At 42.3% G+C, this 142694-nt stretch overlaps 7 protein-coding genes and 2 pseudogenes across 18 annotated transcripts; 4 read left to right on the top strand and 5 right to left on the bottom strand.

Annotated features, from left to right (window-relative positions):
- Positions 1-9601: 9601 nt before the first annotated feature.
- GIMAP4 (GTPase, IMAP family member 4) lies at positions 9602-26738 on the bottom strand. Of its 4 annotated transcripts, XM_057550246.1 has the most exons (5): positions 26683-26738; positions 25724-25871; positions 14947-15045; positions 13811-13864; positions 9602-11345 (listed from the first exon to the last, which is right to left on the bottom strand). In XM_057550246.1, exons 4-5 carry the CDS (start codon positions 13848-13850, stop codon positions 10420-10422), a joined length of 966 nt encoding a protein of 321 aa, XP_057406229.1. In that variant the 5' UTR covers positions 13851-13864; positions 14947-15045; positions 25724-25871; positions 26683-26738; the 3' UTR covers positions 9602-10419. The 4 variants fall into 4 exon arrangements, with proteins under 4 accessions (XP_057406229.1, XP_057406228.1, XP_057406230.1 ...); XM_057550245.1 differs by lacking the exons at positions 25724-25871; positions 26683-26738 and adding an exon at positions 18825-18910; XM_057550247.1 differs by lacking the exons at positions 25724-25871; positions 26683-26738 and adding an exon at positions 17846-17921.
- Positions 26739-33995: 7257 nt separating this feature from the next.
- Positions 33996-42322, bottom strand: LOC103014398 (GTPase IMAP family member 7). The gene is made up of 2 exons (XM_007165377.2): positions 42234-42322; positions 33996-35417 (listed from the first exon to the last, which is right to left on the bottom strand). Exon 2 carries the CDS (start codon positions 35374-35376, stop codon positions 34495-34497), a length of 882 nt encoding a protein of 293 aa, XP_007165439.2. The 5' UTR covers positions 35377-35417; positions 42234-42322; the 3' UTR covers positions 33996-34494.
- Positions 42323-44118: 1796 nt separating this feature from the next.
- Positions 44119-44406, top strand: LOC130708556 (60S ribosomal protein L37a-like; annotated as a pseudogene).
- Positions 44407-64912: 20506 nt separating this feature from the next.
- Positions 64913-71629, bottom strand: LOC102999928 (GTPase IMAP family member 1-like). Of its 5 annotated transcripts, none has more exons than XM_057549545.1 (3): positions 71387-71629; positions 67188-67236; positions 64913-66196 (listed from the first exon to the last, which is right to left on the bottom strand). In XM_057549545.1, the coding sequence occupies exons 2-3, from the start codon at positions 67228-67230 to the stop codon at positions 65313-65315; spliced, it is 927 nt and encodes a 308-aa protein (XP_057405528.1). In that variant the 5' UTR covers positions 67231-67236; positions 71387-71629; the 3' UTR covers positions 64913-65312. The 5 variants fall into 5 exon arrangements, with proteins under 5 accessions (XP_057405528.1, XP_057405525.1, XP_057405524.1 ...); XM_057549542.1 differs by having other exon boundaries at positions 67188-68913; positions 71440-71629; XM_057549541.1 differs by having other exon boundaries at positions 71440-71629.
- LOC130708622 (thymidylate synthase-like) lies at positions 70660-78049 on the top strand. The gene is given in 5 exon segments (XM_057550427.1): positions 70660-70683; positions 71501-71617; positions 72581-72596; positions 76916-77720; positions 77722-78049. Coding segments are annotated over 5 exon segments (1203 nt in total). The 3' UTR covers positions 77963-78049.
- Positions 78050-88469: 10420 nt separating this feature from the next.
- LOC103006903 (60S ribosomal protein L37a-like) lies at positions 88470-88757 on the bottom strand (annotated as a pseudogene).
- A 1796-nt stretch (positions 88758-90553) lies between these two features.
- LOC103007188 (GTPase IMAP family member 7-like) lies at positions 90554-98880 on the top strand. Its single transcript, XM_057550296.1, has 2 exons — positions 90554-90642; positions 97459-98880. Exon 2 carries the CDS (start codon positions 97500-97502, stop codon positions 98379-98381), a length of 882 nt encoding a protein of 293 aa, XP_057406279.1. The 5' UTR covers positions 90554-90642; positions 97459-97499; the 3' UTR covers positions 98382-98880.
- A 7268-nt stretch (positions 98881-106148) lies between these two features.
- LOC103002337 (GTPase IMAP family member 4) lies at positions 106149-123958 on the top strand. Of its 5 annotated transcripts, XM_057550207.1 has the most exons (5): positions 106149-106193; positions 107005-107152; positions 118531-118629; positions 119712-119765; positions 122215-123958. In XM_057550207.1, exons 4-5 carry the CDS (start codon positions 119726-119728, stop codon positions 123138-123140), a joined length of 966 nt encoding a protein of 321 aa, XP_057406190.1. In that variant the 5' UTR covers positions 106149-106193; positions 107005-107152; positions 118531-118629; positions 119712-119725; the 3' UTR covers positions 123141-123958. The 5 variants fall into 5 exon arrangements, with proteins under 5 accessions (XP_057406190.1, XP_057406189.1, XP_057406192.1 ...); XM_057550206.1 differs by lacking the exons at positions 106149-106193; positions 107005-107152 and adding an exon at positions 114305-114390; XM_057550208.1 differs by lacking the exons at positions 106149-106193; positions 107005-107152 and adding an exon at positions 115653-115728.
- An 11847-nt stretch (positions 123959-135805) lies between these two features.
- Positions 135806-141792, bottom strand: LOC103014856 (GTPase IMAP family member 6-like). Its single transcript, XM_057550426.1, has 4 exons — positions 141555-141792; positions 139400-139487; positions 136379-137020; positions 135806-135909 (listed from the first exon to the last, which is right to left on the bottom strand). The coding sequence occupies exons 1-4, from the start codon at positions 141714-141716 to the stop codon at positions 135806-135808; spliced, it is 996 nt and encodes a 331-aa protein (XP_057406409.1). The 5' UTR covers positions 141717-141792.
- Positions 141793-142694: the final 902 nt, after the last annotated feature.

Genomic DNA, 142694 nt, shown 5'->3' with positions numbered 1-142694 from the left:
TTAGAAGATACTGAGAAGTGACCAAAGACAGGGAGACACTATAAGGAACTTGACACTTATCATAAGGGGCCATGCAGCTACCACTTTTACGTGGCTTTCCCCCGAGAGCACTTTCCCATCCTGCTGACCCAGGGATATCGCTCAAGCAGAAATTCGCAGTGACCTGAGAGGAAGAGGATTGAGTTTGGGGGCAGCCAGAGAGGGTAGAAATTGATGGAGAACTCCCAAAAGGAGCCACACAGGGGGTTGGGTGGGAACATTAGAAATTCTTCTTATAAACTCCCTTCAACTCTTTGCCTGACCCATAAACGGCAGTCTCTAAAGGGTCCAGGGGAAACTTTTTGGAAGGCTGAAAGAGCTAGTTAGTGATTTCAGCAGTTGCCCTCAACAGCAAAGACAAAATTTGAGATTCCGGTCCACCAAGTATTCCACTGAAATACCAACGGGAGTAAAATCATATCAGGACTAAGGGACTTGCCCTAAAAGAGCAAAATTGGAATAGCCCCTTGCTAATGACGTTGACAACCAAGCCTTCCCAAGTTCAAAGGGATCTGCCAGTAATTTAAGTGCCTGCTAGAGCAAACACAGTACTCTTCAGAAGAGCGTAATAATATCCAGAGTCCCTACAAGATACTATCGACAATATCCTGTAAACTATTAAAAATTCTTCTTTTCTAACATAAGGATAGAAAGCTATAAAATTTCCCTCTACACATGTTTATCTACATCTCACAAATTTTTGTGTATTCTGTTTTCACTATCACTCAGTTTATAATATTTTGCATATTCTTTGTGATAGCTTTTTTCACTCATGGATTATTTAGGAGTATGTGTTTAATTTCCAAATATTTGAGTATTTTCTAGAAACTGCAATATCCAATATGGTAGCCACCAGCCATATGTGGTTATTGAGCCCTTCAAATGTAGCTGGTGTACCTGAGAAATTGAATTTTAACTTTTATTTCATGATAATTTGTTTTAATTTAAACACTGAAGCACTGTAAAATATTTTGCCATGAAACACAGCTTTGTTGTTTGGGTAGAAATACACTTCACTCTAACTGTTGTATCACATATTATTGCTGTATTGCAATGTAAATTTTGGCCACATTTATTGTTTCTAGTATGAGAACATATGTACATCATTGATCTAGTCAATGTCAGAAGATTGATTCCCTTTGAACGATCTTCCTAATGCAGTGACGTAATACTTTTACTTAAATACTTTGTGTAGACAGCATGAGTTATAGTGATACCTATCTACATTGTAGTTGGTCATTAAATTTAAATACGGTTTATTATTTTATTTATAATAGGGTTAAGTTAAATCTTTTAATTTAAAAAGAAATATGGACAATATTTAAACTTTAAAATGAAGGCATGATATTGATGCAGAATGAATGGAGATGACTAAGCAGGTAATAAAACTGGAACAGGAGAGAGAAAAAGAGACTGGAAGATGTGTTATAACATTCACAATGGCAATTGCAATTTGCTGCAGTGTAGCAAAACCAAAAAAAACAAAAAAAACAAAAGCTGTTGGAGACCTTTTCAGCAAACACATACAGGATTTGATAAAATCTTTCCTCTCAACCATCAAAAACAGACTTGACAAAACTAGTAACTGAAGCCAGAATTAAATGTCCAACAAAAAAACTCTAGAGAACTTTTAATAGGCTCTGAGCTTGTAACTTGGGCCAGGTATAAAACAGTTTGGATTACTGCATGAAAAAGAAAAACACTTTTAATTGGAGAGATGGTGAAAAAAACTTTTTACTTTGGTTATGGAAAGTGTTATTGCAAATTTTTAAAGAAAAGACTAAAAATTCTAAAGTATGCAAAACACGAAAGACCTTCCATCAAGGCTCCAAACAATTACCCAGAGAAGGCAAGACTTTTAAAATAATATTAAAGATGAATTGATTTAAGGTTTGAAAAATTGCAAGTCTCTTTTTTTAGAACCATATGAGAAGTGTGACTTAAGACATGATCCGAATGATACTTTGAGTATGTCTTAAAGTCGTCCCACGTCTAGGAAAAGATGTAAACTCAGGGCAAAAAAAAAAAATCAAATTAGGGGTATAGATATTTTTAAATCTTTCAAACCTTTCAGAGGAGAATTTTAATAGATACTTGGCACAAATTCCTCATGATGGAAGCACATGCAATAATCTGCAGTCTCACGCTCGTACTCTGTGCCCCAGAATTCCTGGACCATGCTCTTCTCTGCTTCTGGATCCTGCCTTTATTTTGCCTCGACTCTTTCCAGTAACATTTCATCTCTCTCCACTTATGCAGAGTATTCGATTAGGAAAACTGAAGCCAATCTAGGTATTAAAAGTAGGATGAACTCTTTGTTTTTCCTTCTAAAATGGTAAAAAAAAAAAAATTTAAGTTGCCTTTAGATACATTAGATTGGTGAGTGTATGGCTTTCATCCGTATCTTTCTTTTTCTTTTTCTTTTTTTCATCTTTATTGGAGTATAACTGTTTTACAATGTCGGGTTAGTTTCTGCTGTACAACAAGGTGAATCAGCTACATGTGTACATATATCCCCATATCCCCGCCCTCTTGAGCTTCCCTCCCACCCTCCCTATCCCACCCCTCTTGGTTGTCACAAAGCACCGAGCTGATCTCCCTGTGCTATGCAGCAGCTTCCCACTAGCTATCTATTTTACATTTGGTAGTGTATATGTGTCAATGCTAAAAGTTGGATGAACTTTGAATCCAAGGAATGAAAGGGTTGTCCTGGCCTGGGGAGCGAGGTGGTGTGCTGAACTGGGTGATTTTCAGCAGCCATGAGCTGTGAAACACACCGCTGTCTCCCCATAGTCTATTTGCAATGGTTGCCATGGTACTCCTTCTCCAGCAAGTTCCAAATCTTGTGGGAGTGCTTCTCATTGGCAGACTCTGACCCGGACCTGTAGGGAAAGGGGTGATAAGGAATGTTGGCCCAGGCTCCTTCCCTGAGATGCAGAGAACCCAGGAAGAATCAATGGTGTCACGTTTACAGCATTCAGCACAGCTGAATAATTCAGATGGAAGGATTCACCTTATATTTGACCTTATGGAAAACTTTCCTATCTCATCCACGACATCAAATAGGAGTTACACCTATTTGATGCTTGGTATGCCTGGGACAAGTATTAAAATATTATCTTGAATTTTCATTTCAACACGTACTGCCTCAGTAGTGGGTGGCAGCTGACTCTTCCTGTTCACTCCTGTGTACCAACTTGCTGGCACACATGAGGGCCTCACTAAATATTTTTTCACCCTCCCCCTTGGAGAGTTGGTGAAACTTGGCTCAAGCTACATTTCCACAGCATGGAGAGTCCAAAATCTTTCTTGTTCTTTCTGGGAATTTCCTGAGCTCACTTCTTTATGCTTCCCTGTACTTTCACAGTCGTGTACCACTGTTCTCTATTTGACCCAATTTCATGAAGACTCAGAATTCACTTCTTTAGCTGGTTTCCAAAATAACCACGTATACTAAGCATTTTATGCGCTTTGGCGTCTTTCCTAGCGATTTTGAAACTCAGGGGGAGGGTCCCACAGGCAGCAGTGGGCGTTAGTACATCAAGTCGACTGCCCTCCCTCTAGCTTGGAAAGAGGAAGTGCTAGTCCCTCCAGAACCCAGGAGGGAGAAACTCCGGAGTGACACTTCATAAATGACCTCCCTCTCACGAAAGGCAGAGGGATTGATCTGTTTGGGGATGTTAAAATGTTAGGAGAGCCATTAGACCCATTAGACCACTTCCTGCGATGAGTTTTACTTTTCAAAAACAGGAAACAAATGGCCCTCTCTCCCTTTTGACCTGCTGTGATCAGATATGACCAACACTTTTGGTTCCTTGTTTCATCCTATAAGCAGACCAAAAAAGTCCTCTTTCTGGTGGTCCAGAGGCGTCTTACTTTTTGGGTTTCACCTTCTCAGACTATGACTCTTTGGTTGTCAGGTGGCCCCATTATGTGAAACTAGCTCTCTTCCATTTCAGGGAAAAGAAGGAAGACTCCTAACTTTGGTTTTTCATCCCTGCTCTGGTCTCCACTTCATCTTTACTAGGGAGTCCTAGAATTCTGGTAACACCATGGTACTTAGTTTTCTTTGATTCAGTTCTTTGTGTGGATAGTTTTCCTGCAGAATCCTGGAGGGGAGAAGGGTCTTTGGCTCCCTGTTTCTAGCTGGTAACATTTGGAGCAGGGGAAATGCCTTGAAAATCATTGAAGTGACTTTCCCTTTTTTTTTCAAGCACAGGATATTTGCTCCAGTGTAATCACTCTCAAAGTATAGTCCTGGACCAGCGGGATCGGCAATGCCAGGGAACTTGTTAGGAATGCAGATTCTCAGGTCTACTGACTCAGAAACTTTGTACGTTAACAAGTCTTCCAGGCAACTCTGATGCATGCTAATGCTCCACAAAATACAGAAAAAACCTGAATAATCAGATTTTAATATTTTAGAAAATATTAATACAGTTTTGTTGAAAGACGACCACCTTGTCAACCTGGGTGTTTTCTCTAGAATGGATGGTCTATTTTCTATCATGTCTCCAATTTGCATAAAAAGGTTCAGGCACTAAGTGATAGCATGTTACATGGTAGAAGTCCAGCTGGTAAGAGATGAGGACAGCTCCTCTTCTTACAGGGGAAAGGAAGCAGGAAGGCAGAGGAACCAAGCAATCAGACACGTGTCCTCACTTTTGTCTCTCCAAGTTCGGGAAACAAGAAGTATATTGGATAGTTAACTTCTGGTCACTTCTTGAGCTAGGATCTGGGGAACACCCTCTGAGAAAAGCCTTTTAAACATGGATGTCACCCTATGTGGTCCTCGTCTCAAGGATGGAAACACTTTCCGTTTCTATCTGGTTTGGCTGCTCCCCAGTACTTTCTAGCATTTAATTCTTCATAATTTATCCAAAGTTTATCTGCAGGATATTTAGTATGTTACAAACCTCTGTCCTTTTGGAACCAGACTCAAGTTCTGAGGTTGTACTTTCTTGTCCTTTCCTTGGTTTGTGTGTAGAATGAACAAGAGTTTAGGATTATAGGAAAGTGTGGTTGGGAATTGGCAAAGGAATTCACCATGGGGCAATGAGGAGTGAGGTCGCTCTAGAGCCAGGTGTAGAGCAAACTCGCCCCAGCTGCATCTGGCACGTGCTGCTAGTCGTCTGCTTACTAGCATTTTGCCCCTCCTGTTCACTAACAAAACTACAATTTTGCTTATAATTGCGACGTACCCATGTGAAATACTGAATTGCACAGTGTTTCTTGCAGCTGGGGTAACCATATGACCAAGAGGTAGTAGCAGAAGTCCTGTGGACATTTCTGGGTTGCCTTTGCTTTTGTAATACAAGTGCCATTCTGTCTTCCTTCTTGTGTCTGTGTTCTTTCCACCTGCAATTCAGACATGAGGCTGAAGGTGAAGCAGCCGTCTTACCACTTTGAGGACAAAAGTTACTTGCAAGTAATGGTGGAGAAAAAATCAAGTTCTTTGGGTAGTTCCATGGGCTCTGGACTTACCAGCCATAAACTCCTTGTTGTATCACAACTGAACCCTTTGTTAAGCTACTTTGGTGAAGTTCTCTCCCATGCAACCAGACATACCCTCCCGCTTATATTCCAGGGCTGAATGAGCGTCACTGTCGGACCAGCCACAGAGATTTTAGACCATCAGGAGCTGTGGTGAAGTCAGCCAGGAGACCCTCAAAGGGCACTGCCTGGAGTGAGAAATTAATTCACTTGGTGACTTTACACCAGCTTGTGGACTTTCTTGTTGGGGACCAGCAGGACTTCAGAGGCTTGACAGACATGGGATGTCACCCAACAAGTAGAGGAGACAGGGACTGAGGCTTGGAGACCCCATCTTTCTCCGCAGATCACAATGTCATGGAATAAACCCATCCCCCACTGAAGGAAAGAAATACGATGGTTGCAGGCAGTCTCTAAGTCACCTAAATGGAGACTGAACACCGTCTAAAGTGGCTCTTTAGCAGATCCGATTGGACTGCTTTTTAAACAAGAGTCAACATTTAGTTATATATTTTCCCTAGAAGTAATGGATGGGATCTAGGAAAGAGTATAAAATTATAGACAAATTAAACACGTACATTTTCTATTTGTGTCCTAAATGTAGTATATGTTTAATTTTGCCTCGTAGACTGTTTCCAGTGAATTTCAAATTGTTCCACAAGAAGCGACTGACTTATATTCTCAGAGGACTCATTTCCACAAGCTTGTTCAAAGCATTTTTTCTGCAAAGGCAACTATTATCTCAAGAGGAATTAAATATAGAGTTATAATTTCCATATCTCATTATCTTTCCTCACAAATCCTATATCAGAGATATAATGCTTAAGAAAATGTAGGCACTACATAACATAGCCATTGTGTATATGAAACAAAAACTACAGAAAATGCAAGGAGATATGGATTAACAGGCCCTAATAATACGACTTTAATATAAACTTGTCAGAAAAGACAAATCAAGTAGACAAAAAATAAGTAAGCAGACAGAAGAATAAACATAATGAAGAAAGTAGCTCTCTTGGATTTATAGAAAATACATTCTTTTTGCATAATAACGGAGAATACACCCTTTTTCAAATGCACATGGAACATTCACAAATATTGATCATATATTAATATATGTTAGCAAACCTCAGTTGAGTTCCATGAAGTAGAAATATTAAAAACAACACTTTCTGATCATGATGAGATAAAACCAGAAATTACATTTGGAAAAAAGTCCTTCCATCGGGAAATGGAAACACCTTGTATGAAACAACTCTTGTTGAGAAGAAAAATACAAACTGAGGCTTTAGAATTTCTTACAGATCATACTAATGAAAATACTAAATGTCAGAAGCTATAGGCTTCATTGAAAGAAGTGATCAGAGTTAAAAGCATTGCACCAAAAACTTCTTCAACAAAAAAAAGAAGAAAATGAATTAAATTCTCACTTCCAAAAAAACTAGAAAAAGTACAATAAGGTAAACCAAAAGAAAGTACAAGTATGAAAGACAAAAATTAATGTGGTGGAGAAAAAAAATACACCTAATTAATACATCAAAATCCTGGTTTATTGAAAAAATTTAAAATTAACAAACTACTCATTAACTTGTTCAGGAGAAAAAGAGGAAAGGGCACAAATAAAACTTCCAAATTGACAAGAGGAACAACCATTGAAATTGAAGAGAAGTTTAAAATTTAAAACCTTTTTGCAAATAAATTTGAAAACCTAGAAGAAATGGATAATTTCCTAGGGCAATGCAGATTACCAAACTTATCTCCATTAGAGAGACAAAATTTATTTTTAAAAATATTTTTAAAAGGTTTTTTGATATGGACCATTTAAAAAGTCTTTACTGAATTTGTTACAATATTGCTTCTGCTTTATGTTTTGGTTTTTTGGCCCCAAGGCATGTGGGACCTTAGCTCCTCAACCAGGGATCTAACCTGCACCCTTTGCCTTGGAGGGTGAAATCTCAACCACTGGACCACAAGGGAAGTCCTTAGAAAGAGAAAATAAACAGACCAATGTACATGGAAGAATTAGAGAAAGCTATTAAGGAACCACACCACAAAGTAAGCACCAGGGACAGATTGTTTTGCATGGAAATTCTTGCAAACCTTCAAAGTCCAGATAGTTTCAGTGCTCCTTAAATTGTTGCAGAGCATCGAAAATGAAGAGAAATTTCCTAATTGCTTTTTGAAAACAAATATAACATTGATACTTAAGTCTGATAATGATGGTACAAAAAGATAAAACTGTAGAGCAATATCTCTTGTGACTATCAACACAAAAATATTAAATAAAATATTAGCAAATAGGTGCCAACACCACATTAAGAATGTGATACATCATGGCCAAGAGGGATAGAAAACAGAAATGAAAAATTGGTTCAATATTGGGAAATCTATTCATATCATTCACCATGAAAATTCTCATAGATGATTTTTTAAAAGCCTTCAATGAAATTCAACAGCCATTCATGATAAAAACCCTCAAGAAAATAATGATTGGGGGATACTTGCTTAACATGATTACACACACACATGCGCGCACACGCACACACACAAATACACGTACTACTGTAGTTCAGCAGCTATCTCACTTACCTAATTGGGAAACACTGAAGGCATATCCAGGAAGAAAGCAAGCATACCCACCCACTACCAATCAACATTATAATGGAGGTTTTAGCAAATGCAATTTGACAAGAGCAATCAATTAGGGGCCTAAGAATAAGTCAAGGAGAAGTGATACACCGTGGTACATCCATAAGATGGGATACTTGTCAGTGATAAAGGAGAACAAGCTCTTGGTACACACAACTTGAATGATTCTCAAAATCATTATGCTAAGTGAATGAAGCCAGTCTCAAAAGGGACTTTGTTTTACTTATCTCTAGATTCTCAGTGTCTCGTATAAAACCTGCCACCAAGTACAAACAACCAATGAATGATAATAAATAGATGAATAGGTATGAACTCCCAAAAGTTGTGAGAGAAGAGAACATGCTTCATTCTTCTATTGTATTAATCACAATGCATAGTATCATTAATCTGTCTGCCTTCTGCCCTGGGAGGCAAATAGGCAAAACTGCTCTCAGGATATGTCACATGGGCTTCTCATTTCCTAACTGCTACTCAAGAGCAAAACCATTTTCTTTGTCTCATCTACAGCATTAACCCGGAGGCAAGGGTAAGAATAATTGAATGCATTTACACAGAAAATAACCACTGGCGTTAGAATTTTCTTTGTATTAATTCTGTATTTACTTTTTCTTGGGAGGTGTATATGGTTCTTTGGTTAAATATTTGTTAATAGAAGATTGTAATACAATAGCACGTTAAATTCATATCGCCAATGATGAAAACAGTAGAGACAGAGATCACCCACCTTCTGCAGAGTGAAACCAAATCTCTCTACTCAGAGTGACTACCTCTAAAGGAGTCATGTGCTTCTTTGCACGGGACTTCTCATATCCTTGAGCCTTTGTTAACTTTTATTAAATGTACAGTCTAAACTCCTTTGTGTTTGGGGGAAATCATGGAGAGACATATGCCCTAGTTTGAGCAAAATGGGTTAGGGCATGGAGAAGACGATTTTAAGGTGACAGAACAAGGAGAGTTGGCGTAGGTCACATATGACCACCAGAACACGTTGGTAGAACATGGAAAAGTGCTTTGGGGAAGGCTAGAAATTATTAGGTGAAGAGTACTCAGCACAATAGTATAAAAGGGATAGGGACTTAGCTATTTTTATCCATGTATTAAAAAGAATTGTTGCAGCAGGAAAGCCACAAAGGTCTCAGAAACATAGGTCACGTGTAATTTCTATCAACACATAATGAATGAATCCAAGGGCAATGTAGTCTTTGACTGTCAGAGGTGTTGAGAATGTGGCTCAAACCTTCCAGGGAAAAGGAGAAGGGGAGAAGTCTAGAGGGTAGACCAAGACTACCTCCAAAATCATCTTGAACTTTTACAAAAGACTATAATTCATCCCTGTGCTCTTAGAAGAAGTAGTGGTAGTATTTTCCAAAAAACAAAAGCAAAAACAAACAAAAAAAACAGATTCCATTCTGTACAAATATGAGAGAACAGAACAGTTTTATTACAGTAACAATAAGCAAACAATTCAATTGGGTGGGATAGCAGTTAGTTTCACAAGAAAAGGAGAGAACTTGTTATTCAGCAAATTGGTTGGTGTTGGTCAAAGAGTTTCTACAGATACATCTGAATATGCCAAACATTGTTCTCTTATCTGTTGAATCTCTATCTTTCACTCTTTCTCGCATTTCACATAGTTGAGTTCTGAAAGATCTATCTTCCAGACAACTCTTTGTTGGTCAGTGGGCAGAAGATAAGGAACAATTTGAGTCTTTCCGTAAAATTGTAAGTAAACAAATTTCCAATCATCTACAAAGAATTCTACAAACATCTCCATCTATAAGCTTAACTAATGCAAAGAATTGATCTTTCTCATAAACTATAAGGTTAAGATGATCACTGTGGTCCTGAGGGTAAAATAAGTGAGAGGAAGCCACAGGGGGAGATTACCTACCAATCTAGAAAGAATCTAGAGGAGAAACATTTACTAGGGATAAACAGAGAAAGCTTGGGGTCATCTTCTTTGGTCTCCTGCATTCCTTCTCTCTGTGTCTCTGAGAAAGAATTCACCAGTTAGGGAGCATCAATACATTGTGCTTTGGAGTTTCACAGATTGAGAACTTGTCCCTCCCCTGTTAAATCAATCAAACATATACCAATTGCCAACAGTGAACTTTACTCTCCTGAGTCCTGAGAGTCTGAGAGACAGAAAAATGAGAATGCTCTGACTTATATGGGGCAGGGCCAGCTGAACATATGCAGGAAGTATAGACACATTTTCCTGAAGTTTAATCTTAATGTCTAATCCTCAAACAGAGAGAAAACAAAGGAAACAATCTTCAACAAGCCTAAGATGAATTCAACTATCCCGCTCTGATTCTCAACTTCGTCTCTGGCATTTTGCTGCCTTGTAGCACAGAGAGCCTCCCTTTCTGCCAGTTCCCTCCTCATGTGCATCACTTGCTTTTGCTGTTCTAGTTCATCCTCCAGCGTTCTGATTTTCTCTTCATACTCCTGTCTTATCTGCGCTTTCTGTCTCTCTAGCTCTGCTCTGTAATTTTCTTGCATCACTCGGATTTGTTTCTGAATCTCCTCCTCAGCCTTTTGGTACATGTTGTTCGTGAAGCATCTGCCTTTGCACTCTGTGACCACGCGCTGGACCAGGACCAGCAGCTGCTCCCTCTGGTCCTCCTGCGCAGCTCCTGCCGCCCTGTTGTTGAACACACAGTAGCGATCTCCGAACATGCCCATCAGCTCTTGAATGCCTTTTGGAGCTTCCTTTAAGTAGTCACGGAAATCGATGCCTTTCAAGTCATCTTTCCGGGTGAATAAGAGGATCATGTATCTCCTAGCTCTCTCTCCAAACATTTTCAGGATCTTGTCCGTGGCTCTGTGGTCTTCCGGCGTGTAACGGCCCAGCGGGATGACGAGGAGCAGAGCATGAGGCCCTGGCGAGGTCAGGGCCATGCAGCGAGCAATCTCCTTGCGAGTGTCAGCATCCTGTACCTCTGTGTCAAAGATGCCAGGTGTATCCACCACGACAACTTCCCTCCCCTTCCAGGTGCTGTTTCCTTTCTTACAGGACCTGGTGATGGATACTGCGGAAGAGCCAGAAGGAAACATTTTCTTTCCGAGGATGCTGTTTCCTGTTGCACTTTTCCCTGCCCCAGTCTTACCCACTAAGACGAGTCTCAGTTGTGAATCTCTGGGCTCTTGGTTTCCAAGCCCTGGCACAACAGGAAATAAAAGTTGTAGCGTTAGAAGGAACTTCAACTGTCTCCCCTGCAAGTCCCCTGCCCACTGGTGCCTTTCTCTGTTGCCTGCTAGGGTCCTCTGCACTCAAGGGATGTCTATAGAGAGCCCTCTGGGCTCGTGCTCCTCTTGCAGTATTTGAGGACCACCCAGGTAATTTTCAGCATCCCCTTGCACTTCCTACTGTGACCTTGCGTAGGTAAGTAGCCCACAGAGGAGGAAACAAAATGGTTAAGAAGAGAACTCTAAGCTGCTACTGGTAGCTGGTCCTCATAAGATAACATAGGAAGTAACACAAAATTGACGTTGCATATTTTACTTCCCAGGAAAGTTCAAAGTTAATATCAGAGCAGCAGAGCACAGCAACTGAAACCTTAAGTTACAAACCAAATCATCTAATAGCTCGTCCTGTGCTTGTATTCAGCAAGTCTCTGCATATCTCTTTAATGTGCCTATAAGGTCAAAGTCTGCCCGATTTGTTAGGCATAGACCCGGGACCGGTGGGAAGACAACTGGCAATCACGTTTGAGAGGCTGTTTTCCCGAGAAGACAGACCCTGCCAGCCGACCCTTGAATGTAAGACTGATTCCTGCATGAGGAATCCTGTATTATAACTACCTATTTCTGCTTTGAGACAATGCATACATTATCCCACTTACAACCTCATAGACACTGTTACAAGCCCCAATTTGTTTTCAGGGCTATCATCCCCAAAACCAAGAGCCAACTAAACGGTTGATGTTTTAGTTTCTCAGGCTAAAAATCTAGGCGTCACCCTTGACTCCTCTCTCTCCCCTTCTTTCCATATCCAACCCATCAGCTGGTTCTCTTGGCTCCAAATCTGTTCGCTTCTCTCTATTTTGAAGATCATCATACTAGTCCAAGTTATATCCCCATCCATGCTTCAGTAGTCTCCTAACTGGTCTCTCTACTTCCGCTTTGGCCCTTTCAGTCTATTCTGTAAAGTGGAATAATCTTTTAAAAATATCAATCAAACAGAAGAGGGAAATTGCAGAACCTCCCACTCTGGCTTCCACAAAATCTGTAGTTCATCCCCATCTCCCACACACTTTATGGTGAAGCTTTTGCTCATCCCTGGATCCCTAAGACAGAGTTTCTCACATTTGAGAACCAGAATCCTGGGGTGAAAGAAGTAAATTTCCCAAAGCTGAGAACACTGGATACAGGATGGCTAAGATTACCTAAGGAAAAATGTGGATGGGAGTTCAGACTATTATTTAGTTAGCATCACAATGGAAGATGCCAACCTAAGGATATCCTGAGGGCGTTGGTTGACCTTAGAGACAGGGAGTAGGAAAATCATGGCTGGCGAGATAAAAAGGCACCAAAGGCCAGTGCCAACACTGCAAAAATTGGCCAATGTTGACAGCAAATGGATGGCAGTCTATGATAGATGGCAAACACAGGCATGAATTATTCCCTCTCTGTACTCATGCCTCTTGGGAATGTGGATTTGCAGCTACTCTCATCAAGATGCTGAGTCCGTTTCTCCAACCCTTGAATCTGACTGGGCCATGTGACTTGCTTTGGACAGTAAGGTCGTGAAAACATGATCAAGCAGAGACTCCAGAAGTGCTGACTTATTGTAGTTTGCCTTCTCTTTCTGCTTTTCGGAACCTTACAACTGCCCTGGACTAGCCTACTGGATGAGAGACACAAGGGCCGGTTATCCGTGTCCCCCTGGTCTGCCCAAGAGCTTGCTGACTGCCAGACATGTCTATGAGGCTAGCCGAGATTATCCAGTTGCATCCTGAACCACCAGCCTACCACACATGCATGAGTGAGTCTGGCTGAGATTAGCCAAGTTGATCCAGACCCAAAGACTGCCCAACTAACCCACAAAACCAAGAGCCAACTAAACGGTTGTTGTTTTAGGCTCCTAAATTGTGTGGTGGTTTGCTAAACCAGCAAAAGCTCAAACGATATAATCAATTTCTATGGATAAGGGAATAGAGGGAGGGTTATGTGAGGAACGGAGTGATCAGTCTGTTGAATTTGTTGGTTATAGTGAGGCCACCAGCAACAGGGAAATTAGGGACCTGAATGAGGAATTAATTATGCCCATGTTCCTCCTTCCCAATCCTCTCTTGGGCTGAAGAGAGGGGCAGAGAAACAACCAGGGAGGCTACAACCCGCTGTTCTGGTGTGTCCACGCTGTAGGAAGTAGCACACAAGAAACCTCATCAAGCCCATATCAATCAGGAGATTCTAACTCTCTTCCTCTTAGCTGTTAAGCTACATCACAAGGAGAAGCCGTAGAGGGTCGAGAGAAATGAGAGAGCAGAGTAAATGAAGGGAAAATAAGAAACGTGGTTGAAAATGATTTGCTTTTGCGCAGATGGGGACTGACTGACAGGACAGGAGAGCCCCGGCCCTCCTCCCCCAAGCCTGGCCTGCCTAGCCCCGAGCAGCCTCTCACCGTGGCTGGTCCTGGAGTTGCTGGGGTAATGGGCCGCCATTGTAGTTTGAATTCCTGGAAATAAAGAAAAATAACTATGTCATTTCAGGGAAGTGGAGAGTAACTGGAAACTGGAAATGTTATCCTCATGTAACCAACAGTTTCTTTTCTTTTCATAAACTTGCTTGCTACTCAGTTTCTCTTCCTTTATTTCCCAATACTTCTCCATTCTCTGTTTTCAGTCTCATTTTCAGATTGGTCATTTTTCTTTACACAAATGTAAGTGCTTCAGGGTCTTCCTTGGCACTGGTTCTGGGTGCCCTTCCCCACTCTATTCAGTGAATGATTGCTTTGAATGCCATTTATATGTAGCCTGCAGCCTAGACCCTTCTCACAGTTCCAAACTTTTAAATCCCATTCAACTTCTCCAGTTGGCAATTTTATGGGCATCTCACACAGAACTCAGACAAAATGGAACCCTTGACCTCCAGCCCCAGCCTGGTTCCCATTTCAGTAAAGGGCACCACCAAATGGCTCACGCAGAATCTTGGGGTCCTCCACAACGCTTCTTTCCTCACTTGCTCATCAGTCTGGCACCAAATCCTATTGATTTTACTTCCAAAAAATGCAAAATTCTCCATTTCTCCCCATCTCCATGTTAATCCAACCCACTGTCATTTGATTGCAATGTAATAGGCTCCCAACTGATATTGCATCTTCAATCCCTTCTCCACTCAATAATCAGATGCCTTTTTAAAACTGAAATTTGATTTTTTCCCCTTGTTTAAATTCTTTAATGGATTCCTTTTGCTTTTTATTGTTCAAATAGTTGAAAACCCTTGGAATGGTCCAAAAGGCCCTGCATGCTCAATTACTCTCTCTCTCTCTTTCAAAAGGCTTGAACCATACTGGCCTCCTCAATGTCCCCTGAATCCTCTAAGCTCCCTCCAGCTCCTAGACCCTTGGGGAATATTTCCCCCTCCCTGGAGCACTCCCACACCCTTCCAATGCCCAACTCATTTCTTCTCAGCCCTGAGGCTTCAGTATTCTGTTATTTCTCCAGAGAGGGCTTCTCCACCCCCATCACCAACCAACAAGTTAGCTCTGGTGTGGAGTTTGTGCTAGCCACACTCCAAGGGTTTCTATAGAATACGTACCACAATAGGAAGTTGTTCGTCTGATTTTTTTACTGTCTCCTCGTAGACTGTAAGCTTTGTGATGGTGAACCGTCTGTGTCTTGTGTGCCCCGTTATTCCCTAGGGACAAGCACAATAGTGGACAAAGCATGGATCTCAATAAATATTTGTTAAATAAATGAATTTTTAAAAATCCCCCTGATTCTTGCCTCCTCTCTGATTGAGCTTTATGTCCAGCCCAATCTGTCTTGTGAAAAACATTATCCTTTCCTTATTTTTTTTTAAATTAATTAATTTATATTTTGGCTGCATTGGGTCTTCATTGCTGTGCGTGGGCTTTCTCTAGTTGTGGCGAGTGGGGACTACTCCTTCATTGCAGTGCGCAGGCTTCTCATTGCAGGGGCTTTGCTTGTTGCAGAGCACAGGCTCTAGGCACGTGTGCTTCAGTAGTTGTAGCACGTGGGCTCAGTAGTTGTGGCTCATGGGCTCTAGAGCTCAGGCTTTGTAGTGGTGGCACACGGGTTTAGTTGCCCCATGGCCTGTGGGATCTTCTCGGACCAGGGATCGAACCTGTGTCCCCTGCATTGGCAGGAAGATTCTTAACCACTGTGCCACCAGGGAAGTCCCCTATCCTTTCCTTATTAACAACACCTAGCGTCCTTGAAACACGGTAATATGTTTTAAAGGTTTTCTTTCATTGTTACCTACTAACGTTGGGCAACGGAGAAAGCCATTTGAAGAACTCTTAGCAGATCAGATTTTAAGTAGTACAGGCTGAAATGCTAGTTGTTAAAGAAAGGCTATCTGATAGGAAGCCAACAAATACAAATTTCAAACACTGTTAGAAAGACAGGCACTTCTTTTGAAAGTGGATTAGGAATAAGGAGTAGAAAGCAGCTTCTTGTAAACTGGGAGGAGAAATCACAGAATTATTAAAAATCAGCTTTCGTCACAAAGTTGATGTTGGTGATTGATGTTAGGAGAAGGAGTAAGATACCAGAAATAGGAAAATAAAAGGTTTGGGGTGTTTCTTAAACACCATTCTTAAGAATGGTGTTTCCATTCAGTCTGTGGACTTTCTCTTCAGCATTCTTTAATGCTGTTCTCTTTCTCCTAATTCTGATGTAAAACCAGAGGACTGAACTTCTCTCCATACTGACACTGGATGGCTGAGTTCTCCTCCTACTGCCTAAGGAAGAAGCATCCATTGATCCCCAGCTTCTCCTGAACTGTAGACAGTAACATGGGTTGGCATCTCCCTCCTCCTATCTCCTAAAAGTTCCCATTCCCCATCTCTGGGTGAAGCCCACGACGGGACTGTTCCTGAGGAGGCAGGTCCAAAGGGGCAGCTCTGAGCAGATCGTTAACTGGGTAACAGAGTCTCTGATCCTAACCGTGTGCTGGCTTTGTGGCACGGGGCTGCTGACCTGCACCTCTTACATCTCCTTGTGCTCTTTTCACCACCAGCTCGCTCCCCACACAGCTAATTCTGTCTTCTAATTCTAATTCTAATTCTGCTCAGCCAACGCAAACCCTGAAAGCTTCAACTTCACTTATAAATTCTATCAATGGTGAAAACAATCATTTATTCCTACAAGTATCCTCTGAGCAGTGACTGCTGAAAGAGTTATCAATTTGTAGGACTCAGCCTTCAAAACAGATTACTGCCTAAAATCAGCAAAGACAGGAGACAGGAACCAATGAGAAATATATTCTGAGAGCAAGTTTGCAGGGAGTTTTAAGATATAGATCCAGAAGAGAAGTCCCCCCTCCACCAAATCACACATTTCCCTCCCTCTCTTCCCACTCCCACAAACACCCCTATTCCCTTACCTAAAAAAAATCTGGGTCCTGCTCCTTTCTCTAACTTTGAAAGCAATGCTAAACCAGGAGGCGACACTAAGCTATCAAGAAGGAAGAGGAGAGAGGAAGTGAGGGGAGGAGCTGTCCAAACTTGCTTATGCAAGAGACCTGCCCACCTTATCACCTAGCAGTGCCAGAACTTTCTGCAATGATGAGATTGTTTTGTGTGGTTCAGTATGGTAGCCCTGAGCCACATGGGCTACTGAGCTCATGAAATGCGATGAGTGTGATTGAAGAATTGAATATTTAATTTTATTCCATTTTGATTAATTTAAAGTTAAACAGTCACATCTGCATAGTTGCTACCATATCAGACCATGCAAAGACTCTATAGGGAGGGCCGAAATGTGGATCATGCCGTGAAGTTTGAGAAAAAACGACTGGGTCAAAACCAGAGAGTTGCCGCTCAGAGTGTGGCCAAGATGGTGGAGTAGGAAAACCCTGGGCTCACCTCTTCCTATGGGCACACCAAAATTACAGCTATTTAGAAAGCAATTATGACCTGAAAACTAGTAGAAAAGATTCCCCACAACTATAGATATAAAGAAGGAACCACAAGACAGACAAGAAGGGGTATAGTCAAGGCCCACACCCCTAGGTAGGTGACACATAAATGGGAAGATAATTGCAATTACAAAGGTTCTCCCCAAGGAGCAAGGGGTCTGGGCCCCACTTCAGGCTCCCCAGCCTGGGGGATCCTGCACCAGAAAGACGAGCCACCAAAATATCTGACTTGTATGGCCAGAGGGGCTTGCACATGGGAGAGCAAGAAGGCTCTGGGAAACAGAGGCCCCATTTTTAAAGGGCACGGACAAAATCTCCATGCTCTGAGACCCAGCATAGAAGCAGTGATTTGAAAGGAGCCTGGGGCAGACTCACTGGCTGATCCTGGAGAGCCTCCCAGAGAGGCAGGAGGCAAGGAGGACTCCCCTAGTGACATAGACTCTGGCAGCAGCTGTTTTGGGGAGTTCACTCTATGACAAGGACACCTGTCATAGAATGGAGTCTTCTCCATTCTTGGAGACTTCCCTCTAGCCTATTCCTGCCAGGGGCTTACCTGCTCACCAGCCAATTGGCACCAGTCCCAGAGCCTCCGAAACCAAACAGCCAGCCATGAGAGCACTCAATGCCACTCACCCGGAAACTGGCACCAGCCCTGCACACTCTGAACCCTGCAGGCAGCCACCCCAAACCTGGACCCACCCACCAGTGGGCCAGCACCAGCCCTGGAACACCACAGGTCCCACAGCCAGCTGCACCGAATCCCAGCCCCACCCAGCAGCAGGCCAGCAGCCAGAGCAGAAGCCAGGGCCTGGCAGCCAACTGGGCCAGAGCAACCTCCAAAGAATACTCTACCCAGCAAGGCTCTCGTTCAGATTTAATGGAGAGATCAAAAGCTTTACAGACAAGTAAAAGGTAAAAGAGTTCAGCACCACCAAACCAGCTTTACAACAAACGTTAAAGGAACTTCTCTAGGAGAAAAAGAAAAAGCCACCAGTGGAAACCAGAAAATTACAAAACAGAAAAAGCTCATTGGTAAAGGCAAACATAAAGGTGGGAAATCATCTACACACAAAGCTAGTAGGAAGGTTAAAAGAGAAGAGCAGTAAAATAATATATATCCACAATAAGCACTTAAGGGACACACAAAGCAATTAGATGTAAAATATGATATCAAAAACAGAAATGAGAGGAGGAGAGTACAAAAGCAGGGATTTAAAAATGCACTTGCAATTAAGAGATCAGCAACTTAAAACAATCATATATATATATACACCTCATGGTAACCACAAACCAACTATCTATTATAGATACACACACTCACACACACACACACACACACATACACACACACACACACACACGAGGAAAAAGGAAAAGAGAAAAAAGAAAAAGGAATCCAAACATAACACTAAAGATAGTAATCAAATCACAAGAGAAGAGACAAAAGATAAAGAAATTTCTAAAAACACCTACAAAAACAACCCACAAACAATTAACAAAATGGCAATCAGAACATACATATCAATAATTACCTTAAATGTAAATGGACTCAATGCTCCCATCAAAAGACACAGAATGGCTGAATGGATACAAAAACAAGACCCATATATATACTGTCTACAAGAGACTCATGTCAGATCTAAGGACACACACCAGCTGAAAGTGAGGAGATGGAGTCCCTCCCATCAGGAAGCTTGCACAAGCCTCTTAGATAGCCTCATCCCCCAAAGGGCAGACAACAGAAGCAAGAAGAACTATAATCCTGCAGCCTGGGAACCAAAACCACAATCACAGAAAGATAGATAAAATGAAAAGGCAGACGACTATGTCCCAGATGAAGGAACAAGATAAAACCCCAGAAAAACAATGAAATGAAGTGGAGATAGGCAACTTTCCAGAAAAAGAATTCAGAATAATGATAGTGAAGATGATCAAGGACCTCAGAAAAAGAATGGAGGCAAGGATTGAGAGGATGCAAGAAATGTTTAACAAAGACTTACAAGAACTAAAGAACAAACAAACAGAGATGAATAATACAATAACTGAAATGAAAAATACACTAGAAGGAATCAATAGCAGAATAAATGAGATACAATGGATAAATGACCTGGAAGACAAAATGGTGGAAATCACTGCTGCAGAACAGAATAAAGAAAAAAGAGAGAAAAGAAGTGAAGACAGCCTAAGAGACCTCTGGAGCAATATTAAATGTGCCAACATTTGCATTACTGGGGTCCCGGAAGGAGAAGACACAGAGAAAGGATCCAAGAACATATTTGAAGAGATTATAATGGAAAAGTTCCTTAACGTGGGAAAGGAAATAGTCAGCCGAGTCCAGGAAGCACAGAGAGTCCCAGGCAGGATGAACACAAGGAGAAACACGCAGAGACACATAGTCACCAAACTGACAAAAATTAAAGGCAAAGAAAACTTATTAAAAGCAACAAGGGAAAAATGACAAATAACATACAAGGGAACTCCCATAAGGTTAACAGCTGATTTCTCAGCAGAAACTCTGCAAGCCAGAGGGGAGCGGCACGATATATTTAAAGTGATGAACAGGAAGAAACTATAACCAAGAATACTCTACCCAGCAAGGATCTCATTCAGATTTGAAGGAGAAATCAGAAGGTTTACAGACAAGCAAAAGCTAAGAGAATTCAGCACCACCAAACCAGCTCTACGGCAAACGCTAAAGGAACTTCTCTAAGTGGGAAACTCAAGAGAAGAAAAGGACCTACAAAAACAAACTGAAAACCATTAAGAAAATGGTAATAGGAACATACGTATTGATAATTACCTTAAATGTGAATGGATTAAATGTTCCAACCAAAAGACACAGACTGGATGAATGGATACAAAAGCAAGACCCCTATATATGCTGTCTACAAGAGACCCACTTCAGACCTAGGGACACATACAGCCTGAAAGTGAGGGGATGGAGAAAGGTACTCCATGCGAATGGAAATCAAAAGAAAGCTGGAGTAGCAATACTCATATCAGATAAAATAGACTTTGAAATAAAGAATGTTACAAGAGACAAGGAAGGACACTACACAATGATCAAGGGATCAATCCAAGAAGAAGATCTAACAATTATAAATAGATATGCACCCAACATAGGAGCACCTCAATACATAAGGCAAATTCTAACAGTTAAAAAAGAGAAAATTGACAGTAACACAGTAATAGTGGGAGACTTTAACACCTCACTTACACCAATGGAGAGATCACCCAAACAGAGAATTAATAAGGAAACACAAGCTTTAAATGACAAAATAGACCAGATAGATTTAATTGACAATTCTAGGACATTCCATCCAAAAACAGCAGATTACACTTTCTTACATGGATTACATGGAACATTCTCCAGGATAGATCACATCTTGGGTCACATATGAAGTCTCAGTAAACTTAAGAAAACTGAAATTGTGTCAAGCATCTTTTCCGACCACAATACTATGAAATTAGAAATAAATTACAGGAAAAACAGAAACGTAAAAAACACAAACACATGGAGAGTAAACAGTATGCTACTAAATAACCAAGAAATCACTGAAGAAAACAAAGAGGAAATGAAAAAATACCTAGAGACAAATGACAATGCAAACATGACAAACATGACAATCCAAAGCCTATGGGATTCAGCAAAAGCAGTTCTAAGAGGGAAGTTTCTAGCAATACAGTCCTACTTCAAGAAACAAGAAAAATATCAAATAAACAATCTAACCTTACACCTAAAGGAACTACAGAAAGAAGAACAAACAAAACCCAAAGTTAGTAGAAGGAAGGAAATCATAAAGATCAGAGCAGAAATAAATGAAACAGAAAGAAAGAAAACAGTAGCAGAGATCAATGAAACTAAAACCTGGTCTTTGAGAAGATAAACAAAATTTATAAACCTTTAGCCGGACTCATCAAGAAAATGAGGGAGAGGACTCAAATCAATAAAATTAGAAAGGAAAAAGGAGAAGTTACAACAGACACCACAGAAATACAAAAGATTACGAAGGATTATAAGAGACTACTATGAACAACAATATATGCCAATAAAATGAACAACAGACAAGAAATGGAAAAATTCCTAGAAAGGTACAATCTCCAAAGACTGAACCAGGAAGAAATAGAAAATATGAACAGACCAATAACTAATAATGAAACTGAATGAGTTATTAAACAACTCCCAACAAACAAAAGTCCAGGGCCAGACAGCTTCACAAGTGAATTCTACCAAATGTTTATGAAAGAGTTATCAGCTCTCCTTCTCAACTGTTTCAAAAAACTGCAGAGGGAGGAACACCCGCAAACTCATTCTATGAGGCCAGCATCACTCTGATACCAAAACCAAACAAAGATATCACAAAACAGAAAAGTACAGGCCAATATCACTGATGAAAATAGATGCAAAAATCCTCAACAAAATATTAGCAAACCAAATCTAACAATACATTAAAAGGATCATACACCATGATCAAGTGGGATTTATCCAAGGATGCGAGAATTTTTCAACATCTGCAAATCAATCAGTGTGATATACCACATTAACAAACGGAAGAATACAAATCATATGATCATCTCAATAGATGCAGAAAAAGCTTTCAATAAAATTCAACATCCATTCGTAATAAAAACTCTCCAGGAAGTGGACATAGAGGGAACATACTTCAACATAATAAAGGCCATATATGACAAACCCACAGCTAACATCATACTCAACAGTGAAAAGCTGAAAGCCTTTCCTCTATGATCAGGAACAAGACAAAGATGCCCACCTTCACCACTTTTATTCAACATAATTTTGGAAGTCCTAGCCACAGGAATCAGAGAAGAAAAGGAAATAAAAGGAATCCAAATCAGACAGCAAGAAGTAAAACTGTCACTGTTTGAAGATGACATGATATCATACATAGAAAATCTTAAAGACGCCACCAGAAAACTACTAGAGCTCATCAATGAATTCAGTAAAATTGCAGGATACAAAATTAATACACAGAAATCTGTTGCATTTCTATACACTAACAATGAACTATCAAAAAGAGAAATTGAGAACACAATCCCATTTACCGTTGCATCAAAAAGAATGAAATACCTAGGAATAAATCTACCTAAGGAGGTAAAATACCTGTACTCTGAAAACTATAAGACACTGATGAAAGAAATTAAAGATGACACAAACAGAATGAAAGATAATACTGTGTTCTTGGATTGGAAGAATTAAGGTTGTTAAAATGACCACGCTACCCAAGGCAATCTACAGATTCAATGCAATCCCTATCAAAATGTCAACGACATTTTTTTACAGAACTAGAGCAAATAATTTTAAAATTTGTATGGAAACACAAAACACCCAGAGAAGTGAAAACAATCTTTTTTAAAAATTCCTTTATTTATTTCTCTTTATTTATTTTTGGCTGCACTGGGTCTTTGTTGCTGTGTGCGGGCTTTCTCTAGTTGCAGCGAGCGGGGTCTATGCCCCATGTCCCCTGCCTTGGCAGGCGGATTCTTAACCACTGCGCCACCAGGGAAGTCCAGCCAAAACAATCTTGAGAAAGACGGACAGTTCTGGAGGAATTACACGCCCTGACTTCAAACTATACTATTTAAAAAGCTACAGTAATGAAAACAATATGGTATTGGCACGAAAACAGACACATAGATTAATGAAACAGAACAGAGAGCCCAGAAATAAACCCATGCACATATGGTCAAAGGAGGCAAGAATATACAATGGGGAAAAGATGTTCTCTTCAATAAGTGGTGCTAGGAAACTTAAACAGCTACATGTAAAAGAGTGACATTAGGACATTTTCTAACACCATATCCAAAAAGAAACTCAAATTGGGTTAAAGACCTAAATGTAAGACTGGATACCATATAACCCCTAGAGGAAGACATAAGCAGAACACTCTTGACAGAAATCGCAGCTATATATTTTTTGCATCTGTCTCCTAAAGCAGAGGAAATAGTATAAAAGCAAAAATAAGCAGATGGGACCTAATAAAACTTCAAAGCTTTTGCACAGCAAAGGAAACCATCAACAAAACAAAAACACAACCTAGAGAATGGGAGAAAATATTTGCAAATGATATGACACATAAGGGGTTAATATTCAAAATATAGAAGCAGCTCATACAACTCAACATCAAAAACAAACAACTTGATTTAAAAATAGGCAGAAGACCTGAATACACAGTTTCCCAAAGCAGACAAACAGATAGCCAACAGGCACATGAGAAGATGCTCAACATCGTTAATCATCAGGGAAATGCAAATCAAAACCACAATGAGATATCACCTCATATCTGTCAGAATGGTTGCCATCAAAAAGAACACAAATTACAAAAGTTGGTGAAGATGTGGAGAAAAGGGACCCCTCCTGCACTGCTGGTGGCAATATAACTTGGTGCAGCCATTGTGGAAAACGGTATGGAGGCTCCTCAACACTAAAAATAGAAGTACCATGTGACCCCACAATTCCACTCCTGGGTATATAGCTGAAAAAACAAAACAAAAACAAAAACACTAATTCGAAAAGATACATGCACCCCGATGTTCATGGCAGCATTATGTACAATTGTCGAGACATGAAAGCTATCTAAGTGTCCATCGACAGATGAATGGATTAAGAAAATGTGGTATATATATATATATATATATATATACACAATGCAATAGTACTGAGCCATAAAAAGAAAGAAAATTTGCCATTTGCAAGAACATGGATGGACTTGGAGGGTATTATGCAAGTGAAATAAGTCAGAGAGAGAAAGACAAATACTGTGTAATATCACTTATATGTGGACTCTAAAAAATACAACAAACTAGTGAATAGAACAAAAAAGAAGCAGACTCACAGATACAGAGAACAAACTAGTGGTTACCAGTGGGGAGAGGGAAGGGAGAGGGGCAATATAGAGGTAGGGGACTAAAAGGTACAAACTAGTAGGTATAAAATGAGCTACAAGGATATATTGTACAAAACAGGGACTATAGCCAATATTTTATAATAACTATAAATGGAGTATAACCGTTACATATTGGGAATCACTATATTGTACACCTGTAACTTATATAATAGTGTCCACTAACTATACTTCAATTAAAAGAAAACACAATGAGATATGAACTCACACCTGTTAGGATGACTACATCAAAAAGCCAAGAAATAACAAGTGTTGTGAGGATGTGGAGAAAAGGGAACCTCATGCATGTCGGTAGGAATATAAATTGGTGCAGCCACTGTGGAAAACCGAATGGAGGTTCCTCAAAAATATTAAAAATAGAACTTCATTTGATCCAGCCATCTCACATCTGGGTATTTATCCAAAGAAAATGAAAACACGGACTAGTAGAGATATCCGCCCCCCGATGTTCATTGCAGCATTATTTACAATAGTCAAGATACGGAGACAACCTAGGTGTCCATTGATGGATGGAAGGATAAAGGAGATACACACACACACACACACACACACAAATAGTATCCAGCCATAAGAAAGAAGGAAATCATGCCATTTGTGACAACATGGATAGATCTCAGGGCATTATGCTAAGTGAAATAAATCAGACAGAAAGACAAATACTGTACAAACTCAGTTATATGTGGAATCTAGACAAAACAAAAGCCAGGCTCATAGATACAGAGAACAGCATGGTGGTTGTGAGAGGCGGGGGTTGAGGGTGGAAGCGGGAGAAATGGGTGAAAGGGATCAAAAGGTAAAAATAAATAAATAAATAAATAAAATGAATACTCGTTGCAACATGTATACACATATATAAGCTCATTACAGGCTCATATATAAGCTCACATATATACGTCAATACCAAGCTTAGAAATATTGTTTAATTGATTATTGAATCTACTGAAAAAAATGCATGAATTTCATTTTATGCAAATTAAAATTCAATAAAGCTGAAAACTCCAGCCATTTAGGTACAATTGGATGCGAGTAGGAGAGCCAGTTGTGGTAGACTGATTGTAAAACTGGCCCCAAGTTGTCACACTACCTTGTCTCCAGGCCCTTTTACAATATGAATTTGGTTCTCTTCGCATGCAGAGTTGGAACCTATTTTTGCACCTCCTGAAGTTCAAAACCTCAAAGGCTTTGCAGTTTTATTTTCAACAGTTTCTGCTCTTTTATGCATTTCCTTGTTTTGCTTCATAATTTAACGCCCTTTTTCAACCCACGCACTCCCTTCTTATGCATGTAAAATATCTGTACCACTTTACTAGAAATTCTGTGGTAAAGAGACCAGGGGATGATTTTCACACACATCACAGCACAACCCAGGGAAGTCTGTGGTTCACCCTGTTCTCAGAATCTTCTCACAATAACAGGAAAGGCTGTTATAAATTCATCTGTGCACAGCACTTCCTCCCTGCCTCAGCCACAACTCTTTCCTGCCTCATCACCTTCACCTTTGGTCTTACCTGTCACACATAGCTGTGGTCACTCCACAGGACAGAAAGGTTAGGATGCAAGGTCCACTTCTCCTCCTCTACGTGGCGTGATGCTCTCACAATGGACTCAGACCTGGAGAGGAGGCCTGATTAAGGACCCTCACGGCTCGGTCTTGAGCTGAGGAAGAGAACCAGTGCAATCAGTGGACGCAGGTTGTTCTGCTTTTCTATGCCTTTTAGAATCCTGACAGTGGTGCTTTAAAAGCCTAAACTTTATATAGAAAACTTAACAAGTCAATTTTTTATCATTGCCTGTTTTGAAGTAATAGCAACTTGAAATTTGTATTAGAATTTCTCTATTTCCAAGTTGGAAACGGCCACAGATAATTCTGTGTAAGTATAAATATGTAAATATCACGCATTCTCTCTCATTACATTTTACTTCTATTTAACAGGAGATCAGGGATTTCAGTGCCCAGATAGCAAACCGGCCATATGCCAAGCATTCTGGAAAATGGACTGACATCAATTATAGACCACAGACGTTCTCTTTCTGCAAACCCTAATAAAAACCAGGGTGCCATAGGCAATTAGGAGTATAAGTATCAGAGACAAGAGGTTTCAACAGATTTCCGGAAGGGTGCATTGGAGCAGACATCCACAGCCAACATGGCCCCAGAGAGGCTGTGGCTGAGGTGGCCGCGGATGTTGATGGAAGCACCTCGGAGAGGTGGGCTTCAGAAATTTCAGCTCCAAGGGGATGGGGCTGTAGGGCTGAAAGCAGGGGATTCGTGGAAGAAGTGAGTATGAGACACATGATCCAGTCATTGCCTCACTTCCCCCTCATTCGGAACCTCACACTTCAAGGTCTCTCTTCCCGAGTGGGTAATTGAAGGAATCTCCCCGAAAGATTAGAGCATCTCCAGAGAAAAACCTCTGCATTCTGGCATTTTGGGTTCCCTCTACATAACAGCTTGTCCTGCGGTCACCTCAGGTGAAGCCTGCAGTCGGCACCCTCACTCAGACGTGGAACTTCCAGGTTTTCTAATGATTTATTCCAAACTACGAAAAGGCAGTCAGGGAGAGCTGCTGTTTGACGAAAAACTGCAATATGAAAGACAGATGAAAGAGACAAAGATAAACAGCAAAAATAATCCCAACGGGAGCCATACACGCAGGAAACAAAACCAGGAAAAGACTAACCAAACATAAAAATAAACTTCTCTTTCAGCTATCTAGATTATTAATCCTCCCACTGAAATCAACTAAAAATACTGAAAAATATTACATACATTTTCTTAAAAGCGTAGGTGAGCAGGCAAGAAAATAACCTTTCTCAGACACGGAACTAAGTGAAGGTGGGCAAGTGGAGTACAGCAGCTAGCTGTCACCCTGAGGATATTTCACCAGCCCTGGAGAATTTAAAGTCTGCTTTTCAAAACCACACTGACAACAAAGACTGAGAGTTCTTGCTAGCAGCACAACCTCACTAAGAGAATTTGTAAAGACTGTACCTGAGGCAAGAGGAAAGTAATCACAGATAGTAAATCAGAGGTTGAAAAGAAAGAAGAAAGAAAGAATAAGGAAAGAAAGAAAGAAAGAAAGAAAGAAAGAAAGAAAGAAGGAAAGGAAGAAAGGAAGGAAGGAAGGAAGAAAGGAAGAAAGAAAGGAAGAAAGAAAGAAAGAAAGGAACGAAGGAAGGAAGAAGGAAGGAAGGAAGAAAAGAGCAAGCAAAGGAAAGGAAGGAAGGAAGGAAGAAAGGAAGAAAGAAAGGAAGAAAGAAAGAAATAAAGAAGGAAAGAAAGGAAGGAAGGAAGAAGGAAGGAAGGAAGGAAGGAAGGAAGGAAGGAAGAAAGGAAGGAAGAAAGAAAGAAAGAAGGAAGGAAAGGAAGGAAGGAAGGAAAGAGCGAGCAAAGGAAAGAAAGAAAGGAGGAAGGAAGGAAAGAAAGAAGGAAAGAAAGAAATAGAAAGGAAGAAAGAAGGAAGGAAAGACAAAGAAAGGGAGAGAAGATAATGGTAATAACTTCCAGGGTTTAAAAAGGAAAAAAATAAGAAAATAAAAATACACAACAATAATGCAAAAATGGGGTGGAAGGTGGGAATGGAGTTTAAATGTTCTATAGTAATTTGTTGTATAAGAGGAAGATTAAAATATAGATTCCCTTTAGACTTTGTTAAGAATATGTGTTGTATGAGGAATATAGCCAATATTTTGTAATAACTGTAAATGGCATGTAACCTTTAAAAATGGTATAAAAAATTTAAAAATTTTGAAAAAAGAATATGTGCTGAGGCCACTAAGAAAATTTGGAAGAGTGTATATAATTTCCAACTGAGTAGAAAAAAACATAGAATGTGAAAAGAACCAAATAATCCAAATTGAGGCACAAAGAAGAAAGAAAAACAAACTATGAAACAGGTTGGACAAGTAGAAAGCAAAAACTAAAATATTACAAATGCATCCAAATAGATCATAAATTATAACTATGATAAATACACCAACGATTTCCGATAAAAAATAAGTATTGTTTGGAGTGGATTGCAAAGGAAATCCAAATCTAAAACATGAAACTTGAGATAGGTTGAAAGCAGAAGCAGAGGCAAATACAGCAATCCAATTCTAAACAAACAAGAACAAAATATCAAATGAAATAGAATTTTCATTCAGTGTTTCTTGCGAGCCTATTATATGCCAAGCACTGTTTTAGGCAATTGGGTATATTAGCAAATAATAGCAGGTAAAGATCCTTGCCCTCCGGATCTTTCAGTGTTCCTTGAAGGGACAGAAAAGAAACAAAAAAGGAATAGTGTGTGAATTATAGAATAATTATAGGAGATGTTCACTTACGTAAGAAAACAAAATCAGGGAGCGTGGTAAAGAGGACCAAGAGTGAGAAGGCAGGTTAAACTTCAACAGTGTGGAAAGGGAATACCTACAAAGTCCTATCCCGCAACATGGCAACTTGTTGATTGCAAATCCTAGAGAATGCAACCCGACATAGGAAGAGTTTTAGATAATCGAGACGCTTTTTAACAAGAAGAAAGAACATTGAGAACAATTGCCTTGGGTATTCCATTTTTTATATTTGTTTATAAATATAGATGAGACTGATGTTTAAAAATATAAGTTGGTTTGCAACGTCCTCGGGATCTTCCCAGGTGTCATCTGAAACCCGACAGTGAGGCACACCACTCCGGGTGGGCAGCTGGCAGGTTTAATAAGCAAGGAACTTACAAAGCTTGTCCTGAGCGGCCACGAGGAGAATAGCTTTCCACCCGTGTCTGCCAGAATCGTCAACCTTTATCCAGAGGCCTTCAGTGTGTTCGGTCCCGTATAGCATCCGATAGTGTCAATTTCTACTCAAGGCTGTATCCTTGGGGAGGCTTCTGGGAGTGGGGAGGCCGGGCAGAATGCACATTCCAAGGACAGCGGAGTAGGTGGGGAGCCCCCAACTGCGTGGGTCCAGTTCTTAGGTCCAACTCTCAAGCCCCGTGACCCGCTCTCGTGATCTCACAGGCTCTCGTCTCGCGCACCGCGCGCTGGTGGTCAGCAAGGGCTTTCGCTAGCACAGAGGTGGCTCCTTTGGTAACTCCCTGGCTGCACTGGTGGCAGATGTCACAGCAACAATACAGTCACATGCAAGAGAAAACGCAGGTTAAGACAATGATTCCCAAAATCAATGACCAACTTTCTCTACCAAGAACCCTATGATCCGAGCCACTGATTTACTAGGTCCCCAGGTAGGGGGGTTGGATCCCTCAGGGTGTTCACTAGTGCCCTCATGTGATTCAATAAAGACGATACATTAACAGTCTCAGCAGTAGGAACACACTGCATTCTGTTTGGACAATGGCACGGGTGCCTCCTTGCCAGGCAGGGATCATGTCCAAGGCCATTCTAGTTTGGAGGGCAGCTTTTCTCTTTAGAGAAATGTCAGCGTTCAGTAAGGACAGGCTTTGTTGGCTACCATTCAAGACTTGCTGCGTGAACTTATCAAGGGCTTCTATGTGTGTATACCTTCCAGAAAGGATGCAATTTTGCCTCTATATTCAACAAATTACCATTCCAATGAACTTTTGGTTGTTCGTGGATTATATACGCAGCACTTTACAAATGACTGCTGTGTCTCAAACATGCCTCCTTTGAACTTGGGGCTCATTACTCAACATCTCTGGAACCCCTTCTGCTGGAGTCATCTTTGAACTTAAAAGCCACAGTGGAAAACAAGTCTCTGATTTGTAGCTTCCTTTTCTTTTCAAACAGAAGCATGCTTTCAAGTTTGGTCATTGACCCTGTTCACCAGATTGACAATCTGGCACACAGTAAATCCATTCTCCATAGGTCAAGTTGTGATCTCTAAGAACGGTCAGAACTTTGGCCACAGTCATACCATTAACTTGCTGTGACAGTCTCCTATTCATAGCAGTGAGCTTTACTGCCTGTCCTCTCCTTGGCCACAAGGACGGGGAGACTCCATGGCACAGACTATTAGCTGGTCGAGGCTCCGCTCTGATTGACCGTGAGAAAATAAGGCTCAGGGCTCTTAGGGACACTTCCCCCCCTTCAGATGTTGCAGGCCCTACTCCACCCCTTTGAATCTTCTGACTGTGTGGGATGTACACATAAATACCCCTCTGGGAATGTGGTCATGTCCAATTTCTTCCCATAATCTGCACGAGCAGAGCGCTTCCCTGGACTCCTGCTACACCACTCAGGGGAAGCACGCAGCGCCACTCTTACAGGAAGAGGGTTGGCAAGATCTTGGCGTTCTTCTCTAGAGTGATCTCCTCCATAGCAAAGAAGGTGATCTATGGCTAAGCCTGTGATTAAATAAGACAGGCTTCACAAAGAAGGGAGGGCAAAGAAGGAAGACATTTATTCTTGTCTCCTACTGGCCCATCAAACTGGGCCCATTAGTGCCTCATGAAGGAAATCTTGGATAGCTTCTGCCCTAAGCGCAAACCCTCTCCAGTCTCTGTGAGTCCCATGTGTGTAATTACAACATCCAACCCAATAATCAAACTCGGAATTTCATTGCAGGGTAAAGCCTCTCCTTCCCCTGGCTTGTGCCTGCTTCCGCCGAAGGACCAGCAGTGTGCACAGGGCTTCTTCCATCTCTCCCCACCCTGCCCTTTGCCTCCTCCTCCTCCCGTCACTCGCCTTGGTTGTGACTCCTCGTGGGTTGGAGGAGAAGAGGAAAAACCATTGAAGACAAGTCAGGTGTAATCTGGCTTTGGGGGATGGAGGCGCACTTCGTGGCTCTTTTCCTCACGGGGCCCCATTAATGACTGTTCAGAGAGTCTCCCTGGAAATTTGCAATTACAAGTCCAGCTGATGGCCACTGTCTCCCCTCCAGCTGGTCACTTTGACTCCAGTTCCGGGCACAGTTGCGATCCCTGGTGGACTTCCGGGCAAGTCCCCTTCAAGATGGCTTGGCTGGCTCCCTCCTGTGTGGCCCACGTTTGGTTTATGGGGAGCACATACTTTTGCCCCACAGTCAGTGAAAGTTATGGTTGCTTCCAATCAGCCTCCTCAGTCTTTACCCTCTGGCGCATAGCAACGTCCTTTCGTATTATATTTCCCACAGGAGCACCCGGCTCCAAAGCTAAACTCCAGAGGACACAGGTCATGTCCTCCCAGGAATCGCTCACCATACACCACTCATGTCCTCTGGCAGCATCAAAGCCCAAGGGGCCACCTTACTTGCTGTGAGGTGAGAGGGAACCGTCGTCCTGTTGGGCAGGGCACACAAGTGGAGCCCCCGTGGAGCCTCCCTTATTAAATCACATGGTTACACAGAGATCCCCCTCTTCACCAGGGAGCCAATTACTCTCGAGATGAAGCCCAAGAATCTGCCAGTCCTGAAGCTTGTTGTCCTTATGATCTGAATGTCCTCTTTTAAAAAGCTCTTTCCTCTTGACCTCTTCAAACACCTACCGAATCAGTTGAAGAGCTAAACCTCACCTAACCGGTTTCTAGCTCCTTCCTTGGCAGGTCCTGCCCAGATCTTCTAGTGTATGAGTTTGGAATGTGGGGGGGTTGGCAATACTGAGGACTCAGCTGAAATTCACATTTATGTTAATATCCTGCCACATTCACCCCAGGCCTCTCACATAACCTTCAGTCCAGAATTTCAATGTAGGACGTTGACATTGGACCTGCCCTTTGACGTCTGCTACTCAGCTTGTCACAGACCTAATTGAGTGCTGTCACTCCTGAGTCTACCCCGATGATCTTATCTGCAGACCCTAACTTTCCTGTTTCTGAAGAGAAGCATGATTAATCATTCCAGGCACCCACATGGACATATCTTATACATCCTTCATAGGAGATTTCAAGCCCTGAATTCTTCCTCAAGTCTTCTCCTATGAATCCTACTTTCATTCCCCAATTATGGGTCATGGCTCTCACATATTTCAACAATAGGAATAATGCACACAATAAATGCTGGAATTTCCAGAGACCTCAGAACTCAGAACCACCTTCAGAGAAAACTGGGATGTAAGGACTGTGAAGATAATCGAGCGGGAAACAATTCCTTCGTTGCGGGAGAAGATAATGTCGATGATTTTTATTTGATTTACTCATTTCCCCTCTGGGCATGACTTACCTTCCAAAGTGGAATATAAGTTGCATCCTCCATAGGCCCTAACATATGCCTAGATACACACAAGTTAATTGAATTCATAAAGTTTCTGCAAGTTGCTGACAGAAAATATCATTTAAACAGTTCTTAAATGAAAGGTGTCAGGACAGTGCATGAATAGTTCGCTCTCTAGAGACAATAGTGCACTGATGAATCACTCACAAGGAACTACCTCTAAATATAAGAATTGTGTTATCGGGAATAGCAGTTTGGACTAGCGGTGTTATGTCACAACATATAATGTTTTCTCACAATGGGCTTTTCTTCCATGCTGTCTTTACTCCATTCGTGATATTTGTGACGACCCTTAGCATGAGCAGGTATTTGGGATCCTATTGTCTCCAGATTTGATCTCGAATCCCTGCCTCCCTAAATTTCACCAGTGCAGTAAATACTCTCAGTCACATTCACAGGCAAAGCAAAGGACAGCTGTAAAAAGTCCAACAGTTTGAGTTTGGGTTATCTGCCATCATTATAAATGATATAAAGTCATCCCTCTAACTTTGAAGTTTTGCAATTATTTTAGCCGGACGGAACCTCTTATCTGCTCACTGCCAATGTCACAGTCCATGGGGGTAAACTTGTCCCAGAGATTTCAACAGCCAGGAGAGATTTTTCTGCTGGCAGAAAACACTAGAGCGAATTGAAAAACAACAACAACAACAACAAAAGTCAGGGAATGCTCTGAAAGAGAAAAAGAAGTAGGTATCATAAGATGTATCAATCAGGATTCCAGCAGAAAACAGATGGCTTAGTATAATGAAGTAGTTGGAGGAGAGCCTAGTGAAGGGCCTTCCTACAAGCTGTGGATACAGGGGTTGGAAATGACAAGGGAGAGGGCTAGGAACAGCGAGGAAATTACATCCTTACCCTAAGGGGTGAACAAAACCTGGAACCCAGAAGGAGAGCTGAGTAGAGAGCCTCCAGGGGAGGAGTTATGAGCTTCGGCTTAGGGTTGCAGCTAGTGGGAGATGCTCCTGCAGGGAGAGAGGCAGGAAAACAGATACCCTGGCCTTGCTTTTCTACCGTCAAGAGCTCTCCTGCTTGGATTTCCCATTGGCAGAAACCAAGCAGAAGTCAGAGAGCAAGAGATCCCACTGATGTAGTCCATATAGATCAGCCTCCCAGGCAAAAACTAGAGTGAAAGAAGGGTGAACTGTGGATCTGCAGAGGCAAGAAAAATATTTGGCACAGAAGAGATTTCTAAGCGACAGCAGGGACATTTTAAGTTAGGATGGTACCTTTAAAAAAAAGAGAGAGAGAAAAAAACAATAAGAGGATTTATCAACCTCCACATCTCCATGAACCACAGAGTAATGGTGCCAGAGAAGCCTGATGCTTCACTAACAAAGTACTCATAGATGTGGATTGAAATAAGACACATTATCAGTGGTGCTGACACTGAACGTATGCAGGGTTTCTTATTTGAAGTTTCCTAAATTGACTCTTTGAACTCTCTGAAATAGACCATTGCCTGCTTATGTCAATTTCATAACCTCTTACATTCACTGGCATTGTGTAGAAGGACAGTGGGGAGCCGGGAGTCGTGGGGAATGTGCTGGGAAGATATTTCATTCTGGTTAGCTCTCACTGCATAACAAACCATCCCAAAACTTAGTGGTTTAAAACAACAACAATCATTTATTTTTCTCATGAATCTGCAATTTGGGCAGGACCCCGTGGGGATGGCTCACGTTTGCTCTTTGCAGCTTCATCAGTAGGCAACTGGAGAATGCACTTTGGTGTTGCCTCGCTTGCATGGCTGGCAAGCTGCTTTTGGCGGGCAGCTGAAATATCAGCCAGGGGAGTGGGCCAGTGACTTCAAGTCCTCTTCATGCGGGTGACTTGGGCTTCCTCACAACATGGTGGCCAAATTCCAAGGGCAAGCACCCCGAGACAGCAAGGAGGCATTTTCCCCTTCTAACCTTGGAAGTCACATGGTGTTGCTTCAAACACCCAGAATTTATCGAAGCAGTCACAAAGTCCATCCAATTTCAAGGCAGGGGACATAGATCCATAACTCAATGGAAAGAGTAACAAGGTCAGATTGTAAGAAGAAGTCAGAAAGAAGATATGGTTTTAGCCCTCTTTGGAAAATGCAAACTACCATATTAACAAGTTATAGTAAATTGAGAAGTAAAAATACAATTTACACTACTTCCAAAACATTTGCCATACTTGTGAAAGCATATTTTTAATCCCCTTGAAAACAATTTGAAATAAATTCTCCTCGGCTTCTTCCCTTATATTTTTCATTCGTTCATCATGCTTCTTCATTAGCAATTTTATTTGTTCCTCCTCTTCTTCCTGTGGTCTATGGACATATTCCTTTCGAAGTAGTTTAATTTCCTTATCTAACTGATCAGTGTAGATTTTCTTCAAGACTTCCTCCTGCTCTCTCAGCTTTTCCTCCGTGTCCTTGTATATGGCGTCGGAAAAGTAAGCCCCCTGGTTGTTCTGCACCATCTTCTCTATCAGCTCCACCAGCTCCCGCACCTGAGCTTCCCTCTCAGCCTGGTCTGAACTCCTGTTACCAAAGGCGCAGCAGCGGTCTCCACACTCCTTGAGGATGCTTCGTAGCTTTACATCCGCACCCCGCACAAAGTCGCTTAAGCTGTGGTCCTCCAGCTCCTCTTTGCGAGTGAACAAGATGATCATGTGCTTCATGGCTGCTTCCCCAAACACAGCCTTGATCAACGCCACGGTTTTCTGCTCTTCCTCCGTGTAGCGGCCCAGCTGCATGACCAAGACGATGGCGTGAGGTCCGGGGCAGGAGGCGAAGACACAGCGGCTGATTTCCCTGCAGGTGGTGCTCAGGCTCTCCTCGGTGTCGAAGAGCCCTGGGGTGTCAACAACGAGAAGGTCTCTCCCCTCCCATTTCCGGGATGCTTTCTGACAAGTTTTGGTAACAGCCTGGGCAGCAAGCCTAGACTGGAATACGTTTCCCCCGAGGATGGTGTTTCCTGTGGCACTTTTCCCACTTCCAGTCTTCCCGACCAGCACGATCCTCAGAGCGTTGTCCTGGGCATCAGCCATGTTTATATCAAGAGGCCGTGGGGCTTAGGTACCCACAAGATCTTAAGAAAAGGAAGGAGAGGGAAAAAGGGTCAATTTGGGCAAGTGAGAACCATTCCCAACTCTCTTTTTTTTCTTTCTTTTCCTCCCTGAAAATGTGTAATATTCTATTATGCATAAACAGCTCAATTGCTGTGGAAGAAATAACAAAGTACTTAAAGAGTATCCCCACAAAAGAGTCATGTCCAGATGATTTCACATGGAATTAATTGAAACCTTTGAAGATCTGATAATCTCAGTGCTACTTAAACAATTCCTGATCACATAAAAAGAAAGGAAAACGTTCAGCTCTTTCTATGAAGCAAGTGTAATGTTGATCCTAAAAGCTAACCACGATTTCACCAACAAATAAAGCGATCCACATGTCTCATGTGTGAGTATTGATTCAAAAATCCTAAATAAATTATTAGACACTAAAAAGCAATACACCTTGATTAAGTATTACTGTTTCAGAAATACTAGGGTGGTTCAACATGAGGAAATTGTTGTAACACGTCCCATTAATAGGTTAAGAAGAAAAGGAACTAGGTGCAAAAAAGACATTTGGCCAAATTCAACACTGATGTTCTTTTTTTTAAATAAATTTATTTATGTATTTATTTATTTTTGGCTGCATTGGGTCTTTCTTGCTGCACACAGGCGTTCTCCAGTTGCGGTGACCAGGGGCTATTTTTCATTGCGGTGTGCAGGCTTCTCATTGCAGTTGCTTCTCTTGTTGCAGAGCATGGGCTCTAGGCACGTGGGCTTCAGTAGTTGTGGCTCACGGGCTCTAGAGCGCAGGCTCAGTAGTTGTGGTACATGGGCTTAGCTGCTCCACGACATGTGGGATCTTCCCATACCAGGGCTTGAACCCGTGTTCCCTGCATTGGCAGGCGGATTCTTAACCACTGTGCCACCAGGGAAGCCCAACACTGATTCATGTTTAAATCATAAAATTTAAATGAATAGATACTTCTTTAACATGATTTTACATAAATATATATTAAAATTTTTTTTCATCGCTTTTTTTTCATGCAACTAAAATAGTTGATTATGAAGTTCATTTGGATGAAGGAAAAAGAAAATTAGCCTTGGCAATCAAGAAAAGAAAAATGAGGGAAGACTAGCTCTACCAGATAGTAGAACATTATAGTTCCTATAATTAAAGCAGTATGATGTTGGTGCACGAATAGAGAGAACAGTGAAACAAAAACAGAAAATTCAGGAGTAGACCAAACTGATCACACTATATTCATTTATATTCAATTCAATTATATTATGTTATATTTATATTCAATAAGGCAGCATCTCACATCAATGGGAAAAAAGATGGACTAATAAGCAACACTGAGATAACAATACAGAAAAAGATAAAACGGCATCCACTTCCTGATGCCATTCAAATTCCAAATAGATTAGAAATTTAAATGTCAAAAAAATCCATATGATATTAGAAGAAACATGGTTAAATCTTTGTAACCTGGGGGTGGGGAAAATATTTCTAAGATTTGAAATTGAGTAGGGAAAAAGACTCCTAAATTTGATTACATAAAAATCCAAAAGATTGGGCTTCCCTGGTGGCACAGTGGTTGAGAGTCTGCCTGCCAATGCAGCGGACACGGGTTCGAGCCCTGGTCTGGGAGGATCCCACATGCCGCGGAGCAAATGGGCCCGTGGGCCACAACTACTGAGCCTGCGCGTCTGGAGCCCGTGCTCCGCAACAAGAGAGACCGCGATAGTGAGAGGTCCGTGCACCGCGATGAGGAGTGGCCCCCGCTTGCCACAACTAGAGAAAGTCCTCGCACAGAAACGAAGACCCAACACAGCCAAAAATAAATAAATAAATAAATTAATTAAGTTAAAAAAAATCAAAAAGATAATGTGAGGCAAACAAACAAATAAACAATCCATATACAAATTAAAACACAAATGTCAAACTAGGGGAAAATTCTTTTTTCCAACTTCTATAAAAGAGGGGCAAGGGGCAATTTTCCTTTTACACAAAGAATATCTATACAGATGGCCAACAACCACATGAAAAGCTGCTCAGCATCACTAAACATTGAAGAAATGCAAATCAAAGCTACAATGATGCATCACCTCAGAGCAGTCAGAATGGCCATGATCAAAAAGTCTACAAATAATAAATGCTGGAGAAAATGTGGAGAGAAGGGAACCTTCCCACACTGCTGGTAGGAATGTAATTTGGTGCAGCCGCTATGGAGAACAGTATGGAGGATCCACAAAAAACTAAAAATAGAGTTACCAGAGGATCCAGCAATCCCACTCCTGGGCACATATCTGGACAAAACTCTAATTTGAAAAGATACATGCGCCCCTATGTTCTCAGCAGCACCATTTACAATAGCCAAGACATGGAAACAACCTAAATGTCCACTGACAGATGAATGGATAAAGAAGATGTGGTACATGTATACAATGGAATATTACTCAGCCATAAATAAAATGAAATAATGCCATTTGCAGCTACATGGATGGGCCTAGAGATTATCATATTGAGAGAAGTAAGTCACACAAGGAAAGACAAATATCATATGATATCACTTACATGTGGAATCTAAAAAAAATACAAATAAACTTATTTACAAAACAGAAACAGACTCACACACATAGAAAACAAACTTCTGATTACCAAAGGGGAAAGTGGTGGAAGAGGGATAAATTAGGAGTATGGGATTTATGGATACATACCACTATATATAAATACAAAAGCAACAAGGATTTACTGTATAGCACAGGGAACTATATTCAATATCTTGTAATAACCTATAATGCAAAAGAATCAGAAAAACAAAATATATAACTGAATTACTTTGCTGTACACCTAAAACTAACACAGTATTGTAAATCAACTATACTTGAATTACAAAATTTAAAAAAAACAAAGAATATCTAAAAGTAGAGAAACAAAAGACCAGCAACTCGATAAAAAATGGAGAAAGATATAAATAAACAGTTCAAAGAAAAAAATGTAAATATCCTTTGAATATATAAAAAGAGATTAACATTCACTCGTAATAGAGAAAAATATATCAAAACATAGAAAAATTAAATTAATTATTTAATATTACACTAAGATACTATTTCTCACCTACCGGTTTGGCAAAAATCCAAAAGTTTGCTGGCATAATATATTGGTAAAAGGTGTAGGGGAAACAGGTGCTCTCCCACATGGCTAGTGCGAATGGAAAAGCAGTCTAAAACATCTAGAGGAGAAGTTAGCAATATCTTGCAAAAGTACATGTGCATTTACCCTTTGATTATCAACCTCAATTTTGGGATTTATCCCAAAGGTACACTGACAAAAATACAGAAACAAATTATGCAGAAGGCTGTTTACTGCACCACTATTTGAAATAGCAAAAGACCAAAAAACCTATCAAATGCCCATCAGTATGGGCCTGGTTGAACAAACTAAGGTATATTCACGCAGTGCAGTACTAGCCAACTGTAAAACGGAATGAGATATATCTTTATATCCAGGTATGGAGACATCTCCAGGATATATCATTAAGCAAAAAAAGCCAAGTGAAAAAAATAATGTAGAGTTTACTATCATTTCTCTAACAAGGAGGACTGGGGCCTACATATATCAAATGTAATATGTATATTTTTTCATTCATACGTAAAAACAATGGCAGGATAATCGGAAAAGAAAGCAGACAAAAAAGTTACGTATATGGGGATGGAAGAAACAGGGTGGAGGGAAGCTGGGGATAGAAGCTGGGAACTAGACTACTTTGGATATACTTAGATTTCATAGATTTGATCTTGAAAGCATATATTATACAGCAAAAATTATATTTCAAAATACTAGTAAAAATCCAAAGCAAATGAAACAAACTAGCCAGATTGTATTTTGTGTGGTGGATGAACCACAAAAAAATTGGTCCTAGAGACTTGACAATGCAGTAATTTCTTTGTCCATCCCCAGTAGGATATAGTTAAGCACCACCACCCCCAAAAACACCTGCAAAAAACTGTTTTCGGGAATCCTACTCTTAGTTGTGTGTATGTGCGTGTGTGTGTTTCTATAGTTTTGAAATCCATTGAAAAGGCATAAAAACAATGACGAGCCCAGTGACAGTGAGCACCCTTCGTGCAGATTGTAACCTTCAAATGCCATTTCCCGCCAGAAATTCAGGGCTCTCAGGAGAAAGCATGGATTCCAGGTCTGGGCCAGGCAATGTACGAGTTGAGCATAGACCGTCTTGTCATACTAGACAGCAAGGATGCTATGAAAAAAATTACTAGGATCGCATCAAAAGGACTTAAGAGCCAACTTGAAGACGATCCCCCACAGGACAAAGATGAGACAGTTTGAGCATCGATAAGAATAATGATTCCAAGGGATTGAAATATATCAAATAAGTTAAAATCTATGTGTTCATAGCAATGCCATCTTCTCAGAAGAAGTCAGTTGTTCCCTTTGGAGTATATTAGGAGTATGTCATTCTGAACGTTGACAAAGGGAAAGAACAAAGCATTTATCTTGTCTTTCTTATATAACTGTGCCTCGTGGAAATGAAAGAATTGTTGAGGGGAAGTTTCTTTTTAATAGGATTATTCCATCTAATAAATGAAGAAAGAATGATAGAATTAGAATATCATAATTTGTGACCCTTAAGGAAACGTATACTCAAGGTAATCATTAATATCTGAGACAACCAAACATTATGTGCCTTCTGATTGACATTAACAACTGCACTTGTGAAGTACTCCCACCAAAACACCAGCCAAGCTTTAATCCGACCAAGCTTCTCCCTAAACAGAATGCACACAAAACACTGGAACTAGAAGAGCATGACAAGGGACATTTTGGGGTGTAATCAACAAAGTGTACACTTCCAATTCTGTTGGACAAAAGACTTCCCCTTTCTTAAAGAAATTTTACAGCAAGAAACAAGGAAGGTAGAAACCTATGTGTTAAGTTAAATTTAAGAGATATCAATGAATTGCAATTTATGGACCTCATTTGGGCGCAACTTCAAACAATTTTTAAAATTATGAGACAATCAGGGCAATGTGAATATAACTGGTAATTTTCTAGAAATTCTCATTGCTTTTTGAAGTCTGATTATGGTAATTTTTTAAAATGGTCTTTATCTTTCAGACATGCATACTCAAATATTTACTGATAAAGTGACACAAGGTCTGACATTTGCTTCAAAGTAATCTGGGGTGGCTGGGGAGTGGTGAGTATATAAATGAAACAGGACTGGCATAAACTGATAATTGTTGAAGCTTGGTATAGGTACACGGCAGTTGCTTATATTATTCCCTTTATCTTTCAATAAGTTAAAAAAAATTCCACAATAAAAAAAATAACCTGGGTGTAGTGTAACCGCTACTGAATGTATACTGTATACCAAGCACACTAATAAATATGTTTTGTATATTACAGTCATCCCTCCATATCAATATGGAGGGGGGATTGATTCCAAGACCCCAACATGTTCCAAAATCTGCAGATGCTCCAATATCTCATGTAAAATGGCTAGTACAGTTGGCCCTCCATATCGGGTTTTCATATTGGCCGATTCAACCTACCTTGGATGGAAATTTCCATCCTCTTTGGTTGAATCTGCCAATGTACAACCAGGGATATGGAGAGTTGAATGTGCATTTATTGAAAAAACTCCACATATAAGTGGACCCGCACAATTCAGATCTGTGTTGTTCAATGGTCAGTTGTGTCTCACTTACTCGCAAAACTAACCTGCAAGGAAGCTCACTTTATTACCTGAGTTTTTTAAGTGACGAGACTGATGTGGCTCAAGAATTCTGAGACACTCGCCCAAGGTCATTGTGCCAATAGGTGCGGAACAGAGAGGGCTCCAGTTCAAGGGCTGTCTGACTACCACGCTCACTCTTAAGCACTGCACACTACTGCCTCTTCTTGTGCCTTCTCGGACCCGTCATTCTGTAGTCTACATCAGGTCAGAGGCAGATGAGGGGAAGACAGTCCACACTCTTTCCCGAATGGTGAACTGCTTAGCAAGCCTATAATTAGGGAAGGCAAGGAGGGGGGTCTCACATACATGTTTTTTTTAGAATAGCTAATCCTCTCTGCATAGCACCTGCTCCGCAACTCATATGTCACCCTATTAGGGACACAGCTTCTCTCTGTGAAGTGTCGGAAAGAATTCAAAGTGAATTCTAGAGTTCCTGTGTCATCAGTGACCTGGGTAATCCCTGGAGAGTCACCATGCTCTCAGGGGTTCTGATCCTCTTTCAGGAAAATCAACAAGGACCTACTGTATAGCACAGGGAACTCTACTCAATATTCTGTAATAACCTATATGGGAAAAGAATCTGAAAAAGAATGGATATACGTATATGTATAACAGAATCACTGAGCTGTATACCTGAAAGTTACACAACATTGTAAATCAACTCTACTCCAATATAAAATAAAAATTAAACTAAAAACAAGAAACAGGGGTTTAGACTGGGTGGCCTCTGAATTGCCTTCCAGCTCTAAAGACCTGCCTTGGGGACACTCATTTCCTATTAAGGGAAAACTCTGGGTTATCAAGTGGTACTCAATGTCCATCACAACAGCAACTAGACAGACGGTGCAGTTTTCAGCTAAGGTTTGTCCTGTTGAATATGAGCTGTATGGACGTTATGCTCATAAACGTCTTTCCTCCCCTCTCTCCCCTCCACCACCAGCACTCTGGCAGCATCCTCCTTCCTGCGTTGCCTGCACACCACCTGGTCCCTTCTCGGGCCACAGCCCACCCCCGCGTGGACTCCCTGTATCCTACTGCCCCTCGCAGCTCTATCCTCTGGGGCCTCTTCTCAGCCAGGCTCACCTTTTGAAGGAGTTGATGAGTTGTCAAGTTTTCTCCAAAGAAGCTGTTTGAGCCCGTGCTTTTGCTTTAACTATGAGGGGAAAATGTTTGCACCCTCTGAAACCTCTGAGCCAGGAAGCAGATTGGGTGGAGCCAGTGAAGGAACTGTTTGCCTTTAAAGAGACAGAAATATTGCCCCATAATTTGGTGGGTGCTTCAGCTTTGACAAGTTGAAAGCTTTTTCTCCGTGTGCCTGTTATCACACCAACATTGCCAAAGTTATACTTGTTGTTTGGGGTTATTGTGGTGGATCCAAAAGGCCCTTAGTAAATGACCTAAATCTTGCCCAGAAAGCCAGTCACAGTGTCTGATCATCATTCCTGGGTGCACTGGGAGACTGCAGGGCTCTTCGGGGAAGAAAGAAGTCAGACACGTGGCTTGGTGTATCCTAGGGATAGCGCCAGTCTATTGCTGGGTGGAGAGTAGAACTTGTAAGTGATGAACTTGAATATTTAGCTGAAGAGATTTCTAAGTACAGTGTGGAAGGTGCAGTCTGCTTTCTCCTTGCTGCTTATAGTAAAATGCAAGAGGAAAGAGACTGGAGTGATGCAGCTACAAGCCAAGGAACGCCGAGGATTGCCAGCAACCACCAGCAGCTGGGAAAACACAAGGGAGGATCCCCCCCTGGAGCCTTCAGAGAGCATGGCTTTGCCAACACTTTGAGTGTGAACTCCCAGAACTCTGCAGCAATAAATGTCTCTGCTTTGAAGCTTCGTAGTTTGTAATAATCTGTTAGAGCAGCTCTAGGAATCTAGTCTATCACCTTTCTCTTTTCCTCTACCTTTTCCCCTGCCTGCTTTCTGTTCCTCCTAACGGCCCAAAGACTCCCCTCCTGCATTACATGGTCTGAGCAGTGCAAATTGACTAGAATGTGCTCTTCCGCATTCCCTACCCACACGTCTGGCCCAGATGGACCATGAAAGTCTCAGTGATGAGAGAAGTTGTGGCTTTCTCAGGAGTTTAGCTTTGAAATTCTCTGGAGACTCTAGCTTTTGTCAACAATTTACACAACACTGTCAACAGAAAAAAGTGCACAACCGAAAAGTTGAGAATTCTCTTTTATTCAGCAGACTTTCTGAGGACTTGAGGCCCCGGAGGCAGCCCCTCAGCTAGCTCTGAGCGACCACTCCCAAGATATAAGAGAGGAGCCTGGTACTGGCATCTTACAATCAACACGGCGCTTTTCTCCAGCACAATCCAGTGTCAGTCGATTGGCTTCACTGCGTGCGGATGAGCAGACCCAAGTTTGCTTCAGTAATAGAAATCGTCTGTCACGTAAATGCTCTTAAAAATGCATTTGCCTAACTGTATTTTCTTTAATTTGCTTTTCTATATCAGTGAGAAGATTTTCAACGAAACTGAAATTTAAGAGTTCTGTGTTTTAGAACTTTAGGGTTTAATTTATCATGCCTTCAAAAGCTTGCCTACGGTAGATACTCAGTAAAGACCCTCTTTTAAGTGCACAGGTTAGATCTATTCTAGATCAATCTCTATTGTCACTGTTATTAGCCCCTGAATATTAGTTCTTAGTTTTCCTTTATGTTGTACAGTCCCAGGTAACACTATCAGTTTCCTTTAGTTGGTTTAATAAATATTTCCTCAGGGGCAGGTGCATAAGCCCTGTCTTATAATGCCACACAAGGGAAGTAATCCCCAGTGAAACATGTCTACCCTACAATATAACTAAACAAGAGATGTAACCATCTTATATAAAGCCTATTTACATATACCAATTTTTATTAACTTTCATCTCAATGTTATCATTTTATACCTTTACCTTTAGTTTCCATTAGGAGCCAATCAACAGGTCTTCTCCTCTCTGGGCTCAGACCTAGGTGGTGGCGACATGGCTAAATGCACCAAGAAGGTCAGAATGGTGGGTAAATACGGGACCCATTACGGTGCCGCCCTCCGGAAAATGGTGAAGACAATTGAAATCAGCCAGCACGCCAAGTACTCTTGCTCCTTCTGGGGCAAAATCGAGATGAAGAGACGAGCTGTGGGCATTTCGCACTGTGGTTCCCGCATGAAAACTGTAGCTGGTGGTGCTGGACCTACGACACCACTTCTGCCGTCACAGTAAAGTCAGCCATCAGAAGACGGAAGGAATTGAAGGACCAGTAGAAGCGCCACCATTTGAAACATTGCTAGCCTACAATAAATGGGTTAATTTATGGAACAACAACAACAACAACAAAAACCAAGGCTTGTTCTTACAAGGACTCCTAGAAGTTTCTGTTTCTTTTTATCCCCAACCATTTAATCTATTTTGTATAAAAGACTCTGGGTCCCCAGGGACTTCCCTGGTGGTGCAGTGGTTAAGAATCTGCCTGCCAACGCAGGGGCACCGGTTCGAGCCCCGGTCCGGGAAGATCCCACATGCCGCGGAGCAACTAAGACCCTGCGCCACAACTACTGCCCCGCGAGAGCCTGGGGCCCGTGCTCCGCAACAAGAGAAGCCGCCGCAATGAGAAGCCTGCGCACCGCAACGAAGAGTAGCCCCCGCTCACCACAACTAGAGAAAGCCCGCGCACAGCAATGAAGAACCAATGCAACCAAAAATTAATTAATTAAAAAAAAAAAGACTCTGGGTCCCCAGAAAGGAGTTGAGCCAAGGGACCCAGGCCCTGTTGTCAATCTTTAAACTTGACTACCTGGCCTAACTGCTGCCTCAGGTAATCGTTGTTCAGGTATCTCAGTGTAATTGTCCTTCTGCCCTTTATATAGAGAGATATATTATAGATATACATATTTATTTATTTTAAACTGGGGTAAATAGAGTGGACTTGATTGGGGCCTTTTAATGTTGGGGACCAGTTGGGGGGGTCCTTTTGGACCATCCAACCTTAGGTCATGTTCTATCAAAACCTTTTCCTTTAATCTTATTAACATTCATTTTATTTACCCATTTTTAAATACCAGTGATAGGGATAGAGTAGGATAGTTACACAGGTAGTTTTAGAAATCCCACTAGGGGATTATAGATGGAGAGGGAACTTTAGGCAACTTTGGGAGACCACTCTAAGTTAATGATCACTCAGGAAAGCTATTGGAACATCATGAAACAAAGCAGGCTTGCTTAACAATAAAGCCATATATAAAAGCACAAGATATTCAAGGTCAGCAAGATACTGATCCTTAGGACCAAGTGGAACGGAGCAGAACGCAGAACCCTGAAGTGCCCCCCCTCCCCAACCAGACTGTAGCCATGACATAAGCTGCTCCATCTTGAGCAGTACTGAATCTAGGGCCAGCACAATTCCAGGAACTGGCCTCAAGAGAATGCGATTAACATTATTGCTCATAATAATCTCTATCTTTGTGGACAGCCAAAGAATTGTAGCTTTTCTGCTCATATATGTAAACAGGCAACTAAAATTGTCAGCAAAGAGGCGCGACAGACCCATCATGTCAACAGCTTCCACTCTGAGAAGATGGCGCCCTACGCCAGCATGAAGTCATAGCAGATGAATCTTTGCCCCTAACCCCATAGAAATGGAGTGATCTTTAACAGTGGGGAATGGAAAGCAGCTCTTTTGCCGCTTCCCTGTTTGCCTATTTCCATTCCCCTCTAACCTTAAAATAACCTGATTACAGGAATGAGATCACTAGGCAATTTAACCTAACTCCTGACTTGAGCTCTCCTGAATGCACACCATGCCTCGTCTACCTTGTTGAACCTTTTCCTAGATTAAACGAAGAATGAAGAATTAAGTAGCTAAGGAATGACCAGCTCTCTGCCCCCAGTAGCCTCCTAGGCAATCCTGCAGGCAGATCACACAGGCAAGATAATATCTAAAGAGAGAGCCAGCCAGCCTGCACACAATGGAGAAGGATGCAGAACCCAACTTCTTGCTTTGATGATTCACTGAGATTCTTGTCCCCCATTTTTCCCTTTAAAAACTGTCATGGCTGAGCAGAGTCTTCGGAATTGGTTTCTGGACATGAGTCCACCTTCTCTCCAGATTGCCAGTTTTTCTGATTAAAACACTTTTCCTTTCTACAGACACTTGCCTTTTACATTATCGGCTTCTGAGCGGCTAGCAGCTGAACCTGGGTTTGGTAACACAAGGACAGGAATATAAGGGAAAGGTGACATTCCAAAGCAGAAGACCCTCATTGTACTGAAACCTGAGATGACTTAACATATTTGAGTATATGTTACCACACTTCTGCTGATCTGAATAGCGCCATGACAGTCCTAGTTTGATCGTATAGGGTCAAAAACACCCCCGCCCATCGTGAAAGAGGAGCTAATGACGTAAGCATGACATCTACTCAAAGAATGAGGAAGAAGGTGGTCTTCTCTCCCTCCCCACTTTTCCTTTGGTTATAAAAATGTAGCCCATTTAGTTCTCGGGGCAGAGCCCTCTTGCTTGCCCACTTGTATCCTTTGTGAGGGTCCTATATTAATAAATCTAGTTCTTACCTGTCACATTGCTTCTTGCTGAATTCCTGCTGCACCGAGACATGAAGAACCTGAGCTTTTTAAGTCCTGAGATGAGTTGTGCAGTTTCAGTTGGAAGATTGTGGGTTCGAGTCCCAATTGAGGTGTGCGGTTTCACCAAGAAAACATCTGTTTATAATGAGAGCTTTCTAAAAATTTACCGATTTAGAGGTTTTTCCAATTTCAAGGATCCACCATCTGGCCATTAATGAGATATAATATTAATAGTGATTCAAACCAATAAGATGCAAGAGGCTTCCCCACAAGAGGGTGCAAAGGATGCACATAAAGAAGATCCAGAGGGTTTATTCCCCAAAATAGTCTAAGAAAGTACAGGCTGATGCAACAAAGGTTAAGATGGCAACAACAACAACAAAAGAAAACCCTGAAAGTTGACAGAGGCAAAAGACTGCTCAGAATCCACGTCTATTTGATTGGCTGCTAAATGTGCACCTATAGGTACCTTTTGGATGGCAGAGACCATAACAGGAAAGAGCCAGTTCTGACTGCATGTTGGATCTGTTTCTTTGCCTTTAGCCTTTGCTTTTCGTTGCTTTTGTGACTATAATCATACATAATGGCCTGCTTCAGGGAATCCTACCCACCTGTGAAGGGCTGCAAGACAGAAGAAATTAATACATCCCCTCCCCGAAGCTGGCCATTCCAGGAGATGTTTTGCAAGACTGACGGCCTTTTTTCTTTATTTCCTCCCCACCTCTCCCTCTCTATTCTGCCTTTTTATTTACTTCCCTCTCTGATTCTATAAAAGAAGCTGGCATCCAGACCCCGATAAGATGCTTATTTTGAGACACTAGTCTGCCATCTTCTCAGTCTGCCGGCTTTCCGAATAAAGCCATATTCCTGGCCTCAAAACCTCGTCTCAGATTTATTGGCCTGTCATGCAGCGAGCAGAGCAAGCGTGGACTCCGTAACGAGACCAAGTCTTCAACACACAGGGGCACACACCGAAACGCCCAAAGATCAGGTAGAACATTGACATTTCAAAGGCACAGGAAGAGAAGTGCCAGTCCCCCCTTGAAGGGCTTTTGTTTCTTTAAGATCAGAATACTGAAAAGATGTTTTTATTAAGCTGGCTTTTCTAATTTAACTTCGTAGGCAATAAAAGAGCCCCATCGTGGCCATTTTAAGGGTGAGAGTTCCTTTAATTTCCAATTCAGTAGGTACTTATAAGTATGAGCTCTGTACATACATGAATCTGGCTGGAGTTTTAGTCGGAGGCTGGTTTTCTGATGCCCCTCATTTTTGTCTGAGAGAATCTATTTCCCATTTTAAAGTTGAATTTGTTGGGGATAAAATTTACTAGTGTGCTTTTATCCTGACAAATTCTTGTGAAGATAGCCAATTTGAGGAAAGATGTCAGGTCAGCCTCTTAGCTAACCATTCGTCCTAGACCACTCAGTATCCTTCCAACTGAGCAAATCCCAGTGTTTTTCAACCGGCTGCCCTAGTATCTTTCATCTAGAAGGGGTCACTCCCCAATATCTTTGAACTGGGGAGCCAGGTAAAGACACTACCAAATAAAACTCAAGATCATCAATCAATAATTGGGAGATCCGAGAACCAGGAGAGACTCAAGCAAATTCATCTGGACCTTCTGAGGAGGCAGGTGGGCACAAGAGGCCTCTGCTGGTACCAAGGCTCTGGTTCCTCGTAGAGTTCAGATGGAGAGAAATTTGCTCTGGGGCGCTTTGTGATTGGTTACCAAAACTGTCAACTGAAAAAAAAAAGCACAACCTAAAAGCTGAGAATTCTGTTTTATTCGGTTGACTTTCTGAGCACTTCAAGCCCAGGAGGCAGCGTCTGGGCTGTGAGGGACTGCTCCTGTTGAGGATGGAGTAGGATAGTTACACAGGGAGTCTTAGAAATTCCGCTAGGGGATTCAGGATAGAGAGGGAACGTTGGGAGACAACTGTAAGTTAACTATCACTCAAGAAAGCAATGAGAACATCATGAAACAAAGCAGGCTTGCTTAACAATAAAGCCATAAATAAAAGCACGAGAGAGATATGCCCCAGGCCATTAAGTGAAAAAATGAGGCCTGCATCCTGCTGGTCAACATCAGCAAGATAATGATCCTTAGGACATGCACCTCTGCACATACCAAGGACAGAAATATAAGGAAAGGTGACATTCCAAAGGGGAAGACCCTCACCATATTGAAATCTGAGATGATTTAACGTATTTGAGTATATGTTACCACCCTTCTGCTGATTTGAATAGTGCCGTGACAGTCCCAGTTGGACCATATAGGGTCAAAAACTCCCCCACCTGGTGCAAAGGAGGAGCTAATGATGTAAGCCTGCCGTCTACTCAAAGAATGAGGAGGAAGGTGGTCTTCTCCCCCTCCCCACTTATCCATTGATGAGAAAAATGTAGCCCATTTAGTTCTCGGGGCAGGCCCCTCTTGCCTGACCCTTGTATCCTTCACAAGCATCCTATACTAATAAATCCACTTCTTACCCATCACTTTGTTCCTCACCGAGTTATTTCTGTGCCAAGACATAAAGAACCTGAGCTTCATTAAGTTCTGAGATGAGCTGTGTGGTTTGACTCCCAACAGGTAAGAGAGGAGCCGGGATGTATAGGAATTTTGCAAAAAAGAACAGGTAGTCAGAACTTGAAAAGATTACTGTTAACTCAAAAAAAAAAAAAATCAAGACAACAAGTCAATGAATTTAGTGCTTTTCTCTCTCTGGGAAGATGCAAGAGTCTGGGCTCATGGAAGTCATTCCTTTGATATGCACCTTAGCTTTCTAGGGCCAGTATCCTGCTCTCGGCCATCCTGAGTCCCCTCAGGGGACACGGTTGGGGGTCTGCAGTGGCTGGGGGCGTGGCAGCAGGCGGCCTGTTTTTCTCCATCCTGAGTTCCCTCAGACTCACCATGGGGGTGGGGAGGGCGGTGGTAGGGGCTGTTCGTCTGATGGCCGTGGCATCCTTTGTTTGCTGATATGGCAAGCAACATTTTTCATTCACAACACCAAAATAAAAACCAAAAAACTGTTGTTGTTTTTTTAAAGAGAAGCCGAAGGAATCAAGGCCTGGGAGTGCCATTTAAGGTCTCCTAAACTCTTAAGGGGAACAGGCTGACTGCCAGGCTATTATGAGCTCAGTGAGTTATAAGACCACCTGCCTTACATCATGTCCCAGTCCCACCACCAAGAGCCCAGCCCACACTTTTACAGAATACCAAATTCACACAAAAGAATCGTTTTATCTAAAAAAATAAGAAGAGGAGGACATTATCCTTTAAAATAAGACAAAGCAAGCGTTAATGCATTGAAAGGTGTGGAGGACTTCTCCCGAGGCTACACTGGCGGTGCAGGATTTCCGTCTCTGTCTGAGTGGCTTAGCAGCATTTAGCAGCCTCCTGTGCGCCCATGACACTTGTCTCGTTCCATGAGACTCAGTCGTACACTCTCATATTAGCATATGGGCACCAGGTCTCTCCGTTAACATACGAAATGCAGACAGTGAAAACGTAGGTGGGTCTTGATTCTGTCACTAGCAAGATCTATGGTTTGGGGGAGAAAAATATTACCCCTCTGAGCCCATCATCTTTACAGATGAGAAGATAAGGAAGTATTATTGAAGTCAGATGCCTATTGCGGAATTGTGTCATACTCTAATATCTGGGCCTTGCCCAACGAGAACAAATCCCCAGACTCTCCCACTGGCACGAATTATGAACCCTGGCCTGCTTACCCACACTGCTTCTCAGATATCGGTTGGTTATAGTTATAAACTTCCAGCAGTGGTGCAGAAAACAGTGCTCCTAAAAGGGAGACCACCATGTGGGGGGGAACATTCCTGAGGCTCCTGGCTTCAGGGGTTTGGGGTGAGGGACCAGTATTAGTACCAGCCCTCCCCTCCCGGTGTTCTTGAGTTCCGAGGGCCATCAGAGCAATGGATGGCTACAGACAGTTACATATATCAGCTTTATTTACCACTTGGCTCCAAGAGCCAAAAAAGCAGTCAGCAAGGAAATGGGTTTTTCACCCACAGTTTTCTATTTCTCTCAGGAAACCCACAGTTCCCTTCCTTCTTTGCCTACCTAGATTTCTTAGTCCCACACCTCCAAAGCCCACAAAGTCTGCTTAGAAATTCCCTGGATTCTTAGCCATTCCATGATCCTAATGGTGGAAGAGCCCGATTAAGAGAACAAGAACTGGGAAAGAATTTAGAGGCTGCCATAGTCACCCGATAGCATTCAATAACTTGCTTTCTTTCTGCGGTTTGTAATTGGGTTTGCATAATTTCTGCTATTATTTTCATTTCTTCCTTTTGGTTTCAATTTGACAGCTTTTGTTGCTTCACTTCAATCCTCTTGTAAAGACAATGTTCTTCAGTGCTTTCTTACTAATGATGGGTGCTATAAATAAAACTTTAACAAGGGGTAAAGGAACAACTGCAATGTACACCTCAGCATATCACAGCAGAAACTTCTTTTTGTTTCCCATAAACCCCTAGATTTTCAAGAAGTGGGCAAGAGGATGTTCTATTGTACATTCACTTGTGCAGAGAAAAACCCACATCCTGCCTCAGCTGCAGCCCTTTCCTGCTTGCGCCTCCTCACTACTCTGTCTTATCCATCACTTGAAATTGTGGTCATAGCACAGGCTAGAAAGGCTAGGTTACAGGGTCCAGGTCCCCCTCTTGGTACCTGCTGAAGTGTTCAGAAGGGATGAGAGGAGAAAGGCTAGGCCAAGGAGAAATCTCACCATGGAAATTGCACTGAACTCTCCTTAGGATCCTTTTCAGACCCCTCCTCAGGCTGCCCTGGCCTGAGGATGAAGTGAAATGGTTTTCCTGTGAGTCTCCAAACCCACAGCAGGGCCTCATTGAAAGCAGGTCCAGCAGTCAGCACTTTTGACTTCAACATGAACGAAACAAAATAAGCTCTGCTCTAAACTGGAATAGGTGTGTATGGATGTTGCTATCTTTCAAAATCCTGACAATGAAGTTCTCAAAGCCTAAGTAGCTAATAAACAGCTGAGCAGCCTCATTGCTTTTGACTGTTGCTTATCATGAAAAAAATATAACTTGAAAATGGTACTTAAATGACTCATTTCTAAGCTTTGAGAGGCCGCACGTGACTATTTGGAAATATAAGGAGACACTAACATTTTTCTTATCCTCTGTCAGTATAACATGTCTGCCTTTAGTGGAAAACCAAGGATTCCAGATAAAATAGCAATCTGGAAGACAATGGCAGCTGCCACTTAGGACCCTGTTAGCTATATTTCATTCAACTACAATAAAGAACAACACGAAGGGGAAACTAAACTCTATAAAACCCATGCACTCACGGGTCCTGGCAGCCCCCGTGCCACCCCTGACAAAGCCTCCTCTGGCTGCTCCAGCCTCTTGGGACAAACCTGTGGAAGCCTGTGCCCCAGCTGGCCTGCGTGGGCACGTGTGCTCTGGGCCAGCTTCAGGAGCAGACACTGGTAAAAGGAACACATGCAGAGGTGGGGCTGACAGAGTGGGTTCAGAGTCCTACCTAGAGCACTTGGAGGGCATCCTGGGGAGGCAGGGGTTGGATGTAGCTCACCATGGGGGCAAGGACACTGATAGAAGAGACACCAGGGAACTTTAATTTTTATTTTATTTATTTATTTATTTCATTTATTTTATTTTCATTTTTATTTTTTCTGTTGTTTTGTTTTGTTGTTTCATTTTCATTTTTATTTTTTCTAATATATTTTTTATTTTTCTAATTTTATTTTATTTTTTATTCTTTGTTATTATTCTGCTCTTTTTTGTTTGTTTTTGTTGTTGTTGGTTTGTTCTTTTGATATTTTTGTGTTGTTTTGTTTTTATCTTCTTGTTCAATCCTTTTTTTTATTTTTGTTTTTGTTTGTGTAATTTTTGTGTGTTTGTCTTTTTTTATAAATTTATTTATTTAATTTATTAATTTTTGGCTGTGTTGGGTCTTCGTTGCTGCATGCAGGCTTTCTCTAGTTGCAGTAAGCGGGGGCTACTCTTTGTTGTGGTGCGCGGGCTTCTCATGGCAGTGGGTTCTCTTTGTTGCAGAGCATGGGCTCTAGGTACACAGGCTTCAGTAGTTGTGGCACGCAGGCTCTAGAGTGCAGTCTCAGTAATTGTGGTGCACGGGCTTAGTTGCTCTGCCGCGTGTGGGATCTTCCCAGACCAGGGCTTGAACCCGTGTCCCCTGCATTGGCAGGTGGATTCTTAACCACTGCACCACCAGGGAAGCCTTGTTTGTCTTTTATTTTCTTAGCTTTTCTTTTAGTTCATTTTCTTTGATTTTATTTTTTGTTTTTTGTTTAGGTTAGTTTTGTTTTTATTACTTGTTTTGGTCTTGGGCTCTGTTGTTTATTTGGGTGTCTTGTTTTTTGCTTTCCTTGTTCTTTTGTTGCTGTTGTTCGCTTGTTTTTTTTTTGGCTTGGATTTGTTTTTGTTATTTGTCTTGGGTTTTATTCTTCTGTTTACTTTTGTGAGTGTGTGTTTTTTTGTTTTGTTTTGTTTTTGTATGTTCAGTTCTGTTTTTATTACTTGCCTTGGGCTTTGTTTGTCTGTTTTTGTATTTGTCTTTTTTGCGTTGCCACGTGGCTTTTGGGGTCTTGGTTCCCAGGGTGGGGTTCTGGCCTGAGTCCCTGTGGTGGGAGCACCAAGTCCAAGCTGCTGGACTACCAGATAACTTCAAGCCCCAGGGAATATTAATCAGTGTGAGCTCTCCCAGAGGTCCTCATCTGGGCACCAAGAGCTGGCTCCACCCAACTGCCTGCAAACTCCAGTGCTGGATGGCTCAGGCCAAACAAGCAGCAAGACAGGAACACAGCCCCAGCCATCAACAAAAATGAGATGACAGAGAAATATGTTACAGACGAAGGACCAAGGTAAAAACCTACAGGATGAAATAAATGAAGAGAAAATAGGCAATCTACCTGAAGAAGAATTCAGAGTAATGGTAGTAAAGATGATCCAAAATCTCGGAAATAGGATGGAGGCATGGAGTGAGAAAATACAAGAAATCTTTAACAAGGATGTAGAAGAACTAAAGAACAAACAAACAGTGATGAACAGCACAGTAACTGAAATGAAAAATACCCTAGAAGGAATCAATAGCAGAATAACTGAAGCATAAGAACGAATAAGCGAGCTGGAAGATAGAATGGTGAAAATAACTGCCAAGGAGCAGAACAGAGAAAAAAGAATGAAAAGAAATGAGGACAGTCTCAGAGACCTCTGGGACAACATTAAACACATGAACATTTGAATTATAGTGGTCCCAAAAGAAGAAGAGAAAGAGAAAGGGTCTGAGAAAATATTTGAAGAGATTATAGTTGAAAACTTCCCTAACATGGGAAAGGAAATAGCCACCCAACTCCAGGAAGTGCAGAGTCCTATACAGGATAAACCCAAGGAGAAACATGCCAAGACATATATTAATGAAGCTAACAAAAATTAAATTCAAAGTAAAAATATTAACAGCAGCAAGGGAAAAGCAAAATAAACACACAACGGAATCCCTGTATGGTTATTAGCTGATTTTCAGCAGAAACTCTGCAGGCCAGAAGAGAGTGGCAGGATATACTTAAAGTGATGAAAGGGGGAAAACCTACAGCCAAGATTATCCTACCCAGCAAGGATATCGTTCAGATTTGACACAGAAATCAAAAGCTTTACAGACAAGCAAAAGCTAAGAGAATTCAGCACCACCAAACCAGCTTTACAACAAATGCTAAAGGAACTTCTCTAAGTGGGAAACACAAGAGAAGAAAAGGACCTACGAAAACAAACACAAAACAATTAAAAACATGGTAATAGGAGCACACATATTGATAATTACCTTAACTGTGAATGGATTAAATGCTCCAACCAAAAGACACAGACTGGCTGAACGGATACAAAAACAAGACCCTTATATATGCTGTCTACAAGAGAACGACATCAGACCTAGGGACACATACAGACTGAAAGTGAGGGGGTGGAAAAAGATATTCCATGCAAATGGAAATCAAAAGAAAGCTGGAGTAGCAATACTCATATGAGGTAAAATAGACTTTGAAATAAAGAATGTTACAAGAGTCAAGGAAGGACACTACACAATGATCAAGGGATCAATCCAAGAAGAAGATATAAAAATTATAAATATTTATGCACCCAACATAGGAACATCTCAATACATAAGGCAAATACTAACAGCTATAAAAGGGGAAATCAACAGTAACAAAATAATAGTGGGGGACTTTAACACCTCACTTACACTAATGGACAGATCATCCAGACAGAAAATTAATAAGGAAACACAAGCCTTAAATGACACATTAGACCATATAGACTTAATTGATATTTATAGGACATTCCATCCAAAAGCAGCAGAATACACTTTCTTCTCAAGTGCACACAGAAGATTCTCCAGGATAGATCACATCTTGGGTCACAAATCAAGCCTCAGTAAATTTAAGAAAATTAAAATCATATGAAGCATCTTTTCTGACCACAATGCTATGATACTAGAAATCAGTTACAGAAAAAAAAAATGTAAAAAACAAAAACACATGGAGGCTAAACAATATGCTACTAAATAACCAAGAGATCACTGAAGAAATCAAAGAGGAAATCAAAAAATACCTGGAAACAAATGACAATGAAAACACGACAACCCAAAACCTGTGGGATGCAGCAAAATCAGTCTAAGAGGGAAGTTTATAGCAATACAATCCCACCTCAAGAAACAAGAAAAACCTCACATATACAACCTAACCTTACACATAAAGTAACTAGAGGAAGAACAAACAAACCCCAAAGTTGGTAGAAGGAAAGAAATCATACAGATCAGAGCAGAAATAAATGAAATTGAAATGAAGAAAAGAATAGCAAAGATCAATGAAACTAAAAGCTGGTTCTTTGAGAAGATAAACAAAATTGATAAACCTTTAGTCAGACTCATCAAAAAAAAAAGGGAGAGGACTCAAATCAATAAAATTAGAAATGAAAAAGGAGAGATTACAACTGACACCGCAGAAATACAAAGGATCATAAGAGACTACTACAAGCAACCTATGCCAAAAAAATGGACAACCTGGAAGAAATGGACAAATGCTTAGAAAGGTACAACCTTCCAAGACTGAACCAGCAAGAAATAGAAAATATGAACAGACCAATCACAAGTAATGAAATTGAAACTGTGATTAAAAATCTTCCAGCAAACAAAAGTCCAGGACCAGATGGCTTCACAGAATTCTATCAAACATTTAGAGAAGAGCTAACACCTAGCTTTCTCAAACACTTCCAAAAAATTGCTGAGGGAGGAACACTCCCAAGCTCATTCTACAAGGCCACCATCACCCTGATACCAAAAGCAGACAAAGATATCACAAAAAAAGAAAAATACAGGCAAATATCACTGATGAACCTTGACACAAAAATCCTCAACAAAATACTAGCAAACCAAATCCAACAACAAATTAAAAGGATCATACACCATGATCAAGTGGGAATTATTTCAGGGATGCAAGGATCCTTCAATTTATGCAAATCAATCAGTGTGATACACCATATTAACAAATTAAAGAATAAAAACCATATGATTGTCTCAATAGATGCAGAAGAAGCTTTTGACAAAATTCAACATCCATTTATGACAAAAACTCTCCAGAAAGTGGGCATACAGGGAACCTACCTCAACATAATAAAGGCCATATATGACAAACCCACAGCAAACATCTTTCTCAATGGTGAAAAACTGAAAGCATTTCCTCTAAGATCAGGAACAAGACAAGGATGGCCACCCTCACCACTTTTATTCAACATAGTTTTTGAAGTCCTAGCCACAGCAATCAGAGAAGAAAAAGAAATAAAAGGAATATGAATTGGAAAAGAAATAAAACTGTCACTGTTTGCTGATGACATGATACTATACATAGAAAATCTTAAAGATGGCACCAGCAAACTACTAGAGCTAATCAATGAATTTGGTAAAGTTGCAGGATACAAAATTAATACACAGAAATCTCTTGCATTCCTATACACTAACAGCAAAATATCAGAAAAACAAATGAAAGGTACAATCCCATTTACCATTGCAACAAAAAGAATAAAATACCTAAGAATAGGCAAAGACCTGTACTAATGAGGCAAAAGTCCTGTACTCAGAAAACTATAAGATACTGATGAAAGAAATCAAAGATGACACAAACAGATGGAGAGATATACCATGTTCTTGGATTGGAAGAATCGATATTGTGAAAATGACTATACTACTCAAAGCAATCTACAGATTCAATGCAATCCCTATCAAATTACCAAGGGCATTTTTCACAGAATTAGAACAAAAAACTTTTACAATCTGTATGGAAACACAAAAGACCCCAAATAGCCAACACAATCTTGAGAAAGAAAAACAGAGCTGGAGGAGTCAGGCTCCCTGACTTCAGATTATACTACAAAGCTACAGTAATCAAGGCAGTATGGTACTGGCACAAAAAAAGAAATATAGATCAATGGAACAGGATAGAAAGCCCAGGGATAAACCCACACACCTATGGTCAACTAATCTATGAAAAAGGAGGCAGGAATATACAACAGAGAAAAGACAGTCTCCTCAATAAGTGGTGCTGGGAAAACTGGACAGCTACATGTGAAAGAATGAAATTAGAACACTCCCTAACACCCCACTTGATGCAACTAGAGAAAGCCCATGTGCAGCAATGAAGACCCAACAGAGCCAAAAATAAATATATAAAATAAATAAATTTGTTTTAAAAATCTATAAACAATAAGTGCTGGAGAGGGTGTGGAGAAAAGGGAACCCTCTTACACTGTTGGTGGGAATGTAAATTGATACAGCCACTATGGAGAACAGTATGGAGTTTCCTTAAAAAACTAAATATAGATCTACCATATGACCCAGCAATCACACTCCTGGGCATATTCCCAGAGAAAACCATAATTCAAAAAGATACATGCACCCCAATGTTCATTGCAGCACTATTTACAATAGTCAGGACATGGAAGCAACCTAAATGTCCATCAAAGATGAATGGATAAAGAGGATTTGGTACATATATACTATAGAATATTACTCAGCCATTAAAAGGAGCAAAATTATGACACTTGCAGAGAGGTGTAGAGACCTAGAGACTGTCATACAGACTGAAGTAAGTCAGAAAGAAAAACAAATATCATATAATATCACTTATATGTGGAATCTAGAAAAATGATACAGATGAACTTATCTGCAAATCAGAAATAGAGACACAGATGTAAAGAACAGACATGGATACCAGGGGGAAAGGGAGGTGGGATGAACCGGGAGATTGGGATTGACATATATACACTAATGTGTATAAAACAGGTAACTGATGAGAATCTACTGCATAACACAGGGAACTCTACTCAATGCTCTGTGATGACCTAAATGGGAAGGAAACCTAAAAAAAGAGGAGATATATGTATACATATAGCTGATTCACTTTGCTGTACAGCAGTAACTAACACAACATTGTAAAGCAACTATACTCCAATAAAAACTAATTTAAAAAAAAGAACTTCCAGTATATGTGAAGTGATAGTGATATAACATTCTCTGAAGTTAGGATGTGAGAAGTTAAAGGTGCATTATTATAAATTGTGGAGCAACCATTAAGTAAATAAAATGAGGTATAGTTAATAAAGCAATAGCGGGGAAAAAAATGAAAATTTAAAAATTCACCAGAAAAAAAGCAACAGATGGCACAAATAGGAACAAATAGCAAGATGATGAATTTAAACACAACCATATCAATAATCATATCAGTTATAAATTATCTGAATTCTTCAAGTATATGACAGTTGGGATAAAAAAACAAGTCCTACCTGCATGCTGTCTAAAGGAAATCCAACCCTAAATATAAAGACACAGATAGGTTAAAGTAGAGGGTTGAAAAAGATATATCATGCATAGATTAAACATATGAAACCTACAGTGGCTATAATATCACACGACGTGGCTTCAGAACAATACCATTCTGTATCAGGGATAAAGGCGTACCCTTCATCATGGTAAATAGGTTAATTCATCAACAAGACACAATAATGCTGAGCGTGATGTTCCTCATAAGTAACTGAGCTTCAAAAAACTCCAGAAAACTTCAAAACTCAAGAAGTAAAAACTGACAGAAATAAATGGAAAAATAGACAAATCCACAGTTAGAGTTTGAGATTTCAACACTCCTTTAGCAATAATGTTTATTATTTCCTTTTTTTCCTTAAGATTGAGCACAGACAAGGGAAGAGAAATTGTGTTTCATAATTCAGATTTCTTCCCATGAAACTCTGACTTGTGGTTTCGTTTCCCCATTTCCCATAATCTTATCCTTCAGCGGGTGGGGTGGGGTTGAAGAGGTGCATGAAGGAACAGAAGGATGATGAATTCAAACACTTAGATTATGGTTCCAGATCCTGCACAGCGGGTGGCTTGGTATATGCCATCTAAGATTTCTGAGCCTCAGTTTCCTCTTTTTTCAAAAAAAGATAGGTTTCTCTCTTCTGCCTGAAAGTAAAGCCACATCCCCTGAGATCACTATGAGAAGACAGAGGTGGATGCTGTTCACGGTGCCTCAGAAATATGACCCGTGGTGTTTGCAGTGTTCTGTGAAGCCGATTCTTGGCATAGCCTAGATGTGTACCTCCGACCAGGCAGCTGCTCTCAGAATTTTCACCAACATTAGTTGCAGCTGATGATGCCCATAGGGTTAGCTATGCTGTAAGTGGTGGGCAGAGGCTGGTGAGTAGAGACTGATTTTGCTCATTCTTGATCAAAGTCACCTGCACTCAAAGTAGAAAAGGAATCGGTGAGTGGTGGGACCAGGAGACAGATGTAGGGTAGAGAAAATCTTATCCTCTCTTCTCTTCAACAGCAAAGGAGATTGGCTTCAGCAACAGGTAGAAAAAAGGGGAGGGGCTTCCCTGGTGGCACAGGGGTTGAGAATCTGCCTGCCAATGCAGGGGACACGGGTTCGAGCACTGGTCTGGGAGGATCCCACATGCCACGGAGCAACTAGACCCGTGAGCCACAACTACTGAGCCTGCGTGTCTGGAGCCTGTGCTCCACAACAAGAGAGGTCACGATAGTGAGAGGCCCGCACACCGCAATGAAGAGTGGGCCCTGCTTGCCACAACTAGAGAAAGCCCTCACACAGAAACGAAGACCCAACACAGCTATAAATAAAGTCATTAATTAATTAAATAAAATAAGGTACTGCTTACTTTAAAAAAAAAGGGGGGGGGGAAATGGCCATTTACCCCTTACTTTCCCATCCTTCACTGACAGTGTCATGAGTGTTTTCCAAGCCCAGAAAAGTCCCTTTTCAGACTTAGAGTTTGACGTTGTGGGGCCATCAGCAAGGTCTTTTCTCAGGTTCTGATGATCCTTTAGGGAGTCATGATGCTGTTGATAGGGCAGTGAAGAAGACACTTCTGTTATCGTTTTCTAGCTTGATTCCACTGTGGTCAGAGAACCACAGTGGTTTTAAGTTTGTTGGGTTTTGTTTCATAGCGCAGAATATGGTCTATCTTGGTGCACGTTCCATGTGCACTTGAAAAGAGTGCAGTAGAGTGTTCTCTAAATATCCGTTCGATCCTGTTGATTGGTGGTGTCATTGAACTCTTCTATATCCTTGCTCATTTTCTATGTAGTTGTTCTAATCAATTGTTGAGAGAGAGAGGAGTGGGAAGTCTCTAACGGTAATTCTGGATTTGTCTGTTTGTCCTTTCAGTTCTCTCAGTTTCTGCTTCACAAATTTTGCATCTCTATTTTTTGGGAATACACATTTAGGATTGCTTTGTCTTCTTGGTGGATTGACATTTTTTATCACTATATAATGTCTCCCTGTATCTAGTAATTTTCTTTGATCTAAATTCTATTTTATTTGATATTAATTTAGCCATTTCTTCTTTCCTCTGCATGATTAATATTTGCAGGATTTACCTTTTTCCATCCTTTTATTTTCAACCTGTTTCTACCATAATATTTGAAATGATTTTCTTGTAAGCAGTTGGATCATGTATTTTAATATACTCTGCCAATCTCTGCTTTTAATTGGTGTATTTAGAGCTCTTACACTTAATATAATTATTGAGATGTTAGGGCATAAGTCTGCCATTTTACTTTGTTTTTTTTCCTTTGTTCTGTTTTTCATTTCTCTATTACCCCTGTTACATTCCTGTGGGTTACTCAATTTTTAGAATTCTATTTTGATTTATAGATAGTGTTTTTAAAATTTACCTTTCTGTATAACTTTTAAAATGGCTGTTTTAGGGATTGTAATATGTGTCTATAACTTATCACCATCCACCAGTATTATTATTTTACCAGTTGGAGAGAAGTATACAGACTTTACTTCCCCTTACATCCCTTTAACCTCCCCTGTTTACAATATAATTTTCTAAAATTTATTTCCTCTACATAAATTTAGAACCGCATAAGTCAGTGTTACAATATTTTCTTCAACCATCGAACATAATTTAGAAAACTCAAGAGGAGAAGGACAGTCTACTTACCCATATTTTTGCTACTTTCTTCCTTCCTGGTACTTTTATTCTTTCCTTTCTGTTTCAGAACTCCTGTTGGTCATTCTTTTAGAGTAGATCTGCTGGAGGCAAATTCCCTTAAGTAACATTCCTTCATCTGAGAATGCCTTGATTGTCCTTTCATTCTTTTTTTTTTTTTTTTTGTCCTTTCATTCTTGAAGGATATTTTCTCTGGCTATAGAATTCTGGGTTGACAGCACTTTTTTTTTCAACACTTGAAAAATATTGTGTCCCTTCCTTCTGACCTCCATGATTTCTGATGAAAAGTCTGGAGGCAGAGCATGATGTGCCTCTCAAGAGTCTGCCACTTCTGTCTCCCTTGTCTAAAGAATAGCAAGATCTAGCACCTCACTCCATATCCAACTATGTACTTAGGGTTAGGGAATAAAAGTCTCCTGGTGTTTCTGAGTTTGTCCTTGCATATCAGCTACTTCATAATCACCCTTCGCTTGAATGTCACTCAGCTCTACAGTGAACCTCAGCTTGATTTGGTTTTGGTCAGCAGCTGACCTCCAGGATCAATGTCCTCCCTAGGTCATTACTGCCACCACCATGCCATCCTCAGAGGAAACTGATGTGAGAGCAGCCTGCATTCCCCTTCACTGCTCTGCTTCCCCACACCTATGTAAGATCTGACATTTCATCTCCCTGAATGGCAGCAACATGTAATTATTGTGTGTTGACCAAGGCTAACTAGAGAGAATCACAACATGGAAGACATATTAGTTTCCCAGGACTGCTGTAATAAAATGCCACAAACGAAGTGGCTTATAATTAACAGAAATTTATTCTCTCACTGTTCTGGAGGCCAGAAGTCCAAAATAAAGGTGTTGGCAAGGCCATGCTCCTTTTGAAGGCTGTAGAGGAAGATCCTTCATTGCTTCTTCTAGCTTCTAGTGACCCCAGGCAGCATTACTCCAACTTCTGCCTCTGTTTTCACATGACTGTCTTCCCGATGCATGTCCAATTTCCCTCTTCCAATAAGGATACCAGTTGTATGGATTAAGGCTCATCCTAATGGCCTTACCTTAACAATCAAATCTACAAAGATCTTATTTCCAAATAAGGTAAGATTCATAGGGTTAGGGTTTCAACATCTTTCTGCCCCCAATTCAAGTCATAAGAGGGGAGAAAGGCTTAAAAAGTGAAGCTGAATATAAATATTAATAGAGTACAAGGAACTAAAACTAAAACCCTCTTAAGGACACTCTCATGAGCCCACTCTCGTTTCTGGACATTTCATATAAATATTATCATATCTTTATGTGATCTTTTTCCTGGCTTCTTTCACTTAGCATAATGCTTTCAAGGCTCATTCACATTGTAGCATGTAACTGCACTCCATTCCTTTTTATGTACATTTGGGTTGTTTCCACTTTTTTTTTGACTCTGCTGCTTTACCAGTTATGCTGCTTTACCAGTTATGTAGAATTTTTTGTATGAACACGTGTTGTCAGTCTTCTTGGATATATACCTAGGAAGTGGAATTACTGTATCATATGGTAATCTATGTCTAACTTTTTGAGGAAGTGCCAAACTGTTTTCCACAGCAGCTGTGCCGTTTTACATGCTCACCAGCAGTGTATAAGGGTTAAATTTATCCACATACTCATCGGTATTTGTTATTTTTTCTTTTTAAAAAAATTATAACCATCCCAGTGCGTATGAAGTGGTATCTTATTTGGTTTTGATTTATATTTCCCTAATGACTCATGATGTTCATCATCTTTTCATGTGTTAATTGGCCATTTGTGTGAAATTTGTTTTCAAATGTTTTGCCAATTTAAAAATTGGGTTATTTGTCTTTTTATTATGGGATTGTAAGAGTTCGTTATGTATATTATATTATATATTCTGGATATTAAATCTTTATCAGATATATGTTGGCAAATATTTTCTCCCATTCCGTGGGTTGTCTTTTCACTTTTTTGATAGTGTTCTCTGATGGAGAAAATGTTTTAAATTTTGATTAAATGTAATTTATCTGTTTTTCTTTGGTGCTTATGGTGTCATATATTAGAAACTATTGCCTAATCCATGGTCATGGAGATTTACACTTGGGTTTAAGAGTTTTATAGTTTTAACTCTTACATTTAGGTCTTTGATCCATTTTGAGTTAATAGTTTTATATTGTGCAAGATAAGGATCAAAACTCATTAGTTTGCTTGTGAATATCCAGTTTTCCCAGCACTATATGTTGTTTTTATCCATTAATCTGTTTCAGATATTCTTCATGGCATTCTTGATCCTTTTGTGTATATCCTGCGTATATACAGACAGCCCCCAACACACTGCCTGCAGATACACTCTCTTCCCCTGTGTGTACTGGCTGACAGCCTTAGCAGGGTGTGGGTTGAACTAGGCGATTGCCTGCCCTCTGGGATCCCTGGCATGTTCCTCCCCATATGCCCATCAACTCAATCACAGTCACTTAGGAACTCCCTGGGCTTCATTCTTCCCCAAAGCAAGAGCAAGAATCAAATGTTTCTCATTATTTGGGTCATGGATTGAAACTTTCCGTTGCTCACACTGGGCACTTTGTCATTCTATTGTCATTCTTTTTCCACATTCATTTTCACCAGTGACCATCCCTTTTCTCAGTGGAGTGACAATGGCAGGATTTTTCTCTGTTTGTTCATTCCAAGAGTATATTGAAAAGTGAACAAGATCAAAATCAAGATCCTCTATCAGAACCTCTGCTGAGATCTGCACACAACCCCTTAAACCAAAATGACCTTTCTGGCTGAGGAAATTTCAAGCCTCAGCATTTGGCACTGGTGTTCCTGTTAACATTTGCAATGGTGTCCATGTAGGGGTTGTGGGCCCCGCTTTCCAGGATGTGCTCAGCTGTTGCAGATTATTTTCCCTTTTTACATGTCTCTTTAGTGATCTGAGGTCATCAGCAACCTGAGAATCTCTGGCTGTGAAGGCAATGGGCAGAGGATACTGTAGGGGGGAGATCTGGAATTTCATAGCTGTATCAGAGATGAGCTTGTGTTGGTGTGTGAAGACGGTGGTGTCGGGGACAAAGCAAGTGTGGGTGAAGAGCGAAGGAGGCACAGTTAGGACTGACCACACCGGCTAACCTGTCTCACTTACCTGCACCAGAGAGCTGATTCTGCCAGATACTCATGGGACAGAGATGACTCTCTACCCCACCATCATGTCACCAGTTCTCAGCCCACAAAGACCTGTTTGCCTTTTATTTTGAGATTCATATAAAAGAAAAATCACCAAACTGCTTAAAATTTTTAATTTATCTCTTGAAAAAGAGATTGATAAAATAAAAGAATTGAAAAATCATATCCTTGCTTACCCTGTGAGTGTGTAAGCCAGGGAGAAAACTCCTCCTTGGAAGGAGACTTTCTGCAGGACCTCAATGGCCCCTAGGGAATCAAGTCTCCAGTGACAGTCTCCTTGCACTTGCAGAAGCATCTGCATTCAAGCTGCTGAGGTACAGAGGGGCAGGCGTGCACCAATGTCTTCTCTCCTTACGATCACACACCTGAGTGTGTGTGGGTGCAAGGTTTTTGTACGTGGGGTCAGGAATGAGAGAGTTGGATCTTTGCTCAGTGGGCATATAAAAAGGCAGATGAACAAACATCTACAAATATTGATTTCATTTAACACAATGTGATTGTCCAGTACATTTATTTCTTTCATTCAGTTCAATTCAAGCAAATGAGTATGTACTCAGACTCTGCTCTGTGGTGGTTCTAACCTTGGTCCTGCCGGGAGTCCAGGGGGTGAGAGGGCAAAGGCTCCTCATCTGCTTTCAGGGGTGAAGACAGTTCAATGACAGGAGAGAGTCAAAGGCAGTCTGAGGTCAGTAGAAAATAGGCAAAACTAACTGTGGTTGTTTGGCTTTGGGAAAGGGGGAGCTCATAGGAAGGTTTCAGGTGGGAGATGGGACCTGGCAGGACTCTGAAATTGGTAGAATAGGCGAGGTGAGGGAGGAAAGGAGAGATGTGGGCACTGAAGGTGCAGAGCACCAAGGATGAAGGTAATTATCAGTGGATGGGTCAAAGTGTTATTTACAGTCTGTCAGGACTGATCTCACCAAAGGCGTCAGGCTGGTGACTGGAGATCTGCATGTATAGCAGGACCAGGGCGCCCAGCAGGGTGCACACGCCCAGCTTACACCAGGTCCCCGGCGCCTTGGGCCACCGCCACAGCCAGGCCAGCAGCCAGCGCTCCCGCCGCCTCTGCGCGCAGACGGCCACTCGCTCCGCCACCCTGCGCAGCCTCTCCGCGGGGTCCGCGCCGCCCAGGGCCTGCGCCAGGCTGTACACGTCGTTGGTGTAGGCGGCACCGCCGTGGTCCCTCACCAGCTCCTGCACCAGCCCCATCAGCGCCATCACCTGCGCCTCCCGCTTCCCGCCGGCGGCTCGGTTGTCGAAGGCGCAGAATCGGTCCCCGCACTCGGCCACCAGCTCCCTGAGCGCGCGGTTCCCGGTGTCGCGCACGTAATGCTGCAGCGAGCCCCCGGCCAGGTCCTCCTCGCGGGTGAAGACCACGATGGTGCGCGTCACGATGCCGTCCCCGAACAGCGCCTTCACCCCCCTCCAGGCCTGCTGGTCCTGGGCCGTGAAGCGGCCCAGCTGGGTCACCAGGAGCAGGGCGTGGGGCCCCGGCGCCGAGAGCAGGTAGCAGCGGCCTCTCTCCTCGCAGCCCGGGTCTGTCTGGGAGACTTCGGAGCTGAAAAGGTCCGGGGTGTCAATGATTTCCACCACCCACTTGGCCCACCTGCAGCTGCCCGCGGCGCAGGTCCGGGTCACCGACGTCGCCCCGAGCCTGGAGAGGAAGCGCTTCTGGCCCAGGATGCTGTTCCCCGTGGCGCTCTTCCCAGTCCCTGACCTCCCAGCCAGGAGGAGCCGCAGCCTGGGCTCCCGCAGGGCAGGCTCGTCGGCTTCTGCACCTGTGAGCACCAATGACGTGTAAGCTCCGGAACCTGAAAGCACCTATCCTGGTGCCCGGCTCCCCTGGACGCCTTTGGACAAAGGAGAACAGAGTGCTTCGACTTTTGCTTTTCGGACCAACCCTTTACTGAGTGCCCTGGTCGGAGATGTGTGAGCTCCGGGGGATCTCTACCCGTCTATTTCTTCCCTCTTTGACGTCACACATGCACCTGTAGGTGCTCCAGCACCTGGTGAACGTTTCTGTAGAGGACACCCCTGTATAATACAGGCCGTTACTTCGTGTGACATGACCTGTCATCCACACTGCGCAGAGCTGCTCCCTATTTGACAGCTTCAGTGGCCTCTGCCATACATTCCCAGATACCCTGCCACTGAAGAAAGGCAGGAGGGGCCGTGGGCCTGGCCATGAGGGCTGTCTGGTGTCCCACACCCTGGGTTTGAATCACAGCCCCACCCCTGCCAGCCTTGTAACCCTGGGAAGCTGCTTAACCTAATTGCTAAACCTCTTCTGCACAAATGGGATCAATAATGTAGTGCTGTCCTCATAGGGCTGTTGGGAGGATAAGATGAGACCATCTCTTCTTCCCTCCCTCTTGCCCTCCTCTTCCTCTCCTCTCTCTTAAACCTGCTGCCTAATAAGATACCTGATTAACCCTCCATCCTTGTTGCCTAACACCTTCTACCTGGTGAATCATGTTCCCTCTAGTATACAGTTGGATTCCCTCTACATCCCCTTCTGTGGCGATCAGAAGAGGTTTATTCATTTTACTTTGGGGACAGAGGTGCAGGTTAGTCAAAGAACTCAATATCTCACAGCAGGTCAGGGGCAGAGATCTAGGTCAAATGCCAGCCCCAGGGCTCTTTGCTGTTTCATCCCAGCATCGAGAAACCTCTGGGGCTTCTCCCTGTTCAGTGTTGAGATAGCCCGTCCCCCTTACTACCCAGAGCTCATACCTGGGGGCAAACACGCGTTGTGAGGCATGTTCTTACCATAGGCGTTTTCTTCATCTCTTGCTGTCTTCTGTCCTCTCATGATTCCCTGAAAGTGTCCCCAACACAATTTATTTAGTCTTTCATTCGTTCACTCATTCATTCATTCATTCATAGGTAAAACTACCTACTATGTGTCAGGCAAAGTCCAAAATGCTGGTGACACCACAGTTAAAATGTCGTAGTTCCTGCCCTCTCCGAGCATCAGAATTTAGGGAAGACAGTGGAAGAGCTTGGTCTGTGGTTGGGACGATACTGTGAGAACACTTGGTGAGCTTGTGCTGTCTTTTCAGGGCCTCGAAATGCACAGAGCAGAGGGGAGATGACAACACTTATTCTATGTCAATGAGTAAGCTTCTGATGTTCATTTTCCCAGGTAATTCTATGTCAGTGACGTAGGTTGTAGGAAATAAGTTTTACCTGGAGATTCGGCAGCTGGGGGTGGGGTGGGGGGCTTTGGAAAACCCTGAGAACAAGAAAGTTTGCTCACTGACTTAGGACCTACCTTAGGGTTGTTGGCCTGGGAAACAAGAAGAAAATTGGAATTTTGTTTTTGGAAATCAGAAAACAGACATCTTTCCCAAGCTGCTCTGGAAAGCTCCTGACTCTGTGCTCAGAAAACCACAAGATTTGGTTCGTCCTATTATGTCTAGGAGGTGGGATCCAGAAGGTGGAGGAGGGAGACCCCAAACTCACCTGCCCCCATGAACACATCCAAGCTACAACTATGTATAGAGCAACTCTCGCTGAGAATGACCTGAAGACTAGCAAAATGGCTCTTCTACGATCAAAGCTGTAAAGAAAGAACCACATGGAGTCTGGTACAGGGGGAGGAGAAGCAATCTAGTTGGGACCTGAATCCCTAGTGGGGACCTAGAAGTGGAGGGGGCTATCCCAGGCTGGGGGATCCTCCCTGGGGAGTGGGGGGTTTGAGCCACATATTAGGCACCGCAGGCCTGGGCTTGACACTGGGTAGATGAGCCCCCTTAGCTGGTTTGAAAATCAGTAGGGCTCGCTGGAAGGCCGTAAGACACTGAGACTCTGGCCTTGCAGAGCACAGACATGCTTGCTCGCAGCCCCAGTGCAGAGGCAGTACACTGAAGACTGCCTGGTGCTCCGGCCAGCCTGCCGGGACTGCCCCAGAGCACCTCCCAGCCCTCTCCAGGCTCCCATTCAAGCCCCTACTGCTCCAGCACTGCCCCCAACAAAGGCCGAGGCCGCCATTGCCAGTGGGCATGTGTGCACCCGGGAAGGAGCAGAGAGGGCTCCGGAGTGCCGCTCCAACCCCTCTGGCTCTCTATCCTGCCTCTAACCAAGGGGTACACACTGCGGAAAAAGTAGAAGCAGCTCAGAAGTGCAGCCCCAAGCTCTCAGGCCCTGGCCACGCCCCCCAACCAAGGTGAAGACTGTCATCACATCTGGGGGAAGCCCAACTCCCTTAGGACTCCTGCCCAGCCCCTTGGTCCTTGACTCCTCCCACAATAGGCTAACAACTAGCCCTGAGCCGAGGAGAAGCCCTGGCTGGCACCTGGCTCTGGCTCTAGCCCTCTGGCTCCAGCCTTGCTTCCCACCAAGGCGGTGGCCGCCAGCACACTGTGGGAGGAGAAGCAGTCCCCGCTCACTTCACGTCCAGCTCTCCCACCAAAGCCACTGGTGACAGGCACACTGCAAAGGGTAGCTCCCCACAAGGACATGCCTTTGAGACCTGGACAGGTAACCGTTTTACCTAATTTCATAGAGACAAACAGAGAAAGTCAAACAACATGAGAAAACAAAGGGATATGTTTTAAATGAAAGAACAAGATAAAACCCCAGGAAAAAAAACCCTAATGAAACAGAGATAATAATTTACCTGCTAAAGAGTCCAAAGCAATAGTAATAAAAATGCTAACTGAACTTGGGTAAACAACAGATGAACACAGTGGGAACTTCAGCAGAGAATTAGAAAATACAAAAACCAGTCAGAGCTGAAGAATACGATAACTGAAATGAAAACTTCGCTAGAAGGAATTAAGAGCCGATTAGGCGATGTAGAAGAACACATAAGACAGACTAGTGGAAATCATCCAATCAGTACAGCAAAAACAAAAACACATTTAAAAAAATGAGGCTAGTTTATGGGACCTCTGGGACAAAGTCAATTGTGCTAACATTCACATGATAGAGGTCCCAGAAAGAGAAGAGAGAGAAAGGGGTAGAAAATGTATTTGGTGAAATTGTAATTGAAAACTTTCCTAACCTGAAAAGGGAAACAGATATCCAGGTACAGGAAGCACAGAGCACCCCTGTCAGAATGGCTGCCATCAGAAAACAAGAAACAACCGGTGATGACGAGGATGTGGAGAAAGGGGACCCTAGTACACTGATAGCAGGAATGTCAATTGGTACAGCCACGGTGGAAAACAGTATGAAGGTTCCTCAAAAAATTAAAAATAGAATTACCATATGATCCAGCAATTCATTCCTGGGTATATACCCAAAGAAAATGAAAACACTAATTCAAAAAGATGTGTGCACCCCAATATTCATAGCAGCATTATTCATAATAACCAAGATATGGAAGCAACCTAAGGGTCCATCAACAGATGAATGAAGAAGATGTCATATATATACAGATAGATAGATAGATATAATGGAATATTACTCATAAAAAAAGGATAAAAAAGAATGAAATCTTTCCATCTGCAACAACACAGATGGACCTGGAGGGTATTATGCTTAGTGAAATAAGTCAGACAGAGAAAGACAAATGCTATATGTTTCCACTTATATGTGGAATTTTAAAAATAAAGCAAACAGACGAATATAACAAAACAGAAACAGACTCACTAATACAGAGAATAAACTAGTGGTTACCAGTGGGGAGAGGGGCGGGGGAAGGGGCAAGATGGGGAAGGGGATTAAGAGGTACAAACTACTAGGCATGAGATAACTAAGATACACCACTGTAACACACAGCACAGGGAATATAGTTAATTAATATTTTATATTAACTTTATATGGAGCATAATCTATAAAAATGTAGAATCACTATGTTGTATACCGAAAGTAATATAATATTGTAAGCCAGTTATACTTCAGTAAAAAATAAGTAAATAAATAAGTCTAAATATGATCTGTGTGCTGGAGAGACGGGGATACTCCCCTCTAACTCCTGATGTCCTTGCCCTCAAACCTGAGGCTTTTTGAAGTAAAATACCCACTCAAACATTATTTAATACAATTAAACATTCTGTGGTCAAGTTTGCCTGATCACACAAGCACCTGAGCACAAGAGCACAGTCTCTCCTCCGTCTACTCCAGCCTCATTTCCACCTAATCCCCTCCCCAGTCAGCCCCTCCACAAACAGCAAATTTCAGGGCCTTTTGCAACCCACCTCGTGCGTTCATTCCTAGGACCATTCATCCCACCACACATTTCTGCCTGAGTCCTGTCCTGTGCTTCAACGTCCATTTCAAATTCTACCTCTTCATGTTGCCCACCTGGTTCCTACAGGTAACTCTGTTCTCCCCCTACTGGCACCAACAACGAAGCAAAAGCAAAGGGAGAGGTTGGCTGAATAACCTGTCTCTGGCCAAAGGACTCAGATGGCAGGTTTGCCTAGAACTCAAGCCAAAGCTGTCGGTGTTTCTGCAGTAACTCTTCTGCCGCTGCCCCCGGTTACACCCCGCCCAGAGCTTTCTGTAAAGTTTACCCCAGGGGTAAATCACATAATGTGATTAGTTATTTTGTGTCTAGAAATCAACAAACTCCCTTAACTGACACCGGAGCAGTCCACAGAGCCGAGTTTGGGGTGGGTAGCAGATGTTCAAGTGATCATGTAGAGCAAGGGGTGAGGACCAAGTTCATAACCTTAGCTGTCTCTTGCACTGTTGTGGATAGTGCTAAGGAGAGTGGAGTTTTTTAGGAGGGTTCAGCTCAGATATATACAGAATTTTCACTTTGTAACTTGTTCTGAGGTTAGCTTCCCTTATATGTCCCCAGGAATATCTTTTGCATTTGCTGCATATGCATTTGGGGAGTGTTCATTGCCTTCTGCAGTAGTCCTAGCAAATACCTTTCTTATTTGTTAATAAGGGAGTAGGGAAGGAGAGAGAATTTAGTCCCAAAGAAGAGTGTGTGCACTCCAGAGCGGGAGAAGATGCTTAGCGGTTCTTCTGAACTTACTGTATTTGACACTCAGAGCATCCTTACAAACCTCGGCACGTGGAGTTACCGTCTCTAGAGCCTGCTCTCCTTTCTCGTACTCACTAGAATGCAGCCGCTCACTCAGCCAGCTTCGCCCAGGCAGAGCTCTTTCTGATCCCCACAGGTCCTGTTCCGGGCTGGCTCCTTTTCCCTTGTGCTCACCGTTCCTGCAGAACTGGTCACAGGCTCTAACGCTGGCTCCAAGAAGCTCCTGACCTACCAACCTGCCCTTGGACTGTGGGTGCAGTGGGCCGTTTCCTCCCCACACATGGAGGAAGTCTCTGTGCCTCTCAGACCTCAGAGCTCAGGAAGCTCAGGGAGGGAGGGCCCAGTGGTGATGACTTAAAGAGACAGAAACATTGGCCAGTGAGGTGGTGGGTATGCAATGTTGTCACTGCGAATCCCACCCCCTGCTTTGGGCTATGGTACTGTTTTCCAGAGGTTCCTGTGACACCAGCATCTTGTCCCTGGCAGGGTCTATAACCTCAGTGGGGAAGAGCATTTTAGGTTTCTGAAGCCTCGTTTTGTTTCTGACCTTTGACCAACAATCTTATCTCCAGTTGTCTTTTGCTTTTTAGGCATTTTTTTTTAAAAAAAAATAAAATGGTCTCTTGAGGGTCTCCTTCCTGAGGACAGGAATTTGAGAGGAATTTCTTTTTTTTTTTTAATTTCTTTTTAAAAAAATTTATTTATTATTTATTTATTATTTTATTATTTTTGGCTGTGTTGGGTCTTCGTTTCTGGGCGAGGGCTTTCTCTAGTTGTGGCAAGCGGGGGCCACTCTTCATCGCGGTGCGCGGGGCTCTCACTATCGCGGCCTCTCTTGTTGCGGAGCACAGGCTCCAGACGTACAGGCTCAGTAGTTGTGACTCACGGGCCTAGTTGCTCTGCGGCATGTGGGATCATCCCAGACCAGGGCTTGAACCCGTGTCCCCTGCATTGGCAGGCAGATTCTCAACCACTGCGCCACCAGGGAAGCCCAAGAGAGGAATTTCTGAATGAACCTCAGAGTGGACAATGCCACCAAAGTGGTCCTACCTGCCAGGAACATCACACGCAAAGTCTCATCATTCTGAAAGAAGAGGAGAGCTTTTCCAGCTATTAAAAATAGGACAGCAGGTAGAAGACAGAAAATTTTTATACAGGGCTTAACCTAGCCATCTCTGTTGGTACCTCCAACTCAAGTGACTGTTTCTCCTCTTAGGAGGGTCATGAGAAAGGTGAGTAAAATAGCCAATCATTGTGTGGAGAGAAGTATTTTGGTGACACAGGCCCTGGACCTGGTTACATCATTAACAACCCATGTGATCTTGCCTAACTCACTTCAACTTTCTGGACTTGACTTTCCACGTATGTAGTGAGGGGATTAACTTCATCTGAAGCTAATGGGCTGGGGTCTGATGTTCATCCATTCTTGCCAGCTCTTTAGTGAAGAACCCAACTCCCACTGAACTCCACCTGGTCTCCCTCCCACTCTGCCCCCTGCCCATATCGTCCAGCTTTATTGAGATATAATTGACATATAACATTGTATGTGTTTAAAGTGCATGATGTATTGATTTGATACACTTTTATATTTCAAAATGATTACTGCGATAACATTAGCTAACACCTGCATCACAACACATAATTACCATTTCTTTTTGGTGGTGAGAACATTTAAGATCTACTTGCTTAGCAAATCTCAAGTAGATAATACAGAATTACACTATAATCACTGTGCTGTGCATTGGATCCCCAGACCTACTCATCTTCTACGTGGAAGTTTGTACTCTTTGACCAACATCTCCCCATTTCTCCCATTTCCCAGCCCCTGGTAATCACGATTCTACTCTCAATTTCTATGAATTTGGCTTTTTAAAATTCCACATAAAAAAGTGATATCATACAGTATTTGTCATTCTCTGACTGCTTGGGCTATTTGAAATATTTTGTGTTTCCATACAAATTTTAGGATTGATTTTTCTGTTTCTGAAAAACACCATTGGAATTTTGATAGGAACTGCATTGATTCTGTAGATACCTTTGGGTAGTATGGACATTTTAACAATATTAATTCTTTCAATCCATGAGCATGGAATACATTTTCATTTATTGTGTCTTTTAATTTCTTTTATCAGTGTCATAATTTTCATGTACAGGTCTTTGACCTCCTTTCTTAAATTTATTCCTAGGTGTTTTATTCTTTCTGATGCTATTGTAAATGGGATTATTTTCTTAATTTATCTTTCTGATAAATCATTATTAGTGTTTAGAAATGCAACTGATTTTTGTATATGATTTTGTATCCCACAACTTCATTGAATTTGCCTATTACTTATCACATTTTTTGAGTGGAGTCTTTAAAATTTTCTATATATAAGATCATGTCGTCTGAAAATAGAGACAATTTTACTTCTTCCTTTCTGATTTAGATGTCTTTTATTTCTTTCTCTTGCCTAATTGCTCTGCATGGGACTTCCAGTACTATATTGAATAGAAGTGGTGAGAGTGGGCATTCTTGTATTTTTCCTGATCTTATAGGAAAAGCTTCTAGCTTTTCACTGTTGATTATAATAGCTCTGGGCTTATTGTATATGACCTTTATTATTAGAGGTTTGTTACCTTTGTATCCAGTTTGCTGAGAGATTTTATCATGAAAAGATGTTGAATTTTGTCAAATGCTTTTTCTGTATCTATTGAGATGATCATATGGGGGCTTTTTGGTTTTTTTTTTTTAACATCTTTATTGGAGTATAATTGCTTTACAATGGTGTGTTAGTTTCTGCTTTATAACAAAGTGAATCAGTTATACATATACATATGTCCCCATATCTCTTCCCTCTTGCGTCTCCCTCCCTCCCACCCTCCCTATCCCACCCCTCTAGGTGGTCACAAAGCACCTAGCTGATCTTCCTATGCTATGCGGCTGCTTCCCACTAGCTATCTATTTTACGTTTGGTAGTGTATATATGTCCATGCCACTCTCTCACTTTGTCACAGCTTACCCTTCCCCCTCCCCATATCCTCAAGTCCATTCTCTAGTAGGTCTGTGTCTTTATTCCCGTCTTGCCCCTAGGTTCTTCATGACCTTTTTTTTTTTTTTCTTAGATTCCATATATATATGTTAGCATACTGTATTTGTTTTTCTCTTTCTGACTTACTTCACTCTGTATGACCAACTCTAGGTCCCTCCACCTCACTACAAATAACTCAATTTCGTTTCTTTTTGTGGCTGAGTAATATTCCATTGTATATATGTGCCACATCTTCTTTATCCATTCATCTGTTGATGGACACTAGATTGCTTCCATGTCCTGGCTATTGTAAATAGAGCTGCAGTGAACATTGTGGTACATGACTCTTTTTGAATTATGGTTTTCTCAGGGTATATGCCCAGTAGTGGGATTGCTGGGTCGTATGGTAGTTCTATTTTTAGTTTTTTAAGGAACCTCCATACTGTTCTCCATAGTGGCTGTATCAATTTACATTCCCACCAACAGTGCAAGAGTGTTTCCTTTTCTCCACACCCTCTCCAGCATTTATTGTTTCTAGATTTTTTGATGATGGCCATTCTGAGCGGTGTGAGATGATATCTCATTGTAGTTTTGATTTGCATTTCTCTAATGATTAGTGATGTTGAGCATTCTTTCATGTGTTTGTTGGCAATCTGTATATCTTCTTTGGAGAAATGTTTATTTAGGTCTTCTGCCCATTTTTGGATTGGGTTGTTTGTTTTTTTGATATTGAGCTGCATGAGCTGCTTGTAAATTTTGGAGGTTAATCCTTTGTCAGTTGCTTCATTTGCAAATATTTTCTCCCATTCTGAGGGTTGTTTTTTGGTTTTGTTTATGGTTTCCTTTGCTGTGCAAAAGCTTTTAAGTTTCCTTAGGTCCCATTTGTTTATTTTTGTTTTTATTTCCATTTCTCTAGGAGGTGGGTCAAAAAGGATCTTGCTGTGATTTATGTCATAGAGTGTTCTGCCTATGTTTTCCTCTAAGAGTTTTACAGTGTCTGGCCTTACATTTAGGTCTTTAATCCATTTTGAGTTTATTTTTGTGTATGGTGTTAGGGAGTGTTCTAATTTCATACTTTTACATGTACCTGTCCAGTTTTCCCAGCACCACTTATTGAAGAGGCTGTCTTTTCTCCACTGTATATTCTTGCCTCCTTTATCAAAGATAAGGTGACCATATGTGCGTGGGTTTATCCCTGGGCTTTCTATCCTGTTCCGATCGTATGGTTTTTATTCTCCATTTTGTTAATGTGGTGTGTCACATTGATTGATTTGTGGATGTTGAACCATCTTTGCATCCCTCTTCACCTCGTTTTTGAACAGTGTCTTTTCTTACCTAATCGCTCTAGTTAGAACCTCTGGTACCAAGTTGAAATGAAGTGACAAGAGCAGATATCCTTGTCTTATATCTAATCTTAGCAGGAAAGCTTTCAGTGTCCCATTATTAAGTATGGTACTAGCTGTAGAATTTTCACAGATGTCTTTTACAAGGTTGTCGAATTTTCTTTCTCTTCATAGTTTGTTGAGTGCTTTTACTATGAACCTGTGTTCAATTTTCTCAAATGCTTTTTCTAAATCTACTGAAATGATCATTTTTTCCTTATACTATTGATATGGCTTACTACATTAATTGATCTTAAACCAATATTGAATTTCTGGGATAAATTCCACTTGTTCATGGTGTACACGCCTTTTTATATATTGCTGGATTCTCTTTGCTTGTATTTTGTTGGGATTTTTGCATCTATATTCATAAGACATATTGGTATATAGTTTCTTTTACTGTGATGTCTTTTTCAGGTTTGATATCAGTATAATACTGGCATCATGGAGTGAGTTGAGGAGTGTTCGTCCTCTTCTATTTTTTTGGAAGAGATTGTGAAGAATTGGTATTAATTCTTCCTAGATATTTGGTAGAGTTAATCAGTAAAGCCATTTGGGCCTGGGTGTTTTGTTTGTTTGTTTTAAATTTATTTATTTATTTATTTATTTATTTACTTACTTAATTTACTTTTTGGCGTGTTGGGTCTTCGTTTCTGTGCAACGGCTTTCTCTAGTTGCGGCAAGCGGGGACCACTCTTCATTGCGGTGCACAGGCCTCTCACTATCGCGGCCTCTCTTGTTGCGGAGCACAGGCTCCAGACGCGCAGGCTCAGTAGTTGTGGCTCACGGGCCCAGTTGCTCCGCGGCATGTGGGATCTTCCCAGACCAGGGCTCGAACCCGTGTCCCCTGCATTGGCAGGCAGATTCTCAACCACTGCGCCACCAGGGAAGCCCTGTTTGTTTGTTTTTTGTAGTAATATTTTTTATTAGTAATTGAATCTCTTTATGTGTTATAGGTCTATTCAGGCTTTCTATTTCTTCTTGATTCAGTTGTGATAGCTTATGAATTTGTCCATTTATCTAAGTTACCTAATCTGGGGGGCATAAAATTGTTCATAATATTTCCTTGTAATTGTTTTATTTCTGTAAGCTCAGTACCAGTGTTTCCTCTTTCATTCAGGATTTTAGTAACTTAATTTTCCTCCATATTTTTTTGGCCAGACTACCTAGAGATTTGTCAATTTGTTGATCTTTTCAAAGAAGCAAGTTTTGGAGTCCTGTGCCAGCTGCAGTCCCGTCCCAGCTGCCGCGCCCGTTGCCGCGCTACGCCCGCCGCCGGCTCCGAGCTGCTGCACCTGACGTCGCCGCCCGCTGCGCAGGAGCAGGGCGCCGAGTCACGGCCGCCGCCGCCGCACGGGGAGCTGCAGTACTTGGGGCAGATCGAGCACATCCTCCGCTGTGGCTTTCGGAAGGATGACCGCACAGGCACCGGCACCCTGTCGGTGTTCGGCATGCAGGCGCGCTACAGCCTGAGAGATGAATTTCCTCTGCTGACAACCAAACGTGTTTTCTGCAAGGGTGTTTCGGAGGAGTTGCTGTGGTTTATCAAGGGATCCACAAACGCTAAGGAGCTGTCTTCCAAGGGAGTGAAAATCTGGGATGCCAATGGGTCCCGAGACTTCTTGGACAGCCTGGGATTCTCCACCAGAGCAGAAGGGGATTTAGGCCCAGTTTATGGCTTTCAGTGGAGGCATTTTGGGGCCGAATACAAAGATATGGATTCAGATTATTCAGATCAAGGAGTAGATCAACTGCAAAAAGTGACTGACACAATCAAAACCAACCCTGACGACAGAAGAATCATCCTGTGTGCTTGGAATCCAAAAGATCTCCCTCTCATGGCCCTACCCCCGTGCCACGCCCTTTGCCAGTTCTACGTGGTGAATGGTGAGCTGTCCTGCCAGCTGTACCAGAGGTCAGGAGACATGGGCCTGGGTGTGCCCTTCAACATCGCCAGCTACGCCCTGCTACATGATCGCACACGTCACGGGCCTGAAGCCAGGTGACTTTGTACACACTTTGGGAGATGCACACATTTACCTGAATCACATTGAGCCGCTGAAAATTCAGCTTCAGCGAGAACCAAGGCCTTTCCCCAAGCTCAGAATCCTTCGAAAAGTTGAGAAAATTGATGACTTCAAGGCTGAAGACTTTCAGATTGAAGGCTACAATCCTCACCCGACTATTAAAATGGAAATGGCTGTTTAGAGTGCTTTTGAAGGAGTTGTCTGAAGGATATTTACACCTAGGTGAAAGTTCATTTTGCTCTAAAGGAGAAGGAACTAGGTCAAAACCTGTTGGTGATCTATCAATCAGTTATTCATTAACTTTTAAGGATGTTGCCACTGGCAAATAGAACTGTGCTGGTTCTCTTAGTAATAAAAGACCTGGAGTCAGGGTAACTCACTGAGGATGTATGTAAATGTAGAGATTGTGAATAAAGACAGGAAAGAGAAAATTTATATACTCTTAATTCAAACTTCATAATGTTTTTATGAAAATGGTCAGTGAATTTCAAGAATTATGTATAACTATTGCCCCAAATTGGAGCAAGCTGGATAACACCATCAGTCATGATAATGCCTAGTGTGGTTATGAACGTATAAAGTTATATTTGTTTTATAAAAAAAAAAAAAATCAAGTTTTGGTTTTGTTGATTTTCTATATTGTTTTATATTGTTTTTATATTCTCTAGTTCATTAATTTCCACTCTAACTTTTATTATATCCCTCTTCTGGCTGCTTTACATTTAGTTTGTTCTTAATTTCTTACTGCTTTATTATGAAATATTAGATTATTGTTTTGAGATCTTCTTTGTTTAATGTAGGTATTTCCAACTATAAAATTTCCTCTAAGCATTGTTTAGCTCTGTAAATTTTGCTATGTTGTCTCTTCATTTTCATTCATCTCAAAGTATTTATAATGTCCCATTTGATTTTTTCTTTGCCTCATTGGTTATTTAAGATAGTGTTGTTTAATATCCACATATTACTGAATTTCTCAATTTTTTTATTGATTTCTAATTTTACTCCATTTTGGTTGGAGAACACACTATGTATGATTTAAAGCCTCTTAAATTTATTGAGGCTTGTTTTATGGCCTTGAAAATGATCTATTTAGGAGAATATTCCTTGTGCACTTGAAAAGAATGTGTATTCTGCTGTGGCTGGGTGGAGTATCTTGTGTTAGATCTAGTTGATTTATAGTGTTGGCCATATCTTCTATTTCTTTCTTGACTTTCTGATTAGTTGATCTATGCATTATTCTTAGTCAGGTATTGGACTCTACAGCTATTACTGTTGAATAGTCTATTTTGCCTTGATTGCTGTCATTTTCTGCTTCATGTGTTTCAGGGTTCAGTTGCTAAGTTCATATGTTTATAATTGTTATATTTTCAAATTCATTGATTCTTTCTACTGTCAGTTCAAATCTGTCATTAAGCCCTTGAGGTAAATTTTAAAATTTCAGTCCTACTTTTGAACTTCAGAATTTCTATTTTGTTCTTTTATAAAAAATAATTTCTATCTCTTTATTGACATTCTCTATTTGATGAGATATTGTCATCATAGCTTCCTTTATTTCTGTAAGTGTGATTCCTTCAGCTCTTTAAATATATGTATAATTGCTGCTTTGAAGCTCTGTCTTCAAATCCAACATCTGGGCCCTCTCACAGGCAATTCTTGTTGCCTGACTTTTTCCAGTACATGGGTCATACTTTTCTGTTTCTTTGTATGTCTTGTAGTTTTTGTTAAAAAACTGGGCATTTTAGGTAATATAGTGTAGCAACTCTGGATATTGATTCAGCTCCTACTTTTCTGGGGCTTGATTTGCTGTTGTTCCCTATTTGTTTAGTGACTCAGCTAGACTCTTCTGGTGAAGACTATTTCCCCCGCAGTGTGGAATCTCTGATGTTGCTCCTCAGAGGGTACAGACTTTGGCATTCACACAGTCACCTGGGATGAAAAGTTTTGGCAGTGCTCTCTCTGAATGTCTGTTTCCCTAATCTCTTTGCTAATCTGTGTGTCTCTGTTGGTATTACACCCAGCTGTTAGGCTTACTAACTGCCATTTGATTGCACTCTAGTTTTTGACGAGGTTCATGAGCATAAATTGCTCCACAGTCTGGTCTAATTAAATTTGGTTTCCTTTGCAGGGGTAGTTTTCATGGCCAGTTTTTCAGGTTTTCTCTGGCCCTAGAAGGACTCTTCTTACCTGTCTATTTTTCTGGTTCTTGCTGGTAAAAATGTTGGCCTATGGTTTCTCTTATGACTCTCACAGTGTTACCAGTCTCCTTTAAATTGCTTACCATTAAAATCTTTATCGTTTTCAAAAATACCCTTTTACTTGAACTTCCTACACTCTATTTCAAATAATTGCTTCCTTTGGGGAGGGCTTTAGAGTTTTCTGTTATTATGAACTTCTTTTCATCCCGAACAAAATCTTTGAGCCACAGCTCCAAACCCAGAGCAGGGGATGGTAGCCTCTGGACTTCTCAACTTGCCTCTCCTAGCATGAAACCTCTATCTTAGGAGGGAGCTGGAGTGTGGGCAGTTGTGGCCTGTCATGCCTAGGGTAGAGTGTCTGCCCTATGAATAGAGGAGCAATAGGGTACTGCTGGCTGCACTCACCAGAACTTTAGTCTCTGCAGCTCAGTGTTGGAGGGGATGGGAAATGTTGCCAGCCTGGCCCTGTTGGTACTATACTATATTCTTGCTGGGTAGCTGAGGGGAGAGGGGGCCCCATCGTCTTGGCTACCCCTGCCTAGAATGGAGTTTCCTTCAAGCTGAGCAGAGGATGGGTTGGGAATGGAAAAAGTGGGTCACAGCTCAAGCACGACTCTCACTGTTCTTACTCAGATTCAGTAGACTTTTTTAAAATAAATGTCTATTCACTTGTTATATGATCTTAGGACAACGTCTAGAGACTTTGCTTTCTTTAAAAAGAATTTCCACTGGTTATGGTTTTTCACCAGTAAAAAGCTTGCAGGGCCTCCCAAAATGCTTTCTGGAGTTGGACACCTTGTCATTAGTTTAAATTAAACTTTGGCCACTAGCTCCCCTCTTCTTCCTTCCTGCTGAGTGCATGGGTTTTGTAGAGTTTAGTTTTCCCTTCTTGTTGTTCTTTATTGTAGTTGAATGAAATATAGCTAACAGGGTCCTAAGTGGCAGCTGCCATTGTCTTCCAGATTGCTATTTTATCTGGAATCCTTGGTTTTCCACTAAAGGCAGACATGTTATACTGACAGAGGATAAGAAAAATGTTAGTGTCTCCTTATATTTCCAAATAGTCACGTGCAGCCTCTCAAAGCTTAGAAATGAGTCATTTAAGTACCATTTTCAAGTTATATTTTTTTCATGATAAGCAACAGTCAAAAGCAATGAGGCTGCTCAGCTGTTTATTAGCTACTTAGGCTTTGAGAACTTCATTGTCAGGATTTTGAAAGATAGCAACATCCATACACACCTATTCCAGTTTAGAGCAGAGCTTATTTTGTTTCGTTCATGTTGAAGTCAAAAGTGCTGGCTGCTGGACCTGCTTTCAATGAGGCCCTGCTGTGGGTTTGGAGACTCACAGGAAAACCATTTCACTTCATCCTCAGGCCAGGGCAGCCTGAGGAGGGGTCTGAAAAGGATCCTAAGGAGAGTTCAGTGCAATTTCCATGGTGAGATTTCTCCTTGGCCTAGCCTTTCTCCTCTCATCCCTTCTGAACACTTCAGCAGGTACCAAGAGGGGGACCTGGACCCTGTAACCTAGCCTTTCTAGCCTGTGCTATGACCACAATTTCAAGTGATGGATAAGACAGAGTAGTGAGGAGGCGCAAGCAGGAAAGGGCTGCAGCTGAGGCAGGATGTGGGTTTTTCTCTGCACAAGTGAATGTACAATAGAACATCCTCTTGCCCACTTCTTGAAAATCTAGGGGTTTATGGGAAACAAAAAGAAGTTTCTGCTGTGATATGCTGAGGTGTACATTGCAGTTGTTCCTTTACCCCTTGTTAAAGTTTTATTTATAGCACCCATCATTAGTAAGAAAGCACTGAAGAACATTGTCTTTACAAGAGGATTGAAGTGAAGCAACAAAAGCTGTCAAATTGAAACCAAAAGGAAGAAATGAAAATAATAGCAGAAATTATGCAAACCCAATTACAAACCGCAGAAAGAAAGCAAGTTATTGAATGCTATCGGGTGACTATGGCAGCCTCTAAATTCTTTCCCAGTTCTTGTTCTCTTAATCGGGCTCTTCCACCATTAGGATCATGGAATGGCTAAGAATCCAGGGAATTTCTAAGCAGACTTTGTGGGCTTTGGAGGTGTGGGACTAAGAAATCTAGGTAGGCAAAGAAGGAAGGGAACTGTGGGTTTCCTGAGAGAAATAGAAAACTGTGGGTGAAAAACCCATTTCCTTGCTGACTGCTTTTTTGGCTCTTGGAGCCAAGTGGTAAATAAAGCTGATATATGTAACTGTCTGTAACCAACCATTGCTCTGATGACCCTCGGAACTCAAGAACACCGGGAGGGGAGGGCCGGTACTAATACTGGTCCCTCACCCCAAACCCCTGAAGCCAGGAGCCTCAGGAATGTTCCCCCCCACATGGTGGTCTCCCTTTTAGGAGCACTGTTTTCTGCACCACTGCTGGAAGTTTATAACTATAACCAACCGATATCTGAGAAGCAGTGTGGGTAAGCAGGCCAGGGTTCATGATTCGTGCCAGTGGGAGAGTCTGGGGATTTGTTCTCGTTGGGCAAGGCCCAGATATTAGAGTATGACACAATTCCGCAATAGGCATCTGACTTCAATAATACTTCCTTATCTTCTCATCTGTAAAGATGATGGGCTCAGAGGGGTAATATTTTTCTCCCCCAAACCATAGATCTTGCTAGTGACAGAATCAAGACCCACCTACGTTTTCACTGTCTGCATTTCGTATGTTAACGGAGAGACCTGGTGCCCATATGCTAATATGGGAGTGTACGACTGAGTCTCATGGAACGAGACAAGTGTCATGGGCGCACAGGAGGCTGCTAAATGCTGCTAAGCCACTCAGACAGAGACGGAAATCCTGCACCGCCAGTGTAGCCTCGGGAGAAGTCCTCCACACCTTTCAATGCATTAACGCTTGCTTTGTCTTATTTTAAAGGATAATGTCCTCCTCTTCTTATTTTTTTAGATGAAACGATTCTTTTGTGTGAATTTGGTATTCTGTAAAAGTGTGGGCTGGGCTCTTGGTGGTGGGACTGGGACATGATGTAAGGCAGGTGGTCTTATAACTCACTGAGCTCATAATAGCCTGGCAGTCAGCCTGTTCCCCTTAAGAGTTTAGGAGACCTTAAATGGCACTCCCAGGCCTTGATTCCTTCGGCTTCTCTTTAAAAAAACAACAACAGTTTTTTGGTTTTTATTTTGGTGTTGTGAATGAAAAATGTTGCTTGCCATATCAGCAAACAAAGGATGCCACGGCCATCAGGCGAGCAGCCCCTATCACCGCCCTCCCCACCCCCACAGTGAGTCTGAGGGAACTCAGGATGGAGACAAACAGGCCGCCTGCTGCCACGCCCCCAGCCACTGCAGATCCCCAACCGTGTCCCCTGAGGGGACTCAGGATGGCAGAGAGCAGGATACTGGCCCTAGACAGCTAAGGTGCATATCAAAGGAATGACTTCCATGAGCCCAGACTCTTGCATCTTCTCAGATAGAGAAAAGCACTAAATTCATTGACTTGTTGTCTTGATTTTTTTTTTTTTGAGTTAACAGTAATCTTTTCAAGTTCTGACTACCTGTTCTTTTTTGCAAAATTCCTATACATCCTGGCTCCTCTCTTACCTGTTGGGAGTCAAACCACACAACTCATCTCAGAACTTAATGAAGCTCAGGTTCTTTATGTCTTGGCACAGAAATAATTCAGTGAGGGACAAAGTGATGGGTGAGAAGTGGATTTATTAGTATAGGATGTTTGTGAAGGATACAAGGGTCAGGCAAGAGGGGCCTGCCCCGACAACTAAGTGGGCTACATTTTTCTCATCAATGGATAAGTAGGGAGGGGGAGAAGACCACCTTCCTCCTCATTCTTTGAGTAGATGGCAGGCTTACATCATTAGCTCCTCCTTCGCACCAGGTGGGGGAGTTTTTGACCCTATATGGTCCAACTGGGACTGTCACGGCGCTATTCAAATCAGCAGAAGGGTGGTAACATATACTCAAATATGTTAAATCATCTCAGATTTCAATATGGTGAGGGTCTTCCCCTTTGGAATGTCACCTTTCCCTTATATTTCTGTCCTTGGTATGTGCAGAGGTGCATGTCCTAAGGATCATTATCTTGCTGATGTCGACCAGCAGGATGCAGGCCTCATTTTTTCACTTAATGGCCTGGGGCATATCTCTCTCATGCTTTTATTTATGACTTTATTGTTAAGCAAGCCTGCTTTGTTTCATGATGTTCTCATTGCTTTCTTGAGTGATAGTTAATTTACAGTTGTCTCCCAACGTTCCCTCTCTATCCTTAATCCCCTAGCGGAATTTCTAAGACTCCCTGTGTAACTATCCTACTCCATCCTCAACAGGAGCAGTCCCTCACAGCCAAGAGGCTGCCTCCTGGGCTTGAAGTGCTCAGAAAGTCGACCGAATAAAACAGAATTCTCAACTTTTAGGTTGTGCTTTTTTTTTTTCAGTTGACAGTTTTGGTAACCAATCACAAAGCGCCCCAGAGCAAATTTCTCTCCATCTGAACTCTACGAGGAACCAGAGCCTTGGTACCAGCAGAGGCCTCTTGTGCCCACCTGCCTCCTCGGAAGGTCCAGACGAATTTGCTTGAGTCTCTCCTGGTTCTCGGATCTCCCAATTATTAATTGATGATCTTGAGTTTTATTTGGCAGTGTCTTTACCTGGCTCCCCAGTTCAAAGATATTGGGGAGTGACCCCTTCTAGATGAAAGATACTAGGGCAGCCGGTTGAAAAACACTGGGATTTGCTCAGTTGGAAGGATACTGAGTGGTCTAGGACGAATGGTTTGATAAGAGGCTGACCTGACATCTTTCCTCAAATTGGCTATCTTCACAAGAATTTGTCAGGATAAAAGCACACTAGTAAATTTTATCCCCAACAAATTCAACTTTAAAATGGGAAATAGATTCTCTCAGACAAAAATGAGGGGCATTAGAAAACCAGCCTCCGACTAAAACTCCAGCCAGATTCATGTATGTACAGAGCTCATACTTATAAGTACCTACTGAATTGGAAATTAAAGGAACTCTCACCCTTAAAATGGCCACGATGGGGCTCTTTTATTGCCTACGAAGTTAAATTAGAAAAGCCGGCTTAATAAAAACATCTTTTCAGTATTCTGATCTTAAAGAAACAAAAGCCCTTCAAGGGGGGACTGGCACTTCTCTTCCTGTGCCTTTGAAATGTCAATGTTCTACCTGATCTTTGGGCGTTTCGGTGTGTGCCCCTGTGTGTTGAAGACTTGGTCTCGTTACGGAGTCCACGCTTGCTCTGCTCGCTGCATGACAGGCCAATAAATCTGAGACGAGGTGTTGAGGCCAGGAATATGGCTTTATTCGGAAAGCCGGCAGACTGAGAAGATGGCAGACTAGTGTCTCAAAATAAGCATCTTATCGGGGTCTGGATGCCAGCTTCTTTTATAGAATCAGAGAGGGAAGTAAATAAAAAGGCAGAATAGAGAGGGAGAGGTGGGGAGGAAATAAAGAAAAAAGGCCGTCAGTCTTGCAAAACATCTCCTGGAATGGCCAGCTTCGGGGAGGGGATGTATTAATTTCTTCTGTCTTGCAGCCCTCCACAGGTGGGTAGGATTCCCTGAAGCAGGCCATTATGTATGATTATAATCACAAAAGCAACGAAAAGCAAAGGCTAAAGGCAAAGAAACAGATCCAACATGCAGTCAGAACTGGCTCTTTCCTGTTATGGTCTCTGCCATCCAAAAGGTACCTATAGGTGCACATTTAGCAGCCAATCAAACAGACGTGGATTCTGAGCAGTCTTTTGCCTCTGTCAACTTTCAGGGTTTTCTTTTTTTGTTGTTGTTGCCATCTTAACCTTTGTTGCATCAGCCTGTACTTTCTTAGACTATTTTGGGGAATAAACCCTCTGGATCTTCTTTACGTGCATCCTTTGCACCCTCTTGTGGGGAAGCCTCTTGCATCTTATTGGTTTGAATCACTATTAATATTATATCTCATTAATGGCCAGATGATGGATCCTTGAAATTGGAAAAACCTCTAAATCGGTAAATTTTTAGAAAGCTCTCATTATAAACAGATGTTTTCTTGGTGAAACCGCACACCTCAATTGGGACTCGAACCCACAATCTTCCAACTGAAACTGCACAACTCATCTCAGGGCTTAATGAAGCTCAGGTTCTTCATGTCTCGGTGCAGCAGGAATTCAGCAAGAAGCAATGTGACAGGTAAGAACTAGATTTATTAATATAGGACCCTCACGAAGGATACAAGTGGGCAAGCAAGAGGGCTCTGCCCCGAGAACTAAATGGGCTACATTTTTATAACCAAAGGAAAAGTGGGGAGGGAGAGAAGACCACCTTCTTCCTCATTCTTTGAGTAGATGTCATGCTTACGTCATTAGCTCCTCTTTCACGATGGGCGGGGGTGTTTTTGACCCTATACGATCAAACTAGGACTGTCATGGCGCTATTCAGATCAGCAGAAGTGTGGTAACATATACTCAAATATGTTAAGTCATCTCAGGTTTCAGTACAATGAGGGTCTTCTGCTTTGGAATGTCACCTTTCCCTTATATTCCTGTCCTTGTGTTACCAAACCCAGGTTCAGCTGCTAGCCGCTCAGAAGCCGATAATGTAAAAGGCAAGTGTCTGTAGAAAGGAAAAGTGTTTTAATCAGAAAAACTGGCAATCTGGAGAGAAGGTGGACTCATGTCCAGAAACCAATTCCGAAGACTCTGCTCAGCCATGACAGTTTTTAAAGGGAAAAATGGGGGACAAGAATCTCAGTGAATCATCAAAGCAAGAAGTTGGGTTCTGCATCCTTCTCCATTGTGTGCAGGCTGGCTGGCTCTCTCTTTAGATATTATCTTGCCTGTGTGATCTGCCTGCAGGATTGCCTAGGAGGCTACTGGGGGCAGAGAGCTGGTCATTCCTTAGCTACTTAATTCTTCATTCTTCGTTTAATCTAGGAAAAGGTTCAACAAGGTAGACGAGGCATGGTGTGCATTCAGGAGAGCTCAAGTCAGGAGTTAGGTTAAATTGCCTAGTGATCTCATTCCTGTAATCAGGTTATTTTAAGGTTAGAGGGGAATGGAAATAGGCAAACAGGGAAGCGGCAAAAGAGCTGCTTTCCATTCCCCACTGTTAAAGATCACTCCATTTCTATGGGGTTAGGGGCAAAGATTCATCTGCTATGACTTCATGCTGGCGTAGGGCGCCATCTTCTCAGAGTGGAAGCTGTTGACATGATGGGTCTGTCGCGCCTCTTTGCTGACAATTTTAGTTGCCTGTTTACATATATGAGCAGAAAAGCTACAATTCTTTGGCTGTCCACAAAGATAGAGATTATTATGAGCAATAATGTTAATCGCATTCTCTTGAGGCCAGTTCCTGGAATTGTGCTGGCCCTAGATTCAGTACTGCTCAAGATGGAGCAGCTTATGTCATGGCTACAGTCTGGTTGGGGAGGGGGGGCACTTCAGGGTTCTGCGTTCTGCTCCGTTCCACTTGGTCCTAAGGATCAGTATCTTGCTGACCTTGAATATCTTGTGCTTTTATATATGGCTTTATTGTTAAGCAAGCCTGCTTTGTTTCATGATGTTCCAATAGCTTTCCTGAGTGATCATTAACTTAGAGTGGTCTCCCAAAGTTGCCTAAAGTTCCCTCTCCATCTATAATCCCCTAGTGGGATTTCTAAAACTACCTGTGTAACTATCCTACTCTATCCCTATCACTGGTATTTAAAAATGGGTAAATAAAATGAATGTTAATAAGATTAAAGGAAAAGGTTTTGATAGAACATGACCTAAGGTTGGATGGTCCAAAAGGACCCCCCCAACTGGTCCCCAACATTAAAAGGCCCCAATCAAGTCCACTCTATTTACCCCAGTTTAAAATAAATAAATATGTATATCTATAATATATCTCTCTATATAAAGGGCAGAAGGACAATTACACTGAGATACCTGAACAACGATTACCTGAGGCAGCAGTTAGGCCAGGTAGTCAAGTTTAAAGATTGACAACAGGGCCTGGGTCCCTTGGCTCAACTCCTTTCTGGGGACCCAGAGTCTTTTTTTTTTTAATTAATTAATTTTTGGTTGCATTGGTTCTTCATTGCTGTGCGCGGGCTTTCTCTAGTTGTGGTGAGCGGGGGCTACTCTTCGTTGCGGTGCGCAGGCTTCTCATTGCGGCGGCTTCTCTTGTTGCGGAGCGCGGGCCCCAGGCTCTCGCGGGGCAGTAGTTGTGGCGCAGGGTCTTAGTTGCTCCGCGGCATGTGGGATCTTCCCGGACCGGGGCTCGAACCGGTGCCCCTGCGTTGGCAGGCAGATTCTTAACCACTGCGCCACCAGGGAAGTCCCTGGGGACCCAGAGTCTTTTATACAAAATAGATTAAATGGTTGGGGATAAAAAGAAACAGAAACTTCTAGGAGTCCTTGTAAGAACAAGCCTTGGTTTTTGTTGTTGTTGTTGTTGTTCCATAAATTAACCCATTTATTGTAGGCTAGCAATGTTTCAAATGGTGGCGCTTCTACTGGTCCTTCAATTCCTTCCGTCTTCTGATGGCTGACTTTACTGTGACGGCAGAAGTGGTGTCGTAGGTCCAGCACCACCAGCTACAGTTTTCATGCGGGAACCACAGTGCGAAATGCCCACAGCTCGTCTCTTCATCTCGATTTTGCCCCAGAAGGAGCAAGAGTACTTGGCGTGCTGGCTGATTTCAATTGTCTTCACCATTTTCCGGAGGGCGGCACCGTAATGGGTCCCGTATTTACCCACCATTCTGACCTTCTTGGTGCATTTAGCCATGTCGCCACCACCTAGGTCTGAGCCCAGAGAGGAGAAGACCTGTTGATTGGCTCCTAATGGAAACTAAAGGTAAAGGTATAAAATGATAACATTGAGATGAAAGTTAATAAAAATTGGTATATGTAAATAGGCTTTATATAAGATGGTTACATCTCTTGTTTAGTTATATTGTAGGGTAGACATGTTTCACTGGGGATTACTTCCCTTGTGTGGCATTATAAGACAGGGCTTATGCACCTGCCCCTGAGGAAATATTTATTAAACCAACTAAAGGAAACTGATAGTGTTACCTGGGACTGTACAACATAAAGGAAAACTAAGAACTAATATTCAGGGGCTAATAACAGTGACAATAGAGATTGATCTAGAATAGATCTAACCTGTGCACTTAAAAGAGGGTCTTTACTGAGTATCTACCGTAGGCAAGCTTTTGAAGGCATGATAAATTAAACCCTAAAGTTCTAAAACACAGAACTCTTAAATTTCAGTTTCGTTGAAAATCTTCTCACTGATATAGAAAAGCAAATTAAAGAAAATACAGTTAGGCAAATGCATTTTTAAGAGCATTTACGTGACAGACGATTTCTATTACTGAAGCAAACTTGGGTCTGCTCATCCGCACGCAGTGAAGCCAATCGACTGACACTGGATTGTGCTGGAGAAAAGCGCCGTGTTGATTGTAAGATGCCAGTACCAGGCTCCTCTCTTATATCTTGGGAGTGGTCGCTCAGAGCTAGCTGAGGGGCTGCCTCCGGGGCCTCAAGTCCTCAGAAAGTCTGCTGAATAAAAGAGAATTCTCAACTTTTCGGTTGTGCACTTTTTTCTGTTGACAGTGTTGTGTAAATTGTTGACAAAAGCTAGAGTCTCCAGAGAATTTCAAAGCTAAACTCCTGAGAAAGCCACAACTTCTCTCATCACTGAGACTTTCATGGTCCATCTGGGCCAGACGTGTGGGTAGGGAATGCGGAAGAGCACATTCTAGTCAATTTGCACTGCTCAGACCATGTAATGCAGGAGGGGAGTCTTTGGGCCGTTAGGAGGAACAGAAAGCAGGCAGGGGAAAAGGTAGAGGAAAAGAGAAAGGTGATAGACTAGATTCCTAGAGCTGCTCTAACAGATTATTACAAACTACGAAGCTTCAAAGCAGAGACATTTATTGCTGCAGAGTTCTGGGAGTTCACACTCAAAGTGTTGGCAAAGCCATGCTCTCTGAAGGCTCCAGGGGGGGATCCTCCCTTGTGTTTTCCCAGCTGCTGGTGGTTGCTGGCAATCCTCGGCGTTCCTTGGCTTGTAGCTGCATCACTCCAGTCTCTTTCCTCTTGCATTTTACTATAAGCAGCAAGGAGAAAGCAGACTGCACCTTCCACACTGTACTTAGAAATCTCTTCAGCTAAATATTCAAGTTCATCACTTACAAGTTCTACTCTCCACCCAGCAATAGACTGGCGCTATCCCTAGGATACACCAAGCCACGTGTCTGACTTCTTTCTTCCCCGAAGAGCCCTGCAGTCTCCCAGTGCACCCAGGAATGATGATCAGACACTGTGACTGGCTTTCTGGGCAAGATTTAGGTCATTTACTAAGGGCCTTTTGGATCCACCACAATAACCCCAAACAACAAGTATAACTTTGGCAATGTTGGTGTGATAACAGGCACACGGAGAAAAAGCTTTCAACTTGTCAAAGCTGAAGCACCCACCAAATTATGGGGCAATATTTCTGTCTCTTTAAAGGCAAACAGTTCCTTCACTGGCTCCACCCAATCTGCTTCCTGGCTCAGAGGTTTCAGAGGGTGCAAACATTTTCCCCTCATAGTTAAAGCAAAAGCACGGGCTCAAACAGCTTCTTTGGAGAAAACTTGACAACTCATCAACTCCTTCAAAAGGTGAGCCTGGCTGAGAAGAGGCCCCAGAGGATAGAGCTGCGAGGGGCAGTAGGATACAGGGAGTCCACGCGGGGGTGGGCTGTGGCCCGAGAAGGGACCAGGTGGTGTGCAGGCAACGCAGGAAGGAGGATGCTGCCAGAGTGCTGGTGGTGGAGGGGAGAGAGGGGAGGAAAGACGTTTATGAGCATAACGTCCATACAGCTCATATTCAACAGGACAAACCTTAGCTGAAAACTGCACCGTCTGTCTAGTTGCTGTTGTGATGGACATTGAGTACCACTTGATAACCCAGAGTTTTCCCTTAATAGGAAATGAGTGTCCCCAAGGCAGGTCTTTAGAGCTGGAAGGCAATTCAGAGGCCACCCAGTCTAAACCCCTGTTTCTTGTTTTTAGTTTAATTTTTATTTTATATTGGAGTAGAGTTGATTTACAATGTTGTGTAACTTTCAGGTATACAGCTCAGTGATTCTGTTATACATATACGTATATCCATTCTTTTTCAGATTCTTTTCCCATATAGGTTATTACAGAATATTGAGTAGAGTTCCCTGTGCTATACAGTAGGTCCTTGTTGATTTTCCTGAAAGAGGATCAGAACCCCTGAGAGCATGGTGACTCTCCAGGGATTACCCAGGTCACTGATGACACAGGAACTCTAGAATTCACTTTGAATTCTTTCCGACACTTCACAGAGAGAAGCTGTGTCCCTAATAGGGTGACATATGAGTTGCGGAGCAGGTGCTATGCAGAGAGGATTAGCTATTCTAAAAAAAACATGTATGTGAGACCCCCCTCCTTGCCTTCCCTAATTATAGGCTTGCTAAGCAGTTCACCATTCGGGAAAGAGTGTGGACTGTCTTCCCCTCATCTGCCTCTGACCTGATGTAGACTACAGAATGACGGGTCCGAGAAGGCACAAGAAGAGGCAGTAGTGTGCAGTGCTTAAGAGTGAGCGTGGTAGTCAGACAGCCCTTGAACTGGAGCCCTCTCTGTTCCGCACCTATTGGCACAATGACCTTGGGCGAGTGTCTCAGAATTCTTGAGCCACATCAGTCTCGTCACTTAAAAAACTCAGGTAATAAAGTGAGCTTCCTTGCAGGTTAGTTTTGCGAGTAAGTGAGACACAACTGACCATTGAACAACACAGATCTGAATTGTGCGGGTCCACTTATATGTGGAGTTTTTTCAATAAATGCACATTCAACTCTCCATATCCCTGGTTGTACATTGGCAGATTCAACCAAAGAGGATGGAAATTTCCATCCAAGGTAGGTTGAATCGGCCAATATGAAAACCCGATATGGAGGGCCAACTGTACTAGCCATTTTACATGAGATATTGGAGCATCTGCAGATTTTGGAACATGTTGGGGTCTTGGAATCAATCCCCCCTCCATATTGATATGGAGGGATGACTGTAATATACAAAACATATTTATTAGTGTGCTTGGTATACAGTATACATTCAGTAGCGGTTACACTACACCCAGGTTATTTTTTTTATTGTGGAATTTTTTTTAACTTATTGAAAGATAAAGGGAATAATATAAGCAACTGCCGTGTACCTATACCAAGCTTCAACAATTATCAGTTTATGCCAGTCCTGTTTCATTTATATACTCACCACTCCCCAGCCACCCCAGATTACTTTGAAGCAAATGTCAGACCTTGTGTCACTTTATCAGTAAATATTTGAGTATGCATGTCTGAAAGATAAAGACCATTTTAAAAAATTACCATAATCAGACTTCAAAAAGCAATGAGAATTTCTAGAAAATTACCAGTTATATTCACATTGCCCTGATTGTCTCATAATTTTAAAAATTGTTTGAAGTTGCGCCCAAATGAGGTCCATAAATTGCAATTCATTGATATCTCTTAAATTTAACTTAACACATAGGTTTCTACCTTCCTTGTTTCTTGCTGTAAAATTTCTTTAAGAAAGGGGAAGTCTTTTGTCCAACAGAATTGGAAGTGTACACTTTGTTGATTACACCCCAAAATGTCCCTTGTCATGCTCTTCTAGTTCCAGTGTTTTGTGTGCATTCTGTTTAGGGAGAAGCTTGGTCGGATTAAAGCTTGGCTGGTGTTTTGGTGGGAGTACTTCACAAGTGCAGTTGTTAATGTCAATCAGAAGGCACATAATGTTTGGTTGTCTCAGATATTAATGATTACCTTGAGTATACGTTTCCTTAAGGGTCACAAATTATGATATTCTAATTCTATCATTCTTTCTTCATTTATTAGATGGAATAATCCTATTAAAAAGAAACTTCCCCTCAACAATTCTTTCATTTCCACGAGGCACAGTTATATAAGAAAGACAAGATAAATGCTTTGTTCTTTCCCTTTGTCAACGTTCAGAATGACATACTCCTAATATACTCCAAAGGGAACAACTGACTTCTTCTGAGAAGATGGCATTGCTATGAACACATAGATTTTAACTTATTTGATATATTTCAATCCCTTGGAATCATTATTCTTATCGATGCTCAAACTGTCTCATCTTTGTCCTGTGGGGGATCGTCTTCAAGTTGGCTCTTAAGTCCTTTTGATGCGATCCTAGTAATTTTTTTCATAGCATCCTTACTGTCTAGTATGACAAGACGGTCTATGCTCAACTCGTACATTGCCTGGCCCAGACCTGGAATCCATGCTTTCTCCTGAGAGCCCTGAATTTCTGGCGGGAAATGGCATTTGAAGGTTACAATCTGCACGAAGGGTGCTCACTGTCACTGGGCTCGTCATTGTTTTTATGCCTTTTCAATGGATTTCAAAACTATAGAAACACACACACGCACATACACACAACTAAGAGTAGGATTCCCGAAAACAGTTTTTTGCAGGTGTTTTTGGGGGTGGTGGTGCTTAACTATATCCTACTGGGGATGGACAAAGAAATTACTGCATTGTCAAGTCTCTAGGACCAATTTTTTTGTGGTTCATCCACCACACAAAATACAATCTGGCTAGTTTGTTTCATTTGCTTTGGATTTTTACTAGTATTTTGAAATATAATTTTTGCTGTATAATATATGCTTTCAAGATCAAATCTATGAAATCTAAGTATATCCAAAGTAGTCTAGTTCCCAGCTTCTATCCCCAGCTTCCCTCCACCCTGTTTCTTCCATCCCCATATACGTAACTTTTTTGTCTGCTTTCTTTTCCGATTATCCTGCCATTGTTTTTACGTATGAATGAAAAAATATACATATTACATTTGATATATGTAGGCCCCAGTCCTCCTTGTTAGAGAAATGATAGTAAACTCTACATTATTTTTTTCACTTGGCTTTTTTTGCTTAATGATATATCCTGGAGATGTCTCCATACCTGGATATAAAGATATATCTCATTCCGTTTTACAGTTGGCTAGTACTGCACTGCGTGAATATACCTTAGTTTGTTCAACCAGGCCCATACTGATGGGCATTTGATAGGTTTTTTGGTCTTTTGCTATTTCAAATAGTGGTGCAGTAAACAGCCTTCTGCATAATTTGTTTCTGTATTTTTGTCAGTGTACCTTTGGGATAAATCCCAAAATTGAGGTTGATAATCAAAGGGTAAATGCACATGTACTTTTGCAAGATATTGCTAACTTCTCCTCTAGATGTTTTAGACTGCTTTTCCATTCGCACTAGCCATGTGGGAGAGCACCTGTTTCCCCTACACCTTTTACCAATATATTATGCCAGCAAACTTTTGGATTTTTGCCAAACCGGTAGGTGAGAAATAGTATCTTAGTGTAATATTAAATAATTAATTTAATTTTTCTATGTTTTGATATATTTTTCTCTATTACGAGTGAATGTTAATCTCTTTTTATATATTCAAAGGATATTTACATTTTTTTCTTTGAACTGTTTATTTATATCTTTCTCCATTTTTTATCGAGTTGCTGGTCTTTTGTTTCTCTACTTTTAGATATTCTTTGTTTTTTTTAAATTTTGTAATTCAAGTATAGTTGATTTACAATACTGTGTTAGTTTTAGGTGTACAGCAAAGTAATTCAGTTATATATTTTGTTTTTCTGATTCTTTTGCATTATAGGTTATTACAAGATATTGAATATAGTTCCCTGTGCTATACAGTAAATCCTTGTTGCTTTTGTATTTATATATAGTGGTATGTATCCATAAATCCCATACTCCTAATTTATCCCTCTTCCACCACTTTCCCCTTTGGTAATCAGAAGTTTGTTTTCTATGTGTGTGAGTCTGTTTCTGTTTTGTAAATAAGTTTATTTGTATTTTTTTTAGATTCCACATGTAAGTGATATCATATGATATTTGTCTTTCCTTGTGTGACTTACTTCTCTCAATTTGATAATCTCTAGGCCCATCCATGTAGCTGCAAATGGCATTATTTCATTTTATTTATGGCTGAGTAATATTCCATTGTATACATGTACCACATCTTCTTTATCCATTCATCTGTCAGTGGACATTTAGGTTGTTTCCATGTCTTGGCTATTGTAAATGGTGCTGCTGAGAACATAGGGGCGCATGTATCTTTTCAAATTAGAGTTTTGTCCAGATATGTGCCCAGGAGTGGGATTGCTGGATCCTCTGGTAACTCTATTTTTAGTTTTTTGTGGATCCTCCATACTGTTCTCCATAGCGGCTGCACCAAATTACATTCCTACCAGCAGTGTGGGAAGGTTCCCTTCTCTCCACATTTTCTCCAGCATTTATTATTTGTAGACTTTTTGATCATGGCCATTCTGACTGCTCTGAGGTGATGCATCATTGTAGCTTTGATTTGCATTTCTTCAATGTTTAGTGATGCTGAGCAGCTTTTCATGTGGTTGTTGGCCATCTGTATAGATATTCTTTGTGTAAAAGGAAAATTGCCCCTTGCCCCTCTTTTATAGAAGTTGGAAAAAAGAATTTTCCCCTAGTTTGACATTTGTGTTTTAATTTGTATATGGATTGTTTATTTGTTTGTTTGCCTCACATTATCTTTTTGATTTTTTTTAACTTAATTAATTTATTTATTTATTTATTTTTGGCTGTGTTGGGTCTTCGTTTCTGTGCGAGGACTTTCTCTAGTTGTGGCAAGCGGGGGCCACTCCTCATCGCGGTGCACGGACCTCTCACTATCGCGGTCTCTCTTGTTGCGGAGCACGGGCTCCAGACGCGCAGGCTCAGTAGTTGTGGCCCACGGGCCCATTTGCTCCGCGGCATGTGGGATCCTCCCAGACCAGGGCTCGAACCCGTGTCCGCTGCATTGGCAGGCAGACTCTCAACCACTGTGCCACCAGGGAAGCCCAATCTTTTGGATTTTTATGTAATCAAATTTAGGAGTCTTTTTCCCTACTCAATTTCAAATCTTAGAAATATTTTCCCCACCCCCAGGTTACAAAGATTTAACCATGTTTCTTCTAATATCATATGGATTTTTTTGACATTTAAATTTCTAATCTATTTGGAATTTGAATGGCATCAGGAAGTGGATGCCGTTTTATCTTTTTCTGTATTGTTATCTCAGTGTTGCTTATTAGTCCATCTTTTTTCCCATTGATGTGAGATGCTGCCTTATTGAATATAAATATAACATAATATAATTGAATTGAATATAAATGAATATAGTGTGATCAGTTTGGTCTACTCCTGAATTTTCTGTTTTTGTTTCACTGTTCTCTCTATTCGTGCACCAACATCATACTGCTTTAATTATAGGAACTATAATGTTCTACTATCTGGTAGAGCTAGTCTTCCCTCATTTTTCTTTTCTTGATTGCCAAGGCTAATTTTCTTTTTCCTTCATCCAAATGAACTTCATAATCAACTATTTTAGTTGCATGAAAAAAAAGCGATGAAAAAAAATTTTAATATATATTTATGTAAAATCATGTTAAAGAAGTATCTATTCATTTAAATTTTATGATTTAAACATGAATCAGTGTTGGGCTTCCCTGGTGGCACAGTGGTTAAGAATCCGCCTGCCAATGCAGGGAACACGGGTTCAAGCCCTGGTATGGGAAGATCCCACATGTCGTGGAGCAGCTAAGCCCATGTACCACAACTACTGAGCCTGCGCTCTAGAGCCCGTGAGCCACAACTACTGAAGCCCACGTGCCTAGAGCCCATGCTCTGCAACAAGAGAAGCAACTGCAATGAGAAGCCTGCACACCGCAATGAAAAATAGCCCCTGGTCACCGCAACTGGAGAACGCCTGTGTGCAGCAAGAAAGACCCAATGCAGCCAAAAATAAATAAATACATAAATAAATTTATTTAAAAAAAAGAACATCAGTGTTGAATTTGGCCAAATGTCTTTTTTGCACCTAGTTCCTTTTCTTCTTAACCTATTAATGGGACGTGTTACAACAATTTCCTCATGTTGAACCACCCTAGTATTTCTGAAACAGTAATACTTAATCAAGGTGTATTGCTTTTTAGTGTCTAATAATTTATTTAGGATTTTTGAATCAATACTCACACATGAGACATGTGGATCGCTTTATTTGTTGGTGAAATCGTGGTTAGCTTTTAGGATCAACATTACACTTGCTTCATAGAAAGAGCTGAACGTTTTCCTTTCTTTTTATGTGATCAGGAATTGTTTAAGTAGCACTGAGATTATCAGATCTTCAAAGGTTTCAATTAATTCCATGTGAAATCATCTGGACATGACTCTTTTGTGGGGATACTCTTTAAGTACTTTGTTATTTCTTCCACAGCAATTGAGCTGTTTATGCATAATAGAATATTACACATTTTCAGGGAGGAAAAGAAAGAAAAAAAAGAGAGTTGGGAATGGTTCTCACTTGCCCAAATTGACCCTTTTTCCCTCTCCTTCCTTTTCTTAAGATCTTGTGGGTACCTAAGCCCCACGGCCTCTTGATATAAACATGGCTGATGCCCAGGACAACGCTCTGAGGATCGTGCTGGTCGGGAAGACTGGAAGTGGGAAAAGTGCCACAGGAAACACCATCCTCGGGGGAAACGTATTCCAGTCTAGGCTTGCTGCCCAGGCTGTTACCAAAACTTGTCAGAAAGCATCCCGGAAATGGGAGGGGAGAGACCTTCTCGTTGTTGACACCCCAGGGCTCTTCGACACCGAGGAGAGCCTGAGCACCACCTGCAGGGAAATCAGCCGCTGTGTCTTCGCCTCCTGCCCCGGACCTCACGCCATCGTCTTGGTCATGCAGCTGGGCCGCTACACGGAGGAAGAGCAGAAAACCGTGGCGTTGATCAAGGCTGTGTTTGGGGAAGCAGCCATGAAGCACATGATCATCTTGTTCACTCGCAAAGAGGAGCTGGAGGACCACAGCTTAAGCGACTTTGTGCGGGGTGCGGATGTAAAGCTACGAAGCATCCTCAAGGAGTGTGGAGACCGCTGCTGCGCCTTTGGTAACAGGAGTTCAGACCAGGCTGAGAGGGAAGCTCAGGTGCGGGAGCTGGTGGAGCTGATAGAGAAGATGGTGCAGAACAACCAGGGGGCTTACTTTTCCGACGCCATATACAAGGACACGGAGGAAAAGCTGAGAGAGCAGGAGGAAGTCTTGAAGAAAATCTACACTGATCAGTTAGATAAGGAAATTAAACTACTTCGAAAGGAATATGTCCATAGACCACAGGAAGAAGAGGAGGAACAAATAAAATTGCTAATGAAGAAGCATGATGAACGAATGAAAAATATAAGGGAAGAAGCCGAGGAGAATTTATTTCAAATTGTTTTCAAGGGGATTAAAAATATGCTTTCACAAGTATGGCAAATGTTTTGGAAGTAGTGTAAATTGTATTTTTACTTCTCAATTTACTATAACTTGTTAATATGGTAGTTTGCATTTTCCAAAGAGGGCTAAAACCATATCTTCTTTCTGACTTCTTCTTACAATCTGACCTTGTTACTCTTTCCATTGAGTTATGGGTCTATGTCCCCTGCCTTGAAATTGGATGGACTTTGTGACTGCTTCGATAAATTCTGGGTGTTTGAAGCAACACCATGTGACTTCCAAGGTTAGAAGGGGAAAATGCCTCCTTGCTGTCTCGGGGTGCTTGCCCTTGGAATTTGGCCACCATGTTGTGAGGAAGCCCAAGTCACCCGCATGAAGAGGACTTGAAGTCACTGGCCCACTCCCCTGGCTGATATTTCAGCTGCCCGCCAAAAGCAGCTTGCCAGCCATGCAAGCGAGGCAACACCAAAGTGCATTCTCCAGTTGCCTACTGATGAAGCTGCAAAGAGCAAACGTGAGCCATCCCCACGGGGTCCTGCCCAAATTGCAGATTCATGAGAAAAATAAATGATTGTTGTTGTTTTAAACCACTAAGTTTTGGGATGGTTTGTTATGCAGTGAGAGCTAACCAGAATGAAATATCTTCCCAGCACATTCCCCACGACTCCCGGCTCCCCACTGTCCTTCTACACAATGCCAGTGAATGTAAGAGGTTATGAAATTGACATAAGCAGGCAATGGTCTATTTCAGAGAGTTCAAAGAGTCAATTTAGGAAACTTCAAATAAGAAACCCTGCATACGTTCAGTGTCAGCACCACTGATAATGTGTCTTATTTCAATCCACATCTATGAGTACTTTGTTAGTGAAGCATCAGGCTTCTCTGGCACCATTACTCTGTGGTTCATGGAGATGTGGAGGTTGATAAATCCTCTTATTGTTTTTTTCTCTCTCTCTTTTTTTTAAAGGTACCATCCTAACTTAAAATGTCCCTGCTGTCGCTTAGAAATCTCTTCTGTGCCAAATATTTTTCTTGCCTCTGCAGATCCACAGTTCACCCTTCTTTCACTCTAGTTTTTGCCTGGGAGGCTGATCTATATGGACTACATCAGTGGGATCTCTTGCTCTCTGACTTCTGCTTGGTTTCTGCCAATGGGAAATCCAAGCAGGAGAGCTCTTGACGGTAGAAAAGCAAGGCCAGGGTATCTGTTTTCCTGCCTCTCTCCCTGCAGGAGCATCTCCCACTAGCTGCAACCCTAAGCCGAAGCTCATAACTCCTCCCCTGGAGGCTCTCTACTCAGCTCTCCTTCTGGGTTCCAGGTTTTGTTCACCCCTTAGGGTAAGGATGTAATTTCCTCGCTGTTCCTAGCCCTCTCCCTTGTCATTTCCAACCCCTGTATCCACAGCTTGTAGGAAGGCCCTTCACTAGGCTCTCCTCCAACTACTTCATTATACTAAGCCATCTGTTTTCTGCTGGAATCCTGATTGATACATCTTATGATACCTACTTCTTTTTCTCTTTCAGAGCATTCCCTGACTTTTGTTGTTGTTGTTGTTGTTTTTCAATTCGCTCTAGTGTTTTCTGCCAGCAGAAAAATCTCTCCTGGCTGTTGAAATCTCTGGGACAAGTTTACCCCCATGGACTGTGACATTGGCAGTGAGCAGATAAGAGGTTCCGTCCGGCTAAAATAATTGCAAAACTTCAAAGTTAGAGGGATGACTTTATATCATTTATAATGATGGCAGATAACCCAAACTCAAACTGTTGGACTTTTTACAGCTGTCCTTTGCTTTGCCTGTGAATGTGACTGAGAGTATTTACTGCACTGGTGAAATTTAGGGAGGCAGGGATTCGAGATCAAATCTGGAGACAATAGGATCCCAAATACCTGCTCATGCTAAGGGTCGTCACAAATATCACGAATGGAGTAAAGACAGCATGGAAGAAAAGCCCATTGTGAGAAAACATTATATGTTGTGACATAACACCGCTAGTCCAAACTGCTATTCCCGATAACACAATTCTTATATTTAGAGGTAGTTCCTTGTGAGTGATTCATCAGTGCACTATTGTCTCTAGAGAGCGAACTATTCATGCACTGTCCTGACACCTTTCATTTAAGAACTGTTTAAATGATATTTTCTGTCAGCAACTTGCAGAAACTTTATGAATTCAATTAACTTGTGTGTATCTAGGCATATGTTAGGGCCTATGGAGGATGCAACTTATATTCCACTTTGGAAGGTAAGTCATGCCCAGAGGGGAAATGAGTAAATCAAATAAAAATCATCGACATTATCTTCTCCCGCAACGAAGGAATTGTTTCCCGCTCGATTATCTTCACAGTCCTTACATCCCAGTTTTCTCTGAAGGTGGTTCTGAGTTCTGAGGTCTCTGGAAATTCCAGCATTTATTGTGTGCATTATTCCTATTGTTGAAATATGTGAGAGCCATGACCCATAATTGGGGAATGAAAGTAGGATTCATAGGAGAAGACTTGAGGAAGAATTCAGGGCTTGAAATCTCCTATGAAGGATGTATAAGATATGTCCATGTGGGTGCCTGGAATGATTAATCATGCTTCTCTTCAGAAACAGGAAAGTTAGGGTCTGCAGATAAGATCATCGGGGTAGACTCAGGAGTGACAGCACTCAATTAGGTCTGTGACAAGCTGAGTAGCAGACGTCAAAGGGCAGGTCCAATGTCAACGTCCTACATTGAAATTCTGGACTGAAGGTTATGTGAGAGGCCTGGGGTGAATGTGGCAGGATATTAACATAAATGTGAATTTCAGCTGAGTCCTCAGTATTGCCAACCCCCCCACATTCCAAACTCATACACTAGAAGATCTGGGCAGGACCTGCCAAGGAAGGAGCTAGAAACCGGTTAGGTGAGGTTTAGCTCTTCAACTGATTCGGTAGGTGTTTGAAGAGGTCAAGAGGAAAGAGCTTTTTAAAAGAGGACATTCAGATCATAAGGACAACAAGCTTCAGGACTGGCAGATTCTTGGGCTTCATCTCGAGAGTAATTGGCTCCCTGGTGAAGAGGGGGATCTCTGTGTAACCATGTGATTTAATAAGGGAGGCTCCACGGGGGCTCCACTTGTGTGCCCTGCCCAACAGGACGACGGTTCCCTCTCACCTCACAGCAAGTAAGGTGGCCCCTTGGGCTTTGATGCTGCCAGAGGACATGAGTGGTGTATGGTGAGCGATTCCTGGGAGGACATGACCTGTGTCCTCTGGAGTTTAGCTTTGGAGCCGGGTGCTCCTGTGGGAAATATAATACGAAAGGACGTTGCTATGCGCCAGAGGGTAAAGACTGAGGAGGCTGATTGGAAGCAACCATAACTTTCACTGACTGTGGGGCAAAAGTATGTGCTCCCCATAAACCAAACGTGGGCCACACAGGAGGGAGCCAGCCAAGCCATCTTGAAGGGGACTTGCCCGGAAGTCCACCAGGGATCGCAACTGTGCCCGGAACTGGAGTCAAAGTGACCAGCTGGAGGGGAGACAGTGGCCATCAGCTGGACTTGTAATTGCAAATTTCCAGGGAGACTCTCTGAACAGTCATTAATGGGGCCCCGTGAGGAAAAGAGCCACGAAGTGCGCCTCCATCCCCCAAAGCCAGATTACACCTGACTTGTCTTCAATGGTTTTTCCTCTTCTCCTCCAACCCACGAGGAGTCACAACCAAGGCGAGTGACGGGAGGAGGAGGAGGCAAAGGGCAGGGTGGGGAGAGATGGAAGAAGCCCTGTGCACACTGCTGGTCCTTCGGCGGAAGCAGGCACAAGCCAGGGGAAGGAGAGGCTTTACCCTGCAATGAAATTCCGAGTTTGATTATTGGGTTGGATGTTGTAATTACACACATGGGACTCACAGAGACTGGAGAGGGTTTGCGCTTAGGGCAGAAGCTATCCAAGATTTCCTTCATGAGGCACTAATGGGCCCAGTTTGATGGGCCAGTAGGAGACAAGAATAAATGTCTTCCTTCTTTGCCCTCCCTTCTTTGTGAAGCCTGTCTTATTTAATCACAGGCTTAGCCATAGATCACCTTCTTTGCTATGGAGGAGATCACTCTAGAGAAGAACGCCAAGATCTTGCCAACCCTCTTCCTGTAAGAGTGGCGCTGCGTGCTTCCCCTGAGTGGTGTAGCAGGAGTCCAGGGAAGCGCTCTGCTCGTGCAGATTATGGGAAGAAATTGGACATGACCACATTCCCAGAGGGGTATTTATGTGTACATCCCACACAGTCAGAAGATTCAAAGGGGTGGAGTAGGGCCTGCAACATCTGAAGGGGGGGAAGTGTCCCTAAGAGCCCTGAGCCTTATTTTCTCACGGTCAATCAGAGCGGAGCCTCGACCAGCTAATAGTCTGTGCCATGGAGTCTCCCCGTCCTTGTGGCCAAGGAGAGGACAGGCAGTAAAGCTCACTGCTATGAATAGGAGACTGTCACAGCAAGTTAATGGTATGACTGTGGCCAAAGTTCTGACCGTTCTTAGAGATCACAACTTGACCTATGGAGAATGGATTTACTGTGTGCCAGATTGTCAATCTGGTGAACAGGGTCAATGACCAAACTTGAAAGCATGCTTCTGTTTGAAAAGAAAAGGAAGCTACAAATCAGAGACTTGTTTTCCACTGTGGCTTTTAAGTTCAAAGATGACTCCAGCAGAAGGGGTTCCAGAGATGTTGAGTAATGAGCCCCAAGTTCAAAGGAGGCATGTTTGAGACACAGCAGTCATTTGTAAAGTGCTGCGTATATAATCCACGAACAACCAAAAGTTCATTGGAATGGTAATTTGTTGAATATAGAGGCAAAATTGCATCCTTTCTGGAAGGTATACACACATAGAAGCCCTTGATAAGTTCACGCAGCAAGTCTTGAATGGTAGCCAACAAAGCCTGTCCTTACTGAACGCTGACATTTCTCTAAAGAGAAAAGCTGCCCTCCAAACTAGAATGGCCTTGGACATGATCCCTGCCTGGCAAGGAGGCACCCGTGCCATTGTCCAAACAGAATGCAGTGTGTTCCTACTGCTGAGACTGTTAATGTATCGTCTTTATTGAATCACATGAGGGCACTAGTGAACACCCTGAGGGATCCAACCCCCCTACCTGGGGACCTAGTAAATCAGTGGCTCGGATCATAGGGTTCTTGGTAGAGAAAGTTGGTCATTGATTTTGGGAATCATTGTCTTAACCTGCGTTTTCTCTTGCATGTGACTGTATTGTTGCTGTGACATCTGCCACCAGTGCAGCCAGGGAGTTACCAAAGGAGCCACCTCTGTGCTAGCGAAAGCCCTTGCTGACCACCAGCGCGCGGTGCGCGAGACGAGAGCCTGTGAGATCACGAGAGCGGGTCACGGGGCTTGAGAGTTGGACCTAAGAACTGGACCCACGCAGTTGGGGGCTCCCCACCTACTCCGCTGTCCTTGGAATGTGCATTCTGCCCGGCCTCCCCACTCCCAGAAGCCTCCCCAAGGATACAGCCTTGAGTAGAAATTGACACTATCGGATGCTATACGGGACCGAACACACTGAAGGCCTCTGGATAAAGGTTGACGATTCTGGCAGACACGGGTGGAAAGCTATTCTCCTCGTGGCCGCTCAGGACAAGCTTTGTAAGTTCCTTGCTTATTAAACCTGCCAGCTGCCCACCCGGAGTGGTGTGCCTCACTGTCGGGTTTCAGATGACACCTGGGAAGATCCCGAGGACGTTGCAAACCAACTTATATTTTTAAACATCAGTCTCATCTATATTTATAAACAAATATAAAAAATGGAATACCCAAGGCAATTGTTCTCAATGTTCTTTCTTCTTGTTAAAAAGCGTCTCGATTATCTAAAACTCTTCCTATGTCGGGTTGCATTCTCTAGGATTTGCAATCAACAAGTTGCCATGTTGCGGGATAGGACTTTGTAGGTATTCCCTTTCCACACTGTTGAAGTTTAACCTGCCTTCTCACTCTTGGTCCTCTTTACCACGCTCCCTGATTTTGTTTTCTTACGTAAGTGAACATCTCCTATAATTATTCTATAATTCACACACTATTCCTTTTTTGTTTCTTTTCTGTCCCTTCAAGGAACACTGAAAGATCCGGAGGGCAAGGATCTTTACCTGCTATTATTTGCTAATATACCCAATTGCCTAAAACAGTGCTTGGCATATAATAGGCTCGCAAGAAACACTGAATGAAAATTCTATTTCATTTGATATTTTGTTCTTGTTTGTTTAGAATTGGATTGCTGTATTTGCCTCTGCTTCTGCTTTCAACCTATCTCAAGTTTCATGTTTTAGATTTGGATTTCCTTTGCAATCCACTCCAAACAATACTTATTTTTTATCGGAAATCGTTGGTGTATTTATCATAGTTATAATTTATGATCTATTTGGATGCATTTGTAATATTTTAGTTTTTGCTTTCTACTTGTCCAACCTGTTTCATAGTTTGTTTTTCTTTCTTCTTTGTGCCTCAATTTGGATTATTTGGTTCTTTTCACATTCTATGTTTTTTTCTACTCAGTTGGAAATTATATACACTCTTCCAAATTTTCTTAGTGGCCTCAGCACATATTCTTTTTTCAAAATTTTTAAATTTTTTATACCATTTTTAAAGGTTACATGCCATTTACAGTTATTACAAAATATTGGCTATATTCCTCATACAACACATATTCTTAACAAAGTCTAAAGGGAATCTATATTTTAATCTTCCTCTTATACAACAAATTACTATAGAACATTTAAACTCCATTCCCACCTTCCACCCCATTTTTGCATTATTGTTGTGTATTTTTATTTTCTTATTTTTTTCCTTTTTAAACCCTGGAAGTTATTACCATTATCTTCTCTCCCTTTCTTTGTCTTTCCTTCCTTCTTTCTTCCTTTCTATTTCTTTCTTTCCTTCTTTCTTTCCTTCCTTCCTCCTTTCTTTCTTTCCTTTGCTCGCTCTTTCCTTCCTTCCTTCCTTTCCTTCCTTCTTTCTTTCTTTCTTCCTTCCTTTCTTCCTTCCTTCCTTCCTTCCTTCCTTCCTTCCTTCTTCCTTCCTTCCTTTCTTTCCTTCTTTATTTCTTTCTTTCTTCCTTTCTTTCTTCCTTTCTTCCTTCCTTCCTTCCTTTCCTTTGCTTGCTCTTTTCTTCCTTCCTTCCTTCTTCCTTCCTTCGTTCCTTTCTTTCTTTCTTTCTTCCTTTCTTTCTTCCTTTCTTCCTTCCTTCCTTCCTTTCTTCCTTTCCTTCTTTCTTTCTTTCTTTCTTTCTTTCTTTCTTTCTTTCCTTATTCTTTCTTTCTTCTTTCTTTTCAACCTCTGATTTACTATCTGTGATTACTTTCCTCTTGCCTCAGGTACAGTCTTTACAAATTCTCTTAGTGAGGTTGTGCTGCTAGCAAGAACTCTCAGTCTTTGTTGTCAGTGTGGTTTTGAAAAGCAGACTTTAAATTCTCCAGGGCTGGTGAAATATCCTCAGGGTGACAGCTAGCTGCTGTACTCCACTTGCCCACCTTCACTTAGTTCCGTGTCTGAGAAAGGTTATTTTCTTGCCTGCTCACCTACGCTTTTAAGAAAATGTATGTAATATTTTTCAGTATTTTTAGTTGATTTCAGTGGGAGGATTAATAATCTAGATAGCTGAAAGAGAAGTTTATTTTTATGTTTGGTTAGTCTTTTCCTGGTTTTGTTTCCTGCGTGTATGGCTCCCGTTGGGATTATTTTTGCTGTTTATCTTTGTCTCTTTCATCTGTCTTTCATATTGCAGTTTTTCGTCAAACAGCAGCTCTCCCTGACTGCCTTTTCGTAGTTTGGAATAAATCATTAGAAAACCTGGAAGTTCCACGTCTGAGTGAGGGTGCCGACTGCAGGCTTCACCTGAGGTGACCGCAGGACAAGCTGTTATGTAGAGGGAACCCAAAATGCCAGAATGCAGAGGTTTTTCTCTGGAGATGCTCTAATCTTTCGGGGAGATTCCTTCAATTACCCACTCGGGAAGAGAGACCTTGAAGTGTGAGGTTCCGAATGAGGGGGAAGTGAGGCAATGACTGGATCATGTGTCTCATACTCACTTCTTCCACGAATCCCCTGCTTTCAGCCCTACAGCCCCATCCCCTTGGAGCTGAAATTTCTGAAGCCCACCTCTCCGAGGTGCTTCCATCAACATCCGCGGCCACCTCAGCCACAGCCTCTCTGGGGCCATGTTGGCTGTGGATGTCTGCTCCAATGCACCCTTCCGGAAATCTGTTGAAACCTCTTGTCTCTGATACTTATACTCCTAATTGCCTATGGCACCCTGGTTTTTATTAGGGTTTGCAGAAAGAGAACGTCTGTGGTCTATAATTGATGTCAGTCCATTTTCCAGAATGCTTGGCATATGGCCGGTTTGCTATCTGGGCACTGAAATCCCTGATCTCCTGTTAAATAGAAGTAAAATGTAATGAGAGAGAATGCGTGATATTTACATATTTATACTTACACAGAATTATCTGTGGCCGTTTCCAACTTGGAAATAGAGAAATTCTAATACAAATTTCAAGTTGCTATTACTTCAAAACAGGCAATGATAAAAAATTGACTTGTTAAGTTTTCTATATAAAGTTTAGGCTTTTAAAGCACCACTGTCAGGATTCTAAAAGGCATAGAAAAGCAGAACAACCTGCGTCCACTGATTGCACTGGTTCTCTTCCTCAGCTCAAGACCGAGCCGTGAGGGTCCTTAATCAGGCCTCCTCTCCAGGTCTGAGTCCATTGTGAGAGCATCACGCCACGTAGAGGAGGAGAAGTGGACCTTGCATCCTAACCTTTCTGTCCTGTGGAGTGACCACAGCTATGTGTGACAGGTAAGACCAAAGGTGAAGGTGATGAGGCAGGAAAGAGTTGTGGCTGAGGCAGGGAGGAAGTGCTGTGCACAGATGAATTTATAACAGCCTTTCCTGTTATTGTGAGAAGATTCTGAGAACAGGGTGAACCACAGACTTCCCTGGGTTGTGCTGTGATGTGTGTGAAAATCATCCCCTGGTCTCTTTACCACAGAATTTCTAGTAAAGTGGTACAGATATTTTACATGCATAAGAAGGGAGTGCGTGGGTTGAAAAAGGGCGTTAAATTATGAAGCAAAACAAGGAAATGCATAAAAGAGCAGAAACTGTTGAAAATAAAACTGCAAAGCCTTTGAGGTTTTGAACTTCAGGAGGTGCAAAAATAGGTTCCAACTCTGCATGCGAAGAGAACCAAATTCATATTGTAAAAGGGCCTGGAGACAAGGTAGTGTGACAACTTGGGGCCAGTTTTACAATCAGTCTACCACAACTGGCTCTCCTACTCGCATCCAATTGTACCTAAATGGCTGGAGTTTTCAGCTTTATTGAATTTTAATTTGCATAAAATGAAATTCATGCATTTTTTTCAGTAGATTCAATAATCAATTAAACAATATTTCTAAGCTTGGTATTGACGTATATATGTGAGCTTATATATGAGCCTGTAATGAGCTTATATATGTGTATACATGTTGCAACGAGTATTCATTTTATTTATTTATTTATTTATTTTTACCTTTTGATCCCTTTCACCCATTTCTCCCGCTTCCACCCTCAACCCCCGCCTCTCACAACCACCATGCTGTTCTCTGTATCTATGAGCCTGGCTTTTGTTTTGTCTAGATTCCACATATAACTGAGTTTGTACAGTATTTGTCTTTCTGTCTGATTTATTTCACTTAGCATAATGCCCTGAGATCTATCCATGTTGTCACAAATGGCATGATTTCCTTCTTTCTTATGGCTGGATACTATTTGTGTGTGTGTGTGTGTGTGTGTGTATCTCCTTTATCCTTCCATCCATCAATGGACACCTAGGTTGTCTCCGTATCTTGACTATTGTAAATAATGCTGCAATGAACATCGGGGGGCGGATATCTCTACTAGTCCGTGTTTTCATTTTCTTTGGATAAATACCCAGATGTGAGATGGCTGGATCAAATGAAGTTCTATTTTTAATATTTTTGAGGAACCTCCATTCGGTTTTCCACAGTGGCTGCACCAATTTATATTCCTACCGACATGCATGAGGTTCCCTTTTCTCCACATCCTCACAACACTTGTTATTTCTTGGCTTTTTGATGTAGTCATCCTAACAGGTGTGAGTTCATATCTCATTGTGTTTTCTTTTAATTGAAGTATAGTTAGTGGACACTATTATATAAGTTACAGGTGTACAATATAGTGATTCCCAATATGTAACGGTTATACTCCATTTATAGTTATTATAAAATATTGGCTATAGTCCCTGTTTTGTACAATATATCCTTGTAGCTCATTTTATACCTACTAGTTTGTACCTTTTAGTCCCCTACCTCTATATTGCCCCTCTCCCTTCCCTCTCCCCACTGGTAACCACTAGTTTGTTCTCTGTATCTGTGAGTCTGCTTCTTTTTTGTTCTATTCACTAGTTTGTTGTATTTTTTAGAGTCCACATATAAGTGATATTACACAGTATTTGTCTTTCTCTCTCTGACTTATTTCACTTGCATAATACCCTCCAAGTCCATCCATGTTCTTGCAAATGGCAAATTTTCTTTCTTTTTATGGCTCAGTACTATTGCATTGTGTATATATATATATATATATATATACCACATTTTCTTAATCCATTCATCTGTCGATGGACACTTAGATAGCTTTCATGTCTCAACAATTGTACATAATGCTGCCATGAACATCGGGGTGCATGTATCTTTTCGAATTAGTGTTTTTGTTTTTGTTTTGTTTTTTCAGCTATATACCCAGGAGTGGAATTGTGGGGTCACATGGTACTTCTATTTTTAGTGTTGAGGAGCCTCCATACTGTTTTCCACAATGGCTGCACCAAGTTATATTGCCACCAGCAGTGCAGGAGGGGTCCCTTTTCTCCACATCTTCACCAACTTTTGTAATTTGTGTTCTTTTTGATGGCAACCATTCTGACAGATATGAGGTGATATCTCATTGTGGTTTTGATTTGCATTTCCCTGATGATTAACGATGTTGAGCATCTTCTCATGTGCCTGTTGGCTATCTGTTTGTCTGCTTTGGGAAACTGTGTATTCAGGTCTTCTGCCTATTTTTAAATCAAGTTGTTTGTTTTTGATGTTGAGTTGTATGAGCTGCTTCTATATTTTGAATATTAACCCCTTATGTGTCATATCATTTGCAAATATTTTCTCCCATTCTCTAGGTTGTGTTTTTGTTTTGTTGATGGTTTCCTTTGCTGTGCAAAAGCTTTGAAGTTTAATTAGGTCCCACCTGCTTATTTTTGCTTTTATACTATTTCCTCTGCTTTAGGAGACAGATGCAAAAAATATATAGCTGCGATTTCTGTCAAGAGTGTTCTGCTTATGTCTTCCTCTAGAGGTTATATGGTATCCAGTCTTACATTTAGGTCTTTAACCCAATTTGAGTTTCTTTTTGGATATGGTGTTAGAAAATGTCCTAATGTCACTCTTTTACATGTAGCTGTTTAAGTTTCCTAGCACCACTTATTGAAGAGAACATCTTTTCCCCATTGTATATTCTTGCCTCCTTTGACCATATGTGCATGGGTTTATTTCTGGGCTCTCTGTTCTGTTTCATTAATCTATGTGTCTGTTTTCGTGCCAATACCATATTGTCTTCATTACTGTAGCTTTTTAAATAGTATAGTTTGAAGTCAGGGCGTGTAATTCCTCCAGAACTGTCCGTCTTTCTCAAGATTGTTTTGGCTGGACTTCCCTGGTGGCGCAGTGGTTAAGAATCCGCCTGCCAAGGCAGGGGACATGGGGCATAGACCCCGCTCGCTGCAACTAGAGAAAGCCCGCACACAGCAACAAAGACCCAATGCAGCCAAAAATAAATAAAGAGAAATAAATAAAGGAATTTTTAAAAAAGATTGTTTTCACTTCTCTGGGTGTTTTGTGTTTCCATACAAATTTTAAAATTATTTGCTCTAGTTCTGTAAAAAATGCCGTTGACATTTTGAAAGGGATTGCATTGAATCTGTAGATTGCCTTGGGTAGCGTGGTCATTTTAACAACCTTAATTCTTCCAATCCAAGAACACAGTATTATCTTTCATTCTGTTTGTGTCATCTTTAATTTCTTTCATCAGTGTCTTATAGTTTTCAGAGTACAGGTATTTTACCTCCTTAGGTAGATTTATTCCTAGGTATTTCATTCTTTTTGATGCAACGGTAAATGGGATTGTGTTCTCAATTTCTCTTTTTGATAGTTCATTGTTAGTGTATAGAAATGCAACAGATTTCTGTGTATTAATTTTGTATCCTGCAATTTTACTGAATTCATTGATGAGCTCTAGTAGTTTTCTGGTGGCGTCTTTAAGATTTTCTATGTATGATATCATGTCATCTTCAAACAGTGACAGTTTTACTTCTTGCTGTCTGATTTGGATTCCTTTTATTTCCTTTTCTTCTCTGATTCCTGTGGCTAGGACTTCCAAAATTATGTTGAATAAAAGTGGTGAAGGTGGGCATCTTTGTCTTGTTCTTGATCATAGAGGAAAGGCTTTCAGCTTTTCACTGTTGAGTATGATGTTAGCTGTGGGTTTGTCATATATGGCCTTTATTATGTTGAAGTATGTTCCCTCTATGTCCACTTCCTGGAGAGTTTTTATTACGAATGGATGTTGAATTTTATTGAAAGCTTTTTCTGCATCTATTGAGATGATCATATGATTTGTATTCTTCCGTTTGTTAATGTGGTATATCACACTGATTGATTTGCAGATGTTGAAAAATTCTCGCATCCTTGGATAAATCCCACTTGATCATGGTGTATGATCCTTTTAATGTATTGTTAGATTTGGTTTGCTAATATTTTGTTGAGGATTTTTGCATCTATTTTCATCAGTGATATTGGCCTGTAGTTTTCTGTTTTGTGATATCTTTGTCTAGTTTTGGTATCAGAGTGATGCTGGCCTCATAGAATGACTGTGGGGGTGTTCCTCCCTCTGCAGTTTTTTGAAACAGTTGAGAAGGAGAGTTGATAACTCTTTCATAAACATTTGGTAGAATTCACTTGTGAAGCTGTCTGGCCCTGGACTTTTGTTTGTTGGGAGTTGTTTAATAACTCATTCAGTTTCATTATTAGTTATTGGTCTGTTCATATTTTCTATTTCTTCCTGGTTCAGTCTTTGGAGATTGTGCCTTTCTAGGAATTTTTCCATTTCTTGTCTGTTGTTCATTTTATTGGCATATATTGTTGTTCATAGTAGTCTCTTATAATCCTTTGTAATCTTTTGTATTTCTGCGGTGTCTGTTATAACTTCTCCTTTTTCCTTTCTAATTTTATTGATTTGAGTCCTCTCCCTCATTTTCTTGATGAGTCCAGCTAAAGGTTTATAAATTTTGTTTATCTTCTCAAAGACCAGGTTTTAGTTTCATTGATCTTTGCTACTGTTTTCTTTCTTTCTGTTTCATTTATTTCTGCTCTGATCTTTATGATTTCCTTCCTTCTACTAACTTTGGGTTTTGTTTGTTCTTCTTTCTGTAGTTCCTTTAGGTGTAAGGTTAGATTGTTTATTTGATATTTTTCTTGTTTCTTGAAGTAGGACTGTATTGCTAGAAACTTCCCTCTTAGAACTGCTTTTGCTGAATCCCATAGGCTTTGGATTGTCATGTTTGCATTGTCATTTGTCTCTAGGTATTTTTTCATTTCCTCTTTGTTTTCTTCAGTGATTTCTTGGTTATTTAGTAGCATACTGTTTACTCTCCATGTGTTTGTGTTTTTTACGTTTCTGTTTTTCCTGTAATTTATTTCTAATTTCATAGTATTGTGGTCGGAAAAGATGCTTGACACAATTTCAGTTTTCTTAAGTTTACTGAGACTTCATATGTGACCCAAGATGTGATCTATCCTGGAGAATGTTCCATGTAATCCATGTAAGAAAGTGTAATCTGCTGTTTTTGGATGGAATGTCCTAGAATTGTCAATTAAATCTATCTGGTCTATTTTGTCATTTAAAGCTTGTGTTTCCTTATTAATTCTCTGTTTGGGTGATCTCTCCATTGGTGTAAGTGAGGTGTTAAAGTCTCCCACTATTACTGTGTTACTGTCAGTTTTCTGTTTTTTAACTGTTAGAATTTGCCTTATGTATTGAGGTGCTCCTATGTTGGGTGCATATCTATTTATAATTGTTAGATCTTCTTCTTGGATTGATCCTTTGATCATTGTGTAATGTCCTTCCTTGTCTCTTGTAACATTCTTTATTTCAAAGTCTATTTTATCTGATATGAGTATTGCTACTCCAGCTTTCTTTTGATTTCCATTCGCATGGAGTACCTTTCTCCATCCCCTCACTTTCAGGCTGTATGTGTCCCTAGGTCTGAAGTGGGTCTCTTGTAGACAGCATATATAGGGGTCTTGCTTTTGTATCCATTCATCCAGTCTGTGTCTTTTGGTTGGAACATTTAATCCATTCACATTTAAGGTAATTATCAATACGTATGTTCCTATTACCATTTTCTTAATGGTTTTCAGTTTGTTTTTGTAGGTCCTTTTCTTCTCTTGAGTTTCCCACTTACAGAAGTTCCTTTAGCGTTTGCTGTAGAGCTGGTTTGGTGGTGCTGAATTCTCTTAGCTTTTGCTTGTCTGTAAACCTTCTGATTTCTCCTTCAAATCTGAATGAGATCCTTGCTCGGTAAAGTATTCTTGGTTATAGTTTCTTCCTGTTCATCACTTTAAATATATCGTGCCACTCCCCTCTGGCTTGCAGAGTTTCTGCTGAGAAATCAGCTGTTAACCTTATGGGAGTTCCCTTGTATGTTATTGGTCATTTTGCCCTTGTTGCTTTTTTTTTTTTAAAGACTTTTTTTTTTTAAAGGAATTCCTTTATTTTTATTATTTATTTATTTATTTATTTATTTTTGGCTGTGTTGGGTCTTCGTTTCTGTGCAAGGGCTTTCTCTAGTTGCGGCAAGCGGGGACCAGTCTTCATCGCGGTGCGCGGGCCTCTCACTATCGCGGCCTCTCCTGTTGCGGAGCACAAGCTCCAGATGCGCAGGCTCAGTAGTTGTGGCTCACGGGCCCAGTTGCTCCTTGGCATGTGGGATCTTCCCAGACCAGGGCTCGAACCCGTGTCCCCTGCATTAGCAGGCAGATTCTCAACCACTGCGCCACCAGGGAAGCCCTCCCTTGTTGCTTTTAATAATTTTTCTTTGCCTTTAATTTTTGTCAGTTTGGTGACTATGTGTCTCTGCGTGTTTCTCCTTGTGTTCATCCTGCCTGGAACTCTCTGTGCTTCCTGGACTTGGCTGACTATTTCCTTTCCCACGTTAAGGAACTTTTCCATTATAATCTCTTCAAATATGTTCTTGGATCCTTTCTCTGTGTCTTCTCCTTCCGGGACCCCAGTAATGCAAATGTTGGCACATTTAATATTGTTCCAGAGGTCTCTTAGGCTGTCTTCACTTCTTTTCTTTCTTTTTTCTTTATTCTGTTCTGCAGCAGTGATTTCCACCATTTTGTCTTCCAGGTCATTTATCCATTGTATCTCATTAATTCTGCTATTGATTCCTTCTAGTGTATTTTTCATTTCAGTTATTGTATTATTCATCTCTGTTTGTTTGTTCTTTAGTTCTTGTAAGTCTTTGTTAAACATTTCTTGCATCCTCTCAATCCTTGCCTCCATTCTTTTTCTGAGGTCCTTGATCATCTTCACTATCATTATTCTGAATTCTTTTTCTGGAAAGTTGCCTATCTCCACTTCATTTCATTGTTTTTCTGGGGTTTTATCTTGTTCCTTCATCTGGGACATAGTCGTCTGCCTTTTCATTTTATCTATCTTTCTGTGATTGTGGTTTTGGTTCCCAGGCTGCAGGATTATAGTTCTTCTTGCTTCTGTTGTCTGCCCTTTGGGGGATGAGGCTATCTAAGAGGCTTGTGCAAGCTTCCTGATGGGAGGGACTCCATCTCCTCACTTTCAGCTGGTGTGTGTCCTTAGATCTGACATGAGTCTCTTGTAGACAGTATATATATGGGTCTTGTTTTTGTATCCATTCAGCCATTCTGTGTCTTTTGATGGGAGCATTGAGTCCATTTACATTTAAGGTAATTATTGATATGTATGTTCTGATTGCCATTTTGTTAATTGTTTGTGGGTTGTTTTTGTAGGTGTTTTTAGAAATTTCTTTATCTTTTGTCTCTTCTCTTGTGATTTGATTACTATCTTTAGTGTTATGTTTGGATTCCTTTTTCTTTTTTCTCTTTTCCTTTTTCCTCGTGTGTGTGTGTGTGTGTGTGTGTGTGTGTGTGAGTGTGTGTATCTATAATAGATAGTTGGTTTGTGGTTACCATGAGGTGTATATATATATATGATTGTTTTAAGTTGCTGATCTCTTAATTGCAAGTGCATTTTTAAATCCCTGCTTTTGTACTCTCCTCCTCTCATTTCTGTTTTTGATATCATATTTTACATCTAATTGCTTTGTGTGTCCCTTAAGTGCTTATTGTGGATATATATTATTTTACTGCTCTTCTCTTTTTTTTTTTTTTTTTTTTTTAAAAACAGTTGAAAATTGTAGTTTGTTTTTTTTTTTTAATTTTATTTATTTATTTATTTATTTATTTATTTATGGCTGTGTTGGGTCTTCGTTTCTGTGCGAGGGCTTTCTCTAGTTGTGGCGAGCGGGGGCCACTCTTCATCGCGGCGCGCGGGCCTCTCACTGTCGTGGCCTCTCTTGTTGCGGAGCACAGGCTCCAGACGCGCAGGCTCAGTAGCTGTGGCTCACGGGCCTAGTTGCTCCGCGGCATGTGGGATCTTCCCAGGCCAGGGCTCGAACCCGTGTTCCCTGCATTGGCAGGCGGACTCTCAACCACTGCGCCACCAGGGAAGCCCACTGCTCTTCTCTTTTAACCTTCCTACTAGCTTTGTGTGTAGATGATTTCCCACCTTTATGTTTGCCTTTACCAATGAGCTTTTTCTGTTTTGTAATTTTCTGGTTTCCACTGGTGGCTTTTTCTTTTTCTCCTAGAGAAGTTCCTTTAACGTTTGTTGTAAAGCTGGTTTGGTGGTGCTGAACTCTTTTACCTTTTACTTGTCTGTAAAGCTTTTGATCTCTCCATTAAATCTGAACGAGAGCCTTGCTGGGTAGAGTATTCTTTGGAGGTTGCTCTGGCCCAGTTGGCTGCCAGGCCCTGGCTTCTGCTCTGGCTGCTGGCCTGCTGCTGGGTGGGGCTGGGATTCGGTGCAGCTGGCTGTGGGACCTGTGGTGTTCCAGGGCTGGTGCTGGCCCACTGGTGGGTGGGTCCAGGTTTGGGGTGGCTGCCTGCAGGGTTCAGAGTGTGCAGGGCTGGTGCCAGTTTCCGGGTGAGTGGCATTGAGTGCTCTCATGGCTGGCTGTTTGGTTTCGGAGGCTCTGGGACTGGTGCCAATTGGCTGGTGAGCAGGTAAGCCCCTGGCAGGAATAGGCTAGAGGGAAGTCTCCAAGAATGGAGAAGACTCCATTCTATGACAGGTGTCCTTGTCATAGAGTGAACTCCCCAAAACAGCTGCTGCCAGAGTCTATGTCACTAGGGGAGTCCTCCTTGCCTCCTGCCTCTCTGGGAGGCTCTCCAGGATCAGCCAGTGAGTCTGCCCCAGGCTCCTTTCAAATCACTGCTTCTATGCTGGGTCTCAGAGCATGGAGATTTTGTCCGTGCCCTTTAAAAATGGGGCCTCTGTTTCCCAGAGCCTTCTTGCTCTCCCATGTGCAAGCCCCTCTGGCCATACAAGTCAGATATTTTGGTGGCTTTTCTTTCTGCTGCAAGATCCCCCAGGCTGGGGAGCCTGAAGTGGGGCCCAGACCCCTTGCTCCTTGGGGAGAACCTTTGTAATTGCAATTATCTTCCCATTTATGTGTCACCTACCTAGGGGTGTGGGCCTTGACTATACCCCTTCTTGTCTGTCTTGTGGTTCCTTCTTTATATCTATAGTTGTGGGGAATCTTTTCTACTAGTTTTCAGGTCATAATTGCTTTCTAAATAGCTGTAATTTTGGTGTGCCCATAGGAAGAGGTGAGCCCAGGGTTTTCCTACTCCACCATCTTGGCCACACTCTGAGCGGCAACTCTCTGGTTTTGACCCAGTCGTTTTTTCTCAAACTTCACGGCATGATCCACATTTCGGCCCTCCCTATAGAGTCTTTGCATGGTCTGATATGGTAGCAACTATGCAGATGTGACTGTTTAACTTTAAATTAATCAAAATGGAATAAAATTAAATATTCAATTCTTCAATCACACTCATCGCATTTCATGAGCTCAGTAGCCCATGTGGCTCAGGGCTACCATACTGAACCACACAAAACAATCTCATCATTGCAGAAAGTTCTGGCACTGCTAGGTGATAAGGTGGGCAGGTCTCTTGCATAAGCAAGTTTGGACAGCTCCTCCCCTCACTTCCTCTCTCCTCTTCCTTGTTGATAGCTTAGTGTCGCCTCCTGGTTTAGCATTGCTTTCAAAGTTAGAGAAAGGAGCAGGACCCAGATTTTTTTTAGGTAAGGGAATAGGGGTGTTTGTGGGAGTGGGAAGAGAGGGAGGGAAATGTGTGATTTGGTGGAGGGGGGACTTCTCTTCTGGATCTATATCTTAAAACTCCCTGCAAACTTGCTCTCAGAATATATTTCTCATTGGTTCCTGTCTCCTGTCTTTGCTGATTTTAGGCAGTAATCTGTTTTGAAGGCTGAGTCCTACAAATTGATAACTCTTTCAGCAGTCACTGCTCAGAGGATACTTGTAGGAATAAATGATTGTTTTCACCATTGATAGAATTTATAAGTGAAGTTGAAGCTTTCAGGGTTTGCTTGGCTGAGCAGAATTAGAATTAGAATTAGAAGACAGAATTAGCTGTGTGGGGAGTGAGCTGGTGGTGAAAAGAGCACAAGGAGATGTAAGAGGTGCAGGTCAGCAGCCCCGTGCCACAAAGCCAGCACACGGTTAGGATCAGAGACTCTGTTACCCAGTTAACGATCTGCTCAGAGCTGCCCCTTTGGACCTGCCTCCTCAGGAACAGTCCCGTCGTGGGCTTCACCCAGAGATGGGGAATGGGAACTTTTAGGAGATAGGAGGAGGGAGATGCCAACCCATGTTACTGTCTACAGTTCAGGAGAAGCTGGGGATCAATGGATGCTTCTTCCTTAGGCAGTAGGAGGAGAACTCAGCCATCCAGTGTCAGTATGGAGAGAAGTTCAGTCCTCTGGTTTTACATCAGAATTAGGAGAAAGGGAACAGCATTAAAGAATGCTGAAGAGAAAGTCCACAGACTGAATGGAAACACCGTTCTTAAGAATGGTGTTTAAGAAACACCCCAAACCTTTTATTTTCCTATTTCTGGTATCTTACTCCTTCTCCTAAAATCAATCACCAAAATCATCTTTGTGACCAACGCTGATTTTTAAAAATTCTGTGATTTCTCCTCCCAGTTTACAAGAAGCTGTTTTCTACTCCTTATTCCTAATCCACTTTCAAAAGAAGTGCCTGTCTTTCTAACAGTGTTTGAAATTTGTATTTGTTGGCTTCCTATCAGATAGGCTTTCTTTAACAATTAGCATTTCAGCCTGTCCTACTTAAAATCTGATCTGCTAAGAGTTCTTCAAATGGCTTTCTCCATTGCCCAACGTTAGTAGGTAGCAATGAAAGAAAACCTTTAAAACGTATTACCGTGTTTCAAGAATGCTAGGTGTTGTTAATAAGGAAAGGATAGGGGACTTCCCTGGTGGCACAGTGGTTAAGAATCTGCCTGCCAATGCAGGGGACACAGGTTCAATCCCTGGTCCGGGAAGATCCCACAGGCCACAGTGCAACTAAGCCCGTGTGCCACCACTACAAAGCCTGAGCTCTAGAGCCCATGAGCCACAACTACTGAGCCCACGTGCCACAACTACTGAAGCACACGTGCCTAGAGCCTGTGCTCTGCAACAAGCAAAGCCCCTGCAATGAGAAGCCCGCACACTGCAGTGAAGAGTAGCCCCCACTCGCCGCAACTAGAGAAAGCCCGCGCACAGCAATGAAGACCCAATGCAGCCAAAAAATAAATTAATTAATTTTAAAAAAAATAAGGAAATGATCATCTTTTTCACAAGACAGATTGGGCTGGACATAAAGCTCAATCAGAGAGGAGGCAAGAATCAGGGAGATTTTTTAAAATCAATTCATTTATTTAATAAATATTTATTGAGATCCATGCTTTGTCCACTATTGTGCTTGTCCCTAGGGAATAACGGGGCACACAAGACACAGACGGTTCACCATCACAAAGCTTACAGTCTACGAGGAGACAGTAAAAAAATCAGACGAACAACTTCCTATTGTGGTACGTATTCTATAGAAACCCTTGGAGTGTGGCTAGCACAAACTCCACACCAGAGCTAACTTGTTGGTTGGTGATGGGGGTGGAGAAGCCCTCTCTGGAGAAATAACAGAATACTGAAGCCTCAGGGCTGAGAAGAAATGAGTTGGGCATTGGAAGGGTGTGGGAGTGCTCCAGGGAGGGGGAAATATTCCCCAAGGGTCTAGGAGCTGGAGGGAGCTTAGAGGATTCAGGGGACATTGAGGAGGCCAGTATGGTTCAAGCCTTTTGAAAGAGAGAGAGAGAGTAATTGAGCATGCAGGGCCTTTTGGACCATTCCAAGGGTTTTCAACTATTTGAACAATAAAAAGCAAAAGGAATCCATTAAAGAATTTAAACCAGGGAAAAAAATCAAATTTCAGTTTTAAAAAGGCATCTGATTATTGAGTGGAGAAGGGATTGAAGATGCAATATCAGTTGGGAGCCTATTACATTGCAATCAAATGACAGTGGGTTGGATTAACATGGAGATGGGGAGAAATGGAGAATTTTGCATTTTTTGGAAGTAAAATCAATAGGATTTGGTGCCAGACTGATGAGCAAGCGAGGAAAGAAGCGTTGTGGAGGACCCCAAGATTCTGCGTGAGCCATTTGGTGGTGCCCTTTACTGAAATGGGAACCAGGCTGGGGCTGGAGGTCAAGGGTTCCATTTTGTCTGAGTTCTGTGTGAGATGCCCATAAAATTGCCAACTGGAGAAGTTGAATGGGATTTAAAAGTTTGGAACTGTGAGAAGGGTCTAGGCTGCAGGCTACATATAAATGGCATTCAAAGCAATCATTCACTGAATAGAGTGGGGAAGGGCACCCAGAACCAGTGCCAAGGAAGACCCTGAAGCACTTACATTTGTGTAAAGAAAAATGAACAATCTGAAAATGAGACTGAAAACAGAGAATGGAGAAGTATTGGGAAATAGAGGAAGAGAAACTGAGTAGCAAGCAAGTTTATGAAAAGAAAAGAAACTGTTGGTTACATGAGGATAACATTTCCAGTTTCCAGTTACTCTCCACTTCCCTGAAATGACATAGTTATTTTTCTTTATTTCCAGGAATTCAAACTACAATGGCGGCCCATTACCCCAGCAACTCCAGGACCAGCCACGGTGAGAGGCTGCCAGGCTTGGGGGAGGAGGGCCGGGGCTCTCCTGTCCTGTCAGTCAGTCCCCATCTGCGCAAGAGCAAAACATTTTCAACCACGTTTCTTATTTTCCCTTCATTTACTCTGCTCTCTCATTTCTCTCGACCCTCTACGGCTTCTCCTTGTGATGTAGCTTAACAGCTAAGAGGAAGAGAGTTAGAATCTCCTGATTGATATGGGCTTGATGAGGTTTCTTGTGTGCTACTTCCTACAGCGTGGACACACCAGAACAGCGGGTTGTAGCCTCCCTGGTTGTTTCTCTGCCCCTCTCTTCAGCCCAAGAGAGGATTGGGAAGGAGGAACATGGGCATAATTAATTCCTCATTCAGGTCCCTAATTTCCCTGTTGCTGGTGGCCTCACTATAACCAACAAATTCAGCAGACTGATCACTCCGTTCCTCACATAACCCTCCCTCTACTCCCTTATCCATAGAAATTGATTATATCGTTTGAGCTTTTGCTGGTTTAGCAAACCACCACACAATTTAGGAGCCTAAAACAACAACCGTTTAGTTGGCTCTTGGTTTTGTGGGTTAGTTGGGCAGTCTTTGGGTCTGGATCAACTTGGCTAGTCTCAGCCAGACTCACTCATGCATGTGTGGTAGGCTGGTGGTTCAGGATGCAACTGGATAATCTCGGCTAGCCTCATAGACATGTCTGGCAGTCAGCAAGCTCTTGGGCAGACCAGGGGGACACGGATAACCGGCCCTTGTGTCTCTCATCCAGTAGGCTAGTCCAGGGCAGTTGTAAGGTTCCGAAAAGCAGAAAGAGAAGGCAAACTACAATAAGTCAGCACTTCTGGAGTCTCTGCTTGATCATGTTTTCACGACCTTACTGTCCAAAGCAAGTCACATGGCCCAGTCAGATTCAAGGGTTGGAGAAACGGACTCAGCATCTTGATGAGAGTAGCTGCAAATCCACATTCCCAAGAGGCATGAGTACAGAGAGGGAATAATTCATGGCTGTGTTTGCCATCTATCATAGACTGCCATCCATTTGCTGTCAACATTGGCCAATTTTTGCAGTGTTGGCACTGGCCTTTGGTGCCTTTTTATCTCGCCAGCCATGATTTTCCTACTCCCTGTCTCTAAGGTCAACCAACGCCCTCAGGATATCCTTAGGTTGGCATCTTCCATTGTGATGCTAACTAAATAATAGTCTGAACTCCCATCCACATTTTTCCTTAGGTAATCTTAGCCATCCTGCATCCAGTGTTCTCAGCTTTGGGAAATTTACTTCTTTCACCCCAGGATTCTGGTTATCAAATATGAGAAACTCTGCCTTAGGGATCCAGGGATGAGCAAAAGCTTCACCATAAAGTGTGTGGGAGATGGGGATGAACTACAGATTTTGTGGAAGCCAGAGTGGGAGGTTCTGCAATTTCCCTCTTCTGTTTGATTGATATTTTTAAAAGATTATTCCACTTTACAGAATAGACTGAAAGGGCCAAAGCGGAAGTAGAGAGACCAGTTAGGAGACTACTGAAGCATGGATGGGGATATAACTTGGGCTAGTATGATGATCTTCAAAATAGAGAGAAGCGAACAGATTTGGAGCCAAGAGAACCAGCTGATGGGTTGGATATGGAAAGAAGGGGAGAGAGAGGAGTCAAGGGTGACGCCTAGATTTTTAGCCTGAGAAACTAAAACATCAACCGTTTAGTTGGCTCTTGGTTTTGGGGATGATAGCCCTGAAAACAAATTGGGGTTTGTAACAGTGTCTATGAGGTTGTAAGTGGGATAATGTATGCATTGTCTCAAAGCAGAAATAGGGAGTTATAACACAGGATTCCTCATGCAGGAATCAGTCTTACATTCAAGGGCCGGCTGGCAGGGTCTGTCTTCTCGGGAAAACAGCCTCTCAAACGTGATTGCCAGTTGTCTTCCCACCGGTCCCGGGTCTATGCCTAACAAATCGGGCAGACTTTGACCTTATAGGCACATTAAAGAGATATGCAGAGACTTGCTGAATACAAACACAGGACGAGCTATTAGATGATTTGGTTTGTAACTTAAGGTTTCAGTTGCTGTGCTCTGCTGCTCTGATATTAACTTTGAACTTTCCTGGGAAGTAAAATATGCAACGTCAATTTTGTGTTACTTCCTATGTTATCTTATGAGGACCAGCTACCAGTAGCAGCTTAGAGTTCTCTTCTTAACCATTTTGTTTCCTCCTCTGTGGGCTACTTACCTACGCAAGGTCACAGTAGGAAGTGCAAGGGGATGCTGAAAATTACCTGGGTGGTCCTCAAATACTGCAAGAGGAGCACGAGCCCAGAGGGCTCTCTATAGACATCCCTTGAGTGCAGAGGACCCTAGCAGGCAACAGAGAAAGGCACCAGTGGGCAGGGGACTTGCAGGGGAGACAGTTGAAGTTCCTTCTAACGCTACGACTTTTATTTCCTGTTGTGCCAGGGCTTGGAAACCAAGAGCCCAGAGATTCACAACTGAGACTCGTCTTAGTGGGTAAGACTGGGGCTGGAAAAAGTGCAACAGGAAACAGCATCCTCGGAAAGAAAATGTTTCCTTCTGGCTTTTCCGCAGTATCCATCACCAGGTCCTGTAAGAAAGGAAACAGCACCTGGAAGGGGAGGGAAATTGTCGTGGTGGATACACCTGGCATCTTTGACACAGAGGTACAGGATGCTGACACTTGCAAGGAGATTGCTCGCTGCATGGCCCTGACCTCGCCAGGGCCTCATGCTCTGCTCCTCGTCATCCCGCTGGGCCGTTACACACCGGAAGACCACAGAGCCACGGACAAGATCCTGAAAATGTTTGGAGAGAGAGCTAGGAGACACATGATCCTCTTATTCACCCGGAAAGATGACTTGGAAGGCATCGATTTCCGTGACTACTTAAAGGAAGCTCCAAAAGGCATTCAAGAGCTGATGGGCATGTTCGGAGATCGCTACTGTGTGTTCAACAACAGGGCGGCAGGAGCTGCGCAGGAGGACCAGAGGGAGCAGCTGCTGGTCCTGGTCCAGCGCGTGGTCGCAGAGTGCAAAGGCAGATGCTTCACGAACAACATGTACCAAAAGGCTGAGGAGGAGATTCAGAAACAAATCCGAGTGATGCAAGAAAATTACAGAGCAGAGCTAGAGAGACAGAAAGTGCAGATAAGACAGGAGTATGAAGAGAAAATCAGAACGCTGGAGGATGAACTAGAACAGCAAAAGCAAGTGATGCACATGAGGAGGGAATTGGCAGAAAGGGAGGCTCTCTGTGCTACAAGGCAGCAAAATGCCAGAGACGAAGTTGAGAATCAGAGCGGGATAGTTGAATTCATCTTAGGCTTGTTGAAGATTGTTTCCTTTGTTTTCTCTCTGTTTGAGGATTAGACATTAAGATTAAACTTCAGGAAAATGTGTCTATACTTCCTGCATATGTTCAGCTGGCCCTGCCCCATATAAGTCAGAGCATTCTCATTTTTCTGTCTCTCAGACTCTCAGGACTCAGGAGAGTAAAGTTCACTGTTGGCAATTGGTATATGTTTGATTGATTTAACAGGGGAGGGACAAGTTCTCAATCTGTGAAACTCCAAAGCACAATGTATTGATGCTCCCTAACTGGTGAATTCTTTCTCAGAGACACAGAGAGAAGGAATGCAGGAGACCAAAGAAGATGACCCCAAGCTTTCTCTGTTTATCCCTAGTAAATGTTTCTCCTCTAGATTCTTTCTAGATTGGTAGGTAATCTCCCCCTGTGGCTTCCTCTCACTTATTTTACCCTCAGGACCACAGTGATCATCTTAACCTTATAGTTTATGAGAAAGATCAATTCTTTGCATTAGTTAAGCTTATAGATGGAGATGTTTGTAGAATTCTTTGTAGATGATTGGAAATTTGTTTACTTACAATTTTACGGAAGGACTCAAATTGTTCCTTATCTTCTGCCCACTGACCAACAAAGAGTTGTCTGGAAGATAGATCTTTCAGAACTCAACTATGTGAAATGCGAGAAAGAGTGAAAGATAGAGATTCAACAGATAAGAGAACAATGTTTGGTATATTCAGATGTATCTGTAGAAACTCTTTGACCAACACCAACCAATTTGCTGAATAACAAGTTCTCTCCTTTTCTTGTGAAACTAACTGCTATCCCACCCAATTGAATTGTTTGCTTATTGTTACTGTAATAAAACTGTTCTGTTCTCTCATATTTGTACAAAATGGAATCTGTTTTTTTTGTTTTTGCTTTTGTTTTTTGGAAAATACTACCACTACTTCTTCTAAGAGCACAGGGATGAATTATAGTCTTTTGTAAAAGTTCAAGATGATTTTGGAGGTAGTCTTGGTCTACCCTCTAGACTTCTCCCCTTCTCCTTTTCCCTGGAAGGTTTGAGCCACATTCTCAACACCTCTGACAGTCAAAGACTACATTGCCCTTGGATTCATTCATTATGTGTTGATAGAAATTACACGTGACCTATGTTTCTGAGACCTTTGTGGCTTTCCTGCTGCAACAGTTCTTTTTAATACATGGATAAAAATAGCTAAGTCCCTATCCCTTTTATACTATTGTGCTGAGTACTCTTCACCTAATAATTTCTAGCCTTCCCCAAAGCACTTTTCCATGTTCTACCAACGTGTTCTGGTGGTCATATGTGACCTATGCCAACTCTCCTTGTTCTGTCACCTTAAAATCGTCTTCTCCATGCCCTAACCCATTTTGCTCAAACTAGGGCATATGTCTCTCCATGATTTCCCCCAAACACAAAGGAGTTTAGACTGTACATTTAATAAAAGTTAACAAAGGCTCAAGGATATGAGAAGCCCCGTGCAAAGAAGCACATGACTCCTTTAGAGGTAGTCACTCTGAGTAGAGAGATTTGGTTTCACTCTGCAGAAGGTGGGCGATCTCTGTCTCTACTGTTTTCATCATTGGCGATATGAATTTAACGTGCTATTGTATTACAATCTTCTATTAACAAATATTTAACCAAAGAACCATATACACCTCCCCAAAAAAAGTAAATACAGAATTAATACAAAGAAAATTCTAACACCAGTGGTTATTTTCTGTGTAAATGCATTCAATTATTCTTACCCTTGCCTCCGGGTTAATGCTGTAGATGAGACAAAGAAAATGGTTTTGCTCTTGAGTAGCAGTTAGGAAATGAGAAGCCCATGTGACATATCCTGAGAGCAGTTTTGCCTATTTGCCTCCCAGGGCAGAAGGCAGACAGATTAATGATACTATGCATTGTGATTAATACAATAGAAGAATGAAGCATGTTCTCTTCTCTCACAACTTTTGGGAGTTCATACCTATTCATCTATTTATTATCATTCATTGGTTGTTTGTACTTGGTGGCAGGTTTTATACGAGACACTGAGAATCTAGAGATAAGTAAAATAAATTCCCTTTTGAGACTGGCTTCATTCACTTAGCATAATGATTTTGAGAATCATTCAAGTTGTGTGTACCAAGAGCTTGTTCTCCTTTATCGCTGACAAGTATTCCATCTTATGGATGTACCACGGTGTATCACTTCTCCTTGACTTATTCTTAGGCCCCTAATTGATTGCTCTTGTCAAATTGCATTTGCTAAAACCTCCATTATAATGTTGATTGGTAGTGAGTGGGTATGCTTGCTTTCTTCCTGGATATGCCTTCAGTGTTTCCCAATTAGGTAAGTGAGATAGCTGCTGAACTACAGTAGTACGTGTATTTGTGTGTGTGTGTGTGCGCGCATGTGTGTGTAATCATGTTAAGCAAGTATCCCCCAATCATTATTTTCTTGAGGGTTTTAATCATGAATGGCTGTTGAATTTCATTGAAGGCTTTTAAAAAATCATCCATGAGAATTTTCATGGTGAATGATATGAATAGATTTCCCAATATTGAAGCAATTTTTCATTTCTGTTTTCTATCCCTCTTGGCCATGATGTATCACATTCTTAATGTGGTGTTGGCACCCATTTGCTAATATTTTATTTAGTATTTTTGTGTTGAAGTCACAAGAGATATTGCTCTACAGTTTTATCTTTTTGTACCATCATTATCAGACTTAAGTATCAATGTTATATTTGTTTTCAAAAAGCAATTAGGAAATTTCTCTTCATTTTCGATGCTCTGCAACAATTTAAAGAGCACTGAAACTATCTGGACTTTGAAGGTTTGCAAGAATTTCCATGCAAAACAATCTGTCCCTGGTGCTTACTTTGTGGTGTGGTTCCTTAATAGCTTTCTCTAATTCTTCCATGTACATTGGTCTGTTTATTTTCTCTTTCTAAAGACTTCCCTTGTGGTCCAGTGGTTGAGATTTCACCCTCCAAGGCAAAGGGTGCAGGTTCGATCCCTGGTTGAGGAGCTAAGATCCCATATGCCTTGGGGCCAAAAAACCAAAACATAAAGTAGAAGCAATATTGTAACAAATTCAGTAAAGACTTTTAAAATGGTCCACATCAAAAAACCTTTTAAAAATATTTTAAAAAATAAATTTTGTCTCTCTAATGGAGGTAAGTTTGGTAATCTGCATTGCCCTAGGAAATTATCCATTTCTTCTAGGTTTTCAAATTTATTTGCAAAAAGGTTTTAAATTTTAAACTTGTCTTCAATTTCAATGGTTGTTCCTCTTGTCAATTTGGAAGTTTTATTTGTGCCCTTTCCTCTTTTTCTCCTGAACAAGTTAATGAGTAGTTTGTTAATTTTAAATTTTTTCAATAAACCAAGATTTTGATTATTAATTAGGTGTATTTTTTTCTCCACTACATTAATTTTTGTCTTTCATACTTGTACTTTCTTTTGGTTTACCTTATTGTACTTTTTCTAGTTTTTTGGAAGTGAGAATTTAATTCATTTTCTTCTTTTTTTTGTTGAAGAAGTTTTTGGTGCAATGCTTTTAACTCTGATCACTTCTTTCAATGAAGCCTATAGCTTCTGACATTTAGTATTTTCATTAGTATGATCTGTAAGAAATTCTAAAGCCTCAGTTTGTATTTTTCTTCTCAAAAAGAGTTGTTTCATACAAGGTGTTTCCATTTCCCGATGGAAGGACTTTTTTCCAAATGTAATTTCTGGTTTTATCTCATCATGATCAGAAAGTGTTGTTTTTAATATTTCTACTTCATGGAACTCACTGAGGTTTGCTAACATATATTAATATATGATCAATATTTGTGAATGTTCCATGTGCATTTGAAAAAGGGTGTATTCTCTGTTATGCAAAAAGAATGTATTTTCTATAAATCCAAGAGAGCTACTTTCTTCATTATGTTTATTCTTCTGTCTGCTTACTTATTTTTTGTCTACTTGATTTGTCTTTTCTGACAAGTTTATATTAAAGTCGTATTATTAGGGCCTGTTAATCCATATCTCCTTGCATTTTCTGTAGTTTTTGTTTCATATACACAATGGCTATGTTATGTAGTGCATACATTTTCTTAAGCATTATATCTCTGATATAGGATTTGTGAGGAAAGATAATGAGATATGGAAATTATAACTCTATTTTTAATTCCTCTTGAGATAATAGTTGCCTTTGCAGAAAAAATGCTTTGAACAAGCTTGTGGAAATGAGTCCTCTGAGAATATAAGTCAGTCGCTTCTTGTGGAACAATTTGAAATTCACTGGAAACAGTCTACGAGGCAAAATTAAACATATACTACATTTAGGACACAAATAGAAAATGTACATGTTTAATTTGTCTATAATTTTATACTCTTTCCTAGATCCCATCCATCACTTCTAGGGAAAATATATAACTAAATGTTGACTCTTGTTTAAAAAGCAGTCCAATCGGGTCTGCTAAAGAGCCACTTTAGACGGTGTTCAGTCTCCATTTAGGTGACTTAGAGACTCCCTGCAACCATCGTATTTCTTTCCTTCAGTGGGGGATGGGTTTATTCCATGACATTGTGATCTGCGGAGAAAGATGGGGTCTCCAAGCCTCAGTCCCTGTCTCCTCTACTTGTTGGGTGACATCCCATGTCCGTCAAGCCTCTGAAGCCCTGCTGGTCCCCAACAAGAAAGTCCACAAGCTGGTGTAAAGTCACCAAGTGAATTAATTTCTCACTCCAGGCAGTGCCCTTTGAAGGTCTCCTGGCTGACTTCACCACAGCTCCTGATGGTCTAAAATCTCTGTGGCTGGTCCGACAGTGACGCTCATTCAGCCCTGGAATATAAGCGGGAGGGTATGTCTGGTTGCTTGGGAGAGAACTTCACCAAAGTAGCTTAACAAAGGGTTCAGTTGTGATACAACAAGGAGTTTATGGCTGGTAAGTCCAGAGCCCATGGAACTACCCAAAGAACTTGATTTTTTTCTCCACCATTACTTGCAAGTAACTTTTGTCCTCAAAGTGGTAAGACGGCTGCTTCACCTTCAGCCTCATGTCTGAATTGCAGGTGGAAAGAACACAGACACAAGAAGGAAGACAGAATGGCACTTGTATTACAAAAGCAAAGGCAACCCAGAAATGTCCACAGGGCTTCTGCTACTACCTCTTGGTCATATGGTTACCCCAGCTGCAAGAAACACTGTGCAATTCAGTATTTCACATGGGTACGTCGCAGTTATAAGCAAAATTGTAGTTTTGTTAGTGAACAGGAGGGGCAAAATGCTAGTAAGCAGACGACTAGCAGCACGTGCCAGATGCAGCTGGGGCGAGTTTGCTCTACACCTGGCTCTAGAGCGACCTCACTCCCACCCCCATGGTGAATTCCTTTGCCAATTCCCAACCACACTTTCCTATAATCCTAAACTCTTGTTCATTCTACACACAAACCAAGGAAAGGACAAGAAAGTACAACCTCAGAACTTGAGTCTGGTTCCAAAAGGACAGAGGTTTGTAACATACTAAATATCCTGCAGATAAACTTTGGATAAATTATGAAGAATTAAATGCTAGAAAGTACTGGGGAGCAGCCAAACCAGATAGAAACGGAAAGTGTTTCCATCCTTGAGACGAGGACCACATAGGGTGACATCCATGTTTAAAAGGCTTTTCTCAGAGGGTGTTCCCCAGATCCTAGCTCAAGAAGTGACCAGAAGTTAACTATCCAATATACCTCTTGTTTCCTGAACTTGGAGAGACAAAAGTGAGGACACGTGTCTGATTGCTTGGTTCCTCTGCCTTCCTGCTTCCTTTCCCCTGTAAGAAGAGGAGCTGTCCTCATCTCTTACCAGCTGGACTTCTACCATGTAACATGCTATCACTTAGTGCCTGAACCTTTTTATGCAAATTGGAGACATGATAGAAAATAGACCATCCATTCTAGAGAAAACACCCAGGTTGACAAGGTGGTCATCTTTCAACAAAACTGTATTAATATTTTCTAAAATATTAAAATCTGATTATTCAGGTTTTTTCTGTATTTTGTGGAGCATTAGCATGCATCAGAGTTGCCTGGAAGACTTGTTAACGTACAAAGTTTCTGAGTCAGTAGACCTGAGAATCTGCATTCCTAACAAGTTCCCTGGCATTGCCGATCCCGCTGGTCCAGGACTATACTTTGAGAGTGATTACACTGGAGCAAATATCCTGTGCTTGAAAAAAAAAGGGAAAGTCACTTCAATGATTTTCAAGGCATTTCCCCTGCTCCAAATGTTACCAGCTAGAAACAGGGAGCCAAAGACCCTTCTCCCCTCCAGGATTCTGCAGGAAAACTATCCACACAAAGAACTGAATCAAAGAAAACTAAGTACCATGGTGTTACCAGAACTCTAAGACTCCCTAGTAAAGATGAAGTGGAGACCAGAGCAGGGATGAAAAACCAAAGTTAGGAGTCTTCCTTCTTTTCCCTGAAATGGAAGAGAGCTAGTTTCACATAATGGGGCCACCTGACAACCAAAGAGTCATAGTCTGAGAAGGTGAAACCCAAAAAGTAAGACGCCTCTGGACCACCAGAAAGAGGACTTTTTTGGTCTGCTTATAGGATGAAACAAGGAACCAAAAGTGTTGGTCATATCTGATCACAGCAGGTCAAAAGGGAGAGAGGGCCATTTGTTTCCTGCTTTTGAAAAGTAAAACTCATCGCAGGAAGTGGTCTAATGGGTCTAATGGCTCTCCTAACATTTTAACATCCCCAAACAGATCAATCCCTCTGCCTTTCGTGAGAGGGAGGTCATTTATGAAGTGTCACTCCAGAGTTTCTCCCTCCTGGGTTCTGGAGGGACTAGCACTTCCTCTTTCCAAGCTAGAGGGAGGGCAGTCGACTTGATGTACTAACGCCCACTGCTGCCTGTGGGACCCTCCCCCTGAGTTTCAAAATCGCTAGGAAAGACGCCAAAGCGCATAAAATGCTTAGTATACGTGGTTATTGTGGAAACCAGCTAAAGAAGTGAATTCTGAGTCTTCATGAAATTGGGTCAAATAGAGAACAGTGGTACACGACTGTGAAAGTACAGGGAAGCATAAAGAAGTGAGCTCAGGAAATTCCCAGAAAGAACAAGAAAGATTTTGGACTCTCCATGCTGTGGAAATGTAGCTTGAGCCAAGTTTCACCAACTCTCCAAGGGGGAGGGTGAAAAAATATTTAGTGAGGCCCTCATGTGTGCCAGCAAGTTGGTACACAGGAGTGAACAGGAAGAGTCAGCTGCCACCCACTACTGAGGCAGTACGTGTTGAAATGAAAATTCAAGAAAATATTTTCATACTTTGTCCCAGGCATACCAAGCATCAAATAGGTGTAACTCCTATTTGATGTTGTGGATGAGATAGGAAAGTTTTCCATAAGGTCAGATATAAGGTGAATCCTTCCATCTGAATTATTCAGCTGTGCTGAATGCTGTAAACGTGACACCATTGATTCTTCCTGGGTTCTCTGCATCTCAGGGAAGGAGCCTGGGCCAACATTCCTTATCACCCCTTTCCCTACAGGTCCGGGTCAGAGTCTGCCAATGAGAAGCACTCCCACAAGATTTGGAACTTGCTGGAGAAGGAGTACCATGGCAACCATTGCAAATAGACTATGGGGAGACAGCGGTGTGTTTCACAGCTCATGGCTGCTGAAAATCACCCAGTTCAGCACACCACCTCGCTCCCCAGGCCAGGACAACCCTTTCATTCCTTGGATTCAAAGTTCATCCAACTTTTAGCATTGACACATATACACTACCAAATGTAAAATAGATAGCTAGTGGGAAGCTGCTGCATAGCACAGGGAGATCAGCTCGGTGCTTTGTGACAACCAAGAGGGGTGGGATAGGGAGGGTGGGAGGGAAGCTCAAGAGGGCGGGGATATGGGGATATATGTACACATGTAGCTGATTCACCTTGTTGTACAGCAGAAACTAACCCGACATTGTAAAACAGTTATACTCCAATAAAGATGAAAAAAAGAAAAAGAAAAAGAAAGATACGGATGAAAGCCATACACTCACCAATCTAATGTATCTAAAGGCAACTTAAATTTTTTTTTTTTTTTACCATTTTAGAAGGAAAAACAAAGAGTTCATCCTACTTTTAATACCTAGATTGGCTTCAGTTTTCCTAATCGAATACTCTGCATAAGTGGAGAGAGATGAAATGTTACTGGAAAGAGTCGAGGCAAAATAAAGGCAGGATCCAGAAGCAGAGAAGAGCATGGTCCAGGAATTCTGGGGCACAGAGTACGAGCGTGAGACTGGAGATTATTGCATGTGCTTCCATCATGAGGAATTTGTGCCAAGTATCTATTAAAATTCTCCTCTGAAAGGTTTGAAAGATTTAAAAATATCTATACCCCTAATTTGATTTTTTTTTTTTGCCCTGAGTTTACATCTTTTCCTAGACGTGGGACGACTTTAAGACATACTCAAAGTATCATTCGGATCATGTCTTAAGTCACACTTCTCATATGGTTCTAAAAAAAGAGACTTGCAATTTTTCAAACCTTAAATCAATTCATCTTTAATATTATTTTAAAAGTCTTGCCTTCTCTGGGTAATTGTTTGGAGCCTTGATGGAAGGTCTTTCGTGTTTTGCATACTTTAGAATTTTTAGTCTTTTCTTTAAAAATTTGCAATAACACTTTCCATAACCAAAGTAAAAAGTTTTCTTCACCATCTCTCCAATTAAAAGTGTTTTTCTTTTTCATGCAGTAATCCAAACTGTTTTATACCTGGCCCAAGTTACAAGCTCAGAGCCTATTAAAAGTTCTCTAGAGTTTTTTTGTTGGACATTTAATTCTGGCTTCAGTTACTAGTTTTGTCAAGTCTGTTTTTGATGGTTGAGAGGAAAGATTTTATCAAATCCTGTATGTGTTTGCTGAAAAGGTCTCCAACAGCTTTTTTTTTTTTTTTTTTTTGGTTTTGCTACACTGCAGCAAATTGCAATTGCCATTGTGAATGTTATAACACATCTTCCAGTCTCTTTTTCTCTCTCCTGTTCCAGTTTTATTACCTGCTTAGTCATCTCCATTCATTCTGCATCAATATCATGCCTTCATTTTAAAGTTTAAATATTGTCCATATTTCTTTTTAAATTAAAAGATTTAACTTAACCCTATTATAAATAAAATAATAAACCGTATTTAAATTTAATGACCAACTACAATGTAGATAGGTATCACTATAACTCATGCTGTCTACACAAAGTATTTAAGTAAAAGTATTACGTCACTGCATTAGGAAGATCGTTCAAAGGGAATCAATCTTCTGACATTGACTAGATCAATGATGTACATATGTTCTCATACTAGAAACAATAAATGTGGCCAAAATTTACATTGCAATACAGCAATAATATGTGATACAACAGTTAGAGTGAAGTGTATTTCTACCCAAACAACAAAGCTGTGTTTCATGGCAAAATATTTTACAGTGCTTCAGTGTTTAAATTAAAACAAATTATCATGAAATAAAAGTTAAAATTCAATTTCTCAGGTACACCAGCTACATTTGAAGGGCTCAATAACCACATATGGCTGGTGGCTACCATATTGGATATTGCAGTTTCTAGAAAATACTCAAATATTTGGAAATTAAACACATACTCCTAAATAATCCATGAGTGAAAAAAGCTATCACAAAGAATATGCAAAATATTATAAACTGAGTGATAGTGAAAACAGAATACACAAAAATTTGTGAGATGTAGATAAACATGTGTAGAGGGAAATTTTATAGCTTTCTATCCTTATGTTAGAAAAGAAGAATTTTTAATAGTTTACAGGATATTGTCGATAGTATGTTGTAGGGACTCTGGATATTATTATGCTCTTCTGAAGAGTACTGTGTTTGCTCTAGCAGGCACTTAAATTACTGGCAGATCCCTTTGAACTTGGGAAGGCTTGGTTGTCAACGTCATTAGCAAGGGGCTATTCCAATTTTGCTCTTTTAGGGCAAGTCCCTGAGTCCTGATATGATTTTACTCCCGTTGGTATTTCAGTGGAATACTTGGTGGACCGGAATCTCAAATTTTGTCTTTGCTGTTGAGGGCAACTGCTGAAATCACTAACTAGCTCTTTCAGCCTTCCAAAAAGTTTCCCCTGGACCCTTTAGAGACTGCCGTTCATGGGTCAGGCAAAGAGTTGAAGGGAGTTTATAAGAAGAATTTCTAATGTTCCCACCCAACCCCCTGTGTGGCTCCTTTTGGGAGTTCTCCATCAATTTCTACCCTCTCTGGCTGCCCCCAAACTCAATCCTCTTCCTCTCAGGTCACTGCGAATTTCTGCTTGAGCGATATCCCTGGGTCAGCAGAATGGGAAAGTGCTCTCGCGGGAAAGCCACATAAAAGTGGTAGCTGCACGGCCGCTTAATGATAAGTGTCAAGTTCCTTATAGTGTCTCCCTGTCTTTGGTCACTTCTCAGTATCTTCTAACAGTTGTTTAGAAATTCTCATTATTTTGAATTTTCTACATAGTGTATGAATGTCATTACGGGAGGATTGGGAGCTGGAAACCTTCCCTGGGATTTTTAGCCGCTGCTTTGACCCCCCAAGGAGGAAGCAGCCCATGCGCTGACTGGGCACTTCGGATTCTCCAGATCAGTGTTATTCATGCTTTGCTCCAGTGTAGAGATATTTTTTGAGAATAATGAATTCCAAAGTTCACTATTTTCACAGCCTTGGCCACGACAACCCTCTCTGCTCCCCCTGCCCCCTCCCTCACCCACACCACTTCTTTCCTATTGGTACACAGACCATGGAGTTTCCAGAACATACCGACACATGCTTTCCCCGTTCTCTGATGCTGAGGGAGTGATGGCATGAAGCAACATCTATCCCTCCTTCTGAAAAGTCGTGGGAGGTATTTTCCCTGATTTTTAGTAATAAAGGAGAGAAAACCCCGTATTCGATATAATTTTAAACAATTCCTTTAGAATTTTTAATGAATGACATGTTTTGAGTGACGCACCATTTAGAGTCACTGGATGGGTGTCATTTGGTCAAGTGCTTGTATTTTCCATTATGAAATCAATCAAGCCAGCAGAGTTCAAACAAAAGTACCTAAATTAAAGAAATTTATCTTCTTCTCCTAAAGGAAATGCAAATGATTTTAGCTTTGACTTCAATAGCTCTGAAGTCATGAGTCTATTCACTCAGAAACAAGATGGCCTTAATTCACTTATCCTGGAGGCATTTACCAATTCTCCCAATTTTTTAATGTTTTAGATTTTTAATGTAACTTAAAGATTTTCTTTTAACATTGTGTAAATTTAAGGTGTGCAGGGTGTTACTTTGGTACATTTATATATTGTAGTATGACTGCTGTTGTAACAATATTCATCACATCACGTACTTAGAGTACAATGTTACTGTCTACATTCAATATACTGGACCTTAGATCTCTATGGCTTCTTTAGTGCTTGTTACACGTTTGTACCCTTAAATACCACCAGTCTTATCCCCTGTGCCCCTACCTCCTGGTAACCACCGTTCTACTCTTTCTTTAAACAGGTTTGACATTTTAGATTCCACATATAAGTGATATATATTACACAATACTTGTCTTTCTCTGACTTATCTTACTTCCAATCCTCCCAAATTTAATACATAAAAGTAAGACAATTCCAACTGGAATCCCAACAAGATTCTTTTATGAAAATTAAACACAGCGATTTTAATTTTCACACAGAAGAATAAATGCCTGAAAATAACAAAGGAAATACAAAAATGGAGACTGGGGAGGAAATCGGTGTGTCACATATAATCAAAGCCACTCTAATCAAATCCATGTTTTATTCATGCAGGAGTAGAAAAGTCAGAAGACAAGAACAGAATCGAAAATCCTGACAGAGATCTTAGGGAATATGAAAAATTAACATATGATAAATGTTGCATTCCAGTTCAGCGGGACACGGATCACCTACTTAATAAATGGTCTGGCACGAAGGCTATCTTAAGCATACACCAAAATAAGTCTCTGCTCTGCCTCGAGACACTTGTCTGAATCTTTTAGCAAAAGAAATGCTTAAGCTTTCTTAGGAGTCCGCTGCGCCTGGAGAAGATGGCAGCCGCGTGTTGCAGGGCTCTCCCCATCAGCCCGGCAGGCTGCTCCCTAGGACGTTTTACATCATTCACCTGCTTCCTTTCTTTGCAGCTTCCCTTTCTTCTCTGCCTCCCCCCATTCTATGCACCAAAATACCTTGCTGGGGACCCACCTACACACCAAGACACACCCCACCCACACTTTCTCCCCACTCTCAAGGGAGAAGGGACGCAGCTGCAGGTGAAGCAGAGGCGGGGCTGAACATCGCCTCTGTCCTCTACGGCCGGACGGCAGGCATCACGAGGGGCAGCAACAGATGTGTGACCTCCCTAGTCTGAGTCTGCCTCAGGGAAGTGCTCCTCTCTGCCCAGGCCCGCTCGGCACCTCCGGGGGCCTCCACGTCCTGCAGCCAGGTCTAGGTTCCACTTCCAGACCAGACCTGCCCCCTGGATACCCCTGCCCCGCTCTGCCCATCATCCCACCAAGAGGTTCCCACGGGGCTCCTTGGCTGGATTGGGTGGCCTCTTTCAAGAGTGACTAAAAGGGCTGCGCCTTCTCCCCCTCCCGCTTCTACTTGCCTTCTCCTCCCCAGCCCAGTGCCTGCCGTGCCCCACACGGCGCAGGGCCTCAAAAGTCATCGTGCCTGCCCCCTTAGCGGGCAAGGACACAGCCCAAGAGATGCAGAGGCACCTGGTCGACATCCCACACTGATCTGCTACATCGACGTTTAAGCGGCGACGCCAGTGGCCAGGATGCTGTGGGAGTTACACGGACGAATGAGGCTCGGGCCTGCCCGCAGGAAGCTGTGCTTCTATCGGTGTTCTACTGCAGACTCGGAACGCCAAGGAGACGTGAGGATGGAGGGGCACGGAGGAGGGAGGGCCCGCGGGTTCCGGAAGGTGTGATGAAGGACCTGGCAACTCAGGAGCCCGCGCACCGCTCGCCGCCCCAGACCCTGCCCTGGACACTGGGAGGGGCGGTGACCTGTGGGACGGAGCCAGTGAGGGGCTGGAAGCCAGACTCCGGGGCCGAGGGAGGCCGGCAGGAAGCAGCCGTGGCTGCGTGAAATGCAGCGCGTGTCAGGTGGGCGGCCTCTCCAGGAGCTGTCCGTGAGTGCGCTCAGATTCCTTCTGGATGCGCCGCAGTCCCTGCCGGCTCGGCTCCTCGCTGAGCCCTTCCCTGGCCCTGGGGGCCCCGGCCCTCCCGCCCTCGCTGGCGCAGAACGTGCCGCTGGGGGGGGGCGGTAAGCCTGGCGGCTGTAGTAACGGCCTTCGTGCTCCCACAGGACGCCTTCGATGTGTCGCATGAGCTCCTGCAGCTGCGCCTCCTGCTCCGGCCCCTGCGCCTTGTTGTTGAAGCCGCAGTGTCGCCGCTCGCAGAGGACGTCCAGCTTGGCGAGCTCCCGGTTGTCGGTGTCTCGCAGGTACTCCTCCAGCGAGCCGCCGTCCAGCTCCTCCTTGCGCGTGAACACCAGGATGGTGCGGGCCAGGATGGCGGCCCCGAAGAGCTCCTGGAGGCGCCCGACCGCCTCCCGATCCTCCTCGGTGAAGCGGCCCAGCGGCGTCACCAGGAGCACCGCGTGCGGCCCCGGCGACAAGAAGGCGATGGCTTCGCAGCCGCCCCGAGCGCCCCCTGGCGGCGCCGCCCCCGGGGACAGGAGGCCGGGGGTGTCGATGACCTCGAGCTCCTTCCCCGCCCACGCTCGGCGCCCCCGCTGGAAGGCCTTGGTCACGGGCCTAGCGCTGACCTTGGACTCGAACACTCTCCGGCCGAGGATGCTGTTTCCTGTTGCGCTTTTCCCGCTTCCGGGTTTTCCCACCAGGATGAGCCTCAGCCTCTGCGGGGTCCCTTCATCCTCCCGCAGCTCTGGAAGCATCCAGAGAAGGTGGGGGGCCGGGGTTAGAGCCCATCACCCACTTCAGGCTCACCAGGGGCAGAATGATCGGTGGGGGGGGGGGGGGGGGCAGGAGAAGGAAAGACCGGCATCAGCATCTGAGACGTGCCCTAGGCTCGCGTTCTTTCCTTCTCTCTCTCTTTTTGTAACTTTTAGAAAAAAATTATGGTAGAATATACATAACAGGAAATTTACCATTTTAACCATTTTTAGGTGTAGCATTCAGTACCTTCATATGGTTGTGCAATCATCACCACTGTGCAGCTCAAGAATTTTCCATCTTCCCAAACTGAAACCTGTCCCCGTTAAACACTAACACCCCGTTCCTCCCTCCCCCTAACGCCTGATAACCACTATTCTTTCTGTCTCTATGGGTTTGACTATTCTAGGGACCTCATATAAGTGGAATCAGGCAATATTTGCCTTATTGTGTCTGGCTTATTTCACTTCGCATAATGTTTTCAAGGTTCATCGACGTTGTAGCATGTGTCAGAATTTCCCTCCTTTTTAAGGCTGAATAATATTCCACTGTAGGTGTAGACCACATTGTGTTTATTCATATATATATATATATATATATATATATTTATATATATATATATATATATATATATATATATATATATATAGACTTTGGGGTTGTTTCCACCTTTTTGCTATTGTGAATAATGCTGCTATGAACCTTAGCGCACATATGTTCAATAACTGTTTCAATTCTTTGGGCTATATTCCCAGAAGTGGAATTGCTGGATCATATGGTAGAAAGCTACATTTTATGTTTAGGTTTTGAAACTTCTTCTCAGGGTCACCTATGTGGGAATCATCCCGTCATGAATTGGGACCCTGAGCTTCCTCGAGTACCTCTGATTGGAGACCCTTCTCAGGAAGAGTGGTGAAATTGAAAGCACGCAGCCTCTGTGTCGGTCCTCTCCCTGACGGGATCGACCACGTCACATTACCTTTAGTTTTCCCAGCGAGGAGTGTTGTGAGGGTGGGTTCTTTACAGCCCGACCCCCAGCTCCACAGCACAGCTGCACACTGGGGTCACATTCTTAAGCTACGTCCTTGGAGCTGGGCCTGGACATTCTCACCCAGCAGAACGTCAGAGCCATCAGCTGCGAGAAGCTGTGTCATGCCAATCTAATACTTAGAAACCCGATGTCCAGATTTTTTAGAAATGACCGGAGCTGCAGGGCAGGAAGGGAATTCCCTTCTCGTGGCCTTGCAGGTCCCAGGGGCCAGAGCACATAGAGAAGAGCCAAACCCCAGCCGGTTTCCAAGTCTGCTCCACAGTGAAGACATCGATGTGTCTCAGTGACGGAGCCCTGGTCTCCTGAAAGTAGGATTGGCACCGCCTTCTTCCAAATCTCCAGCAACGCGTTTCTGCTGCCTTTCTCCCTTGGCTGGCTGACCCACCGACCAGTTCTGACTGGATGATATTGGCTCCCTCCAGCTTCCCTCAGGTGGCTTGAAAGGAATTTGAGTGGATGGGTGGGAGTTTCACAGAAGCAGGGAGGGTGCAGTGTTCATCTCCACCCTCCAATGCGAAGCTGGAGGGAGACAAGGGTCTCCCGTCTGGGCAAGCCTGGAGGCGCCCACGCCATTGGACTTTAAAGCCAGATTTTTAAAGTAATGCTTAATCTCGATTGCTGCAAAAAAAGGGGAAATCAGGTGTCGGCACTTGTAATTTTCCTTTGCAGCTTATTAATATGGCTTTCTCTCAATGGCTCAGGTCACTGAAGTTCATATAGTAAAAAAAATCAGTCATGTAGAAATGCATGATGAATCACAAATCAATTCTTCTGGCCAGGAAAGTGGATGGATTTCCCGCATCCCTATATTCCTAAATTCTGTTTCCTCAGGCTAGATGGCGAAGTTGAGCCCATGAAAGTTAAGCCCCTGACCCTGATGCAACAGCTTTTGTGGGGAGGGAGCCCCTTGGGAAGACGGAGCCCGGTCCTGGGGGCACCTGAGTGCATCCTGCTTGTTCACTAGTACTTTGCAGCCCTCGTGACCCTGAGAGCTCTCACACTTGAGCCAGCAAGATGCCCACACGGAGGCCTGGGGCGAGTCATTTTTCACACCCACTCAGCACATCCTTCCTGAGACTCAGTGAAGGGGCAGTTGGTGCTGTCCCTCACCCCTTCGGCCCACTGCGCCCATCAGGGACCTTTCCCTCCTATCTGGCCAGGTTGAAGAGAGGCCCGACCCAAACGTCCTTCGATGGCCGCCGGGTGGGCAAATCTCTGACAGGTGGAACTCCTGCTGCCTCTCCCAGCGTACCCCCTGCACCTCACAGGTCCCCCGACCATGCCTCTCTCAAGTTTATGTCTGCTGGAAAGATGTTTTACCTCCTGACCCATCTTGTGTAGGATCCTGAGACAGGCCTTCCTCGCGATTCTCCGGGAAAATGAGTTCATCATATTCTTCTTCCTCCGACTAGAAAAAAATAATCATATGTCTTACTGATTTTTCCACCGAGTTTTAAGAGGCACCTGACTTTTGCCTTTCTCTTGCCGAAAGGAAGTTGTTTGCATTGGTTTGGGGGGGAGAGAAGGAGTGGGGGGGCGTCTAAGACACCCTCTACAGCCTTTAGGGCCCCCGTTTCCTCCTTTCTCCCCCTGCACTGTGGTCTCCATTTTGGGGTGATTCTGTGATGGAAAGAAAGGATCAGGGATGCATCCTGACAGGTACTGCCCTGGGAGCAGTGGCCAGCGTGCCCGGGGGACGTGAGCAGGCAGTTGCTGGAGGGGCTGGTGAGGGGCTCTTGGGGCCAGAATGATCTGTGGGGAGAGCGTGGCAGCAAGGGCCGCAGAGGCCAAGAGCTGGGCGGTGAGGAGGACGGCGGACTCGGACAGGCTCTCTCTCCACGGGGGGCCCCGTCCCGGTCCTGCTGGGGGCCCGGGGGCCTCGGCGCTCCTCCCCAGGCCAGCAACTAGGTGGCCGCACTGCCTGGGCCTCAGCGTCCCTGGAGGTGTGAATGCTGGGCCGCAACTACATGTTCGTGACATCTCTTCCCTGTAGAAGATTCCAACACATTTTTTGACCTTCTGTAGAGCGATTCCTAGTCCTCTTTGTGAAGGAGGGCCGTGTCACCCACCCAGGAACTCCCGTTATCCTGAGGAGAGAGCAGCGTACCCTGCCTTCCATCCGTGCCACCCTGCAGACCAACACGGTTCCCTGTTTCAGGAGCCCATCGTGTTGTATCTGCTTGGTATTCTCTGTGGGATGGGGAGGGAGACGTGTGGCCCCATGGATTTTTCTGGAATGTGTAGGACACTCAGAGACAATCACAGTCAGATGGCACTCTCCAGATGGAGGCTCTGAGTTGAAGGGGATGGTAGCCCCGGGGGAGCGTCCATAGACACAGCTTTCCCGTCACCACAGCATCCCCGGGGGGCTAAGGCTCTCTGCTCACCTGGCCCACCACCTCAGTCCTCGCCAGACCCCAGGGTCTGGCCGGGGAACTGCGGGGCTGTGGCCGCAGGACTGGGGGTTCCGTGATGTCAGCTCCAACGTGCCAGCTGAGAGCGGACCCAGCCCCGGAGGTTTGGTGACCTTCCGGGGAGAGTGAGCAGGCCAGGTGAGCACGTTCGCCCAGACCTGTTCAGCCGCGTTCTCGTGAGGACGCAGGCTTCTACCTCTCAAGGGGCCCCGGCTTTGCAAAGTGGAGATCCCTCAATCTCTTTGTCCTTGGTGCCCTTACATCATCGGTGGAAACGGAGACAGCACGTCACCCAGGAAACCTCCTTCCTCCTCTAGAGAGAAGGGTGGTGAGAAGAAGATACAGGCCGGGCCGGGACCAGGGCAGGTGGGTGAGGCAGACCCTGCGCTCCACCCTCGCGCCCAGACAGCGCGTCTGCCCGGCCCCTGGCCGCCTCAGCCTACGCCCTGCCCGACAGGGCATCACACGTGTGCCACGTGCCACAGGCTTTGTCTCCAACACGGAGCAGATACGTCACCTTTGTGAGGTTTCTCAGGAAAACAGTGAAACTCACAGAAGCGTCTTGACCAGGAGCAAGCAGTGAGTTCCAGGCAGAGCACAAAGGGTTCAAGGTCCTCCTGACTTCGTAGCCCCGGCTCCTCTTATTGTACCTCAGACATGCGTACAGACACACACACACACTACTTACACACAGACACTCACAAAAGTACGAACACACACAAACATAGCACACACATACCTACACAACACACATGAACATATATATTCACAAACACAACACACAAGCACATACATACACAAACATGAACATGAGACACACACAGCACTCACACACATATACTCACAAATGTGTAAACATACCTACAACACACACACACACATAACACACACAGAAAACCCGCATACACTCACCTACACTCAAAGAGACATACACAACACACACATACACACACACACACACACACTACCCACACCATCCCCACTACACACTCTCAAATATGACACACACACAAACACAAATACACATCACACACAGACAGTGCCCACACACTCTGACTTACCGCCCCACTACCCCCTGGGCAGAAGGAATGGCCGTGTCCTGTGTCTCCCGGGGTCGCAGGCACTCGTGAATTCTTTGTTTCCCCTTTTAGAGCTGCCACATTGCAGGCTGAATGGAGAAGGTAAAAGAAAGTGTCCCAGGCATATGAATAGATAGAGAACATAGCTTATAGTTTTTCAGCAAAATGTGATCTGAAAGCTCAGCTAAAGAACTGCCCTTGAAAGCGCAGCCGTGAGCTGTGAGCTGAGCGAAGAGGAAGTGGTAGGAACAACAAGGCCGGCCCTCCCGACTCAGAAAGCTCTGCCGCTGCACCTCCTCTGCAGCCGTGATAACAGCCACAGGAAAAACAAGAACACGCGTATTGTTATTATTTTTATTCTGAACTAGCACAGCTAGAACCCAGAGGCCTAAAGCAAAGCAGCAGATCTCTCAGAAAATGTTGCGCCGGGGGAATGATTTTTTACTGATTTCCTCCCTTTTCTGAGAATTCCCCACTTCCTGCAGACATCCTCTGCCTTCCGGGTCATGGCGGATATTCACTGTCTCTCTTCCTCCCCCAGGCTCCTCCTTCAGCCCTTCACTGGCTGTCCAGGGCCTCCAGCTTGCTGACCCTACATCTTGGGACTCATCAGCTCCATAATCCCGTGGACCACAGGAGCCACATGAGCCAATTCTTTATAATAAGTCTCTCTACATGCGTGTGTGTACACACACACACACACACATTCTATGTCTGAAAATTCCAAAATCTGTGTCACATCTGAGTCTGGTTCTAATGTTTGCTTTGTGTGTTTTCTCCTGCCTTTCAGCACGCGCTGTAATGTTGTTGAAAGCCAGACATGATATGTCAGATATTAGGAACTGAGGTGAATAGGCCTATGGTGTGAGATTTGATGTTGATCTGGCTACGAACTGTGTTTAATGTTTGTTGTAGCTGTAGGCGCTAGAGGCTTCAGTTTCCTCTAGTGCCCTTGTTTTGTCTCCCCCATTGTCTGTGGGTTTCCCTAAAACCCCTTCTTAAATAGAGCTTGTGCCTTGCTGTTCTCTCAACTTTAATAAACTGTTTTCATACTGGAGTCCTGCTGATGTGGGGTAGGGAGTGAAGGAGGGGAAGCATCCTGTTGGGATTGAATCTCACTCT

Source organism: Balaenoptera acutorostrata, chromosome 7, assembly GCF_949987535.1.
Source record: "Balaenoptera acutorostrata chromosome 7, mBalAcu1.1, whole genome shotgun sequence".
Taxonomy (NCBI): Eukaryota; Metazoa; Chordata; class Mammalia; order Artiodactyla; family Balaenopteridae; genus Balaenoptera; species Balaenoptera acutorostrata.
The sequence above is the reverse complement of the archived record's forward strand: the minus strand, read 5'-3'. Positions and strand labels throughout refer to the sequence as shown.

What these genes read in the sequence shown, in the direction of transcription:
- GIMAP4 (XM_057550246.1), bottom strand. Translation starts at nt 13,850, where the DNA reads ATGGCGGCCCATTACCCCAGCAACTCCAGGACCAGCCACG. An exon ending in CAACTCCAGGACCAGCCACG is followed by an intron (nt 11,346 to 13,810) that starts GTGAGAGGCTGC and finishes CTGTTGTGCCAG; the next exon opens with GGCTTGGAAACCAAGAGCCC.
- LOC103014398 (XM_007165377.2), bottom strand. Translation starts at nt 35,376, where the DNA reads ATGGCTGATGCCCAGGACAACGCTCTGAGGATCGTGCTGGTCGGGAAG.
- LOC102999928 (XM_057549545.1), bottom strand. Translation starts at nt 67,230, where the DNA reads ATGAGAGGACAGAAGACAGCAAGAGATGAAGAAAACGCCTATG. An exon ending in AGATGAAGAAAACGCCTATG is followed by an intron (nt 66,197 to 67,187) that starts GTAAGAACATGC and finishes TGGTGCTCACAG; the next exon opens with GTGCAGAAGCCGACGAGCCT.
- LOC103007188 (XM_057550296.1), top strand. Translation starts at nt 97,500, where the DNA reads ATGGCTGATGCCCAGGACAACGCTCTGAGGATCGTGCTGGTCGGGAAG.
- LOC103002337 (XM_057550207.1), top strand. Translation starts at nt 119,726, where the DNA reads ATGGCGGCCCATTACCCCAGCAACTCCAGGACCAGCCACG. An exon ending in CAACTCCAGGACCAGCCACG is followed by an intron (nt 119,766 to 122,214) that starts GTGAGAGGCTGC and finishes CTGTTGTGCCAG; the next exon opens with GGCTTGGAAACCAAGAGCCC.
- LOC103014856 (XM_057550426.1), bottom strand. Translation starts at nt 141,716, where the DNA reads ATGTTCTCTATCTATTCATATGCCTGGGACACTTTCTTTTACCTTCTC. An exon ending in GCCCAGGGGGTAGTGGGGCG is followed by an intron (nt 139,488 to 141,554) that starts GTAAGTCAGAGT and finishes ATTTTTTTCTAG; the next exon opens with TCGGAGGAAGAAGAATATGA. An exon ending in TACACAAGATGGGTCAGGAG is followed by an intron (nt 137,021 to 139,399) that starts GTAAAACATCTT and finishes GGATGCTTCCAG; the next exon opens with AGCTGCGGGAGGATGAAGGG.